The 138,507-nt window shown below is 42.7% G+C and overlaps 2 protein-coding genes across 6 annotated transcripts; one reads left to right on the top strand and one right to left on the bottom strand.

The window, feature by feature from the left end:
• Nucleotides 1-7,257: 7,257 nt before the first annotated feature.
• On the bottom strand, nucleotides 7,258-26,370 carry zbtb7c (zinc finger and BTB domain containing 7C). 4 transcript variants are annotated; one of them, XM_030084927.1, is made up of 4 exons: nucleotides 26,267-26,370; nucleotides 9,930-10,692; nucleotides 9,169-9,830; nucleotides 7,258-8,726 (listed from the first exon to the last, which is right to left on the bottom strand). In XM_030084927.1, the coding sequence occupies exons 2-4, from the start codon at nucleotides 10,647-10,649 to the stop codon at nucleotides 8,114-8,116; spliced, it is 1,995 nt and encodes a 664-aa protein (XP_029940787.1). In that variant the 5' UTR covers nucleotides 10,650-10,692; nucleotides 26,267-26,370; the 3' UTR covers nucleotides 7,258-8,113. The 4 variants fall into 4 exon arrangements, with proteins under 4 accessions (XP_029940787.1, XP_029940786.1, XP_029940784.1 ...); XM_030084926.1 differs by having other exon boundaries at nucleotides 9,930-10,668; XM_030084924.1 differs by lacking the exon at nucleotides 26,267-26,370 and adding an exon at nucleotides 16,597-16,777 and having other exon boundaries at nucleotides 9,930-10,668.
• A 49,114-nt stretch (nucleotides 26,371-75,484) lies between these two features.
• Nucleotides 75,485-128,757, top strand: ctif (CBP80/20-dependent translation initiation factor). 2 transcript variants are annotated; one of them, XM_030084506.1, is made up of 14 exons: nucleotides 75,485-75,651; nucleotides 86,310-86,551; nucleotides 87,288-87,359; nucleotides 88,503-88,625; nucleotides 88,952-89,025; nucleotides 90,508-90,612; nucleotides 90,791-90,869; nucleotides 107,514-107,590; nucleotides 111,340-111,444; nucleotides 114,576-115,170; nucleotides 115,911-116,210; nucleotides 120,483-120,638; nucleotides 126,269-126,322; nucleotides 127,796-128,757. In XM_030084506.1, exons 2-14 carry the CDS (start codon nucleotides 86,375-86,377, stop codon nucleotides 128,015-128,017), a joined length of 2,139 nt encoding a protein of 712 aa, XP_029940366.1. In that variant the 5' UTR covers nucleotides 75,485-75,651; nucleotides 86,310-86,374; the 3' UTR covers nucleotides 128,018-128,757. The 2 variants fall into 2 exon arrangements, with proteins under 2 accessions (XP_029940366.1, XP_029940367.1); XM_030084507.1 differs by lacking the exon at nucleotides 111,340-111,444.
• The last annotated feature ends 9,750 nt before the right edge of the window (nucleotides 128,758-138,507 follow it).

The following is a 138,507-nucleotide window of genomic DNA, read 5'->3' as shown; positions in this document are numbered from 1 at the left end:
AAGAAAATAAAAAGTGAAATAGAAAAGTTTTAAATGGTTGCTCTCTCTCTATATATATTTTAAATCTATATCTCAGCTGTTGCTTCTTCTCCTTCTTCTAAAGATAATCAGCTCTTACACTGCAGGAGTCACATGGAACTGTTTATTCCGTTTAAGATAAAAATCAATATTTTTCTCAGGACTTCATGTTTATTAATTTCAGAGAACCAAAGTGTTGTAATCTTAAGAGCATATTTAAATCCAGCCATGTCAGAAAAGTGCCAGGAAAGCTTCAGTTAGCATCTTTATATTGCTTTCCTGCACCAGGCAGACAAGATTAGTTTTATATGATGAGATTATGTTAAGTAAATGTTTTGTTGGATCAATGTTTTGTTAACTCCATTTGCTTCCACTCCAATTGCAGATCTTCAGGCAGCCCTTCAGGTGTTGCTGTACATTTGTTTGGGAGGTTTGCATCAACTTGATCTCTTTGTCTGCATAATTTTCAGCATCATATTTCAAGTCTAAGTCGTATTTAAAATCTCTTTTTGACTGAAACACATCAACAACATCTTGGGATACATGGTAACTTTTATGATTTGTGTGTGTGTGTGTGTGTGTGTGTGTGTGTGTGTGTGTGTGTGTGAAGATGACAAGGAGGATGAAAACATATTGTGTTCTTTTAAACAGGCCGTAAAATGAGGCCTGTTTCCCTGAAAGAGAACAATACCTGACATAGCATCGCCGCCGAAGGTGACTGCTTCACTTCTGCGTTAAAAATAGAAAGGATTCAGCCCTCATGGAGACACTCTCTTTAATGTGACACTTTCTTTCTACCCATTGTTGTCAGACGCATCGAGTTCTGTCATGATTTAGACTGGTACAATAAACGAGTGTGGGGGGGGGGGGGGGGGGGGGGGGGGGGGCTGCTGCCCCCTGGTAGCCATCATGAGACGATTCTCAGTAGTAAAACCTTCCTGTATTCTATCCCTGTATACATATTTCATTAGAAGTCATATGGCTGGTGCCTTCCTGACCCTCTCAGAGCAAACAGCGTACATTTCGTTCAGTCTGCCACTGACGACTGTAAAAGGACTGAGAGTGGAAGTGATCGATGAGCAAAACTCAGAGAGGGAAGCTGACAAACCGCCTGCAGCCGATCAGATAGAAAATCTCTATTAAAGCTGTTCTAAAGAGCAGCATAGCCTGCTCTTCTGTGAAGGTGGCAAGTCTTCTCTTTAAATATTAGTGAGGGATTTCTGTCATTTCCAGTGTCTCTGATTTTAAATCCTTTGACTAAAAAAGGCTTGAGTTTTGCATGCTTTTCTCACACATCCTGTTTTTGCCCCAAATTTAGTTCTCACACATCAAAAAAGAAAAAAAAAAACAACAACAACCACAATAAAGAATAGCCTTTTAACTATTATTTGTAATGGCCAACAATATTAACATTGTCAGTGCGCTGAGAGGATGAGAGAGAACATTGAAACTGCTGCTCTTTTTTTCTCTTTATAACTTTACGACACCCACACTGTCAAATAATCAATGAGTTATATGACCGCGCAAACAAAGTAAAAGCAAAGGCAAGTGAGTGATATCGAAGCTTATTTATTGAAGGGAGCCTCTTTTGCAAGTGCTGAAGTACCATCGGTGGGTTACGTGTGATCAGCTGCTTTCAATGATTTACCTGGAGCGCAATGTCCTGCCGTTGTCCCATGAGCACGCTGTTTCCGTTCACTGCCGCTGCTCTTATCAGCCAGCTTTCCACAGCTTAGCATCGCATTCGTACATAGACGCTGTAACTGCTGATGAGCATGGCAGCGAATTATTCCTCGAAAGTGTAACACTGACTGGAAAGCAAGCTGAAACAAGTCGTCTAAATAATCCTGGAACTGTGTTGTTGAACTTGCTGAATGTGTGTTATTGAGTTTTAGATGAAAATAAAAGACATGACCGGTGAAATTTGCCCGTCACCTTCAAGCCAGATATTTATTGTGTCAGATGCTTTTTCAAAATTTTCAACCTGTCGCAAAGCTGCTGTAGATTTTTATTTATTTATTTATTTATTTATTTATTTATTTATTCATTTTTAATGAGATGACCTTGGCTGTCACGCATCTTTAGTTTTACAAGTTTCAAAAGGGAAGTGCGAGTCTCCACACCACCCTGTGGTTTGAGAGCAAAAAGTATGTCACCAGAGTATCTTTAGACATTGACACTATTGAAGTGTGACCCTTTTTATTTGGAATTTGTTTAATTTACGACAAGGTATAAGTGTCACACATAAAGAAACGAAAAGTTAATGCAGCTGTTTCAAAAAGGCAATGTGATGTATCGGAAATAACATAATTTAAATCATAAGGTTGTGTTGTGGCGTTTAATAGAGAGAACTTTTTTTGTGGGAGGATCATCTGAACAAATTACATCATTTTAAATTAATTCAAATTTGTAATCTCGAGCAGTGACAGCTGGAGCTTCACTGTTTGGGTGGAGATGTGAATACATGCATGGTTAACGCTGCAGAACTCGTGAACCCTGTGAAGCAATACGCCTTTTTTCCCCACATCAGAGACTCAAAATGAAAATAACTTCAATATCTGCTGCAGCAGAAGCAGCAAAAAAAGCTGAGGCCGCTGCTGAGGAGCTCATCAGTCCAAGTGGTACAAATTGTTCCTTCTGTGGCCTTTTCAAGGCTCTTTGTTCTGAAGGTGTTTCCTCGCCAGACTCACAGAAACCCCACAGAGAACATCAGACCGCGCTGCCTTCAGCTGTCTCTGTGGTCCAACTCGTTGCTGCATTGTGTAGCTGCATTGTCACTTCGCTTCCTCAGAGGATGTCCTATTAGAAACGCTTTGTGCGTGTTGAGACAATGCAAACACACACACATACACACACACACACACACACACACACACACACACACACACACACACACACACACACACACACACACACACACACACACACAGCCAGATCCAGTCAGAACCACTGTGTCTACCAGGACAAACTCTGGCGTGGATCATCAGGGTGGTGACTGACTGGAGCAGAAAGAGGAACCCTGAGGGGACGACAGGTTACTGGGTCAGGAAGTCACACCTCAGGAGGGTTGGGGGGCTTCAGGAAGTCGTGTGCTCATATATACAGACACACATACGCTTTAAGTGTGTTGTGGGTGTGCATGTTCCACCTTTGTCTATCACACTCCGGTTATATTCTGACAAACTGTCAGACACAGTTTACGGGACGCCCATTTTACTTCCGGTTTCAACAATCAGCTCACAAATCAGTTCAAAACTACTTATATGAAGAATGGCCTGCCTCAAACTGAGTTTTTTATCATGTAGTTCAGTCAGAGAGTGACTGGCATCGTCAACATCGTATTACTCTTTCTGGACATCTGAATATTGAATATAAAAATTATGTTTGATCCAGCAGTTATAAAATGTCAGAAATATTGATCCCTGTTTCCCTGTCTGTTTCATCATTATATTAGAAAAGATACAGATGTAAATTACAAAGCTTCATTAGCAGAGTTTCATTAATCCCCTTAAGTCCTGATGCTCAACATCTGATTCCTTCGCAACTCTGGGAGACATGAGCTGCACAGGACTGTACAGTATTACTACTGCAACAAACTAACCTGTCTCACAATCTCATGCTGGCTAAACTATTCGTTATTTTATGAAATCACAAATTATGAGAAGACAAATTAAAATGAAGAAATTGTGTAACAGTTGCAGGACATTCAGATTGAAAATCATCAAAATGAGTATTGCTTTTTATTGTCATTTCACTTGTTTATTTATATGTCCAAACAGTCATTAACATAATGATATTCAACCAAAAGCTTACTTTAACTACGTCTGCCTAAAATGAATCCTGTTCTATTACAACAACCTGTTTTTGTAACAGGATCTTGTCCACTTCAATTGCAGCAGTGATAGAATTGAAATTGTGTCTCCCACACCTAAATGTTAATATAATCACTCTCAAACAGAGTGATCCGTGCAGTGTTTCTATTGCATAACAGGTATTGACTCATCCAGCAGACATGGAGCTGCATTAGCTTTGGCTCGGAGTTCTGTTTCAGGTGATTTAATTGAATGCAAGTCCATTATTATCTCTCATCTTACTTCTAGGCTGGTTTCCATCACCTCTTGGGAAATGACTGGCTGTTTGGCTGCTAAACGCTACTCTACTTTCAACAGATAGTCTGGCTGCTGTTTAGGCAAGTAAAACAGAAGTGGGCTTTAAAAAACTTTTACTGTCCCAGCAGCAAACAAAAAAGCAAAAATTTCACTGCTGCTAAAGTAAGGAATCCAAACCTGAAGCAGAATATGCAGAGTTGTTTTGCATGTCTTTTATAGACACATAGATGCAAGATAAGTGTATTTCCCCTACACATAAGACTCGCTTTTACAGCTGCCATCTTTCGGTTAAGAAAGTTGGAAGGACATGACTCTTATGAAATGAATGAGATCCAACTGCTGTCATTTCAAAGTTCTCCATGAAAGCAGTTCAATCAGTCTTGGTCTTCAGGAGGCTTTAGAATAACTTTGAAAGCTCATGCTGCCAGCACGGTGGCTGGCAGCACGGTGGCTGAGTGGTTAGCGCTCTTGCCTCACAGCAAGAAAGTCCCGGGTTCAATCCCCGGACCGTGCGGGCCTTTCTGTGTGGAGTTTGCATGTTCCTCCCCGTGTCTGGATGGGTTTCCTCCGGGATCTCCGGTTTCCCCCGTCAACCGATAACATGCACCATAGGTCAATCCTCCAGTCAGGTGATTCTGACCATTAACCTGACCCCACATCTGGAGATGGGTCCCCGGGCGCTCCCCGCAGCTGCCCACTGCTCCATACGGAATGCCTCAGTGGCATCGATGGATGGGTTAAATGCAGAGAAACAAATTTCGTTGTACATTCACTGTATAATGACCAATAAAGTACCTTACCTTACCTTACCTTACCTTAATAATAATTTGGGAGTCGGATTATTAAGAAACACAAAAACACAATCCCATCAGCCCTGTATATGAACACCTGTATAATAAATCTTCTAAATATAAATAATAAAACCACCAGGAAGCAGCGACGAATGTAAACTTCTTTCTGCCCTCATGAAAGAAATGAGATTTTCATCTGTCACCATTGTCATTTAACGCACTGAATTATTAAACCATTTACTGTCAATAATTTTTTTTAACTAGTAAACTAGTAAACTATGACGATGTGAAACCTTAACCTTTAGCGCCCCCTGCAGGGATGAAACTGTATCAGACACCAGCGGGACAATCTGCCTGCAGTACCTCCTGTTTTCCACTAGAGGTCAGAGCAAAGAAAGAAAAGAGCGCTGGAGCGATTGAGGCTCAGTCTGTCAAATTAGTTCTTTGGAGTCATGAAGAGGGTTTTTATTCATGTGAAAACAAGTGAAGTTTTGTCACCAGATGTTGGGAATAAACACGCTTTCTGCTCGGGGAAAAGTCAGTGAACCTTTTTCTGGAGCAATTTAAGGGAAAACTACACCTCAATAACTGGTCTCGTGTAACTTACATGATGTTATTGATTTCACGGGTAATAGAAGAGTGATTTATATACATTTGAATCACGTGTCAATCGGAGTGGTTCAAAATGACTGCATTAGTGAGTTTATTTTGGCTCCACAGAGGAGAGCAATCAGAAATGCTCAGGGGCGTTTCTGTGTGGTGTTTGCATGCATGGCTTGTTTCCAGGTTACTCTGGTTTCCTCCCACAATCCAAAACGTGCATTTTAGGCTAATTGCTGATTCTGAATGGCACATGGGTGTAAATGTGACCGTGTGCAGCTGTCTGTGTTTGTCCTGTGATGGACTGGCGACATGTTCAGGGTGTACCTCGCTTTGGCCAGAGTCAGCTGGGATTGGCTTCACATAAAGTGGGATGAAGTAGTATAGAAGAAGAATGGGTGAGTTTAGTTCAAAGTAAGAAATGTAAAATGCGTGCTTGTTTTCTCAAGAATATCTGTGTTAAAGGTGCACCGTCAGAATTTGGCCTGTAGGTAGTAATGATGAAACTTAGCAGAATGACCAGAGTTGCCTGACTTAGAGAAATAAATATCTCTCTTAGAATCCCAAGAAAACATAATTTTCACTCAGGTATTTAAGGTTTACTGGGATTTGCATTATTTGCGACCTTTGCTGTCACGAGTCTCATCCATTCGCCTGCGCCTTCTGCTTTCTGGCACTTTCCCGATGTTTTCCTCGGGTACGCCTCAATGATAACTCACACTCATTGATGACAAATATGTGTTTTATACACACGGTTCACCGTCAAAATGCACAGCTGATCTCAGCGGAGACGTCAGCTGTTGTTTGACCCGGTGTCAGAGTGAACGCTGCCTACCTGCAAGCCTGCGGCTGAGCGTCTCCCTGCTGTTTACTGATGTAGGTGTGAATAACAAACTGCGTCGTGGCAGGTATTGCAGGGAGAAGGTAGCACGTAACATTTAATTTATTGGATTAGAATGTAAGCACATTCATTTTATTGCATAACGTCTTGGCTGAAAGCGGTTAATGCGACATTCAATATACATAATCATGCAATTAAATTTTTGGGATGGAAGCTGAAACATCCCACGACATCTATCTATCTATCTATCTATTTATCCATTTTTTTTTCCCCCCACAACTGCTCAGCTTTCACTGTAATCTGTATAAAACAGGTTTAATCTCACCTTGACTTCTAAATTGCTGTCTTGGATGTGAAGTGTGACCACCGGTGTCCTCATTGTCCAAAAATGTCCATACTGTCTGAAAAAAAGGGTTGTATAAACGGGGTACACACACACACACACACACACACACACACACACGCATGCCCTCATGCACGCACACAAATTATACTCGAAGACGAGAAGTTCAACATTTAGTGTCTTTATAAAACAGATTTGCAAAATATAGCCAAGGCTCATTCATTTTAAATACACATAAATAGCAAGAAAATACTTTCTCATTTCAATAATTCAAATAATTTTCGAACTTCTTTGTACACAATTTTAGAGATGAACATCATATGAAAAGAGTGGGAGCGAAACCCTCTTGATTTCGTCGCAGCAGAAAAAAACACGAGCATACTGAGTAGCTAAAGCGGCCGCCGATTAGTCAGAAATATACATCCTCTGGAAACACTCATAAACATTAGGACAAAGTTGTATTCAAGTCTGTGGCATATCAAAGTACACGTCTTTGGATGGATTTTTAAAAGTATTTTAAGCGCAATATATATTCATTCATTTCTCTTTTTTTTTTCATCATCAGCAAAACACCATAATTAACACCACCATGGCCAAAAAGTTTGTGTTTATGTACAATAGTGCAGACAAGGAGCTCATACCAGAACAAGGCAGTGAAAGGATAACACACAGGAGTGCATATCCTGGTTTAAACTTCAAGTGGAATACCTTACTTTGAGAAAATATTGAAGAAAAAGCAAACGATCGAACCATTTTAAAATGCTTCTTTCACCAGCGCACTGCTCATTTTTAAGACAATTGGACACAAAATATCTTAGCACAACTTTTTTTTGGGTAGTCGGTTGGTTTCAATTGTAAGTTCACCTTTTTTCATTGTAAAAAGTACATTCTACAGTGCTTCTTATTTGCTGCGTAGTCAATATTTTATATATGCAATTAAAGTCGCTCATTTGAATTTTCAGAATCTTACTGATGAAGCATTGAGAGATTTAGATTTTCTTGCAAATCGATGCTTCAGTTTCATCTCTGTTACGTTGGAATTTTAACCATATTTTGAGTCGGTGCCATTTTGTCGGCGCTGTAGATAAATATGCTAACAAGACACCCAAAATATGTTGAGTGTAGTGTGTAGAGAACAGTTGCAACCTTATAAGCAGTACTGGATAGTTCCGTTTTTCTTAAATGCAATAAAACTAATTGTAAACATTCACAGGGCTGACACAATTATGTAATTAGACTGCATTGTCTGAGAAAGACTGTTTTACCACTGCCACATCAGCAGGCTTGAAAATGTTTGTTGATGTCTCTCTTATTCCTCTCAACAAGGTGCATTTCGCTTCCTGGAGCAGAAAAGATGCAAAGATTAAGGAGATTTTTTTTTAGTCAGTTTTTTTCTTTTTCTTTTCTCAGTTCATTTGGCCGGCTCAGGGATGGGTGGAGCACGCTCCAGTCTCATGGTCCAGGGGTCAGAGGTGGCAGCATAAAATGGAGAATGGGTTAGCACTTCTTCTCCAGCCAGGGCGAAGGCAAACACTCCCCTCTGCCTCCCCGCCCCCGCCTTCTCCTCCTCCGCGACGTGCCTGCCCTCTGCTCGCCGTTCCTCCCGGCTCTCCCTGTCCGCGCTCTTGAACCCCAGACCCCTGTTCCCGAGGCCGAGCAGCTCCCCAAGTCCGTGACCCTTGACCCCCTGGTACGCGGGGCTCAGCCCGTTCTCCTCGAACCGGTTGGGCGTGGCGGCGGGGGGGCACAGGAAGTTGCTGGTGGGCGCGGACCGCCAGGCGGCCGGCTTCCGTCCTCGCCGGGGGCGGGAGATGCGGCAGCTCTGCCTCTTGATGTGCCGGTGCAGGTGGTCGGAGCGCGTGAAGCTCTTGTAGCAGTGCTCGCACTGGTAGGGCCGGACCCCCGTGTGAATGCGCAGGTGGTTCTTCAGGTCGTAGTTGTGGACAAACTTGGAGTTGCAGTGGAGGCAGATGTAGGGACGCTCGCCCGTGTGCTTCCGCATGTGGATTTTGAGTTTGTCTTGTCTGGGAAGAAGAAGAAAACCATGTTTAACAATGTTCACAATGCTTTATTTTGGCCGTCTTAGATTTTATGTTGTGAACGTGACTAATTTTAAAAACTATTGGAGATTATTAGTATTCAGCATGAGCATGTAAGTTCTTCTCTGAAATGAAAATGGAAAATATGAAAAAAAAAAAAAAAGATGAAAGTAAGCGCGATACCTCGAACATAAAGAAACCATCAGAGGGGCTTTCCACGTCAAACCCTTTGATATTTAGATAAGGTAAAAAAAGAAAAAAACCCAGCCAAAACAGCACAACGTACTTTTCCGTCGAACCTGATGTTTTACATAACTTGCTGCTTTGTAAGCAAAATGCAGACGAGAAGCAGAGCCTCGGATGATCTTCAGCTGGTTTCTTACTGTAAATAGGAACCATGTATAGGAAGAGCTTCTGCTCCACGTACCTGGTGAATCGTACTTCACAGATGGTGCACATGTATGGTTTCTCTCCCGTATGTGTCCTCATGTGTCGCGGCAGCTTCCCGGCTCCCTGGATGACTTTGTTGCAGATGGGACACTGCTGCGACGCCTTGGGTTTCATCTTCCTCTCCTCCTCCAGCTGCCAGGGAGGGAATAGCGCGCTCAGGTGGGACGCAGAGCTCAAGAAGCTCAAGTACGACCGGAAGTCCACCTCGTCTTTAATGGGGCCCAGTGAGTGACCCTCTGAGGGCAGCGACCCGGCGTTCACCGCGCCGCCCATGCCCGAGCCGACGAACTCTTTCAGGAAGTCACCTTGCAGCAGGCTGGGCGGGACTTCCTCTTTCATCTCCTCCTTTATGATCTCTCGCTTCACGGCGAGGTCGAGGGGCCTGGGGGCCTCGAGCGGTGCCGAGGTCGGGAACGGGTGCTGGCGCCTGGCCTGCGACGGGGCTCCGGTGTGGGGATGCTGGTGGTGGAGCTGCGGAGGGAACGCCGGGAAGTCTGCGGCCCACACGGAGGGGTAGAATCCCGGGAGGAGAGGCGAGAAGCTGGCCCTCCTGTCCAGTGTTGACATGCGGGGGTACAGCCCTTCTTGGAGAAGAGATTCAATGGAGAAGTCCTTCAGAGCGCGACCCTCAATACTCTCCTGGAAAAAAACAACACAAAGCATCAGCCCGGGTCTCTTCAAACTTTGTTTTTGAAACAACAGGCAACAAAATGTGTTAAAATATCCAAACAACTGCACCTGTTTGGCCCTCGTGGCGTCTGGAGACTGAGACTGGGACGACTCTCTGTGCAGGTCGAACTGCTGGCGGTAGGCGGAGGTGCTGGGAGGGGGCGAATCCCCCGTCCCTGGGGGCGTCTGCTCCCCCCTGCTCTCCAGCGACTGCAGCGACCTCTCGCTGACGTTGTCCTCCTCTTCCTCCTGCTCGTCCTTTCTCGAACCCGCCTCCTCCTCCTCGTCCTCCTCCTCCTCCTCCTCGTCCTCCTCCTCCTCCTCTTCGTCCTCCTCTCCTTCCTCCTCTCGCCCTCCTCCGTCCGCGCCGCCTCCGCCACCGCCGCTGTCCATGATCTCCAGGCAAACGTTGATGATGCAGGGAATCTCCAGCATCTGCGCCGCGTTGAGGATCTCCTTGACGTTGGACGCCGTCACCGTCAGGGTAGAAGTGTAGGCGAACTCCAAGATGGCCGTCAGAGACTCCGGAGCCACAAAGTCAATTTCGTACACGGCGGCGGCGTGATGAGGATCCCCGCCGTCGGCGGTGGCCACGGTGAAGAGCTTCTTGAAGTACTGACTGCAGGCAGCGAGGACGGAGCGGTGGGTGCGGTACTCCTGGTCGCGGACGATGAGGATGACGTCGCAGAGCAGGCCGTCGCGGCGCTGCTCGTTCAGGCTGCACAGGACGTCGCTGCTGTGGTTCGGGAAGGGGATCCCGATCAGGTCCTCCTCTCTGTGGTGAACCATCCTCCTCTCTCGGTCACAGCTGGTCAGACAGACAAAAGTGGAACTGTTGAGTAACAAAGAAAAATACCAAGCTGAAAAGAATGTCATTTTGGAAATCATTCTAAGGACACAAATGGATTTTTGAATTTGTGTTGCTACAAGTTTTCAGTCACGTTTGGGTGTAAAGCCTCAACTTCTGCTCGGCCTTCAAAAACACACTGTGGTGTTTGAGTGCAGCTTTGAAAATATGTGCACACATTTCTGTATTTCTTTCTGTCCTTCTGAATAAATATTTGTTCATTCCCCAACAACAATCATAATAATAATAATATTAAAAAAAAATCCACACATCACATGTACATAAGCATCCAGCTTTTGTGCAACAATGTAAGAAACTGAAAAATACTGAATAGATGGCATGACAATATAAAAAAAAAAACCTTGACCATAGAATGTATTCTTTATTCAAACACAATTCCATTTTGTGTCTCTTTTAAATGTTTTCAAGGTATTCATGTACATTTTTATGTAGATATGTATGTTTTAAAAAGAATAAAGAACTGTTCCTGCCCACATGAACATAAATCTCTGTTGCTGATTTTTTAAATAATCTTTGCAGTGATTAAGGTGCTTAAATATGTGATTCAGTGATTTTGAAATATAATGATTTCCTGTTGAAATTCAGTGGTTGATTCCAGATATTGACACAGCACCTGAAAGCAGTGAATTAAAATCTGGGCAAATCTCCATAGCCGTCTTCTCACTCTGTCTGAAAAGCCCGGCTCTACATCCTGAACTTCACTTTAGGCTTTTCCACACTGACATGAAGCAGCTCTCGCTCTCGCCACGGGGATTCTCCTGATGAGGAAGTTACTCTTTGGGATAACGATGAGGATGGATTAAATAATATGATCAAACAGGATCTGGAGCGCTGATTTTAGAGCGCGCGAAAGGAGTGATAAATCGTCCACAGCTCGGCTACCACCTGGTATGCGTTGAAGCGTTTCTGAGGACGCGCAGCATCCATTCATTAGAGGAAGGATTGAGGAAAAAGCCTGTGGATCTGAATAAGGGGGAGGCTCTTAACTGAAACCGATATTGTTAACACAATGAGTGGCAGTCTTGCTTTATTAAAATATACTGTAGGCATGCTTGTTTTTCTACCATCTGTGCAGCAAAGGCAACAAGTGGTAAATACAGCATGTCTCATTTTGAGCAAACATCACGTCGGGGAATATTTATTCTTGAATGTGTGATCACGATTTCTTACTGAAACTGTGTGAGTTAGGGAAACCCATCATCTCGATAAGACACAAAACATAGTTGGGTTTTTTTTTTTTTCCAATTTGACACTGTTGAAGTGTGATATAAATGCGTGGCAGTTTCTGTGATAATGCTCATAATGTCTGCCCCTCCTGTGTTTTTCTGCCAGATACGAGCACGACGCAAACTGATACCTTGGTCTGAACAATACAGTGTGCGATTGGGATGTGGTGAGAAGAGGAGAGAATGCCAAAAGAGGTCAGATTGTACTCTAGATACTGTATCCTGCCAAAGTGCTTGCTTGCACTCTGTCCTCGCTCATTTGAATCAGGGGACAGCGACTAAGCAGCAGATATTTTCTCAGCATGCAGACAAACCTCTTTTCTCTCGGTTGTTTTCTTAGCATTTCCACTCCGCAGCTGCATGAGTTCCTACCTGTTGATTCACCGCGCCGTTGTTTACACTGACAGTGATAAAACCTCCGCTGGCAGGGTGCTCATTCATTCACATCTATGAATAGAGCTCAAATTTAGCCGTCCACACTTGGTGGTCACTGGAGGCATGTGTAGATAAATACTTTGAAGCAGCCCCGCTCACCGCAACTGCATTGTTGACTGGTTCTAAATGGACTGAAGCCATGCATGCACACGCGCATTCACACACACACACACACACACACACACACACACACACACACACACACACACACACATACACAGGATCACAAATTCTCACTGTCTTGTTCATGCTTCTCCATAGGAGGAAAAAAAAGAAAATTATTTTTAAAAAATCCTTTAATTCACCTGCAAGTATACAACTTGGATACCAATCTTACATGTAGTTTATTTTTGTCGATCTTGTTGCTAGGTAACTGTTGCAATGTTCACGCCATTGATACAGTGTGGACATAATTAAAACGTCTATAGAGGGGGCGGCGGTATACGATATAGGCCGAGAGGCGCGTGCACCTTCCTCGCTGGGAAAACGGAGACGTAAGAGTGATGGAGAAAGTTACATGACCAATGAAAACTGATTGGGTAATAAATTTTAAACAAAAATAATAACTAATAAATAAGAATGTTTATGTGTATTTCTTTTCAAATTAGTGCAAAACCCTGTGCTTCGGTCCAGTAGCTTCACCCTGCAGTGAAAGTTTACTCATCACGAAGAATAGAGCCTTATCCTATTACTATTCTACGTCACTTTTATACTCATAAAAAATAATCGGCTGGTTAAAAGGTGGGAGAATCTCCAGTGAGAGCGGGAGGGAGAGATCAGATGGCCCTAAAAGTTCCCTAACAGGTTGCACAAACACCAGCGGAGGCGCCCCTCCCTGTAACAGCCTGCCAAGGCAAACAATGGTGCAGAGCTTGGAACAACACCGAGTGGATAAGAGGGAGAGAGAAAAAGAGTCTGACTAGGAGGGCTTGGCGAACCCGCCGCAGTTCGCTTGCTCTCGGCCCATCCCACCCACTCCTGAAACTATGGGACACGTGCTGCTGTTGCTGTTTGTTCGCCCGATGCCCCGGCGAGCACCACTCCCCTCTCGGTTCCCACTGTTTGCCAGCCACCGGCTCGCACTGACTCTTAGCGGCCGGCCCCTAATTACAATGTGGAGAGGATCTAAGGAGGATGTGCCACATAGACAGGGAGGGGAGGAGGGCACAGCTTTCCCACCACAAGGTCCTGGAGCGACATTTCATCAGCCAAACTGTCTTAACCCTTCACACACCCCACCCACCCAGCCGTGCCTCCAGGGTGGGGACGCCTTCAGAAAGGCCACCGATAATTACTATTTGGCTTGAAGTCCATTTTTAAAGTTGTAAAACTAACTCAATAAACAGTTGTCAACTTTCAGAAACACGCTCGTATGTGGTGACAGACTTTCTGAATGAATAAATAATTATAGAATGTGATTTCTTTTTAGAAATTAATTTTAGCTGTTGTATTTTTTTTTTTTTTTGAGTTCATGTTACAGATGAAATGCAAACATTTCACTGCTTGTTGGACTGACCTGTGATAAAAGGCCTCTCTCTATATCTCTCGTTCCTCCTTCCTGTACCGGCCACGTCTCCTCTCATGCCTCACTTAGTCACTAACACTTTCAACTCAGCACTCCCACCCCAAATTATGTGTCACCTCCATTCAGCGTCGTCTTTCTCCCAAGAACTTCATCTGCTTTCCGGGCGCTGACCACCACCTCCTCCACCTCCACCTCCTCCACACCCCTGTCCTAATCATTCTCCTCTTCCTCCTCCTCCTCCTCCTCCTCCTCCTCCTCGCTCTGTCCATGTTGCAGCTGTATCATCATTATGCCCAGAGTGGAGTGGCTAACTTGTCCCCAACCCTGACCGCTCAGGCCACAAATCAGCAGCTAATGTCCATCTCAACCCTTGTCACGGGCAGACACTCATTTGGCCTGTAAGCTACAACACCCAAAGCCTAGTTTATCCCTGTCAGGCCAGCGCATCCACCTGACCCACATGCTAAATCACCAGCGAGTCAGAGTTTTACCCCTGTCACCAACTGCCCATAGCAAACACCTGCTAAACAACTGTCACAGACGGACAATTGCACGGCCAATAATTTAGAGTATTGACAGCCAAAATTCACCCCCCTTATTAGGAGAAGACATTCATTTGACCTACTGTGTAAGCTAGTCCATTATCACCAGTGAAACACCAGCGCACCTGTTCCTCCAGGAGACAAGTTCCCCGGCGGGTCTTTCAAGTGTCAATCGCCGGGAGCCTTGAGGCCGCATCGGGATAGTTTTTTACACTTTGTCTTAATTGCTGTCAATTACAGCCGGTCAGGGAGGTATATAATGCTAGTTACTACATGGCTTGTTTATTTTTCAATGCAGTTTTAATGAAATGTCAGAGGTCACATTACAGCAATCAACTGTAAGTTTTGCGTAAAAAGTTGAACTTCTTTATTGTGAAAACCCAAACTGCATTGTTACAGTGAATCTATGAGACCCTGTGCCCATTGTTAGTAGCACAGAATGAATGCAACTTTTTTTTGGTGGAAAATAAGCCCGCAACAAATTCTGAGAAAGCCTTCACCTCACTTCACTCTCTTTCAAAGAGAATATATTGAACAAAAATAATTCAGCAGGTCCGCAAATTAATTCACTGTAAGATTTCATTATTCACCAAGTTTTAATATGCCAGTTAGTAAAAAATGTATGAAACACCTGATTTAATTTACCGCCTTATGTCTGTTTGTCTGTATTAGGCTTTTGATCTGGTGAAATAATAGCAATAGGTTAATTGTTGTTTTGGTTCAAGGACAATTAAAGCAGCTTGGCCCCTTAAAGCGCCTGTTTGCACCAAGTGTCAGCGCCTGAGCCTTCAGGGAGGCTCACAGCTACACACCATTATCTCTGTCACCCCAAAAAGTAAACAAAAGTTTACGATTCACTGTTGGGTATCTGTTCAGGAGAGTGTCGTGTCTGAACAATTCACAGAGCATTGATTGGCAGAGTCCTTTTTTGTCCGCATCGCTCAGTGTTTCTGCAAGTCTTTGAGTTGAATAAAGAGAAGAAAATTGACATAAAAGTTGTATTGAGTGCTATAATGTAGAATGGAGAGTATATAACTTTTTAAAGCAAGAATGTTATTTCACTTGCGTTATTCAATAATTTTTCCTTCTTTACTTATATGTACTTTTTCTTTATTTAAAGACGAGACTCAAAAAGTCAGCCTGGTAACCTTAAATGTACTTTCAAAGCTACAAATTTAATGCAATATTTCACACTGGCAAACGTAAATGAAAAGCTGAAGGTAGCCTCATGAGAAATTGAAACTTATTGTGTCTTTAAGTTGAACGTGTCAAGATCCTTATCTATGTTAGATTTCCTGCCACAGAGGTTTTTTTCTGCGTTACAGCCGCAGTCAGCTAATACATGTTCCTACATCTGACACACTAACAGAGAATCACATCCTTATTCAGAAACTTCATACACCACATACTGTATCATTGAACAATTAAAAGAGTCCAAGTTTAAGACCTGGAAGAGGGCAGGTGCTGGTAAACAGCTCTAATAGTAATACAGGTAATCACATTTTGTAACTACCTGAGCTAAGAAGTCTATAAACAGACTGCAGGCAAACAATAATTTACAGCTCAGCCTCAAATCCATAACATGTTTTGATTTTGTCCACCCAAACATCCCCGTTCTAACTTTATGAATTACCTGAGTATTTGTTTTGGATTTGATGGAGAGTGTCGTATAGATACGGTAACAGAAGTGTGTAATTACAGTTGGACGCAAAACACACACTTAAGTCCAGTAAAACTACTATGTTTGACATTTCCAAGATGTGTTGTGACGCTATAAATGCTCGTGCTATTTCCAGAATCTCGCGGCACGAAATTTAGACAACAGGCGAAGTAACGACATGAGTCGCCGAGTGATTTTATTGACCTGCTTGCACCTTGTCAGGCCTTTATGGTGTTGAGCGGAGGGCTACGGCGCTCGTGTAAACGCTGAATGACACACACGTGCGCGCTGCAACCGAATGCACAAGTGCAAGCTTGCTCACACACACACTCACGCACACGCCGTGTAAGACTGTGACAAATTATTACGGACATAGACACACACCCATGCGTGCTCCACAAGTCTGGCATTCACATAAATTCGCACATGTCTTGATACGTTCCCCCAGCATTCCTCAGCTCTCGGCAGCGCATCACCTACCGTACCTCCAGCGTCTCGATCCCGCTCACGTGTCTTTGTATTTCCAGACTACTCAGAGGCTCTGTTGCTCCTCACTTGACCTCTCAGCATTGCTCTCTTTAATTGAAACACAGCTGCCTTTCTCTTCGCCCGTCTGTCAGTCAGTCAGCCAAGCGTTCAGTCCATTCACCGGCTCCACACACCGGGCACTGATGTCCATTCACAAAAATAAGAAAGAAAAAAAAAACAACAAAACAATAATAACAAAAGCAGCCAGAGAGGAATATCCAGTGGAGAGAAACAAGGCAGCGCAGCGGAGGAGAGCAGAGTGTGATTCTTGAGTCTCTCCGTGTAGCAGAGTGGCGAGTGTGGAGTTTAGAGTCAGGCTCTGTGTTGTGTGGCTCATGCAGGACGAGCGAGAGAGTGAGAGGAAGGGAGGGAGGGCAGCAGCACTGCGCTGTGGAGATGTCGCACCACTAGTTTTTATAGCAGGGTGGGTAGCTGGAAGATAATAATACCCCATCCTCCTCCACAACACAAGTTTAAGCGCAGTGTGTAATAAGCCCATGGCGCAGACACCCTCTGATTTAGGTCAGACAAAATGAATTTTTAGTTGTGTTAAGAGTGGATTTTGGTATAAAGGGACCGGGGCAAAGAAACTCGAAGGGGTTGTTTGGGGAGACTGAGGGAGGGTAAAAAAAGCAAGGAGAAAAAGAGAGAGAAAAGTTGGGAAAGTGTTTTGTGCACCTCTGTTTGGTTGCTGAGATGTACATAGGCAGGCACACGAAAGCTTTTCAAGGACTGCCACTTTCAGTTTTGCACCTATTTTAAACAAATAGCTGAGAGTCTACTTCTAATAACACTTCACCCAAAGTCACTTTCATTTAGATAAAAAAGAAGTTAAAGCTCTTTTCTACATTCAGAGAAAATCCTCTTCACTAAGGCTGATTCAGTCAGATGTGTTGATTCGTAAAGGAATTCTGCTTGAAAACTGTCTGCATCTGAGACAATTCAGCCAAAAGCACAGAGAAATACCACAAGCAACAACGGACAGACTCACGTTCTGTCTTTGTTGAACTGTTTTTCAAACCATGGTTTCAAAAACCAGGTTGAGAGGAGCAGAAGGCCAACGTTTAGATTCCTGTTTTGACTCAGAAAGTGAAGATGCAGGGTAACAGTTGGCGAGCCTGCCACCACCTCAGTCTGTGGAGAGGAGGAGGAGGAAGTGTATGCTAAAGGTGTAGAAATAAGTATTGACTTGAGTGGAGGAGAGGAACTCTGATTAATAGAAGCTTTGTGGATATATTTGGTGTTTTTTTTTTCAGAAAGCTGGGGAAAGCAGAGAAATAATGTCATTCATGTCAACAAAACCAAGAAAATAAGCTTTTACATTGAGGAAATATGTATGTTGTTCAGAAACTGAAAGAAGAAAAAGAAAAAAGAAACTTCTGTCCTGTTTTCACAGACGAGCCAAATGTTATGACAAAGCACATTCGTGGGCTCCAAAACAGCATTTGGGGTTTCCTGTGCGACGTCATTAAAACGCGCCCTTTTTGGGGTTGTGGCCTGTTCATTGAAGTTTTACCACCTCAGTGATATATTTTCCAATTCAAGAAGATTTATGATTGTCAGGCCAAACTCTGGTTTTCAGCTGCACACCAAAAGTTGTTTCAATGATCACATTCCTGCAGCATTTCATTCATAAAGATAGAATATTCAGCCAATCATTGTTTTCTTAGTGGTTCTACTAAAATATTTCCAACCGTCCATATATCTTATCCAACAATCACAGAGTGAAAGCAGTCAAACTGTGTCGAGGTGACCTCCACAAACAAGTAGACATCAGAGTGTACATCAGACTGCTATGCCCACTTCCCCTTGGGGAAAACATGGACGAGAGCGAACCGCAGCCCATGCCCATGGTGGTTTACACTGTTTTGTACAGGGTGAGAGCCGAGGCCAGCTCACACTGGCATTCGGTATATATAAACAGGGTTAGCCACTAACTGCTAGCAGGCCGGCCAGACGGCCAGAAAAACAACGTTGGCCATCATATAAGTTCAGATATCTGCTCTGAGCGCGTTGCCGCCCGCTGCAGCCATAGCGGCACGGTGTAAGTGGTACCTGTGGAGACGGCTTTGTTCTGAACTTGGTGGAACTGCACACTTTCTTTTTACAGGAGAATTTAAGAAGCCATCGCTGATTTAAAAAAGAAAAACCGTCATCTTTTGGCAACAAGTTTTTTTAGCAAGACCAAAAGATCAATACTTGATGTTACCCCATTTGTTAGAGAATATTTTTGAATGATACAAGAAAGAAAACAATATAGTGAATTTGCTGTAAAACAAACAAACAAAAAAAGCAGTCTTTCGTGGTAAACAGAGCTTCTGCCTACCCTTTGCTTCTTGGCGTGCGCTGAGCTTTGCCACTCAGTGTGCATGTCACAAGAGAAGAAGGCAGGCGGGTTGGAGGGGCTGAGTAAGAGTCATCTGTTTGGTCTGTCTGTCTGACTGGCGTCTCAGCGTACCTGTTTACTGCCACCTGCTGCTCCCAGCACGACGCCCGTACCAGGACACCAGATTGGCACTTTGGAGGGGAGGACGGGGTGTGAAGCAATCGTTACATAAACTTGATATGGAGAAGACTTTGATGCCGCGCTGAGCCCGGCTCGCTGTACAGTAAAGTACAGCGTGCTTGCGGAGAGCTGCCTAAATCTTGAACTTGACTAAAATGGGCTGTTTTTTTTTTTTTTTTTTTTTTTTTGTGCGTGTGAGAGGGGCTCATCAGAAAATCTCAAATTGCCTTGTAGCAACGGCGCAGTCAGATACCACAGAGCACCAATTTGCATGTGTCAGTTGAATAAAAAGTCACTTACAGACTTTCATTATTAAGAATTCAGTTCATTGAAGGGTGAGACCTGCTACACCCTAAAGAACCTCTGATTACCCCCCTCCACCCATCACTACCGGATTGAGAAAGCTCTATTGTGTGTTCGCACACTGCTTGACTGTCAGGTTAGGGTTGTTTGACATACAGCAGCCCCCTCGATGCTGTTTGGAGAAAAAAAGAAAGCCCTCTTTTCTACACACACACACATACACACACCTATTCTTCCATTCTGATCTGCCCCTCTCTGTGATCCTGCTTTCAAATATCAGAAGCAGAAGATGGTTTCCAAGACAAGAAAGTGTACAAAAAAGAAGTTTTATTTAGAATCTATTACTACACTTTATTCCCATTTCATGTATTCACATCAGTTAAGTTCTCATTAGATTGACATCCATACAGTAATTATCTTTACACGCCCCCAAACTCTGAAACTATGCTAATTAACATCTGTGATTTTCATAAGCCATCACTTAAGGCCTAACAAGGATCTATTCCCATCTTTGACTTTGTACCTAACCAAACAAAGCTATGCTATTATTACCATTTTGTAAAATGCCAGTATTTTTCTGAGCTGATTGGAGCATCAAAGCAAAAAAGAAAGAAAAAAAAATAGCCTCCTTCGAAGTATCGTGTTGTTTAATATAGAGTACTTGTCAGAATAACAGCCCACACTTTCACACAGTCTCTCTGCGAAGGCATACATTCAGCTGCAGTCAGTTTTTAAAGATCAAAAGTGACCGCATTTGTAAATAATGAGAGGATGGAGCCTGGGAGAGCAGACTCTCGTACAGCCCACCGTCCACACAGCTGATCGCTTGGTGTAAGATTAGGAAAGTCATATTTCTGGAAATTGAAATTATTGGACGCAGATTTCCCTAATATGATATCATAAATGTTTCTGGGGAGACGACTTTGAAGCAGCATAAAAAATTAAACTTTAAAATCTACTCAGCCGAGGTTACAGGTTTGAAATGTGGCAGTTCATTCAGTGGTGAATAATGAAGGAAAAAAAGAAAAAAGGCTTCAGTCAAGTGCTGAGCAGACCTTCCACAGACTAATAACTGCAGAAGCAGACAATCCCAACCAGCCCAAGTCGTGCCCTTTACCCTGCTGTCTCGAGGCCAGGTGTGGCCTGCTGTGGGTGAGAAGCAGGAAAGGGAGGCAGTCATCCCCCTCCCCTCCGCAATCCAGAGATACGTCATGGCGGCCGCCTCTCGTATCTACGCCCACCCCCAGCCTGCACCAGTCCAAGGACATAGACGGACTTGCAGATGCACAGTAAAGCTGCTGTAGGTTCCTTCAGAGACAAACGCTCACACAGACATCCACCCATCTGTCATTGCACCAAGGTCGTTAAAGCTTCCCCAGGAGCATGCCATTTGGGTGAGCGAGGTGAGGGCGTTCCTTCCCCGCTGACCTGTCTGTCTCTGCTTTAACTTTCCCCAGATCTGTCCTCCTTTCAAACACTCTAATCAGTATTGGACGCTTTGCCAAAAGGGAGGTAAAGTACACAAGCTGCATATTTAGAAGTGCAAGCACAGAGAGAGACACAGTTACAGTCTTTTACAGGTGGCTGTAATGTCCTGTATGAACTCCCTGGTGTGTGTGTAACCTTTAGCGAAAGTACAGTTTGTTTTTTTTACTTTGTTACCACGTACATGTGGTTTTTAATTATTATTTCAAGGTAAAAAAAATCATGTGATAAGTGAAGTATGCAGTCAAGTCTAGCTGTTCAGTACTGCAGCGTACAGATGGCCATTGCAAATACTTGGATTTATACAACTGGCATTTCAGAAATTCCACAATTTCGGAAGGAATCCAACTTCAGCTTGAGACTGGCGAGTAGTCATAGCTGCATCCATCCATCCATCCATCCATCCATCCATCCATCCATCCATCTTCTATACCACTCATCCTGTTCAGGGTCGCTGGAGCTAATCCCAGTTTACGGCAGGTGAGGGCAGGATACACCCTGTACAGGTCGCCAGTCTATCACGGCGCAAACACGGAGAAACATACAGCCGCAGCTGTATTATTTCTCAAAGTTTCAATGCATAAAGTACATGACTACGTTGTTGTTGTACCTTGTAATGACTCTCAAGTCAAACTGCCGAGCAGGGGCAGAAGAGAGCGTTAGGTTAGAGGAGCTGATTTGCATTTTCATATGTCTGCACATATTAGACAAACTGAAACAGTAAGTATGCCATATTTTTGGGGATTTTTTTTTTTTTTTTAAATTATGAGGAAAAGGGGTTATTTTTCAAGTTTAATCGCTGCCAACAGAAGACAAACAAACAGGATTGTTCTTTATGTTTGAGGCCACTTTGTATTTTTTCTAGTGTTGCTAAAACATGTAAATTTATTCAGGACCTGAAACAGCAAACAAAATGTACAAGCAGTCAAAACTCCCTACCAGCACCACCGAGATGCATCCTCTCAATGTATTTCACTGTTGCGCTGTGTTCTTTTTATTGGCTTGGTGTCAATACGTGTGTGGCTGTGTGTGTGTGTGTGTGTGTGTGTGTGTGTGTGTGTGTGTGTGCGCGCGCGCGTGCGTTGTGTGCGCGGTGTGCGAGGGTCGTCAGGTGAATGAGGACAACTCCTTATGGTGATAACGAGAGGGAGGCCAGCCTTGGTGGGACAGCCTCTGTCTGCCCTCGGGTAGTGTGTGCGCGTGTGTTTTTGTGTGTGGTTGTGTGTGTGTGTGTGTGTGTGTGTGTGTGTGTGTGTGTGTGTGTGTGTGTGTGTGTGTGTACATGTGTGTATCAGCAGGAGAGCCCTCGGGCACTCTGGCACCTCCTAATTAAAACCAGTCAGGCTGCAGGGCAGGGGAGACAGATGCCTGTCATGACACACACACACACACACACACATACACACACACAGACACACACACACACACGCACACACACGCACATGCACGAGGGGGCAAGCCACCACACTGAACCATATGCATGCTCACAAATATACAAATGTGATGCATAGGTCAGTTATTTTTGGATGCAAACTGGGTTTCATCCCACCCACTCAGGTATCACCACAGGTAACTAATCTGTTTCCTCCCCAAATGACAAAAGAGAAGCCAAGAAATGAGCACAGCTGCAGCATTACCCACATAAAATGCACAAAACACGACCGCAGTCTTTATAATATAAATGGATGTTTTTTAGTGTGCATTTTTCTAGTTTCATTAATAAACGTGCTACTTACCCACAATAGTTAGCCTCGGGTTAAAAACCCATCTTGATAATTTGGGTGAAGTCAATGAAGTCTCATTAGTTTCATTTCTACCTGAAAGCTGCTGGATAACAGCCTGCATGTTCAACTTGTGACACACGGCAAGCGTGGCTTGCACTCACACTCTCTCATACGCGATCGTGACCCGCAGTTGCTTCCAGATTGACACATCTCTCTTGTTCCCAAGCAGAGAATGAGACATAATTGTGCTGAATGTCTGTTACCTGCAGACTCTGTCACATTTTATCTCCGTTCCCCCATGTACAACCTCGAGCTGCAGGCGGCCACATATAGTACTTAGCAGGCTAACTGCTGTTTGTCTGGGGTGGGTGGGTGGATCAAGGCATGCTGCTCTCCTTTCTCTCCTAGTGATTAGATAGCATAAGCAGGCCAGCTAGCCTAACCCACACACTCATGTCTCTAAAACTGCCATCCAGCCCTGCTTTCTCTTTTGCTGCCTCTCACACACAGGTGGGTGGACCCACTTATTCAACCCAGATCTTTCTTTTAGACATTATGAAATCACGCTCTTTTTTCCCTCTCTTTCTTCTTCTCTTCATCTAACTCCCTGATGTTGAATGACATTCGGCTCTATACGTTCCCCGCGACGTCTCTCGCAGCTTTAATTTTCCAATTTGCAAGGTGATCGTTTTGCTCGGTCGCCGAGCCGAGACTCATGTCTGTTTGTACCTGTCACTAAGCTGAAGCTAGGTGGGTTGCCGGCGGTTACCGGGGCCTGTGCTGTATTATCTAGGCAACATTCAGGAAACACCCACAATTTGTGTGTGAAGTGCTTCGCTGCGCGACCACATTACAAGCTGTGACTGCCACTGACATTTCACTTGTTCAATATAGGAACAAAGACTGTCTGCGATGATTTTTGACCTTACTGAAGAGTATGAAAACCACCAGAAATACATTTCCATTGTAATTCTGTAAAGAAAAAGTGCTAAATAGGATGCTGGAGAAAAGAAATTCAATCATCTAAAAGTTATTATGGGGTTATGTTTATAAGAAAGCATAACTGTAGTGGGTTATACAGTCATGAAAATAAGCCAATTTTCCAAAAGGCCAAGAACAGTCAAACAAATTTTTATCATGATCGATTGAAGGACACACTGTTTTTGTACTTCTCTTTTGAAATATGTGGGCATGATCAATCGTTTTATGGCAGAAAACACTGAAAGGTGTTGAAACGCAGCAGCGGAGCTGTGGGGAAAAGAAGTGGAGAACGGTGAAAATTGCAACCGGAAAGAAAGCATATAGCTTGAAAAGTAGAGAGGGTGCGATCGAGCCGACCTCTGGGAGTGTAAGTGCCTGCCTCCCTTGGCTGCTTTGTCGTTTGAGCCAGGCACTGTGTTTCGTGAGGAACGCAAAAGTACACAAATCCCACAGAAGGAGCTTTTTTGGCAGGGCTCGGGCCTCCCACCCACGGCAGCCTCTTCAAGCCTCCTCCCATCCTCTATTCATCTGTGAGGGGCGGCTTACTCACCCAGCCCAACTCCACACAACAAAACCTGGCCCTCGATCCTACGGAGGAGGGCGGACACGCACGCATGCACACACACACACACACACACACACACACACACACACACACACACACAAACGAACACCCAGTCGCCGTAGACATAAAAACGTAAAGATTCACGCGTTTGCTTCGACACGAGCGGAGATTCTGAGGGCGCAACATCAGATTTGTGGCTTCAAACTTTTTCCTCCACTGATCATATTTTGTCTTCGCTTCCCGAGGAGGCTTTGAAGACCGATTTGTTTTCACGTTTCACACAACTGTTGGAATGACATCTGTGCCTTGGGAGGTTAAAATCAGATTGTGTATCCCAGTGTAAATGCTGTTACACGGGCATGCCCACACGCTGTCAGGTGGGATGAAGGCGTGTGGACTCATTCACTCTGTCAGTCTCATAATGAACACATTGCATAATTTTGCAATTATGAAGCCACATCCTCATTCATTCCAAACACTCATCCACGATACTGATGTCCTCTCAGTCCATCGGTCCAGCATTGTTATACAGTCACATAGATGTTCATACTCGGTGACTTTCTTCTTTTTTTTTTTGTGTGTAAGGATTACTAGCTTAACTGTAGCGAATAACGTAGGAGAGATTGTGCAAACATGATTGAATCCTGCCCCAGGTAATGTTTGTTAAACACACCAACGTGAGAGAGGCCCTGCAACAAAAGACCTGCGAGGATCAGGTTCAATTCAGATAATCCTAGAGAGGGAATGAGGCAGACACAGAGCTGTAGTCAGGGTGTGTAAAGAGAAGAGGCGTGGTTGTGTCTACTTGATTTTATCCCTATCTCACCCCCACTGCACCGGGAGGAAAGCTCAATAACTTCTCCTTTTTATGATTTAAGATTGATGCTCATAAAATGACCTGCTGAATCCTGTCTGTATACATACTGCTTTCAAATAGTTCAAGTTGCTGTCTCCAGACAGTGCTTCAGATTGATAAATAGATAGATAGAGATAGATAGAGATAGATAGATAGATCTTAAGTCATTTTCAAAGATCAGAAAAATAAAAACCGCATGCCTGACAGTAATGCTACTTTGCAGCATTCATCTATAACCAAAAGTTCGTTGCTCACTGCTGTTAAGGATAATACATGCATGTTTTTACATCGTGATACACAATGAGCTGAACATGTTGCAAAGTATTCTGCTTTACGTCCCCGAGCTGTTTTGTCTCCTACTGAAAATGAACAGTCAGTCAGCCTACATAAAACTGTGTTGTCAACAGTTATTTGTTTGATTCAACGGGGAGTTACAGGAAGAGTGAAGTAATTCTGAATGTCGCACCTCTGCCTCCACATCTGTTGCACACAGAAACCAAATGTGACATTAAAATTAAACTGAAGCCGGGCCGCTTTAGATGAGACTGATTCTTGGAGGACAGATGTTATCCCAAGTGCCAGAGAGATTATTACTACATTGCCAATCAGAAACTCCGTGCAGTCTGACTGTGTTGGGCTTAATCTGCCGAGCACACGCATGGCTTCCTCATGACGGGATGATAGACACACATGCAGTGTAAAGTCACGCACAGTAAAGGTCTGTGTTGTTATACAAGCTGCTGCTTCACTAACAACTTAATGTGATATCAGTCTTTCAATCTGTTCCAGCTTGGTCATGCTTTCACTTGCTTCCTCCTCGGTGTGTGGCTGTGAAGAGGGAGGCTTTCACTGTAAGCACATCTGCTGCAGAATATGCAAAGGACATTTTATGGATGGAAATAGCTGCATGTTTCTTGTAGGGTTTTTTTTTTTTCTTTTTGTGTAAATATACAAATATCCTAATTGTGACATGGAACAATTTACAACTTGCAGTGGAAACACAGAGGGACCCGATTCTGCAAAAGGTCAGTCATCCTTTAATGTGACTGCGGTGCTCAGTGGGTGGACGACAGCTCTTTGCACGCTTAGAAATTATTTCCACAACAGACAGGATATATGTAACTTTCACTATGACTTTTTCAGAATATGGGGAATACTATCAGAAAAAAATAGAATGAAAGAGGAAGCAAGATGTTACTGACCTTCTTAAAGAACAGAAGTTTTAAATTCAGTTCCTCCTGCACGCACTTGCTCCCTGTCAGGAAACGCCACACTGTCTCAGCGGTGGCAGACTTGTGAAAGTGAGAGCAGGCAAGACAGAGACTCGAAATTTGCTCTGAAGGTGTGTCAGTGATTTTTGGGGGAGTGAAAAGGTAGCGTTCCACGAAACGGTTATCTAAGAAACACAACAAAACAAAAACTGCTACACCCACCAGCCTCAGCCAACACCCCTCCCTCCCTCTAAACCAAAAGTATTTGGCACTGTTCCCTGCAAGTCCACCTGTGCTTAGGGGAGGGGAGTGACACACACTCACACTCACAGGCCAAGCCTAAAAACCTGCTTGCAAGCTTGGACTGGGTGGTATGGCTGCGGCTGTCAGCATGCAGAGATCTGCATTTGGGTTCAGACTGGAGGCTATAGAGGAGGGTGGGCTGGTCGGTCTGGCCGGGGTCTTAAGGTCCTGGAGCCAAACTCAAACTCTGCAGAGCCGGAGAGGAGGCCGCGCTGGGAGCGGGGGGGGGGGTGAGAAAATTAAAACAGTGAGACAGGAGCTGGCGATAACACGTCCAAACCGATGTGCAGCTGGACGACGGGGCCGAGGCTTCTAAACAGGGCGAAGGGAAAACATGGGAAAGTGCAGGGTGGAAGTAGTGGGTGGGTGTCTGGCACTTCTAACCAGAGGGGTTCATATCAGGTATCAAACAACAGCCAGAAAGCAGCTGAAGAAAAATAAGTGTGATAGAGACAGTGTCGGGGTGAATTCTGGTGGTTGATCTGGTGTGCCGGCTCGTACCTGGTAAGACGGAGGAGCCATTGTGCAGCTCTGAAGCCCGTAATGCAGCATAATGGGAATATAATAAGAGGGTGTAATCAGCGATGTAAACACTGCCGCAAGAGTCATATTGGGTGACAGAGGAGCGAAACACATCAATGAGTTTACTGTTTGTCAAACAAACCCCAGAGAAAAGTTAGGATTTTGTGACTTCAAGGCAATGTGAGGCAGTATATATAGAAAAGAAAAAACACTTTTGTGGCATTAGTGAATAAATCTGCATTTACTCTGACTTTTTTTTTAAATGAATGCCTGTGCAGAGAAATTCAAGTCCTTGTTTGAACCCATGTTGTCTAATTTTTACATTCAAACCTGTGTTAAATAAGTTCACACAGTACTTTTTAACTCGGTCATCCTCAGTGTAATTGGCAGTTCCTTTAACTATATGTTTTAAAATCTGTTATACGGTTTGTGATTGCTTCTGTACCCTCGAAAAATGGGGTCATTGATGCACTCTGGGATTTCATTAATTCTTCTGAAAAACAAAAAAAAAGGTGGAATGATAGGAAATAGAAACAGCACATTTCCTTCATCAGCTTTTCATCACAAATAGTCGTAAACCTGTTGTTCCAGCCTTATTAATAAGATTAGCATAGTTTGATAACTTTGCCAAATGTTCATCCTTCTTCTACAACACCGACTGTATTCAGCTACTTAGTGAAAACATCAACCAGCAGGGGTTTTGAACGTCTGAGAGGATGATCGTCTTTCAGCAGAGCTTGAACCACGTTGCAGGCCCTTAACTTTAACATCAGACATACATCGTTCTCACAACGATTAGTCATTATTTTCATGAATGCAATTATTAAATGAAAGTTATTATAGGGAAGGACTGTTAGCATCCTTAGGGAATAAAAGCATAAATTTTCTCATGATAGATTTTTTTTCTTCTGTAAATTACAATATACAACAGCGATGAGTGCAATAAGAAGGGTTCAAACTTTTGACTTCTCCACTCTTCTAACACATTTTAAAACAGTTGATGTAATAAACAGAATGCATAGTTTTAGTTTACATATTTATAATGATTTCACTTAAAAACTAAATGAGAAAAGGCATCCCTGCCTGACCTTCAGACTTTTATTACTGCTACGCAATGTTATACAATTGATATATAATGTATCTACTGCTGTTATGTTCAACATATTACCTAAATAATGGTCTGGTAATAATGGTAATAATGATTAAAATACCCTGAAGATCATGTTGTTTTAATCCATATAACAGGAAAAGATTTATTAGACAATTGAGTCTTTCAATGAATTAGAAAAGATTACAATTTAAGAAGGTTGACAATTTTTAAAGTAGCAAAGCACCAAAAAGTGCCACGCAGAATATAGTGCAGTGGAAACCATACTGAGCTTTATTAATCAGAGAGGAAATTCACCTGTATGTTTATTTTTCTTTCTGCCAGATAGCAGGCGTTTCGTGCTTTAAAGAAGTTAAATTTGGATCAAATATTGGACATCCTCACACTTATGCATAGATAAATGCACACTTGACATATTTCCTTTATAAACTACTGGCGAATGCAGCTTTTTATCCCAACAAAAAACATTCAGAACTGAGAAATATATCTAGAACATCCTGTGTTATTTAAAATGATGCATCAACTAAGATGGTAGAAAGTGGAAACAGTGTAACAGACATGAATTGAGCTGCCTGTCGTGTTCTGCTTCATAGAGTCTTACAGTTTCATACCTTTACTGTTGTGGTTCAGCCTCACTGTTGTCACAGTGTTGATTTCAGCTTCAAGCATTTACAGAGGGGGAGAATTCTGCAATTGCAACCAAAAAAAAAAGTTTTACTGTAGCTTAATTATTCTTATGAACGCTTTGTGTCGACAGCAGGAGAAATATTAAGCAGAAAAGCGTTTTTGACCAGTGGTCAGCGGACGCAGGCAGAACATCACTGTCGCCTACAGTGATCAGTCCGTGATCTGATAAGAGGTCACATGACGGTGATTAACGAAACAGAGCAAGACAAACGGCAGCTCCAGAAAGCGAGTCGCTGCCCCCACCACCTACATTATTATCCCTGCATAGGCGGCAGCGGAGGCGCCACCGAGGTGAGAGAGTGAGAGAACTTGCGCAAGTCTTCGCCGCCGATGTTGAACTTCACGATGCTTCAACTTTTCAAGATGACACGGGGTCTCGCTGTGTATCCACGGCAACCACCTAACGTACAGACTGGGAAACGGTACAGGAGCTGACTGCATTACCTGAATGACACACATCTTCACTTCAGAGCAAAACCTGATGAACACACTAATAGTAAAAAAATAACTACCGCTCATTAAACAATTCCCAACATGTTTTGATGTTAATTCCATGTTTATTGCATCACATTAGTACAGGAAGGTACGTTTCCTAAGACACAACGGTGCTTGTAACTCGGCTGTCGATGTCAAAAAAGGCGGTGAGCCATCGTCGTAAACTTTCTGAGCTGTACGTTGGCAGAGAGCCACACAAGCATGGGAAGAAAATTACAACTTCCCACAGGAAGGACCAGGAGTTAGATCACACATTTGTTGCTGTAAGTGCAAATCGATGAGCCACTGAGTTGTGATCTGGCATTAGAGGAGGGAAAATATTTGCGCCTTCCAGTGCTCGGCGTCGTGCAAATACAGGGAAGCAGGTAGTCAAAGCAAGCATTTAGTTTCGTGGAGTTTAATCGTGGATTATGTTTTCAACATGTAATCCTGAGAGCAAACCAGCTTGAGTTGAGATTAAATTAGTTCTGCTTTTTTTCTTTATCTTTTTTTTTTCTTCTTTCGCTTTGTCTCTTTGTAGAATTGAGACCACAGCATTTCTTAACAGAAGCACACACCCAGCCGAGGTGTGATCATTTCAGTCCTTTCTCAAGGAGTGTCTCGTCCTCAGAAAAGAGAAATCCATTATCTGACTTCTTTTATGGTGCAAAAAGTGGCTCCAGCAAATGCACGTCGTCTGAATATTGCTTGATTAGAGTCACACAAGACCGCAACAACACAAAGAAGTAGGTTTAACACAGACAACATTGTGTGTTTTTCAATCCATGCAGTTCAACCTTTTTGTAGTTTTCACAGGAACTTGAAATCTTGAGGAAAAGGTGACACTGTTCAAACAAACCTACCGTTCTCATGCGAGAACTCTCGCTCTAAGACTTCAGACTCTGAGACTAGACTCCAAAACTATGATTATGTTTTTTGTAATATATATTTTTTGTGAGGAGGCTGAAAAATGCAGCACAGTGTGACTTGAGAGAGAGAGAGAGAGAGAGAGAGAAAAAAACCTCTCTGGTGTCAATTCAGGGAATGTGTATGTAAACTGCAAATTTTGGATGTGGTGCAATTATATTGCAAGTCTGTGGTGAGGCACTTTGAGGTATTTGTGGTGTAAAATGATCCGACACATTTGCAGAGGTGGATTTTTTTTTTTTTTTAAATAATCAAGGTTTAAACCAGGTTAACCTTGAGTCATATGTTGTTGTTTTTTTTCTCAGATTATATACCTGATGTGAATCTGTGCCTAACTTAATCAAGTTTAATTTATTGATAATCTTTTGATTTCAGTACTTTTGTCGTGGTCATTTTTATGCACGTGCAATCAGACAAAGGAATCAACTGTGTGCGCAACTTGAAATATATTCTGGTTATTGTGAATGAATGCTTAGAGTCAGCCGCATTCTGTTAATTTCACATTTTTTCTCTCAGAATTATGATTCTCTCGACTCAGCCTAACTTTAAAACCATGTTATCCATAAAATATCATACAAACAGAAAAAAGAAACAGCTTCCCAGTTTGAATAATCCATGTCATAGCCGCACATGAATTTTGTGTTTGTAATTCGTTTAATTCAACATCACAAGGTAGGCTTGTTAGACAATTCTTTGAGTCGGATCGGCTTGCCTGTCATAGCTGTTGAGGAGCAATAATCTATACGAGCGCTATAAATGCACCGATGAATTCGAACAAGCCAAATTTTTAAATGACTTCTCCGAGCTGCTTACAACAAACAGGGCTGATGACAGGGTGGTTCAGATTCATTAGCATAAATCCGTTGGCAAGGTTTACCACCCTGTTAATTACAGAGGCCTCTGAGAAACTTAAGCAGGAGGAGACACATCAAGGGCAGTGCAGCCGAGCAAACCAAGATTTCTGAGGATTTTTTTTTTTTTTTTGCCAAATAAAAAGTGAATAATCTCGTGCAAATTCATATTTGGAATAAACAAGCCTTCCTTACGACATGCATAAACATCACCTCCACACGCTGATTAAAATCAGGGTTTCTGATCAGGTCTGTGCGCACGTCTGCTAACCTGCTGTTCTCGTTACGCGTGAGGTCGGAGTCCAGGGTGCCGAGACCTCCTCCTTTGAATGCAACAAAGAAAACGGGCCCACAATAACATGAAGCAACAACAACTCTTAAGTTACACCCACAGGCTGCTGTTGCCTTCATCATGCCACCTGTGGAGTGGGTGTCACCATCCCATCCACCAAATCTGTCACATAGACCTGTTTCTGCTTACGGGCCTTGTTTCGGGTGATGGAATCTGTTTCATGAAGAGCATTTGCTGTGTTGTAACGTTGTTGTTGTTGTTGTTTATGTTTTTCTGATGATGTGGGATCCTTTGTCCCCAGAGCTTTACAAGATGATCTGTGGAAATGGTTATGTTCAAGGCTGTTTGTGATCTTCAGGGCAGCGTAATGTCATGTCACAACAAGAATAGAAAGAAAGACACTGTACAGCGCACTGTACCTGTTATACAGATCCAGAAAGAGGAACTGCATCTCTGTAAACACATAATACTCTGCACTGCTTCAACCTTAGGTAACAGAAATAAGTCAGCTCCTAAATTATAATTCATAAAAATTGGACGGACATCAGTTTGAATCCAGATTATTGCATAGATGCTGACTAAAAAGTGTATTTCAATAGTAATTTATCAAATTAATGTGTTAAAAATGCAACATTAGAACCAGAAATATATATAAAAAAAACTGCTTTTCCAAACTATTGCCACAAACTCAAAAGGGTATTTTATGTAACTAAACATAGCTATTCTTCTTCTCTTGAGTATTTATCCTACCTTTTCTCTTACTGTAAAGGGTAAAAAAAAAAAGGTCCATCAAGCTAACATGGGTCACACAGTAGGTGTGTGTAGGAGGCATCAGGTTGCATCAACATCACCACAACATTTTTGGCAGGTCTCTTTGCTTCCAGAGGTTCAAATATATATAAGTGAGGCCGGAAATTTGAACAAATCCCACCACAGGACCCCAATTTGTAGCAAGGTGACAAGTTCCCGACAGAAACTTTATGAAGCATTTAAGTACCGGCTGTATATCGTCACTTCAAAACCATCTCATCATAACTCTCCTACAAATATATTCAGCATTGATTTATGTTTTCATTGATCTACCTGGGGTGACATAATGTTAGCTTTATAGGATTTACAGTTTTAGAAGTTTATGTAACTGTTTTCAGAGAATAAAATGGGAAGAGGCTCACAATAGACCTCAGTGTTTTATTCTGATCTCATCAATGAGTCCACTGTCATAATACGTGTCTGATGCAGCTGATATACTTGCAAATAATTTCAAATTAAAGCAAGTGCTCTCCAGTTTCAATCAGTAGCCTTCTGAGGACAAGCACAGAAAACCCTCCTTACATTCCACGTCTTAGAGCGTGAAGCCATTCACAAACACAACGGCGATGGCTTGTTTCCAAGCTGCTCACACACCAACCTCAAGGGCTTCAGGGGTTCAGTGCCTTGCCCAAGAAAACTTCAACATATGCTTAGGGCGAGAGGGGGATTGAACCAGCAACATGGGATTGGAAGACTCTCAATATGGCTGTCAACCTACTTTTCTGTCGCAGTAACAGTGATTGATTGAAGATCTGGCTTATATATAGCCTTTTATTACAGAATAAGGAGCTGTGATGTGATTGTTTTGGTTTCGAAGTCTTTACTCTGCTTGAACTGAAAATGTTCCTTTCCACCTCACCAGCTTCCACTTCCCCAATATGTCCATCTCTATCCACTTCTCTGGTTACCACTGTGCTTGAATATCTGCTCTTCTCCCCACCATCTTTCTTTTGCGTTGGCTCCGCTGTGTGTGATTCATTTCACTTTCCATTTGTTCTTTTTTTTCCCTCCCATTTATATAAACCACCTGTACCAATCTGGCCAGTTTTTGTTTGGTTTGTGTTCCTTGATTTCTTGACACTCATGATAAAATGTATGTTTTTTGCAGAGATAAGTTAATGTTTACCAAGTGACACCAAGAAGAAATAATTTACTGCATGCAGGTAGATAAGTGTATAAACTCGTCAATGTCAATGACAAATTGGATTCTGGTTTTAACCAACATAAGAGTATCTATATAGTATTTACACTGTGGGGGTAAAAGTAGAGTGGCTGAAGGTTTGATATTTGTATAAAGTCTTCACTTGGTGGGTGTGAGACCAAAGCAAACAGATGGCCTTCCTTCCTGCTGTGTGTAAGGGCGGCGCTCAGAAGTACCAACCTCGCACCAGCGTTCGTAACTGGAGCCCGACTGAACTGAGTCCTGTTAGCTGCTGGTCTTGTTTGAAAGCAAACAAAGCAACAAAGGTCTGCTAACATGAGAGCGGAGAACAAGTGCTTTTCAAGTACACTTGCCTTAAACTCAGCCATAACTTGCGCTCGGTCTACGACGAACCCTGACCCTTGCCTTAACACACCTACGTTCACACACACACACACACACGCAACTGGCACACCCAAACACGTGGGTGTTCGTGACAAGGGGAATTGGCAAGACAGGTATAAATTGATTCAGGGGCTAAGGCACCACTATTCATCTTTCAAAACAAGACAGACGTGCCATTACAGCCATCATCAAACCAGTTGGACGTGCCTTACCCTAACAGGGAGCCGGGAGGATGACTAGATTACCTGGAAATAGAAGAGGTGAAGAAAGAGAAAGGGAAAGGTACACATATTTTTCAAGTGAGTTTTTTTTAATTTTTTTTATTTTTTTTATTTTTTTAAGAAAAATGTCATAAATAAATGCTTAGAAACACATGAACAGAAAATCGGTGTTATTGGATTAGTACTCTTGAGAAAAATAGACTCTCCTCAAAGTTAACTGTGGCTTCTGTAGCCGTGCTTGTCTCTCGCTTTTAGCATTAAGTTGTGCTTTTTATCAGTTCAAACCAATGAATTAAAATATTGACATTTTCTGACCTTGAGGCTGAAAAGCCACAACAGAAAGGAGATAAAATCAGTATTAACCATATCTTCTATGAAATTTTAATCTTGTGATTGCACTAATCGACACAAATTCAATTAAACGTTCCAATATTTGGCTGGACGTCACCACACAGGCATAATTTGATACATCGTCAGACGTCCCCCGGTGGTATTAGAGTCCAGAGAAAAACATTCTGAATGGAGATAAATTAAAATAAAACAACAACAAAACATGTCCTTATTATTTTACCCCAAAGTGTTTTCATGCATTGGTTTGGTTTTGCAACAACAAAAACTCACTGACAACAAAAGAACACATCTAATTTTATTCATTTTTCCAGAAAGTATAGCCTTGGATCACCCTTGAGAGCTATTCAATCACTCAGAAGATTTTTGAAATGTCATGAGAAACAAAGTATTAAACATAATGTAAAAAAGAATTAAATAATGCAATTTCAATATTTCTGGCTTTGTTAATAAACTATGGCATGGTTATTATCATCACAAGAGACTCGACATGACTCATTCTTGGGAGTCACTGCTATTAAAAAAACGCATTATAATTGAATAAATTGCATTTTTGTTTATTCCCACAATCTCTCTTCCCCACCCCCACCAAAAAAGACCAGTATTAAAGCAGTGAAGTGGCTCCAGAAGTAATATTGTTTTCCCTTAATGTTCAAAAGAAAAACTTGTGAGATACTGATGGAAACTATTTATTTATAACATATACGACTTCACAAAATTAGAAGGTGTTCCTGAACATGTCGACTGTTTGCTCAGTCACTCACTTTGCAATCTGGACAAGTCATCTTCTCTGCTGCTGCAGGAATAGATTTGTGTGTTACATTAAAATGGATCTTGATTTACTCACCTGCAGTGTTGTGCAAGAAACAGAAAATTTGCTCATGATCACAGTTTCTACTTGCTTCTTTAAAAAGCAGTGTCTTCATCTGGTAACAGTTACTGCAAAAATAAAAATAACAGTCATTCATCACAACGTGTTTCTAATTTTGTTGTGATTTTGAGCAGATGAACAATGTTTCTTGGGAAGAGAGTAACAAGATTTGTCCCGAAATACCGTTCATCTCTCACAGACTCTGGTTTAAAAAATCAATAAGTGAACATCTTTGTACTCTAACATGAATATAAGGCACCACATCTGTTCTATAGCACAGGCATCTCTACGCACACAGGTAAACAGTGCACAATGCACAGCAGCATATTTTTCAGCTTGGCCTGGTTTTAGTGACAGTGAGCTGCAGGAGTCTCTTATCACGAAGCTGCAGCCACATTTGTGTGACACTATAGTCCTGTTCTCTTATGTCCCTGGTCACAGGGGTGAAAGCCCCGTTATCCTGACGCTGACTGCACCTTTAAACAGCTGAAATTCTGTGAATTCAATGGTTCAGTACTCAGTAAATTAGGATTTCCTCAGTGTTTCCACATTATGTTTATCACGTGAAGAATTAACTGCACATGGTATTGATGAATTGGTAATATTAAGCAAATGGATAAATTCACACAACAGACATTAAATAATCTCATCAAACAAAATGCCACCAACACATTAACAACCCTCAAGCATGAGCAGATGTAAATGTGTGTGTGTGTGAAATAGAACAAGCAAGCAGCACAGATAACCACTATGTGTATGTGGATGTAAAGTAAAGTAAAAAATAAGTTACAATTAACCAGTGGTGGACTAGAATATAATAACTACAATGCTTTAATGATTGTTAAAGTTTCTAATACCTCTTGGAACAACAGATTCCCCAAATCGCTGCACCTCTCGTAAAATGTTGCAGAATTTTATTTAAAAAAGCCAAAATCAGTTCACACTGGGAAGTGAAAACTAGGACATTTTGCTGATGATTATTAGAGAAACCCACATCCTCTCTGTTGACACATCAGGTTAAGTCTTGATCTTGAGAGTCACGACAGCCTGTTGTAGCAAACCTCGTTAAAGGAGCGGAAGATTAATGTGGAAACACACATGTGGAGGGCTTTTTTGGGTTAATGATGTGAAAAAAGAAGTAATTCTTCTGTTTGACAAAATGTCAACATGGGAAAGGAAAGAAATGAAGCGGTGAATGCATGACTGAGTGAGTTATAAAAACAATACTTTCCCACTACTACTAATCACCACGAATACTGCTTAGCATACTGAAATACTATTGACTGGATAAATTATGACTTGATAATTATGCAAATAATTAATTCTGAGTTGACCATGAACATTTTTTTTTACCAAATATTGCGACATTTCATTCAGTAGTTAGTGAAATGCTTCTTTGGGAACCAAAGCGTGGACGGCCTAGCAAACATAAAATCACGCTGCCAGTAGAGCGTGTCTAAAAATGAACTCAGAATCATCAAATGTGTTTCTGCAAAAGTCCCCAGATGCACTGAAGTACTTTTAGTTAAATGCAGTCTATTGAAAACACTGTTGCCACGGTCTGAGAAACAGTGACTAATTACAGATTTTCTGCCAGCACGTACAGGCTTAATATGTTTCATTTGGGTATTGTTAGATCTTTTTTTTTGTTTCGATCTAAATTAAACCGGTATTAAACGGTAAAATGTGGTCTAATTATGAGCTGTGAGTGAAAGACGAGGAACATGTTGGAGAAAAGTTCATGCAAACCAGTCCGGCCACTTCAGGGGTGTAACGCTGGTGCCTGCTTTAGTGAGAACCGTCGGCACTGCCCATCCCTCAACCCCCTCCACCCGCCTGTCGCCGGATCCCCTCCTACCTCTGCCTCCCTCTTTTCTTTCTTCGTGTCTCCATCCCCTCCCTCTCTCCCAGCCGGCCCCACCACAGCGCCCCACCCACGGTCCGAGAAGACAGGAGAGGAACATGATCTAACCGCACTCCCAGTGATATTACCTCAGCAGCCACCCCCACCCCTTCCACACACATATCCACACACATGCACACGCAAACAGAAACTCCTACCTTCCCCTCTCTGTCATACCCATACCCATACACACCACACCAACACCCTCCTCCACCTCCACCTCCTCCTCCTCCTCCTCCCTTGCTCCCCCTGATCTCCTCCTCATCCTCCACTCCCTACAACGCTGCTGCCAGGCCGTAATGTTTTTCTTAGCCTCTCCTACACAGTTTTCACACAGATTCCCTCTCCCTCAACATACAGCAACATCCCACACACCCTGGGCCCAGCTGACCCACTGAGAGAAGAGGTGGGAGAGCTTCGGTTGGGCAATAACGGCATCAGTGAGGGACAGGCAGTGTGACTGTTTTTTTTTTTTTTCTGCTAAACAGACGACAGCAGAAAAAAAAAAAAAAATTGTGAGCACGATTCCAAGCTCGAGTGCCTCAGCTTTCATTGACTTTAATACATTTCACAAAATACATCGTTTTTCCAGGTTTCTGTTCTTCTCCTGGACAGGTTTCGTTTCGCTCATCTGCTCTGCTTGTTGCATGCTGATGTTTGCAGCAGCCTGATTGAGGCCATGGTGATGTGGGGCTGACAGGATGTGGTGTAGGATTCATTCCTCTCCACAGACAAAGAAAGAGAAATGCAGCTTTATAGGTTAGGGCGTCTGTTATCAGCAGGTCTTGATACCTGCCATCAGTTTGTTGTGGTTTTCTCAGCAGGGCCCTTAAACCAAAACAGCATCCATCTGTGGGTCTCAGCAGATACACTCCGGTGGTGCAGATGTGACAACAACTCCCGACACTGGCAGACAGAAAACTGAGCACCTCTGCTCTCTGCCCAGAGTCACATATCGAACTTCTGAGCTCTGTGAGAGTGAAACATTTAGAGTATTCCTGAAATACAAGGAAAACTTTGCAATCTAACTGTATACTTCCTGTGGTTCTGCACCAAACAGGAAGAGGCCATAAAAACAGTTGCCTTGATAAAAACAGATATTATCATAAATTTAACATATTGCAAAATTTCTCATTGACAAATAATGTGTTTAAGGTCCTTTTGATGTGTCTTTAGCAGCAGAAAATGTGAGTGAAACAGCATTGAGATATACAAATCCGTGTATCATTCGTTCAATTGATATTCAATTTAGAATCAAAAAACAAAATATTGAAAAATGAGTCGTTTTTCCTTTTTTCGTTTTTAAAATGAAAACAAATAAATGAAAATTGGTTCGTTTTTCAATATCCTGTTTGTTAAGACAGATCAAATAAAGGAAAGTTGAAATACGGCCACAGAGCAGACTTTTATGTGATTTTTCAATTTCTTCGATCTCCGTGACCCGGAAGTTCTATCGTCTGTGTTTTGGTTTTTGCCGGCGGGAAACGTGGGCGGCCACGTCAACCTGTAGTCCAGCACACACTACAGAATGATCAGGCCGAATTTTGCCCCGATCTTCTCCTCCCGACCGAAGACAAGGTCCGGGAGTATGCTAATGAGTTCGGGTCCGATCTTCGTGTAGTGTTCGGGGGGTTCAGAGAGATTTTTTCCAGTCGGAGCTTCTCGGGAGGCGTCGGAAGGGGAGATCGTAGATAATGAACATGTTTAATATTTCTGATCGCAAATCCTGTGGAGTGTGGTGCTCTGAGAGGCGCTGATCAGCTCCGAGTAGAGCTGTCCACTCCCTCGAAATAAAGCTCCCTGATTGGCTGGTGCTGCTGCTTAAAAAAATCCCCTCTCAGCCGTCAGAGATGGAGACATATGTGAAATATATTCACTATATGACAGTGAAAGAGAAAAGTCAGAACTCCTAAACTCAGCAGTGAAGAAAGTGAGGGGTTAATCCTCAATAACTGGATCGCTCCAGGATAAACTGGATTTCCTCCATTCAGACCCAAACTCCGATCTGCATCGCAAGTCCTACATTAACCATCACGGAAGAATGAGGAAAAAAATAAATGAAAAAAAAAAACAAACAACAACTTTAATATCCTGACTCCGTGCCTTCAGAGAGAAGAGCGACGCATAATGAAATTTACCTAATCAAAGCTCAACGAGATTTTATTCTGGTGTAAACTATCCAATCTGGGGACAAAAAGAATTATTTAAGATATGTGGTGATTTAAAAAAGTAGCTTTGTCAGAGTCTGATACTGCTCTTAAGCGATTAGGTAAATTTCATTATGCGTCGCTCGTCTCTCTGAAGGCAGGGAAAGTTGGGGTTTTTTTTTCCATGATGGTTAATAGTGGACATGAATTCAAACATCGGGATTATTGCAGGACTGGCGATGCAGATGAATGAGCAGATCGTAGTTTGGGTCTGAATGGAGGAAATCCAGTTTATCCAGGAGCGATCCAGGTATTGAGGATTAACCTCTCACTTTCTTCACTGCTGAGTTTAGGAGTTCTGACTTTTCTCTTTCACTGTCATAATATGTCTCCATCTCTGACAGCTGAGAGGGGATTTTTTTTTAAGCAGCAGCACCAGCCAATCAGGGAGCTTTATTTCGAGGGAGTGGACAGCTCTACTCGGAGCTGATCAGCGCCTCTCAGAGCTCCACACGCCACAGGATTTGCGATCAGAAATATTAAACATGTTCATTATTTACGATCTCCCCTTCCGACGCCTCCCGAGAGGCTCCGACCGGAAAACATCTCTCTGAACCCCCCGAACACTACACGAAGTTCAGACCCGAGATCATTATCATACTCCCGACAGTCGGACCTTGTCGGCTTCGGTCGGGAGGAGAAGATCGGGGCAAAATTCGGCCTGATCCTTCTGTAGTAGTGTATAGTAGTGTGTGCTGGCCTTAAACTGACCGACAGGGTCCCGTGACCCGCCCACCTTCCCGCCGGCAAAAACCAAAACACAGACGATAGAACTTCCGGGTCACGGAGATCGAAGAAATTGAAAAATCACATTAAAGTCTGCTCTGTGGCCGTATTTCAACTTTCCTTTATTTGATCTGTCTTAACAAACGGGATATTGAAAAACGAACCAATTTTCATTTATTTGTTTTCATTTTAAAAACGAAAAAAGGAAAAACGACTCATTTTTCAATATTTTGTTTTTTGATTCTAAATTGAATATCAATTGAACGAATGATACACGGATTTATACAGTATATTTTATTCAAAAGGCCTAATTTATGCTGAAACACTGCAGCACTTTGCTTACAAAGCTATTATTTACCAGACCTCAAATGACCCTTTCGCCAAGAAAAAAACTGAAACAAGAAACTGAGCAGATGCCTTTATGTGCTGGTGAAGTGATCCAGCAATGCTAAGCTAACCTGTTAACATGATGGTGCTAATGTTTATGGTGAATGCTTCATAAAATAAATACACATAACACATAATAAGGTGCGACATCGAAGCTCTTTTTTAATTTTTCTATTATAGGCTTGAATGAGAAGTGGAAGAACAAAACGTCTCAACTGTGGTTCAGTTACAGCCGATAGTCTTGCATTCTCTTTGTTGGTGGTTTGAACCCTCACCTGGTTCTGTTCAAATGTCAGAGTGCCTTTGAGCGAAATAACGTTTGAAAAACTTTATTGTTTAGAACATTTAAATGGAATGACTTTGACTTGTGGCACATAAATATACCTTAAAACCAGTCTGAAATTGTAGAGTGCGTCCAAACTTTAAAGGCATATTATCATACAGCAGCTGGGCAACATAAGAATGTAAGTGCGGCTGCAGGGGTCGATTCGCATTGTACCCCAAGATATAACTAAATATTAAATGCATGCGCACAATGAGAGCAATTTGCTTTTGTGATGCTGAATACATTGATGGGAAAGTAATATTTTCCGTGTACACCCTGCTCAGTTCGCTGTGGCCACATTCCAGAAGGTATTGTCATTAGAGACCTGCTGGGAAGAGGAACGCTGGTCCACTTCAGCTGGGGTTTGAGGATTTGTTTAGACGATCTTTGGTTTCCATTGCAGCTGAATGTGCAAGCTGGGGCAGTAACCTCACAAGAAAAAAGTCCAATCAGTGGGACGAGAAGAGGACGAGTGGAGCAGCAGACTAGCTGACTTGCAGATTTAAGAGCAACAGCTCTCTCAGATCAGCGATCACATACATCAGGGACTACTAAAGAAAGGACCGTCACAGTTCCAATGGTGTCCAGTTTATCTAAGGTCACCTTGGTGTATCAAACTATTTGTTTCATTTATCAGTTCAAAAAATTGTAACACCATTTTGCACAATTTTTATCCTTACCAGTATGCTGTTCAGCTTCATCATTAAATATATCATCAGATATCAATACGGATGACAATGAGCTGACTTTTAATGTTCGGCACAACTGAAGTGTAATGGATTTTGAAAATTTTGTCGATTACTTTTAATAATATGCAGCGCACAGTCCCGGTTCACAGAGGTCAGATTTCAGCTCATAGCCGTCTAATTAACCACTGGCAAACTGCAGCTAAAAGTGTCTGTATTAAAAAATGTTTTATTTATGCTCCCCAAAAAAAGTGACTGTTTTGCTCTCCAAACAAAAGTGCATGGTGTTGACCTCAGATCCACAGAGCAGCCAATTTGAGCGGATGATTTCATTAACTTAAATGAAGCATTCTACAAAGGCACAAACACACCAAATGGAGAACAAAAAAACTAAATCCCAATTTGTGTGCTTATAACATTTAGTGAAATTTCAACATTTTACAAAACTTCTCTTAATGTGTTGATCATTTCAAAACACCGCTACACAACTACTATATTTCTGAGGTGACAGAGCAGAAACAGATTCATTTTTGACAGGGAAAGACGGACACAGTCCTCATTCATGAATGCTTGTTCGCTGCTTTTGATATGGAGTCGGTGATACAGAGACAGCGAACGATAATAATCCCCCTGTTCCATCAATACTCACATAATGATTATGGCCAGCAAAGAGGGGAGGACGACGGTCAGCAGAGGATTGTGGGTTTTGCAGTTCAGAACAGTTAAAATAGCCGTTCTGCCGATGGTGCATGTGAATACGAAGGAGCTGGAAAGTGTCCTGGCAGGGCCGATGAAACCACACGCTGACACAAATGACTGGCCTTGATTGTCTTTCATCTCAACGGGGCGTCAGAGGCCCCTGTCAGAAACAAGCAGGCAGTTAGAGGCCATGAAAGCGCCGCGCTATTGAGAGGGGAGGGAAACACACCACTGAGAGGACAGGAAATGTTTCATTTAGACATCTTTATAGTTGAGAAGGATACTTGAATATTTATTGGCTAATATACAGTTTTCTGTTATTCAGTATTTTATTTTTTAGCCCATTATTAATCACCAGATGGGAAATTTCTTTACCAAATTCAGCAGCCACCTGTTGCTGTTTTTTTTCCAAATCAAAGCAAATTTCCTTGAATACAACTTTTAAAATGTGCTTTTACAGTTTTACATTATGCACACATGAGCTTTTTCCAATTTGAAAGTGTGTTTTCTTTAGTAGTAGGTACCTGGCTAAAGGTCATTTCTGTTATTGTACATGTGGTAAACAGCTGTCGGTGACTCAGGGTGGGATTTGTATCAAAAACTAAGGAAAATTAGTCTCAGCAGAGATTACTTAAAAATAATTTTTATTCTAATAAAACACATTTTAGTGCTAAAAAAAATGATACATCTGTAATAAAGACAAATCACAATTAGAAAATGAAAACCATGAGTGTTGCAGGTCCATTTAGCATGAGAGTATGTGAATTTAGAGGATGGATTTCACTATTAATGTATGAAAATTTGCATCCCTTCACTAAAGTTTTGTGACATTTTTTAGGGTTGTATTTTTTGTTCGTTCTGCTGGTGCTGTAGTCACTATGAAGGGGAGATAAATTGATTCCCCCTGCAGTAAATGTAATTGAGGGGAAATGACAATACACATACCGGGGGTTTATTCCTCCAGGAAATTGCTTTATATGATCTGGTAATACAAACACTGCAGATCTTTCTGGAATATTTATGTCATTTCAAGTGTTTTTTTTTTTTGTTTGTTTTTACTGCTTCCCTTCACAAGCATTGCCACAGCCAGTCACTACAACTTTCAGCATAGATTTAGTAAGAACATACAGCAGATACCGAAACCGTGCTGCCCGCTCTCGAGGCCAGAACCTAATCTGAAACACCGACATAGCATCTGAGACAAAATTAATTTTCATGTTTCATGTTTCATATTCGCTGCTCATGATTGATTTTTTTTTTTTTTTTTTTTTAATCGCACATAAACTAAAATTGGAGTTTATCCTTATTCAGCCGCATACTTGCAGGTGGTTGCACTTCTGCCTGTGAGCATGTGCTTTTGCATGTGAATGCTGGAGCCCCCTCACTGGGTGGTAACAGGGCTGAGGTAACATCACACGTTTCTTTTCTTTCTTTCTTTTTTTTTTCTGTTGATAATATATATAGCTAGAAGTAAAAAGCTCTCATAACTACTGTGGTTTTTAGTGTTGCCAGGTCAACCTGCCCACTCTACACTCAACAGCACTGGGATGGGATGGGTTGAGCAGGGGAAGAGGTGAGAGAGAGGAGAAGTGGAAATAATAGAAAGAATTTGGGGAGGGAACAGTGACAGCAGGCAGGCGGGTCGAGGGAGAAGAGGGTCGTAAGAGGGAGGCAGGGATGAGGGGAAGCGGAAAGGGGTTGCAATTGGAAGACAACCGAACGGTGAGTGAGGGGGAGGGTAGAATCATAAAAGCCGGCAATTGGTGCTTGAAGGAGACCGCGGTGATGAAGGTGAGGCAGAGGGTGGTGCAGGTCGAGGTGGGGCAGGTGATGCTCACTGAGTACGGCCTCGTATTGGCTCCCTTTGCTCCTTAACCCCGGCACTCCACCCTGCACAATGACCGCCAGACAGTGCTGTCCCGGCGTACCCTCTATCCACTCATTTTACATGAGATAAAGTGTATGTCTGCGTGAATGCGATCGTGCAAGTTGCTGTGTGCATGTGTGTGTGTGTGTGTGTGTGTGTGTGTGTGTGTGTTTGTGCTGCCTCGGACTGCCAGCTGCCAGTGTGCAGCGCTCAATCCAGCACAGGCAAAGCCTAATTACAGACGCACGGCTACAGATTTAGCCGGCATGCTAACCATAACGGAGGAAGCAGCAGGGAGGGGATCGCCTGGAAAAGTCACGGCTGGACGGGAGCTTCTCGAGAGCGGACCACAGGGACAAGGGAGGGGGTGGGGGGGTTACTCTATTTCAGGATCTGTTGCTCTCATTATTTATCATAGTAGAGAAGTCTGGACGAGAACCGGCAACCTACAATTGACTGCACACGCTGGCGCAAATGGGTAGAAGTTAAGCCCCCCCCCCCATCCACGCCCATAAGAGGTACATATTTTCATGTCTATAAATTATATCCAAGATATGAACCCAGCTGTACTGTATTTCCCCTCCTGATGCACCAATATTGGTCCGACTGTTGTTTTAACGCGCTTGTCTCCGTCCATGTAACACCCCGTGTGAGCAGGGTGCCGCAGAAAGCACACCACTCATTACACAGATAGATTCCTCTCGTGTCTGGCATCCACTAAACGGCAGAAAAACTTTTCCAGGTTGTCAGGCTGAAACTCCACATGCAAGTGTGTGTGTGTGCGAGCAGGCATGTACAGTATGTATGTGAATGACTGCGTGTGCGTATGTGTGTGTGTGTGTGTGTGTGTGTGTGTGTGATGGACAGTTTGTGAGACTAGGGAGGGTTGGCAGTTAAACTCTGAGCTCACCCACGACTCTACCACTTCCACCCACAGTGTCCTCTATACAGCTGCTCTCACTGAGCCAAACTCACACTTCATCCTCATCCCTCTCTTTTTCTCTCTCCGAGCTTCTCTCCATCGTTCACTCCCTCCCCTCCTCATTAATCCTTCCATCCGCCCGTCTATCCTTCAACACGTATGTCCATCCCTTCCCTATCCCTACTCACCATATTTTACATCTCATCTTTTTTTCTCTCTTTCTCTATCATCATCTTCTTGACTTCTCTCGTTCTTATGCATCCTCTTCCCACTGGCGAGCGCTTTGCCCACTATTTCAAACATTTGGACCTCAAGGCAGCTCGTTCCTATAAAAAGCTTTCAGACAAGGAGGTGCGCATATGGATTTGGCCTCCAATTTCAAGGTCTTGATGTGTCTCTTTTAACGGGTGAATGTCTGGCGTTGTTTCAGTCACGTGCAGAATTCAGAGGCTGTTCTAGTTATTTGATGAAACTATCGCGCTGCAGTATGTTCAGGACAGAAACTCTGCAAGAATTTCATATTTAGTGTCCACTCTGGTTTTGACACTTCTTGTGTTCATTCAATTACTGTATAAATAATCTATCAGCCATTTGTACGAAAACATGACTCAGCGATGAGAAATAAGAAGTCATCCACAAGAACAGAGGAGTTGACTCACACAACAGCTCATACTCAAAATGAACTTGGTGTTTGTCCTCTTGTTTATTAGCGATCACGACCGGTCATTCATTGACAAAAAGAACTTGCTCTTGAGAGTTACATACACCTTTTGAGCCCCCCCCCCCAACCCCCGGCAAAAAAAAATGAAAAATCATGCTCTGCAGACACAGCCCCAGCACTTCCCATCAGCTTTATGATAAACGTCCATTAAGCAGCGAGTGTCCTCCTGAAGCTGCCAAACAAAATTGACAAAATTGGCCGATTTTTTTTTTTTTTCCTTTGGGATATGGCAAGAACAATTGTGGTGATAGTGGTGGGTCGCCAATTTTGCAGTGTGCCCTTAAAGCAATTTTCATCATTTAAAAATAGACTACAGTCTCCCTTTAACTCGCACACTCACAAATACAAATGGAGACAAGCTGAGGGACAGTTGAAGGTTGACTCCACCATTAATGGATTTGTGAACTGCACTCAGTGAACTGGACAAAATGGCAAAGTAGATACAGTTTTGATATATTCAAACTAAAAATTGAAATGCCTTTTCCATTGGTTCTTTGCTTTATTCATTTGATTAAGTGCAAAAGAAATGCAAAAGAAAATCACCGAAGTCAGAACAACAAATAGGAGAGCAGGAGAAAACAAAGCCCCTGACTGCAGAGTGTCAGCACGAAGGTGTTGCTGAAACAGCAGCAGGGATGAAGTGCTCCGCTTCCTCCGACCGTGAAGCAAACGACTAAGAGAGGATGCAAAGCATTCTGTGAAAAGTTGGTGAAACATTTCTCATATGGAGCGGTGAATGGAATCACAGATAGGGAAGCAGAGGTTTTACTTTGGAGCTTAAATAAAGAAAAGAAGAGTCTTCAGATGGATACAAAAGGGGGGGGGGGGTTGATTTGTGGGGGCATTTGAGAAAAGAATTTAAGAAAGACAATTGTTAACAGTTTTTTGAGAGCAATGCTAAAAATGCAACACGTATGATGGTTTGAGGAATGTACTATATAGGTAAACCCTAACTGTAACATAAAATGCAAAACAAAATGTAAAATGTAGATTTTTTTCCCTTGAAGATCCCAGCGTTCGTCAACAGCTTCGCCGACACCAATTTGGATTATAGCTCGAGATCAAGTAGGTACAGTGTCACCAGACTTCACTGATATAGTGATACTTCCTGCTTTAGCTGTTCTCTAAGTGCCTCACACTGTTAATCAGTGTCAGTTAGTCATCACTCATTCACGCACTCTCCTGTGGCAACTGCTGCTCTGCAAGATATCAGACAGGAGCATCTCAAGACTCGCTGTCTTGCTTCAGTGGCTAAGTTAATCTTAGATGTGATTCTTCCATAGTATTTGGTTCACTACCATGGCTAACGTTCCCCATTTTGGAAAAAGTCTATATGCACAATCATTTGATGCTATCGACCCTTAGTGGCTCACTCTTTGGACGGTGCTGCATAAACACTTTGAAGTGCTTTCAAGACACTGTTTTTAAACCGCACTCTGTCTCATAGTAACTAAAACAAAAAGGTTAGAGGTGCAGAAAGAACTGCCATGCCAAGTATGAAAGTGGGTTAATATATACCACAAGCGCACAAATGCAAACGCGATGAGCTTTGCCTCTGCATCCCCTCTTTCTAATAGGCCCCAGGTGGTGCCGACAAATGTTAAACACAAAAACAAGAGTTTATATAGATATGTAACTGGAACCAATAAGTTGCAGATAATGAAGAGAAGTCTTAACCCCAAACCTCACCTTAAAAAGAGCCGCCTACCACTGGTTTGAGCGCTGCCATGTCAGCAGTGCAGTATGGGAAACGAGGAGTGGGTGGGTATGCGACCTTACGACCTCTCAAGCAATTCGCTCAGGGCCCAGCCGCACACCATCAACATCTCTCAGCACTCAGCCGCAGCTCAATCGATCGCCCTCATTTTCACATGTACAGAAGGAAAACCAACTGTTTTACAGTTGTGTTGCAAGACGTCTGTGAACTGGGGGAGGTGGAGAGGAAGCTGCATCGCAGATGGTTGTTTTGTGTCTTGAACACTCAACAGTTTACTCACCTTCTGGACTTGTTAATCACTTTTACATGGTATTTCTATCAGACAGGGCATGGAAGCTTATTGCTTGGTTGAGGACAATATTATTTAACTTTATTGTGAATTTGATTGGCATTAACTGACAAGCACATTGCCTGAACTTCACAGTAGAATGTATTATTAATATTAAGTGTTTGTGCGTTGCCCACACAATCTCCAAAAGGAATGCTTCTTTATAAATGTTCAGTAATTGTAGTGTTGTTTTATGATTATCTGACATCTTCAGGTCTGGGTCATTAGTAAGCTTCATAATCCCCTCTGGCACAAATCAACATGCATACTTTCTGAAGAGCAAAGAATACAGTTCGTCAATAATTAATCGACTGTCTTAAAGCGATACTTCAACATTTTGGCAAATTGGCCCATTTAGCGCAATTCATTAGTCATTTCGAACAGCATACTTACTTTTTTTGTGAGGGCGAGCTGTTGTTTATTCAGAGTTGAGTCGGGGAAGGTTTTCAGGACGGACACAATGGAAGTGGATGGTATTTTGGTTCCCCCTCGTCAAACTCATCAAATACACAATCCAACAACCCCAAAACACTTTGGTGGGCAAATTATAATCCGCACATTCACTACGCTGTGAAATATTAATGCAAAATTACGAGATTGAGTTGTTTATGCGAATATTGCTAAGACGGAACTACTTGTCTGGGCGTAGTGATTTCAAAAGAAAAAGTAGTTCCCAGTATTTGCTTTAGTGTCGTAACGCTACAATATTATTTGTTGGTGTTCCACAGCGTAGTGAATGTGCGGATTATAATTTGCCCACCAAAGTGTTTTGGGGTTGTTGGATTGTGTATTTGATGAGTTTGACGAGGGGGAACCAAAATACCATCCACTTCCATTGTGTCCGTCCCGAAAACCTTCCCCGACTCACCTCTGAATAAACAACAGCTCGCCCTCACAAAAAGTAAGTATACTGTTCGAAATGACTAAATAATTGCGCTAAATGGGCCAGTTTGCCAGAATGTTGAAGTATTGCTTTAAGTTTTATTTCTTGTTAAATACCGGTTGATAAAACACAAGAGTATGTCTAGAAAGGAACAACATGGCAGAGAGGATGCTTCAAGTTAGAATCATTCTTTATTTTCTGTTCAAGGTCAAAAAAAAAAAAAAATTATTACATATGATGTTGAATGAGGTGAGGAAGTAGCTTTGACAAGTTGCCAGTCCATCATACCAGTCAAAGAAGCCTGTATTCATCAGAATGTTTGTCTGATATTCCTGAAAGTGTCAGCCCACGCTCACCAGCGTCATGCCCTGACAGTCAGGTAGCGGCCGATTGGACAGATGGTAGTGGTGTTTCACTGCTGATCGCAAAACTCACACTTAGCGGGGTGGCTCGGAGTTTACAGAGATGACCGTTAAACCAGAGCGAGAGACTTCGAGAAGCCTCGGTTCTGCATGATTTTTTAATGATCCTGGCCTTTAATCGAAACTCGGGATCACAGCAAGACCAAAACTCCTCTTGAAGATTTGAGAAGGGACAACGTGTCTGTCTGTTGCCCTGCACTGGGACAATAAATAATTTAGACATATTGGACTTTATATTGCACATACATAGGGTGAAAGCTAAGCCTGTGGTTTAAAACGTTTGACGAAATAAAGAGCTCGTAAAAATAGAATATATTTCTCCACACAGAATAGATAGAAACAAGCTGTTACATTTTGGGCAAAAGGTTTCTATATTTTGGGCTCAGCATCTTGTCACATCATTAGCTAGTTATTACATTTTGGGTTTTATTACTTTTTTGGGGGGCTATTGTTACATATCAGGCTCTACCAAGGACCCATCGTTTAGTACAGAAGGCTGTCTTTCATGTGCTATCATTCAAAACAAAAGAAAAACTGACTAAATGAATTGTTAGTACTCAAGTAAAAAAAAAAAGAAAATGAATTCATTTTAAGGCTTTTGCAGAATCAACTCCAACACTCATGTAGCGCTGGAGACTGAAACATTTTGCTTAATACTCCTTAAGTGCACTTGTGATTTTAAGGGTTGATAATTATCTTAATCACGGTTGTTGAAGAGACCCTTCCACTTTTACTCCGCTTATTTTCAGAGCGAAATGTTCCACTGCGTGTATGTGACCTGCACTAACTATACTAATTATTTAATCATCTGGCTACAGAGGTATTGGAAACTGAAGGTGATCGACACCTCACAATGCTTAAAAGCCACAAACTCAACAATACTCTGATAACACCGTACCTTGTAGCAAAAGAGTAAAATCAATACTTCTGTTATAAAAACAGAGGTTATGACTTTTTCATAACAGGTAACAGCAGCCCCGACGAAGTGAGGAGGCAGTGATGCCCTTTTCATGACTGCTACCTCAGACAGTCACAGTAATGTTAGAGCAGAGAGCCAAAGAGAGAGAGAGAGAGAGAGAGAGAGAGAGAGAGAGAGAGAGAGTGTGTGTGTGTGTGTGTGTGTGTGTGTGTGTGTGTGCTCGCTGAAGGAAATGAATGAGAGGTAAACAGTTCTTCTGTGATGTCTTCCTTCTGGTTTGCTACTACTTTCCTTATGAAAACTTGTTCCCTGTTAGCGTGACTGTTGATGTAGTCAGTGACCTCCCTCCTCTAGGTGTGTTTTTCTGTCTGTGTCAGTAATAAAGGACATGATTCATGGGACTGTTTGGTGTACAAGGCTCCAGGATCAACTAGTAAACCCAAACTACCTTCTCAGAAAATGTTAAATGCCTGTGGACTCATTCTGTGCGCCAATAGTTTGTGTGTGTCTCCTTTGCACCTATACAGCTGGAGCAGCTTTGAATATCACATAGAAAAAGCTCAATCAAATCTTGAATATACTTTTTTTTTTTTAATGACAAAGGCAGATTTTACAAAGATAAATGACACTGGTTACACATCAATGGTGTACACTGTTTTCACTCATACATTTCTATATAAACAGAACTACAAAAGATGGATTAACGCATGAATACGACTTGGATAATGTTCAGCTGAGTAAAAGAAATGAATGTAAGAATGTCTTGCAGTGAAATTCGGGCACACAAATAAGCATTAAGCGCTAAACACAAAAAGCTTTGCAAATTTTGCTCAGGTTTGCTTTTAAAGTTCTGCCTGCAGATGATATTGTGGAGAAGCATACGATTTTCTCTCTATTGTCAGCATGTTTTCCGAGATTTAAAAATATTGGGACTTTCCAATATGACCACATCAATCATACAAAGCAGTCCTGTTATTATCACTTATGAAGCTAATACAGGCAAGCCTTCAGTGTTACTTTGTGAAAACATTTTCTCAATAATGAGATGAGTGTGACAACTGGATTCTGCAGCATTCAGTGGCCGATCATTGTCACCTTGGAACACCACGATTATTACTATGGTTTCAATTTGCTGTGCTGCCATTGTTATTGGCTCATCATAAGGTTAAATGCCTGACAGTGGTTGTAACTCAAAAGTCCTGCAACACCTTGCGAAAATTTTAAAACCAATGTTTGCTTTTCTTTTTTTTTTCCTCCCTTTTTTTGTATGAACAGAGTGAAGAAAGCAGATCAGGAAGAGACTGGGGAGAAAGGAAGGAAGGAGCATCATGGGAAAGGGCTGTGGTCCCCACATGCAGCTGAGAGCTGCATTTTGTCTCGGAGTGTAATGCCAGTGTGGAATAATGAAGAAAAGGTCAAAAAAAAAAAAAAAAAAGAGTTTGGTACGAGCAGATGTGCCTTTATATAGACAATACCATCATGTGGAGGTTGAGGATGTTTCAGTTTGAAACAGTGAACTGAACTAACTTGAGGAAATGATTGACAGTTGTTGCATTTGTACTGAAGCAAACAAATTTACTGTAATTACTTATGAAGGTGATTGGTCTTCAAGTAAACCACATTGTTTAAAGCTCGGGTTGGCGATTTGAATGAGATGAGATACATTTTTTTAAATACTGGTTAAAATGATCTTTATGACCCGATGGGAAGCAATTCATAGCGTGTTTTTAAAGTAGTTTGGAAAACATCCCCTATCTACAGCAGGAGTAAAACGGGAAAAACAGCAACCAATAGTCTTGAGGGGACACCTTTTTTTAAACCAATCAAATCCCTTCGCCGTTCGACCTGCCCCCTGCGCGTACATGTACGTGTGCACTGACCCTGGTTCAGTGCGCGCGTAGAAGGACGGAGCGTCGTTGCAGAACGGCGGAGGCGAATGTTTGGGGGTTTACTCACCGTTCAGTGCACCATACCTTGGCGTTGTGCAAATAAAGAAAAACGAAGAAACGAAGCGCTGAGGACAGGTTACGCCAGGAACGCTATGCACGCGGAAGTGCCGCGTGCACCGCACGCGCCGCGAACGTCTCCGCGTCTCCGCTCCCAACGGGAGCTCCTCCAATGGGGTGGGAGCTGGGCGGAGCTAGCTAGGCGGAGCCTTGGGGAGATGCTAGATGCTAACGCTAGTTTTCCAAGTTCGCCAACCCTAGCTTTAAATTGCACAAATTTACAACTAAACGGTGAAAAGCACAAAAGAAGCTAAAGATTTTATAAACTGCAAAGTTAGCTAAGGTGTAACGTGGACTCACATATGTGTAAAATGGAGTCATTTTTAAAAAAATCACTCATAAAAAACATGTAATAACAGTAAAGTGAAGGCATCTATTGCTTCCATCAATGGTTACATGATTTTTATTTTTTTTTTTAATTCTTTTAAGAATCCACAGGGAGGGTTTCCCTTGACTGGGCTGATTTTGAGATGAGAACTATACAAAGAAAGGAAGAAATTAATGATAATTACCCATCAAGTAGATACATCAAGCCATTCTTGCTTCCTTTTGCTCGTAAAGCATTTGCACATTAATTCCACAGTAAGGCTAACTAGTTGTGTTTGGTAGCACTGTGCTTAACTAGCTGTGTATCTGTGCTCACAGCTTTCTACCAACCTTCTGAAAGGCTGTGTTTGTTGTGTTTATTTATTCACAACGATTTTCTGAGGAAAAACAAGGCAAACGTCAGTCTTTTACGCGGAGCTACATTGTACATCTTGTGCATACCGAACAAATGCCCTCATGCAAGCAGTCAGTTTCTCTAACTGTCTGTATGCAACGCAGAAAAGATTGCATCTTCCTTTATTCTTCCATTTCCTCCTCCTTTTTTCAGCTGGCGAGAAAAGACCTTGAAATCAAACAGCGGATCGACAGAGATGTGCTGCAGTATGTAAACACGCTGTTCTTTAAATACTGGATCCTGCTGAAGTCCATAGAATTTACTGTACCTGCTCACAAAACATGGCTTAAAACCAAACACTGCTACATTTCTGCACATACGTGATGCTGGTAAACACTTTTTTTTTTCTTTTACTGTGGTTATTGTTGCTGTAATGTGCAGTGCAGGAACAAGACCTAATCAGCTCACTTCCTTGGGCATCAGGATCTGGCCGACGGCACAAAAGGCCACGCTGGGACCACCAAGAATTTTCCTGGGACTTTCACCTCCTTATTAAATACCACAAACACACCGACATGTCCAAACGCGCGCACGCACACACACACACACACACACACACACACACACACACACACACACACACACACACACACACACAAACATATACAAACATCTTCTCTTGAGAGCAGACAGGCACACATAATCGAATCGCATCTACTTAATCTACTAACTGTAGATTTTAGATTTTCACCTATTTGGCGGGGTCACTTTTGGTTGACTGGAATTTCATGTTAAAAATGTCCCCGTATATTTTTTGTCTGGAGATGCTCGAAAGCTCTAAACAGACAAAGCCCTGTTTAGCCCTTATTCGATTAATGACAGGCTGAAATAGACCGAGGCATCTGCTGCTTTTTTTTTCTCATCATTTTTTTTCTATTCATCACCAAACTAATAGCACAAGAGCTTCATGTTTGTTACTAATGATGCTGATGTCTGTTAAACTTTGACTATGCGACAACATCATCTGATCTACTTTGTAAAATCTAACCTATACAAACCGCTGAGGCTTAAACAGACGTATTTTGATGTTTTCCTAAAACTGACAAAGCTCTTCTTCCATTTCTGAAAAGAGCAGACCCGGTTCAGTTATCAGATACATTTTTGTTGTTGGAAAAAAGAAGAGATCCAGTGTTGTGGGTCGAACGCATCAGTGTATCATGAGCCGGGCCTTTCCACTTTGTGACTCAGTCACTGATGACAAAGATGAGACGTACACATGCACGATGACCCCTTTAGATTACTGAAAACTGCTGTTTGCAATCAGAAAATCAAGTACATCTGTCCACCGTTGACGTACAATCGTTTATCACCAGTTTCCTCTGAAAGTGCTGTTGCTAAGGCATTTATGTATTTATTTATTTTATTTTTTTATTCATTCACTGTCTTGTTGGTTTATGTTTTGTTTTGTTCTTTTGCTGTTTTCACTTTCAGCTAGTGGGCCTCACATTTATCTTGCTGATGTTATTTGTGCAGCACGGTTTTCAGAGTGTGAGGTGGGCCTCTTCAGGGAGGACTTCCACCTCCTCCCTCACTCTGAAAACCCCCCCATCAGTCCAAATTAGACAATGAAGGGCAAAAAAAATTACCTCTTTCTCTATATACACATTCTTTTTTCTGTATTTCCTTATTACAGTCAAAGTAACTTTTTTAATGTGCATTTTATATATGCTTTTTACATTTCTAAATCAAAAAAGTGCATAACAAAGACAAACATAACATAAAAAAACAGTCAGATCATAACACACGTGCATGTGCAAAACATGAAACAGTTGATGATATGCATATTCTCAGTCCCTGTTTATTATGACCAAGCTAAAAGTTAAGGCTTGTTGTTGAGCCAGTGGAAGAGAGCAGCCCACTATCACACAAATACTGACGGGAGTTAACCTGTTTGCATGAAATATTACTGTAAAAATGAAATACGTGAACAGTAACAGCAATAACACATCTGATCACTTTGAAGATATTGTAATTAAAAAAAAAACAATTTAAGGATTTATTTAACTGACATAATACAAACTCCAAAACAAGAGGAAGATGTGTTACAAAAATCAGTATATTGAAAACAGTAACACAAAGCTGTGTGAGACAAATGGCAACTGATTGCTTTGCCTTTTTTGTATGTTTTTTGGATTTTAATTTTCCATTATTTGTTCCTAAAACTTCCTAATTGACATTCTTTTCTTTAGGTTCAGTTTCTAAGTTAATATTTTAATTGAATTTCTTCCCAAACGTGGTTTCTAATGACCACAGGAAGTCACACTTATTGAGAGAAAACCTCATCCATGCATAAATCTGAGGTTCTTTCCATAAATACATACAAAAAAAAAAACAAAAAAAAAAACACAATTTTCCAAAAGACATGAACTGGATCATCATTATGTTGAATTCCAATTTCACTTCTACCTGGAATATTTGATTATAAATGTCTGATATGTCTTTTCATTGGTTGCTATGGTGCTGAAGAAACTCCGATATTGTCGAGTTTTATCGCCATGGTGACACGTGTTTCCCCCGTCGCGTCCTGCAGGATGAGACTTCACAGCAGGCAGCTGATACGAGAGCGCGGATGTAAGTCTCCATGCAGGTGCGGCAGCCAGGGCGCTCTCTCTCTCACACACACACACACACACACACACACACACACACACACACACACACACACACACACACACTCTCGCCAGATTCACTTGACTGTTTTCCATGTTCTCATCCCTCCGCCCCGCCGCCCGCTGCTCCCCTTTTCCTGCCAGCCTGAGAAGCGGCGGCCGGGCCCGCTGGCTCTGACCTCACCCTCAGACCCCCAGGAGACGCTGTCCATTACTGTTTCCAGCTGTCTCGCGGCGCGGTCAGTTATCCCCGCTCGGATTAAAATAGCTCACCGTCACCTCCCCTGCCTATTAGCAGTCACATATGCCCTCGCCACTGTCCCTGTCATTGTTTTATAGGAGGACAGGCTGTCGGGTGTTAATGGTATAGCGCTGGGTTTACAAAAAAAAAAAAAAAAAAAAAATCAGGAAAATACAAACAGGAACAGGAAAGATAGACATGGCATTGGATTTTTCCAGGTGAGACACATTGATTGTGGTGACAAGAACACTCATATTCATCTGGTTTTTTTTTTTTCTTTCTCTTATTCCCATGAAGTTTCCCTCAAGCAACTATTATTGTATGTGACTGAACCCACATGAGAGGAAAGAGGGCCGGCCAACAGGCAGGGAACTAATATTTAGTGGCATGATGTAGTCCGTACACGTCTCCTGAAATGTCACCAGTGAACATCTGAAATTCACATTCATATATAATTAGCACGCGCTATTGCCTCACAGTGAGAAAACACCCAGTTCGAGTCCTGTTGGAGTTTGCATGTTTTCTCAGGTTCTCGGATTCTCGTTCGTCATGATTATTTCCTTCTATGGTCCAAAAACACGTGTTTGAGGTCAATCGGTGACTCTAAAACTGCCGGTAGGTGTGCATGTGATTGTGTAAGGCTTTTTGGCTCTCTGTGTTTGTCCTGTGACGGGTGGGTGACCGGTCTGTGTGAAGCCTACTTTCACTCATAGCCAGAATATGGATTTGGAGTTTTTATTTTACTTTTGGGAAACAATGGAATAGCAGTCATGACATTTTTGAAATTTGAATTTGTGTGTTGAGTACAAAATTAGTCAAATTAAATAAGTAAACTTTAAGAAATGAAGCTTTAGTCATTGTTACATAATGCTCAGTTACTCTTATTAGCATTGCACCTTTATTGAGCTAATATGATTTTAAGAGATTCTTAAATAAAGGCCTTGACTTGATTTATTTTTGATTATCCAGCATAAACAAGTAGGTCTTTCATATTTATTCAAACTTAGTTTATATAAGTGATTAATTAGTAATTCTACTGTGCCCTGTTTGAAAAAGGACTACCAAGAAGTCTGTACTTTTTCATTAATGCCTTTTTTAAAGCTTGAACTACCGGTAATTTACTTTAACACATATATTACTATAGATTCCATTATAATTATACATTGGTATCTGTACATGTGGCGTACATATAAACTGCTTCACAAATTAAACGGATGCAAGTTTGAGACGGTGTGAAAATACCCAACATCATCACAGCCCAAACAAGTCTGAGCTCAGCCGCTCCGTCGTCATTGGACCATGTCTGACATTAATGTAGGAGGAAGAGGATGATGTTATGGAGTGACGCGTGGGAAAGACCAGGGAGGAGGTGGTAAATGTTCTGATGTTCGTGTAGCCAATGTCCAAAAATTGAGACTTGGTGGTGTTAAAATGTTAAAATTAAGATATCCACCATCAAGTATCAAATGAAAACATGTTTAAGTTCAAGTGTTTGCACTCGAGGGTGTTACTGTGACAGTAATTCACTCCTACATCAGCAGGAGCAAATCATTAGTAAGTTCTGTTATTGACATGTTCTGTAAATTTTGTCCTGTGTTAGATCAACTGGGCGCAGTCGCTTATCCACAGTAGAAAAAAAAAATCGCCTTTTTTGTTTTTATGTTCTGTTGCCTCCCGGATGCAGTTATAAGTGTGACGGGGCACGAGTGTCTCTTGTGATTTGAACCTGGGGCTCCTGTCTGTGTGAAATCTGTCATTTGTGGCTACACAAATTGATCTAATTCAGAAACCAGCAAAAGGTCAGTTTCACTGTGAAAATGGTAAAAACTGCATATTTTCTTCTGAAGAATTTTAGAAAACTTAAAGTTAAAGCAGTTCACAAAGCAACGTGCAAATTGGACTTCGGCAAAGTAACGCAACTTATTTATTCTCCAAAGATGTTCACAAAATAAACTGCTCATGCGGTTCTTGAATTATCAGAAAAGCACAATTTAATTTCAGAGAGAGGGCACAAGAGAATAACAATAACTGTCACAACACAAACTTTACAACTGATCATAATAAGTTGCCCTCTCAATTTTTTAGCAGCACTTTTTATTATTGTTTTAAATTGATAATATCATAACAAGTTTAAATGTATTCAAGTGGATTATTCATTTTCTGCTTTCACTGTTAATTCACTGACTGAGGATTTTGTTTACCGCTTTGAATAAGTTTTGACTGTTTGATTATTTTAGTGATACTGTTGGCTTCGGATGACAGTTCATATGAAGAAACTCACTGATATCCAATCACAGAGAGTGAGTGAAAAACCGACTGTCTGTCTCAGGGTGAAATGTGGCTAACAGCAACTGAGACACACATAACAGTTTTGAAACTGAACCATTAGAAACTCAACGGGCCGAATGACAAATGCAGGAGGGAAATCATGCAGCAGTTAGTGGGTCCCTCAAAATGCTTCACCGTGAGCCCCGCACCCCGAACCCTCCCAAAATCAATTGAACCAGAACTGTTTATGCATTCGCTCCATATACTCAGTGGCATATTACATTCTGCATTGCAAATAAGGGTGCAGGTAATGAAGCTTATGCAGTGTGAAAAGGCCAATTACTCTAGTATGTGGTGGCTGGGACAAGAGTGTGCTTGGGCTCCCTCCAGGCTAAAGACAGAACCCAGTAAACACCTCATCAGCTGATGACACACACACACACATGCACACACACACACACACACACTGCCGACAATCCTTATGACTATTGTGAAACACACACAAACACACACAGAAAGATACACGTGTAGGTAGGCATTAAGAGCATTTATACGTGTGGAACTGTATCTAAAATGTGCCTGTGTATTGATTAGAATTACAGTTTATTGTAGAACTCAAACTGCCTGCGTATCCGTAATAGTTGCAGTTCTTTTCACCATATTATTTTCTTTCTGAAGAACGACTTACTGTCTCTTGTTTTATATACGCACGTATTTATTTTTTTTTGTGTTTTTTGTGGGGGGGTGTTTCCAACTGAAAACATGATCAGATCTGGAGTTGGAAAAAGTGAAACAAGCTGGAGACGACAGCGAATCAAAGAGACAGACGGGAGGAGGAACAAACAGGAGAGGCGTCCAGCGGGAAGCCACTTGTGTCACCAGTTGTAGAGGGTCATAGTGGGGGAGGTGAAAATTAAAGCTCACAGGCGGCGTCTTGCACCTCAGCCCAGACCGAACCCCCCTCTCTCGCCCTCGCCGGTGTCGCTGGCCTTCGTTGTGAGCTTGTGTGTTGCGCGGTGGCTGGCGGAGGGGCGTGATGGGGCGAGGGACATCTCAGGGGGTGTGGAAATGCACAGGTGAGTCACAGGTGTGGCCGCTGTCGCACACGCTGCATATTTCAGGAGTACGATCACGGGGTGGAGGGGGCAGCGGCGCACGGGGCGCACCATGTGCCTCCCTGCTCGTCAGACAAATTATTCTGATGTCTCATTGTGCAGAGGAGGGAGTGTGGCCTGGGCGACACTGTTGTTTGCAAAAACAAAATAATTGTGTTGGAGCGGTTGAAAGGCTGAAATGACAAGCCCTGCTCGAATCTTGTGCTCAATTTACTGTGGAGTTTGCAAGTTGCCCCTGTGCCTCAATGGACGCCTCCAACAGTCCAAAGACAAGCATGTTTACTAGTTTACTATGATTTTCTTTTACTAGACTCGAAGCCCTTTGACCTATCATCTTAAGTCAGAAAAGCAGATGCAAAAGATGAATGAATGGATCAAATATTAAAAAAAATGTGCATGACGCCGTATATGAAGAGTTTGCAAGATTTCATTGGTAAGCCTCAGGGCCTTGTTTTTAAGATCTAAATAGCTCTGTCTAAAGCCCATGGCGCCAATGCACTGGAGCTTCTCCAAATCCCATTTTTACATTTTTTAAAGTTAGATTATCTGAGCAAATGTTAAGTTCATGGTTCAAAAGGGAAGTTCCAAATCTATCAGGGGTGTTTGTTTGCATAATAGATTTGTTTACTGGTATATTTACACAAAAAAAAAGAAAAAGAAAACTATCAAAAAAAAAAGGAGATGTCAAATTGTGGTTGATACCAGAATTATTGAATGAGAAGTCTACAAATACAATTGCAGCAGTAGTAGTAGTAAAAGTAGCTGATCATTGCATTTTCCCCAGCAGTGATGGCAGCTTTCCTGTAAAGGGAACAGATCTACTCATACATGAAGACACATGTCAGAGGAAAGCCTCTGTGTGACAAATTATACGTGACTGTGTGACAGCTCACCTGTCTGAAGTCAAGAAAAGGACATATTTTTATCTTCTGTTGGGTTCTGACCTGTCCTGTCCTCTTGTCTGGGATCCATCCATCCATCCATCCATCATGGATCCCACACCTCATCCAATAGGTCTCACTGATGACTGAGTCCTTAAAGGAATGTACAAACTGGACAGGTCTCCAGTCCAGTACAAGTTTTCTTTATAAAAATAAATAATTATCACTCTTGTTTCACATTTGAACACATGCTGTCTTTCTGATACACCTGTATATGTTCCGTAAAGCCCTGCACCAGGGACTCCAGACCTGGCTTTACTTGGTGCAATACTGCTATCACTTTCTGCTGCCTCAAGATCGCGGTGCTCCTCCAATGAGTCTGGCCGCACCTTGTTTTCAGACCAATACGCCCACGGGAGTACAGATGGGTGCAAGTTCATTTGCTATTTAAACAGCACTGGTGGTCAATGCGAAAACGACAACCGCGTCGGTCTGAAACCTGGCAGATACTGCGTTTGGCGCTGCCTTGTGGCGGGTGCTCGACGGATCTCTTAAGAACCTTTGACCATGTGTGTACTTCTGTGCAGTTGTACTAAAAAGCACAGCTGTGCTTTCAACTAAAGACACTAAAGTTAGCATCTTAACATGGGCAGTTTATTAGAAGCAGTGGTTATCGAGAAGTTGGAAGTGTATTCATTCACAACAAACCAAAAAAATGTAAGCTGATTAGTAACTTATCATTCAAATAAAATAAATGTTGCAACGAACTGAAATTAGCACTGAGAGAGTTTAACTCGGCCCTCCGACTGTGTTTGTTTGTTTCACTCACATCCTATCTTGACCTATGTGACTCAGCATGGGTTTCTGTAGCGGTATAATCGGGATGCCTTTGCACATGGACCATAATCATCTTCTTTCCATCGCTTTCCAACATTAAAGACTGCGCTTTTTTTTTTTTCCCCCTACCATGTAATAATAGGGAAGTTCCAATTCATTCCCTACAACGGTTTGTAACTATGGACAAATCACATGTCTGTCCACAAGCAGGCGCTTCCATATTAGTGTTTATTCCATTTGGTGATCAGAATTATTGAGCAAATTAAGTGGTGGACATGTGAATAATTGACGTAGAAACATGTCAGAAGGAAGAGTATGGTGACTTAGAAAAGAAAAAAAAAAAGGCAAGTGAAGGAGTGACAGGAGACGGATCTCTGAAAAAACTCTCCAAATAAAGCAGTAAAATGGGAGGAGGGAGTAATCTGTGTGCCTCACCAGCGGAGAGGAGGGTGGGAAGAGCTTGGACCTCACTGCACACACACACACACATACACACACACACACACACACACACACGCAGATACGTTTCCATGCAAACAGCTTAGCCATGCCGGGCGGTTAAGTGGGAGGATGTAAGGGAGAGGGCTACACCCTTACACGAAGCTTTGTTGTGTGACACACAGACAGCCCACCCTAGCATTCCCACCCCTATATTTGGCCTTGAATACAATTGCAGGTTTGAGAGTGACAAATCGGACCCGGGCAGGCGGGCAGGCAGACTCAGCCGAGGACAAGGGCGAAATTAAGCGAGCTGAAGGGGAAACTGCAGTAGTGGAGCGGTTATTTTGCAAGAGTAATAAAGATAAGAGGGATATTGTGAAATGCAAGTGAGGGCAAATTCCTTTCAACTCATTTATGAAGCTTCAAGATCATAAAAAAGAAGGTTTTGGAATTTAATCATGATTCTTTTCTCTGTAAATAGTGTTCAATATCTGCAAATAGAACAGAGTTTCTTGACTTTTGTTCCTTGAATGATTGAATTTTTTTTTTTCAGTCCAGTTTTATTTTGCTCTTACCTGAAACACGCTGGGAAACAAACTGTTGTGACTCAGAAATACAAACACAAAGAAATGTAGTGAAACAAATGGTTTTTTTTTTTATTAATACAAATGCTTATTTTTTCAACAAATCAAGTATTCGATCAATTCATTCATTAAGTATCTATTGTTTTCATCTTTTCCTTGTACATTCTTGACACCTTTTACAAATTCACAGATTTTATTTTTTTGTCTGTTGAATCAAACCTGGGCTGCTTCTCTAACTGAATATTGAAGAAGGACAAAAGAAATATTGTATTACCATAAAACAGCAACACTTAATGTAAAATTATTATAACCTCTTGTTGCTTCCATCACCCTCATCGCATTCATCTTTTATATTAAACCGAACATGTCAAATTCTAAAAAGTTTTTATTCTAATGATAAAAAAAAATTACAATATTCTTGTAGGAATAAGTCAGACAGTGTGAAAGAGTTCTTTTGCCTGAAATATAAACCTAAAAATATATACGGTAGCTGAAGGGCATGTGCACATACTGCAACAATATTTAAATCATGCACACAAAAACTGAGCAGAAAAAACAACCCATTAAACCAAAGAGCGAGCAGCCATGTTTGTTTGTGCATTGTTCCTTGTTTATTTTTCTATCCTTGTGTCACGCATTTCATCTGTGTGTGTATGAGTCTAGTGTGACTGAGTTTATAACGCCGTGTGTGTGTGTGTGTGTGTGTGTGTGTGTGTGTGTGTGTGTGTGTGTGTGTGTGTGTGTGTGTGTGTGTGTGTGTGTGTGTGTGTTAGGGTAATTACAGTAAATCAACTGTAGAATGACTTGGATTGGTCTGCCCTGCTCACTCCTCACCCTAACCGGTCATCAGGGAGGGATACACTCTTAGTATAAATACTGTGTTTGTGTGTGTGTGTGTGTGTGTGTGTGTGTGTGTGTGTGTGTGTGTGTGTGTGTGTGTGTGTGTGTGTCTAGGCATGCATATGTGTCCTATATGCATCTGCATTGCACACTCCTCTGCAGGTTTTTGTCCACACAGTTTGTTGGAATGAAGCGGCACTTCCACGTGTACTACGCTGGTGGGTGTGTGTGTGTGTGTGTGTGTGTGTGTGTGTGTGTGTGTGTGTGTGTGTGTGTGTGTGTGTGTGTGTGTGTGTGTGTGTGTGTGTGTGTGTGTGTGTGTGTGTGTGTGTGTGTGTGCGCGCGCGCGCATGTGGCATGGGCGTGTCCATGCGTGAGTGGTGTGTCAGCAGAGTTCCTCACCCAAACAGGTCATGAAAACGGGACTCTCGGCTGCTGCCTTTTGCACCGCAGCAGCCACTCAGCCTGCAGCCACACGGTTAGCTGCTATTAAAAACACTCTCCACAAAACCAGGGTGAAGAAATATTTCGGTGCGTCACTCAAAATCCAAAGGCATTTCTCAAATTTTATAAGCTGGATCTGCCAACTTAAGTGTATTAAGTAATTGTGTTGGAGGAGTCCTGAAAATGTTTTTAGTACAGGTTTAAAAAGAGGTTTCCAGTGGTGAAACGGGGATTTATGACAACAAACTGATCATTGTAAGGAATAAAAAAAGCTTCATATCACAGTCCATACCTTAAGTGTCTGTATTTGATGTTTATTCAAACTGAAATTTGAAAAAAGATATGCGAGTGTGTGCAACTGACTCTTAAAAAAACTGAATGTCTGAAAGGTTCAAAAGTAATTGGGCTTATTTTCCCTTTTAAATATCTTGAGCATCTGTGTGCGTCTTTTCATTGTATAAAAAAAAGCTTTTGCAACTTCTGGCTTACCTTTTAGGTTGAAGTAGCTTGACCTTCATATGAAGAAGAAATTAATGAGACTGAAATAAATATGCTTGGATTGCCTGTTTTGCCCAATCGGCTGGTTTTACTTCAAGACAGTGAAACCTGTTTACTAGGAGAAAGAAAAAAGTTGAATCAAGAAGGCTTGATCAAGAAAAGCCTTCATAGCTATGATTCAGTCTGATTCATATGAAATGTAAACCTCTGCTGAGCCACAAAACTGGAAACATTGAGCAACAGAGGAACAGCTCATGTCCAAAAGCAAAATCTACTCGTCTGTCAGGCATGGTAGTGTTTTTATTTCGGCTCTTGGTTGCGCAATGTGTTAAATTAAGCTGTGTTTTACGCCTGAGTTCCCTTTGTCATCTGATAATCCGGTCCGTTCTGCATGCCTTCATTCAACAAAATCTATCAAACCACATATTTGGCATGAAGCCACTGAAAAGTCAGACTGCAATCTTTATTCATTCAGCAGAACATATTTCCTTCGCACAGAAAATGTCTTTTTGGTGTGAAGAGGTGGAATCACCTGAAACGGTCCTCTGATCTGAGTGTGACTCAGCTGCATGCCACCTGCTGAAGACCAGACTAAAGAAAGCCTCATGAAGTGTGAGCAGAATGCAGCAGTCTGGGAGAGCATCTCTCGCTGTATGTGGAGCTTCAATTTTTCATGGCTGATTTTGATTCGACAAAGTATTAAAGAAGAATCTTTATTTTGTCTCAAACTGCTGTATTTCTCATATATGAAACAAAAATACTACAGTGATTTTGGAAAGCTCCCTCTTCTGTATGTTGGTTAGAAAATTGTGTTTCTTGGCTTCACTGTAATGTTTTGGAAAGTCAGAAATCAGAAAGAGGAACCACAGCCATTCTTAGAGTCACTCTCGCCATAGCGCACAAAGCTGAATCTAGCTTTCCAAGAAAAATCCTACTCTAAAATTATCAAATTTAATCAAATATATTTGTGAACTAACCATTTTATGATAATACATTTCAAAGAAGAAGCAACTCCTTTACCACAGAGCCAAGGTTTTGCTTTCCTTGGAATGAAAAAGTAAAATTTGCCTTTAAGATTACAGCACAATGCAGCATTAGCACCTCTCAAGTAATGTCTGTTTACCTTCAGTCTGTCTTGAAAAAGGTTAAATTGATTCACATAAAAGTGAAAGTATAGAAAAAGCTCCAGACATCTTTGTATTATTGTCAAAGATTCATGATGTTACTCAGAGTTCCTCTGAAACTCCACAGTTAAAGTGAATGGTTCAAAGTTAGCATAACCTTGAGAGCCACACATTTTAATAAGGAAGCACAGCCAGCACAAAAAAGCCCACAATTCTCAGAATAAAAGGAAGCCTGAGTTTGCAGAGGAACCCAGTGGCTCGATGGTCAAAGTGCACGCTCGCACTTAACAGAGTTCGCTGCAGAGACGTCTTCACAAGAAAGTACTTGAAAAGTGTTTATGATGTGCGAAGGATTTAGTTTTTATGAATGCTGTGTTCACTAAAAAAATATACATGTGGCCTTAAGAAAACATGATGAATGTGTGTGTGTGTGTGTGTGTGTGTGTGTGTGTTTGTGTGTGTGTATGAGTGTGTGAGTGTGTGGAGTGTGTGTGTGTTTGGAGTGATGTTGAAGCTTCCATTTCTGCCAAGACACAGAACGTGACTGACTTCAAAACTCAGAAATCTGAAACCCAAGCATGTTCCAACATGAGTCACACACACACACACACACACACACACACACACACACACACACACACACACACACACACACACACACAGACTGTCCAGATTATTGGACCCAGTGATTATTGGCAATAGATACCAATCAGCCTGTTTGCACATTGTGTCAGCGTATATGAACGTCTTCCCTTACAAAGCATGATTATGAAACACTGGGTGTCTTGAAATGTTTGTTCAGGATGAAAAAAAAAAAAAAAAAACCCACACCCTGCTCCTGCTGCATACACAACCCATAAAGCGCCATGCCCTCATGTACGGGGGTGGCTCAGTGTAGCCACGGCCTACCTCCCTCTCCCTCCCTCTCTCTCTCTCTCACACACACACACAAAACAAAACTTTCTACTCTTGATCATATGGCATCTTAGGCTCTGCTGTAGCGTAGCCCCCCACCTCCCCTCACCAGGTGGGGCTGGGAGTTTGCTTTACTACTCAGCATCAAAGAGAGGAGGCTGTGTCGGTTAACGGCAGCAGCCGCCATTAGCTGGTTGTGTTACTCGGCTGATGTGAAATCTTAACATGCACCCGAGAGAACAAGCACTGAAAACACATGTGCATGTGTGTGTTTTGTATTTGTAGGCATTTCAGATTAATGAATGAGTGTGTGTGGACTTGCAAATCTCTCTGTATTTGCCCTGCGATGGGTTGGCACCTTGTCCAGGGTGTAATCGGGTGTTGACTCCAGAGCAGCGCAGTCCTTAACAGGATAAATCCATGAGGACGGATTTAACTTCAAATTCTCATATCAGTTTTTTTTTTCTTTTAAATGGAATTAAACCATGTTGATATGCTGACTTTTGTCTCCTGATAAATTATAACATTTCTCCTCCGTCCCTAAATTGCAGTTGTTGAAATTTCTGAGACCATTAGAGACCACAATACTTTTATTCACTCTGGTTGAGCTCAAAACCCAGATTTTTTCAGTTGAACTAATACATTTGAATTCCTTCCAGAAAGTCTCTTAATTGTCATACAGGTGTGCAACACTGCACTGGTTAAACAATACAACAGTTTGTCAAAATTGAGGTTTAGGAGTTCCATCTACATTTTTTAAAATAACTGAGTGTGAAAATTGTCAGCCGTGTCACTTCAGGAGAAGTGTTTGTTAGATAGTTGATTCCATATGACAGCAGAACTTTGCTGTTAGTCGAGCTAACAGCTCAAAGACAGACTGACAGCTCCAGGACGATAAACAATCTGACTGGACAAAATGCAAACAATACACTGTTAAACTGCTAATTCATATGATGTGTTTTTGCTTCTCAATATTTCTTATAGATGTTGTTTTTTTTATTATTGGATCCATACAACACAGCACTGGCTCCAGTTTGAAGGAATGTTTCATTATATCACTGATCACTTTTTGAACTTCTCAATGCATGTCTGAGCTTAATTGTCTTCAAAAGTAGCACATCTCACTGTGAAGCAGGAACAAATTTAAAAATAACTCCGACATCAGTTACTAACGACACGCAAACCAATACCATAGCAACTCTGCTTTAAGAGCTCACCTCTTACATGTGTACAAGTCAAATCGCTACTGACAGAATAATTTTCTATGCCACTTTATTTTCTTATCGCATAAAAAAGTGCCCTATTATGGCAAGTGTGCCCACGAGTATAGTGATCTGTTTCCTGACAGTATTGTCTTGCACAAGGCGACACAAATCTAATCAAATGAAAGAACATATGAGGAGAAATTAATTAGTGTTTATTAATTAATATTAAAGGGATCTCCTTTTAGCTGCGTGACTTTTCTTTATTTTATTAGGATGGACATATCTAATTATAGCTCACTTGACATCTTTCTTAAGGCTATATTACAAGCATAATTTATTTTGGCAACTGTGAAAGAATAAGGCATAAAAATAAAAATATGGGTTCAACTTGGATGTTCACATGCACACAAGCTTTCTCTCTATCCTCAAAATCACACACACACAAACACACACACACACACGCTCTCTCTCAGGCAGAGGGAAAATGAGGATTTTTAATTTTAAAAAATGAAATCAGGTCCGGAGGAGCCCACAGTCTCATAGCCTTGTGTGGGATGTTAGTTTGGCTGGGCTTGGACACAGTTATAACCAAACACGCTCTTCTCACACTTTTTTTTTTCTTTTCTTTTTTTTTCCATTTTCCCCCTTCCAGACAAGACACAAACAAGCGCGCACACACATGCACATCCGCATGCACACACACAGATGTTGCGGTTCATAATTTCAACACCCTTCTCTGACCTGAAGGCACCTCTCGCTATCGCCGCATGCACCGTGCAGTTCAGACAAGGTCAGTTAGTGGGCTGAGACTTCTGTTTTAACACCCCTCACTGGAGTCATCTTCTTGCTCCGCGCACACACACACACACACACACACACACACACACACACACACACACACGCACACACACACACACACACACACATTAATGCATCGCTATCTCTGTGGGGCCTTTCCACTGATATAAAACATTTCCCAGTCCTTGCACTAACCCTAAAGTATCTAACTTTAATCCTGACCTGAGCCCCAACCACATCTACACCTTTATGAATAAGTAGGAAATTACATTCTGCAACAAAAAAATGAGGTCAGAAACTGCAAATGTTGTGCATTTTTAGTTTTTGGGTCTCGCAGGGAGAGAAATATAAGACCACAAAAAAGAAAAAGAGTGAGTGTCAAACTATGTGGCCATGAAGAAATTAAAAAAGAAGCTGTAGTTGAAAAGTTTTGATCAAAGCAGACAACATTCAACATACCAGACATCATTCATATCAGTGAAACAAGGGTTACCGTGTGGAGAGCTTGGTATTAGAAAGAAGTACAATGTAAAAAGAACTACAAGAAATACATGTTTAAAATATAGCATGAAAAAAAAGGCAATTTCAGAGTCTCCTGTTTTGTCTTCAAATGGAATCAATTACTCAAGCGCTTACTAATGTCCAGACAGTGTAATACCACTGCTTAGCCCATAAACGAGACGAACTAGAATAGAATGAAGGGGCGGCGCACTGAAATGACACAGAAATGGCTGAATGAAAAATAAAGATGACTGAAGACCGATGAAAACGGACAGCAGTGCAGGAAAACATGCCATCAGCACCTTTCATTCAGACTGACAACAAGTTTGAAAGAGTTTAACAAACACATTACATCTCACTGAGTACTGTCCACAAACGACTGGGATACATACATGTATGTCCATTCATCCAGTATTGATTGCGCTACTGTCTTATCTTTAAAAAAAAATCTTATTAATTCTTCTCTTTGATGCTAGTGTCTTCGAAGCAGAATATCAGAATATACTGTAACACAAGTAAAAACCTGACTTTGTGACAATACAACTCGTTTGACATGTCAGTCCAGCTTAATATTCAGCCTGTAAAAATGTGATGTGGAATTTTTTAAGCTCCAATTTACTAAGGCTGCTCATTTAAAGATGGAAGGGTGTGGCTGGAGTTTCAAGTCTTTTTTTTCGAATAGGTAATTGCTTTTTCTTTAGCCAAAAAAAAAAAGTCATAATAAAGTTAAAATGTGCCTTTAATTTGATATTTTTATATTTTTCCAAGTCTTAAAACATGTCTGACAGGAATGTTTATAGTTGAATTTGGCTTTCCAATAAGTTACATTTATAGATGTATTTACAGTGTAGAGCCGACCTCATGCCTATTTTGAAGATGATAATGCTTTCTTCTTTCCATCACAGCCTCGGAGACACTTCAATGCTGTGAAGATGATTTTGTTGCCAAAAATAAAAACAAGCAGCTCATAACAGCGTACATGTGGAAAAATGGTTTCCATTGCTAGTTTAAAGTTTTTTTTTTGTTTTGTTTTTGAGGGGGGGATAAAAACAGCTGCAACAAAACTGTAGTAGCTTCTGGAAGATGAAAGAAATATAATTCCTGGATGATATAAAAGACGAGTATGATTTCATTTGTTCTTTTTTAAACTTGCTCAAATCAGCATCCATCCATAATTGCCCATCAAACTATTTTTGAAGGTCATAAGTACACTTCTGCCTCCCTCCCTCCCTCCCGTCCTTGCGCCCTCCTGCACCTGCCATCATTATCACCCCCCGAAGCCCCAACAACTCCTTCGCCCTCCATCCCTACCTGTCACACTCCCTCCAACCCCCGCTGCCTGTCGCATCGCTCTCACCTCTCCCTCTGGTACCTGACACATCTCTCACCTCTCCACGCTCCCTCCACTCTCTCCCACCACTCTCTGGCCTCCTCTACCTATCGCCGTCCCTCGCGGCTCCCCTCCGATCCCCTGCCTCTGCGCGCCGCTCTACTTTCTGACACTCGATGTGTCGCTGGTGAACTTCCTTCTGTGTTCCATCTGCCCCTTTCCCACCTCTCCCACTCCCTTCCAGCAGACCCACCTACTCAACGGGTGCTCACCATACATGCAGGCAGGCACTCGCGCGGCCCGGAGCTGTCAGCGCGCCTCTCGGACAGTTCGCGCTCTACCGCGGTCCGACAGTAGGGGGAGCGTCGGGCTGCGGGGGACTGGACGGGACAGGGGGGGGCCGACGGAGGAGCGGCCCCTCGACCTCTGCTGCTGCGCTGTGCACCTGCTCAGGCACCCAAACCAAAATGCATTCAGCTGGTATTTTGCAGCTTAAAGAGTTTAGCATTAGGAACTATTATCAGTGGCGTTGAACAAACTGATAAACTCAAGAAATAATTACAATAGTTAATAATCATTTATATCTGAAAAAGAGAGAAGGGAGAGTTTTTTAACACTGTCCACTTTTGACTTGAATCGCTGTAGAATTTATGTCTAAATTCTTTATGGTGTTGTATGAAGCTGAGAAAACAACTGCTGGATAAATCGACAATGAAAGGAGCTGTTAATATGTAATAATAGTGCATTTTATGTGTTACATTAGAATTTAAACACCATTTTAATTTGCACAACATTCAGTTTAGATCACTTTCTATAGGTTTTTCAAACTAAATGTTTCTGTACTTCGCATTGCTTATAGCTCACTGCTGTGTGTTTCTTTTCCTCCTGGCAAACTGATTGATTGACCTTTTTATCGATCTGTTGTAATTGCTGTTTTTTAGGAATTGTGACAATTTGAAGTTTAAACATTTACAAGCAAAATGATAATTTTCCTTAATTTTTGTATGACTTCTTGTTTAAAAAAAGTGATTATTGCCACTGTGGTGAAATTATCTTATTAAACACATAACATAGAAGAGTTTTGTCTTACTAAAAGATGCATTAGATATTTAGGCTGAGTGAGGATTCAGCCTAGACAAAATATCAGACTTCTTCTCCGAAAAGGGCCTTAAAATTCTCTTTATAAAATTGTTATTATTATATGATATGAGTAAATTAAATTGTGACACAATCTCACCTGAAACAGATTTCTATCAAAACCACAACAGGACTTTAGCAGGGCTCTTATTACAGGGATTTTGTGTTGTATTGCGTGAGACTGTAAGGATATTTCATGATTTTCTTTCCGCCCCCTCTTTATGTAGGTTACAGTAGATCTGTGATTCGCTGCACATTTTAATAGCACTGCTCAACACACAACAGCCCTATGATCTGTCTGCTGCCCCCACCTGCTGGTTAAAAAGCTATCATGTTTTTGTTACTCAACAAATTGAACCCCGGCCAATCCCTGTGTGTTTATTTGTCTGAGTGTTAATCCGTGTGTGTGTGTGTGTGTGTTTGTATGTTTTTTTTTTTGTTTTTTTTTTTTTACACAAAGAGATGTTCAGTCACTTCCACCCACTTAGTTTCTCTCCATCTAGTTCACAGTGATCTTTCTCCCACACCTATCTCCTGCAGCCATTCAACCTGACAATACAGGAGCAGGACTGCAGCTGACCGCACCGGCGGGGACGCTGGCCTAATGAACTTCGCACACTGAGGAGCACAGATAATCTGCTGGCCTTTGTGAGAAAGAGAGAGAGAGAGAGAGAGAGAGAGAAAAAAAAAATCCTGTACATACAGTAATAACAGTTTGCTGGCCGGTGTTGTTTATATCACACCGATGCTCTCGGAAGCCGCAGGAGGGGAGAGTCTGCGACCTTAAGAGCTGCGGGGCCTGTACTGTCTAATTCCATGTTTATGGTTTTGCCTTTTATAACACACACAGACGGAGCTGCCCAGGCCGCAAGCACACGGAAATATCATCATGCGCCCTCTCTCCTGCTAATTGGTGCCTTGGTACCATCCCTCTGGTCAGGATTGAGCTATGTGCTGCACGGTGACCTGAGGAGCAGTGCCAGCTTCGGCTTCAGCTTCGGCTTCTCTTGCTCTCTCGCTGCAGTGATTTACTGTACTTCGACCAAAACCAAGTTTAGAGTAACTATTAACAGCAGAGCTCGTGGCAGCAAAAGAACAATGACCTAATACTCTTGTAAAATGAAGTACGACAAGTGGTGGAAACCAACAAAGTACACATAAAGTAGAATTTAGAGCAGCTGTCTTTTTATTACCAGTTTATACAAGTAATATTTCAATGATGTATATATGTATATAAAAACTTTCATTTTTATACACTGAGTTCCTGAAATACTAATATACTGTAATCACATAGTCAGTCCATAAGCCCAAACATTGATGTTAATGTTTTTTGGCATAATGTACATTTTTGCATGGATTTGCATCCATGATCCCTTTCTCCTTTTAGAAAACGATATCTTGCATATCAGCATACATGTGTCTATATCTGCAGGATGTACTATGAATTTTTTGTACGTGTAGATTAATCACTGCAGTTCAAATTAAAGTAAATTCCTACATTTATAAAACTTTCCAAGTCTTTAGAACCATGAAGTTTTATAGCAGTTCAACTTTATGGTTCCCTTGGCAACTGTACCCATCGCATTTATTTTATTCTTTAATTTCACAAAGCTTTCAAATGTTTCAAGAGTTACTAAATCAAAGAGTCAGGGGGAAAAAATCCCCTAGATTAGTTATAATTTATTAGCATTTTTCTTGTCTTTCTTGCATTAAGAGAAGTCTGCACGATTGCATGTCACAATTTTTGCTTCTTAAATAAAATAAGATGTATACTCAGGATTTGTTCATGTTAGAAGAGACTTTACAGACAGAGCATCTGCAGGGAGAAAATGCGAGGAAGCATGGGAGGGAAATGTAGGGTTGGAAAGCTTGCGGTGCAGTGGGTGATGCAGAGGAGACAACCGAGTAATTACTGGACGACTAAGGATAGGCTCTGATCTGAGACCATGTAGAAGACGAAGAAGAGGAGGAGGAGGAAGGGGCTGCTGTGGCCTGCTGGGGGCTCCATCACACTCTAATTAACCTCTGACCGTGACAGATTCTGCAACCATCTGGAGCACAAAGAAAGTTATTTTCTATTGTGTGTGTACCTGTCCACTCTTAGATTTATGCATCTGCCCCTTAAGAATGTTCTTCTATAGATTTTTTTCTCCTCATTTCTTTCTATTTATGCCGATCAAATCCTTTGCTTGATGTTGACAGAATTTTTTTTTTCAAACTATGAAGGATCCGTCTTCTAGTAGTAGTACCGTCATTCTACCGTATTGTTTGAAAACACAAATGAATCTGTGTGTGATGCACACACACACACGCACACACATGAATGCAGGCATCTACTCTTCCAACTGCACTTTTTTCATTTTCCACAAGAGGTCATAACGGCACTAGAAAGAATTTTGCAACAGGTTCAGGGTTTCTTGGTTCAGCTTCATGATGTTTGAATCTGGAGTTTGAGATATGATTGAAAATAAATTGGTTTTATGGAGAAAAAATAGGCCCTTGGTCATTCTAAATAAATAAAGATGTCCAAGAAGTCAACTGTTTTTCTGATAACAGAAGCACGTCTATGAAAGCCCCTTGTATTGTTATTTAGGAGCAATTTTGTTCTTTACATGTGTTTTGTTTCTGGCTCTGTCAAGTAGAACTACTTGTGTTGTTTCTGGGAACAATGATGCTGAATAAAATGAAATTCCACAACATTGTGTTTCTCCGGTGTCGTCTTTCTTTTGACAGCAGCCTGCAATGTGTCGTTTAGTGTCTTACTGAAATATGCAAGCCTTTCATTGAAAGACGAGTTGACTGAATGAGAGTGAACATTCTCCTCAATCTTGTAATTTTTTTAAACATGGATTATAGCTTCAGTTCAATACCAACAGCGCTGTTTTTTTAACTGAATGATAAAAAGAGAAGCAAGATGATACGACTCAGTGCAGTGTTGACCAGTGCAGCCGTCTCTGTTGTTAATGCTGTGCTGCTTTAATGCCCAAAGATCATGAGCCTTCAGTACTGACCTGAAACCCTGTCTTTTCCATAATGAGTTCTCAGTAGAACTTTTTAATAGTTTGATGTTATCATGCACTGTGCATGGCACGAGCTTATGCAGTTTTCTGTTGAGGAATTTTTGCAGATTGCTAAACTTGAGATAAAAGTTTCTGCCTCTTTTCTGGTGTTATTTCTTTTCAATACCCAGTGAAAACTAAACAACCAATTTATTTCCAACAAAATTCCTTTTTTATTCATACCATCCACTTTAGGTGTATGTTTTTTTAAGATCAAAATGAACTCATATTTCTGTTTTTTACTAAATGTCTTGTGTGTTGCTCTATTGTAAATGAATTAGATTGAGGATAACTGTTATTTTTTGTATTTTGTTATTTTCTTTAACAATCAACCTTTCTAGAAGTGGGAAAAAATCAGATGAAATTCACTGTTGTTACAGTTTGTACATTCACTTGTTGCAGTGTGTGTGTGTGTGTGTGTGTGTGTGTGTGTGTGTGTGTGTGTGTGTGTGTGTGTGTGTGTGTGTGTGTGTGTGTGTGTGTGTGTGTGTACGCTATCCTTGTGGGGACCAAATGTCCCCACAAGGATAGGAAAACCTGGCACGATGTGCCTCGTGGGGACATTTTTTCCAGTCCCCATGAGGGGAAACAGTGTTTTCTTGACCATGTTGTTGTTACTGAAAAAAGTAAAAGTGCAAAAACATTTCTTTAGGGCTACGCTTTGTTTTGGTGTGGGTTAGGGTTAGGGTAAGGGTCAGGGTTAGGAGTTAGACATGAATGGGAGTCAGTGTGTGTTTGTGTGTGTGTGTGTGTGTGTGTGTGTGTGTGTGTGTGTGTGTGTGTGTGTGTGTGTGTGTGTGTGTGTGTGTGTGTGGTGAATACAGCTTGACTGCTTCATTTTCCATAGTTCTCCACAGCAATCATTGCAACTTACACCATGAATAAAAAGAGTTTTTACATCAAATGTCCTTCCTGCCACAACCAGGGTTCAAACCAGGACCCCCGCACTAGTACATATATACGTACATAGTCACAACTTATCTTGGTGCACCACCCACCAGGGGCATATTAATCAGTGCTTTTTGCTCTTTTGAGGCAATGAGTTTCAGTGGTTATCACCCTGTGATTATGTGCATATCTGTGGTTTGAAGCATGACCTTGCCCAAAAGCTAGGCAGCTCATTCACAGATAGTGGTTAGTGCTTCTGCCCCATGTCAGGACTATCCCTGGACTGAGTTGAGCTGGAGGGTTTCCTGTGTAGAATTAACCAAACAATTGAATAAATAATCAGTTATTAACTGCCCAAAGGTGTGAATGTGTTTTATGTCTTTATTTATTTTGTATGCAATACTTTTACTCCCTGTAGTTCTTTTAAAGCACTTTATAAGTAAAGATGCATTGAACTGGACTGGAGTGTGTGTAACAGTCTGTAAATCTGATGGACAGAGAACCTGTCCACCATGTAACCTGTCTTCACCCAAAGCCTTTAGCTCCATAGCCCTGATGACCCTGGGTTGGCTAAAGTGGTACATAAGAAACAAGGACGGATGGATAAATGGACTTTGTGACACATACACTTAATAAAATCATACCTTCAGTTTATGTGTTAAAGAAAATGAATTAATTAATAGGAAAGAAAGGGGAATTCAATCTTGAGAAAAGGCATTGTCATGAATAATACCAGATGTTTCCAGTTGCCAAAACCCCAGTGGAGCCTCACCCTATTCAAAAAAAAAAAAAAAAATCACTTACTTGTGTAGTTTCAAAGTGGAGTCATTTGATGTAGCCAGGTAAATAATTTGCTCCCATATTTTATTTTATTTTATTTTATTTTATTTTATTTTATTTTATTTTATTTTATTTTATTTTATTTTATTTTTGAAGAGAAATACTGTGCCAATCCCTTGAGAAAATTGTTCTATTTGTGGTCATTAACTTGTAATGGATTTCAATCGTGTGTAATGAAGCCGCAGTAAACACCATTTCCCATGATGCTCCATTCCTCCGTGCACGTGTCATCGCTGCCAGCAGACCGGACTGGACGTCACATTCCTGCATTCCCTTTTTGCACAGAGTGGGACGTCGGAGTTGCCACCGGACAACCTAATCCTCTTTCCCCCTTTTTCCTTTCAAGAAACGCATCCATGACAGGGCGGATTTGATCTGAGAGGGAGATCCCGGGTTCTCCAGGAGTCACAGTCTCTCTTCAGGTAAGGATTTGTGTTTTGTTTTTTTTGTTTTTCGTAAACCGGTTGAAGGTGTCTCTTCAGGCTGTGAGTGCCTCAACCACTGCAAGCAGACAACAGTTCCAGAAGAAACACTGGCTTTGCGCCGAGTTGTCTCCGTGAGGACATTAGCTATGCTCCGACTTTCACGGGCAGACCTGTTGATGGAGCACACATGGCGGAGAGCGGTTTAAATCCGCAGTTTGTGGCCCGTTGTTTACGGTCGAGCTTGAATGGCTAGCATTAGCCGGCTGGTTAGCCGCAAAGCTTGCGTCACCATTGTTGCCGGTGTACCGCGCGCTGACCGGGCGGACACGGCAGGGCGTGGAGGCTCCTCCAGATGTGGCTTTGTTACCCCGACAGGGGCTAAAATGCTACAAATGCTGCGTCGGGGGTGATGCCTGTCATGTCACGCCACTTTGCTAAAAGAAACACACAGTCCTAGCATCCCAGACAGCATGGGCGTGGTTATAAGTGCGGGACAGAATGAAAACACGAGCCAGGATGATGATGGAGTATCTCTGTAATCTGTTACTTCGTTTTCAATAACGTTGCATCTGCAGCACAGGAGAGTAAATGTGATATCTTTGGAGGGCCCATGCCCTGGGAAGGAGCTGAGCTAGCTGCAGGTCAGCAAACTGCTTCAGCTGTTGAATCTCACAACAAAGTGTGGATCACAGCAGAAACTGTGACAGCACTCAGGCAAACCAGAGCAAATTCTAATTTATTTCCATTTGTAGTGTCCACTTAAAGTGGGATTTAAAGCACGGGTTTTGCTCAGAGGTTGCTTCACTCATGTCTGAGAAGATACAGTCAATATAAATTAGTATTTAGACAAGACAATGTAATCAGCGTAGATATAGGGTTTGTCGAACTGTTCAATCATAACAAACATCAGATTGAACATTTAGTGTTTTAGGTAATTTCTACTTGAGGATTGAAAAAAATGTACCGCAATTGTGATCATATTCATAAACCCCGAAGTTGATTTTTTTAAAGATTACTCCAATGTACAGGATATGTCATGATGGGCCTCTACCTCCAGAATCAAGACATTATTCAACAAGCTTGCCATGCTACATTACGCTAAGACATTTCACTTTGCAGGTGTTCTGACTGTTGTTCCTCACTCATACTGTACTTTAAGTCCAGTTGGCTTCTAACATTCCTGAGATTCCCGCTGTTCTGATTGGATCATGGTGACTTGACTGAGGTAAAGGAATGTTTGCGTGCTGCCACAAGTCACAAAACAGACACATTTCTAATGCGGCTGTGACTGACTTTGTCACATGCAGACAAGTGGGACCAAGGGAGATTTCACACACATATCATTTACAGTGGAGAGCAAGAAAATAATTTCTCATTTCCTCTCAGAGAAACTGTGTGCCTGTATTTAACTGACATTCCAGTGTTTCATCCTTTCCCACATTATTGTGGTGCCTCCACCCGATGCATATGCTAATACATCAGCCTGCCAGGTGGTAAGTCAGGTTCAGCTAGTGGCTTATTTTGTATGCAGAAGTTAGTGGCATTTAGCGTGATAGAAGCTGGTGCCTACCCGGGTTGACCCATTTGTTAACTTCAGTGGCTCTTCTGAAGAAGACACATCCCAAATTGTAACAGAATATATACAGTATTATTGCATCGCATGCACTGTGGAGTAGTGGTCTGCATTCCCTCCTCATAGTCCAGCCTTTTCTGTGTACAGTTTACATGTGTGACTGTGACTGATCAAGCTAACTAATAACTCATTGAATTGTCTAAGCGATGAAGATGTCAGGACACTTTCAGGAGTCTTGCTGATGAGTAAAGCTGGCCTGAACTACAGCTTCATTCAGGCCATCTAATGACAGTCAGCACAGCGTCATCGTCACTGTGATCTGCTGCCCCGGCACGTGTGAGTGCTGCATTGGCGTGAAGAATGATTGCGGCTCTGAACTCTGCTCTCAGAGGTCAAACAGCATCAGTAAATGAAGGCCGGACTGATAATGCCGTGACAGTTAATTTAATTAGCGTGTAACCTGGTCTGGAGCGAACTGTAAGAAATGAGACTGTGTTATTGTTGTGTTGCAGACAAAGGTCTTTTGATAAATGTACAGGAGGCGTGAAAACAAAAAAGCTACATATTATGAAGGGAGCGGAAATAGCCTGCAGAAAACTGGAGCAACACGAGTCAGGCTGCAAAGCTCCAAATCAGTGGGAACTGCTGCTCATTACGTTGTCTGAGTTGCGTGGATGAATGAGTGGGAAGAGGGAAAATGAGGAGAGAGATTACATGGGGACTGATTGCAGGAGAAAAAAAAATCCAGAAGCTCCTTTAAATGGAGAAACATCAGCTGATGGTTTAAAGCTGAAAACACAAAGCCTCTATCTCTATGTAGCTCTCAGGAATGTTATGCTGCATCTTTTTTTCACAACATGCAATTTTACCTTTGCCGTAGTTTTTCTATGGCTAACCTGTTGTTGGGAGCTACTAGTTCAGTCATCATCTCGTATTCAGCCCCAGCCCATAATAGCCACAGCTCTGTTGCACGCGGACCTTTGTCCGCTCTCTTTTCACTTTTGCCTGAGTTTTCAGAACTGCTACCTACCCACCACGTGTGTTGTGAAGTCCATGTGAGCAGGTCCACACACCCGCATTTGTTCCCCAGGGCTGTTTGGTGTGGTTCCAGATAGAATGGCATTGTGGGGCTTCAGTCCCAGCAGCTCCACAGTACTACACATGCTCAATCCTTTCCCATTAGGTCACGACGGGGACACGGGGGCGGTGGGGGCGACAATGAGGCTATTGTTTTAATTCTATATACACATCCTTGGACCCCCTATGTGGCATGTGCAAATCCTCTGTTCTCTTAGATATAGGTCATTCATTTCTGACTCTGGAGGCATAAATATATTCAGTCTCAGCAACCTGTTAGAATCACTGAAGGCTACCTTTTATTATTAATTATAGCTCTGCACATCCTTATTTCTGAGATGTGTGATACTTAGATACCTGACAGATGAATGAATACAGAGATTGAGAGATACTTTCAGAGTCTATGAGGAAATTCAAGTTATTGCTTGCTCATATAGGTACAGTGCCATGGATAAATAATGGCAATTAACTACAGAAAAGCATAAAATTGCTAAATTTACATTCATTATATTAACACCAACTATAATTTGAATATTTAAAGCATCCTTATAGTGCTCCAACTGATATCATAAGTCTTCAACTGCAACTTTCAAATTATGAAGCCCCAAATTTGGGACTCGGCTAAAGTCTGGAAATGTGCTGCACGTCTTGGAAACATATCACACCTTAATCTCTGAGAAAGTGTGACTCACTTGAGTCGTTGGTTTTTATGGACAGGAAAACTACTGAAGTTAAATTACTGCTTCTGGTTGTTTATTGAACCATGGGAAACATCTACTACTACTGTTCTGAGCTGTGACATCGAATGATTAGTTCCACAGACACCATGAAGATATGTTGAAATATATTGTAAAGAAAAGACTACTTCCAATTTTATTTAAAATGATTGTGAGTTTGCAGCCAGTCAGTCAGTAGTAGACCAGTTAGTGGTATTAGCACCTCTCGCTGCATGGGGTGAGAACATTGACTTGGACTCCCACTGTGAAGACCGGGTCTCATGTTGTACTCAGTTTGGATTGGGAGGATTATACTTGTTAATGTCGGTGGTTGTGTAACCATACTAATCATTGATGGCTTGGCTTTGTTTATACTGTATTCGTATTTCTCTCAAGCACCTCTGTAGCAGATTTACTGAGCAAGTCCAGAAAGAGCACTCCGCATTGGTTCAACCGGTTCTAATACTTGGTGAAACGGATCCACCAGTCCTTGTTCCGTTTTTCTGAGAGTCTGTAAAATTACCAAATTCCCATGTCAGGAAAATTAGCATAGACTAACACAGTCTTCAACATTCATTACAAAAATATATTTGTCCTAATTTCATGCTGAGCATTTCAGAACCCGTGAAGATACAAGAACTTTTAGTTTTCTAGTTAGGAATGTCTCTTATAACCAAACTTGGACAGCACAAGTGTTCCCATTGCACTGCACTGGCTCATGAAGTAGTTGCTCTATTATTCCTGCAGAAATAGAAGTTTAGCAAAGATTGTAGTTGAGAATGGAGATGTGTCTGTCGGGGTCAAAACAGTTAAAGCGACTAAAATGATTGAAATGACTAAATGAGTAGAAATACTAATAAAACGTTAAAATAGGTTAAACAGCTCAAATAACAAAAAGCAGCTAAAATCACTGGAAGAGGAAACAAGTGAAAGAAACAAGCAAAGCAGCTGAAATTTCTAAAAAAGGAAAAACAGCCCAAACCGCCAAAGAGTCAAAACAGCTAAAATGCTAAATTTGTAAAAATGGTCTTCCTTTATGAATGCAGCATAATATATCACTTTTTGTTTACATAATCAAACTACATGTACTTCATGAACTATGTTATCTTAACATGCTTTGTGGCTCTGGACACAAAATGTCAAAAATGATAGCGGTAATAGAGGCTGCAGGCTCCTGTCCAACATGCTCAATGGCATGGATCAGTCATTAAATTATCGGTTTTAAATCATAGTAGATGGGTCCGTCTACTGCGGGGTTTTTTTTTAAATTTTGGGGCGACGTATCATATCTTAAGCCCATTTTACACCAATGTGTTGTGGCTGCGTCACGTCACGTCACACAGTAGGTGCAAGGAATAGAACCTATTGTAATTGACAGCTGTATTTCCATCGTATGCGGTTTACTTGCGGCATGATGCACCTCAGTCGCACCGGAGCTGCAAGTGATCCGCAGCAAGTCTGTTTTCTCCGCGTGCTGCAGCCAACACAAAACATGCTTTTACAGCTGCACCACAACCTGTGCACCGAACTTACCTGGAGAATCAGCCGTCTGCTAAAAGATGACTGCGAACATCAATGACAATACCCACAATGCCTTCTGCACTACGGTCAGCCTGGTAGTTCAGAATACAACAATAGATGATATGATGATATATTGATTTAAAAAAAAAAAGATTTCTCCACACAACACAGATGCATGCAGTGGGTCATAGAGGATGTGACACATCTGGTGCAAATTGGGGGTTAGAACAGATATAGTTGCTTCGTGATGAGGGAGTTGTTATTTTTGGTCTTTGCCCCTCAGACAAAGAAACAGTGTGGCATCCAGTGCCATGCTGTGCCTGTCTGGCTAGTTTAGTTTCTGTCTCAGTGGTGCCGGGCTTTTGGCTGCAGTTGCAATAAATGCTAAAGCAAGCTACATTGGATTATGAATCCATCCTCATGTGCTGGTGTGTGGTATCTTTGAAGGTAACCAAGCTTGTCAATGTTTCATTCACTTTTTTTTTTGTAAAAATGCGCAACTATCACCACCCAAACCTCAGCTTGGGTTTTGGAAATCTTTCATCATTGTGAAACAGAGACCATGCTATCAGTGCTGCCCTCTTATAACATCCTTAGTTCATTACCAGTGTAAGATTTTGTCCTCAGTTATAAAGAGCATAAGGCCAGGATGGGATGGCAGACAGCTCTTTGTTAGAACAGCTGGTAGAGTGAAAGGGAGGCGACAGGAAGGAGCAGAGGAGGAGTCGGCGTGGCGGACTGTGACGTGCAGCTTACTCAAGGATGAGAGTGTGACAGAGACAGAGGAAAAAGCAGAGAAAGGAATAGTGGTTGTGTCACATTTTAATGGGATGACTTGTGTTTCGAGTATAATCATGCTAAAAAACACAGACATGGTAATGACCACTGCCTGGTGCATCATTAGACATGATGTTTTTTCCTTTTTCCCTCTGTGTTTTCAGTTTTGTTTTGTTTTTTAAATCTCATTTATCACTCATTTAAATGTAGCAACAAGTCCGTTCATCTGTTTTTGCTCTTTGCTACTTAGCTGGCTATGGGCAAAGGCAGGATCTGGACCATCACAGGGAAAAAAACAGAGTCACACAGTCACAATACAGACACGTGGATTCATACTTTGAGGTGATTCAGACTTTCAGAGTCACTCTGAAGCAAAAATAACACTTAAACCCCCCACATCTTGAACTCCCATGGTGCATTGCAGTCCAGTAAAAAGCGATGGGCTCCCTGATCGCTATAATTCAGTGAGGTGCAGTATTAGAGGCAGAGCCTCAAATGCTTCAAAAATGTTAATATATGCCCCCTGACTTTCCAGAGTTTAGCTGAGGCGCATAATGTGTTTACTGAGCGATCTACAGCGGCAGAGAAAAGGCTCAAGATGAGGCTGGCAGTTCTTCTGCCTCATGAGTCCAGAGGAAGAAATCAAGAGATAAATCCCTCTTTTGTTTTGTTTTTGCATTTGTTGTTGCACTAAGATTTTTTTTTTTTGCCAGTTATATTAATAAATTCTAAACAACTGAACTGAGTTTCAGTTTGAAATACTTGATCAAATATTATGCACTGCTGTGTTGCTGCAATTGTATTCTGTGCCATACTGTGCACTGGGGCGGTCGCAGTAACCGTATAAATGAGTTACAGTGATATTAGGAAGCCCACCATGGTGCATTGTGGTCCACCGCCGCCACCAGACATGACCTGACCTCAGGCTGAAGTGCAGAAAGCAAGCTGTTACAATATTGGAAGTTAAAAGGTGCTGTGAGGTTTGTGGAGCTGCAGTGGTTCACCAATGGTGTGTGCTGGAGCGGTGGTTAGTTGATGATTGCCCCCCCCCCCCCCCCCCAATGACTCAGAGGGGTTTTTTTAGAGGGTGTTTTGTTTTATTTGTAATGCTAATTGAATTATCAATGTATGTGCTTATTTTTCAGGGCAAGTTTTATACCACCCATCGCTGTCTGGTTTATAAACACACTGCAGGTTAAATGTTAAATGTTTTAGGGCTGGAAGAGTACCCGTAAAAAAACAAAAACAAAAACAAAACGTTGCACATATTTCTCACACTGAAATGCGCCCAAGTCAGGATCAAACCCTCACAATGAGGCAGAAGTGCAGCCCAATAATCAGCCAGTCCATTAAATTATTTGGATTGTGCTTCAACCAAATAGTAACTGGGTAAACTGATTTTGTGAAGACGGTCTCTGTGCAGTGAATTCATCTTAGGGGTCCTGGCTCGACCCAAGTCGGTATGAACATGCCCTTAAAGTGTGCGCATGAGGAATATGAGACCTGCGTTTGGTGAATCTGAGAAGCCTTGTTAAGCTATTTGCGTTCCTGACCTTGCAGAATCCGTTTCTGTGTTTAGTGAAAGGCCGCAGGAGCCACCAGACTGCAGTCCATCTTTCTGATTATTTTTCCTCATCGCCCTCCTTTACAGTAAGACGTCTCCTTGTCTCAGTCAGATGAAATTCTCCCTTCTCCACAGTGACAATGATAGTTTGGCTTATTTAATCTCATATGAACGCACATGTTACTGTTATCGTAAATAGGGAAGTCAGATGTAGCCGTCACATAAATCACAGCTTCGGACATGATTAGGGTGATGTGTGATGAAAGACACGGGGCTGAGTGGACTTCAGACTTTCACAGGCAGCAACTCGTTTCTGTGAGAATGAAGAACCGGTATGTTTGCAGTTTGATGCCAGGTGACGTCAAGCTGCACGTAATAAATACATAAAGCATCTCTGTATGTATTTGACAGAGCGCAATTCATCAAAACAATAAAATCTGAGAGTGAAAAGTGTCCTGTATCCTATATGAATAAAATGGTCAATAATATTGAAAGCTGACTCCCTTCAGGCAGGATTTCTATCGTACGTGTCAAGCACATCAGCAGGCCATTAGACTGGACTGCAGCCCCGACCGATACATGTCCATTAACCTTTGACGCTTCCCGACTGCTACTTTTATCACATCTCCATTTATACAGACTGCATTGATATGAGCTGTTTTTTTGTTTTGTTTTTTTTTAAGGTGTCACTTTAAACATCTTCATCACTACACACACAGTATCTTCTTACAAGCCAGGTTCCTGTCATTGCATGTCCAAGAAAGAATTGCCTTCTGATTGACCGGCTTTTAGAAACCATCTCCCAGCATTCACTGCTTGTGCGTGACACCATGCTCATGGGGACATGCTTGCTGCTGTGCTGGGAGCAGGTGACTATAAACGAAATATATGTGGAGATATTGTCAACTTTTACTAACAGAGTATCCACAGAACCGTGAAATCCAAGCTTTGCTGTCAGTCTGGCTGTATCTTATATGAACTGCAAACGATGCACATAGATACAGATAGAGGAATAGAAGGTCGGTATAGGGCCACTTACAGTAAAACTATTGAAGACATAAATGCATGGGCATTGTCAAACTGGGAATCTGTGTGTCCATACGTCTTACGTGCACGTCACTGATGCTCAACTTTCTCGGACATTGAGTCTGTCCTAGCCATGACACATGAATGAGTTTCCAGTCAAACACTGGGTTGACACACAGAGAGAGAAATTCATTCACACATTCAGTTACGACTAATAAAGAGTCACTTGTGCGGGATTATTCCCTCCACTTTGAAACACCCCACACAGAATACAATAAGAGCATAAAAGCGATAGATAAAATGACTTGTGCCTGGAATAAAACCCAGGCCTTCTCGCTACCAACAATGCTAACAACGTTGCCACCAAGTCACCTGTAAAGTCACATGTTAAGATAAACTTCTGTGTTTGCCGAGTGTTCACTGTTTGGCCTGCAGACGTTTGCTCTGGTTGTGAGTTTCCTGAGAAAGCTTGAGAATGACATGACAGAGACCTTGGTGGGTTGGACATGTATGATGGTTAAAACTCAAATATAACCCCTCTTTCCACACAAACTGCAGTCATATGTCAATTGCAAAAAGTCAATAAGAAATAAGGCAATAGAGCATCAAGATAAGAGATGGATCACAAATTGCATGTGTTGGAGCCCGGACTTCCGTCCCGCTGACTCCACCCGGTTCTTTTATTCTATGCTTGGTATAAAGAATGCCAAAACAACTGACTTCAGATTATTACCATTTATTTAAGTATAGCCAAATGTAATGTTCAGCGCTGGACCTTATAGGGAAAGATACAAAGTATTTCGCCCCGAAAGGATCCTGATTGTTGATGAATCAGTTTTTATTCCATGTTCTTCTGGGCTGGGCCTGCCCCGACAGATAGGTTGGACTTTGTTCGCAATTGGACAATTTGGTATTGATGTCAGCTGCCAACCAAGAGCTGACATCCTTATCCGGTATGTTTTGGAACACTAGTGAGTGTGTGTTGGTTTCTCCGGAACGTGTGGGTATGTTTACACCTTAGCAGAGCATCTTATAACCTTGGTGTACTTCTTTCAGGAAAGGCCTAATATACAGTTAATACAAATATTCCATAGTAGTAGTGCCAATTAAAGTATATCCCTAACACATGCAAATATAATGTGGGAGATCAAAGTGCTTCATGCACATGCCTGGCAGTACACTCTTGTGCGTGTGAAGCAGCAACAATCTAGAACTTTGTGTGAGATTTATGTTCCTGCACATGTGATGTGATGTCTGTTACATTTACAGCAAAAAAACAAAACAAAAAAACAACAACTTCAATGTACCTACCTAGTTTAATTGTGGCTGATTCTGTTGACCTCCAGCTCTAAATGACTCCAGTCAAAACCATAATATTTGCTATTGGCTTTTGTATGGATGGATTATGCTGTTGACATGTATGGATTACAATACTGGGATCAGACTAGGACACACTCACCTACTGCATGGCTGCAGCGACATGATAAGTAGGTTAAAACAACTTGAAGATAGAGACAGGCTCAGAGTCCAGTCTCTTGCTCAACAGGAGGGTGATCCTGTGAACCAGAGGTCTTATGAGTGATTTTCCTCTGATAAGCATAATTGAAATCACATGTTCTCTTACCATAGATTTTTTTTATGTATATATTTAATGCCTTTGTTCATTTGTTTGTAGTCAGTTGTGTACATTTGCGCAATCTCAGTTTTACTGCCCTTACAGGAGTGGTGTACAAAGATAAACTACACCGTCTTTACAATCAACTACACCTGATTGCAGGCTTTAGATAGCCGTGCAGCTTAAACCAAAACAAAGGCTTTAGACCTTGTGTGGCTGACTTGTTGGCTGCAAATGCACAGGGCTCCCCAGCGCGTCCCCAGGGCTCAGCAGATACCATTCTGCGTGCTCCAGCCATAAATCCTCTTTGCATGGCTGGCGATCAAGCCATGATGTAAAGGAGCTTAGTAGCAATAGACAGGCAGGCAGGAAGCTGCTTCCCCGTTGGCCGAGTGTCAGGTGATCACTGACAACACCGAGAGGAGAGAGAGAGAGAGACAGGCAGAGGTAGAAAAACATGGAGGTGTGTGTGAATGACGGAAGAGGAACCGAGGAAGTCGAGTCAGAGAAACGAGTTAAAGCCACATCTGCACGGTGGTGAGGTTGAGTCCCTGTTGGGAAGCTAACTGGAAACATGGACAATTGCTGACAGGTTAATTACCATTTTTCAATGGTGGAAAACTTATTAGTTAATTAGACAATGTTCAGTTTCAACGAATTCAGTAGTGTAGTGAAATATTTCAGTATGTGTATTTTCTTCACCCTTCTCGAACTTGAGTTCAAAGTTCAACCTCTTGAACCTTTCAGCTAACTCCTGTCTGTGTGTTGATTTCCCTCCCTGCACAGGTCACTTCCCTCCCTCCCCTCCCTCCCCCTCCTCCCCTCCCGCACACTCGGCGCCGCCGGTTGCCATGGAGAACTCTTCGGTGGCGTCCGCATCGTCGGAGGCAGGAAGCACGCGGTCTCAGGAGATAGAGGAGCTGGAGCGCTTCATCGACAGCTATGTGCTGGAGTACCAGGTGCAGGGGCTTCTGGGAGACAAGGCAGACAGAGACCTGGACCTGGATAACGGTGGAAAGTTGTCTCAGGTAACGGGGTTATTGCCTAAAGAAAAAAAAACATGTCATAATCCATAACTCAATAAATGCTTACTGCAGGGGTTATGATTAGTATCGACACTTGTGGTGCCTCCAGGAAGGTCAAAAGAAGGTCAAACTCGGCATGAAAATATCCACCGTAATTGTTGTGCTGTTCGTGTAAATGTTGAGTACATCCTGGGTTTCCTGCATGACAATAACTGAACACGGGCTCATGCTGCCGTGGCTTAACCTGTCCTCGCTTTCCAATCACTGAGGCTGTACTATTGCAACAAGCTGGGCCAAGCCAGGCTTCAACCCGATTACAGACCATTCAAAATAAAAATTAGAAACTTGAACAGGAAAACGTAAGCATATGACATGTTTTATGCAGATATAAAACCAAATATTGTCGTATTCAAATATTTGAATTGTCAGGCGTCTACTTTTAGTCAACACGTGCCGACAGAGCAGTTTTCTTTTGCTGCAACCGAAAACTTGAAACAGCCTCTCCATTTATATTAAAATCTCATCTTATCTCATTCCGTCCCTACTTTTTAGTCTTCTCTGAAAATACAAATTACAGATATGACCTATGAATTCATTGTCATGCACTGTTTTTATTTCATATATTGTTTTCATTTAGTCTTATACACTACTTTGGTCAACTCCAGTCCAGCTGTTTTCAAATGCACTAAACATTTGAACTCCGCAAACTGTGACATCTCTTTGTGTTTTTCTCCTCCAGTGGACTAATGACTGCAACGACAAGCTGGACGGTAGCTGGACATCATCACGAGGAAGAGGCTCATCTAAACCAGTACGTGCTTGTCTTAATTTGTCATATCTGAGCTCATTCGTAGCATAGATGTACACGGCGTGCTTGTGACTTTTATCAAGATTTTTGTGGAAACAATACATTTTATTTTCTTACTTAACACATTTCATAGCTGTGCACATTTTTTTCAGTCTCATTGTTTTAGTATTTATGGTGATCAGCGGCCTGAAAGTAATTGTGATTCTCATTGATGAGTAGGTGTGCCACGTGTTTACCCACCGTTGCCCCCATAACTGCTCCCAGTCCCTCGCTGAGTGTGCTCGGTGGTCTGTGAGACCATCTGGTCGCTGGAGCACCACAGTGATTGAAGCATAAAGATTTTCTTGGTCTGTCCTGGATTTCTGAGTCTGGCTCCATCGGGCATTCAAGCGTATGATTAGAAGAGATGGCTCACATCGGCCCCGAGCGATCCACTGCTCGCCTACATGTCTGTGGTTGTGGAAAAGTATGTTTTTAATGACTGAGGTTATATAGTGCGATTATACTCTGAGCCAGTCGCTCAGCGTTGTTAATTATCATGGTGTGTTTGTTTGCAGTCACACTGTTCATCCAAAACCCAAAAGAAGTAAATAAATAGTTTAAACCTGTCCAAATAATGTTAATACTTGAGTTCAGTATATTCATATTCGGCTGCAATAAATAAATAAATAGATCACCAGAGATAGCTCTCCATCCATGCTTTTTTTTTTACCATATAGGTAGCTTTGGGAAATAAATTGTGAATATGCAACTTGGCATTGAAAATGGAGTTGTGCTTTACCCTGTAGCATCTCATGCAGTATCAGAACTAACAACAATCTGCAGCACAATATCAGAAATAGAAGGAAACTTTATGCAAACACAGTGCTGCACTTTCCCAATCATTATGCACAAATATTTGTTTTTTATTACCTAAATCTGCTGTAATGAAGGTCACGCACTGTCGCCCAGCAGGTGCTGTGGCTTCGACTTTAGACCACAGAGTTCTGCTCTTTTAAAGCCAAGATGAGCTTTTTTAGGTTCAAATTTATTTGTTTATTTTGTCAAATAATTTTCCATGGCTTCCTCTGTCTTCCTCTGCAAATCAAATTGAATTTCACATAAAAACTAGTCCTAGTCCTCGGTCATTTTCTTCTTCCCCTACAGGACGAGTGGGAGCACAGCAGTAATGGCAGCACAGGTTCCAGGCCCAGTTCAGGATCCAGACCTGGATCTGGTTCACGCTCTGGCAGCAGAGGTCGAAACAACCAGTTCAAAGGTCCAGCCAAGGTACAGAGAACTATGTTTGAGTTTGTGCATGATTGTTTGCATTCCCACGTCTCCTTTTACCACCATATCCCGGCACTATGTTGTCAGTGATTACCTCAGACAGACAAACATGAACAAAATGCGGGCTTAAAATCATATTTTCACTATGGTTAATTATCAGATGAAACAGTCCAAATGTTTTAACATGAATTAAAAGTGCATCTGTTCTCTTTTCTGCTGATTCTATTCTGAAAACTCTTTTCTCTCACAATGATATTTAAAAGTACTGTTTTGAAAACAATATAACCAATACACTGTAATGCTATTTTCTTTCCTGTGTGGTCTAGAACGGGAACAGAGACGGCTCTTTTGACATCCTGGGGACAGATATCTGGGCTGCTAACACAATGGACTCACATGGGTAGGTACCGCTCTGCTTCTCAGGCTTAATAAGTCATACTGTCTGCTCAATCTGAATTCCAACCATACTTCACATAGGTCACATGACGCACACACACACTCACAAACACACACAGGGAGTCTGTAAGTTTTTTTTTTTTTGCCACTCTGTAGCTCTGAAGCTAATTTGGTTGTGAGTTGTCTTTCCTCCTGACTTCACATGACCCGTGATCGGTTCCAGTTTCTGATTCCAGATCAGGTTATTGCGCAGAATCAAATTTGTCCCCAGTGAAAGCAGGAAAAGCTCCTCTGTGATGACGTTAAGCCTCCGTAACTAAAGCAGTGATGCTCTTTGTTGCCTTAATGATTTTCCTGAACAATAATAGCAAGTCCTTCAAATCACTCCTTGAAAATCACACAAAAATCAGGACAGAGAGGAAACAAGCGAGACATAAATCATTTACGGTGGAGGCAGGACTGGTTGCCACGGCAACGCCTGCACAGCTGGTTCCGGCCACGCTGGCACATCGGAGCACGCAGCAAGCGATGCGGCCGGCTCGGCGAGGTGACGTCTGCACCTCCCTCCTCTCACGCAGGCAGAGATGTGGCACAGTGTTAGTTACAGTGGAGGAAAAAAAATGGAACTGAGTGTAATTAACAGCCGCTTCTGTCCTCCAGCCTTGGCCGTTTGAGTGGAAGACAGAACTTTAACATACCCGATTCTTCCTGCTATTGAAGTGAACGGCTTTTTGTGGAAATTATTCGACACAGCAAGGACCTGCAGTGCAGAGATTATAAAAGTCTCACTAAAAACAGGGGACAACCTCATCAGGTCTTCGGCCCATCACAAAGCAAACAGAAACGATAACGCACACATTCAGTCAATTTAGAGGCGCAAAGTGCATGTTTCTGGACTGTGGGAGGAGATAGCTCATGTATAGAGACGACCTGCAAAATCGACTGGGAGATTCTCACTGTGCAATGAGAGGAGTAACCACTGCGCCACTGTGAAACCCGTCATATTGTCACTGCCAGGTGTAAATCAGGTATCCAGTTTAAAATGTACCGTGATGCAGTTTGTGTGTGTTTCTTTAATTTGCAGTGAAACAACACACCCCTCTGCAGTCTACCTTTTTCTGCCATAAAGTAGTCAGTCAGTCCTCCTGTTGATCTATTTTAAACCTTCATACAAAGGAACTGAATGATCAGAGCTGATCAAGCTTCCCATCTTATGCAACGCTCGAGATTTGGATGATTTCTTACACAAAGGCTTTTATTTTTTGTAACTAAAAGCTTGTAACACATCCACATGCTGCTATATTTGTGTACTGATACAATTCAAACAGAATGACTGAGATGTGAGAAATTCATTTAAAGCAAGAGTTTTTTTTTTTTTTTTTATCTGGTTGTTGTCCTCCTCTGTTAAACTGAACTCAAGCATTTTCTGCACGTGCTTGTAAGGGTGCATACGTACTTGTAATCAACTGTTAATTTGTTATCACAGAGGTGCAGGTTGGGATGTGCAGCCAGAGAAGTTGGATTTTAGTCATTTCCACAGGAAACACTTAAGAGGAACGCCAAAGCACCTACCACACATCGACAGAGAGGGGTAACGTATCAATATATACGCCTATGCATTATTTTAAAACAAAGGGGGGGAAAAAACTACTGCCCCTGTGTATATCAATATTTTTTAAATTACTTGATGTTATTTTCTCACAATTTCACACATTATAAATCTCTAATAATTCAAATTTATAATTATATCAATCTCCCTTTTTTTATAGGATGAATAAAAATGCATTTGATGAAGATGATGGGATCGATATGAATGACATTGAAAGGTTCCTTCCCCACCTACGCTCAGTAAGTTGGCCGTGCTTCTTGTTATAAATTCACTCATTCATCCATCGTCTCAGTTCGTGGCTCCGATACATTTCTTCATACGAGGTTTGTAGTTCTTCGGCATCGTTGGGTAGTTTTGCAAAACAGCTCTTAGAGCAGGCAGAAAGCTCTAACGCAGTCCCCTTTATCATGTATTAGTTGTGAGAGAGTGACCCCTGGTGGTAAAATTGATGTATAACAGGCCTGAAATACAACAATGATAAATCTGCAAATCAACAGGAGCTCTAAAATACTCTAAAGCAGCTTTCCTTGATTAGTTTAAATTTGTTTATAAGTGGATTTGTTAAATGAAATTCACTTACACAGCACTTTTCCACTCAAATATGCACAATGCCTCCCGTTTATTAGATACACAGCTCAGAGGAGGTGCGGCCGCCTTGCCAGGTCAGACTGAACTTTGCACCATTTTTTTGCAGAGTGGGCTTGAAAACAAAAAAAGCAGTTTTCCTTTTGTTTTTTCTTTTTAGTCCTGTCATAAAACGCACAACCTCAAGAATAAAACGCAGTTTTGATGATTTATTATGAGTGTTACTTATGAGTCAAATAATGCAGCAGTAATCTTGAAATGTAAAAGAATTTCTGCTAATACATTTTAATGTTCAAATTTGACATTTCAAATTGATTTTTGGTAACTGTTTACTTAGGCATCTTTTCTTTTTTGTTTAAATTAAGTCAAAATAAGTAGTCTTGAAGAAAATGAAAATGCAGTTTGGATTATAAATCATTCTGTCTTTATGAATCAAAAAAATGTGGTTTTATTATGAAAATGAAAAGGAATTTCTGTTAAAACAACAATTGATTCATATTTGCTTCCATATGTTGATTACATTCATCCTCACACACACACACACACACACACACACACACACACACACACACACACACACACCGGTGGAGGTGGCTGCCATGCAAGGTGCTCAGTCCATCTCCTGGGAGCAGTTTGAGGTTCAGTGTCTTGCTTAAAAACACTTCATCATGTGGACAGATAGGGAATCAAACCTGCAAACCTTCCAATTGAGAGACATCCCGCTCTACCAATGGAGTCACAGCCGGCCCTGTGTTGTCTTTCGGGGGAATCAAATAAACATGAAAACAGCAACATCGACCTCTGAACTGCCTCATGAGGCTGACATAACTTTAACCTTTGGGGACATCTGCTGGTCAAACAGTCACAGGAGCCACAGGCAACAAAGTTTACTGGGTGTGAAATATGATGCTGCCCCCCAGTGGCGAAGTGTATGTATAGCATTTAAAGATGGAGGCTGTAATACTGACAGATAGGTGTGATGTGTAGGTTGTTGTGGCATTTTCAGCTTGATGATCAGAGACAAATCGTCTAAATTGTGCCCTCAAGACAACATGTAAAATAAATTGATGAAAAGATTTTAAAAATACATATTTCCAATATTACCTTTTAGGCCCCTCTTCTTCTCATCCATTTTTCCTTTAGTGCCATATCTGATCGTATGCCAGCGTCTGGCTTACACAACCATGGTCTTTATATGAGAGGAAATCCTGATATGGACAAAATCTACTTTCCTGTTTTTTGTGTTTGTCGCTTCAGTCGGAGTTAATCAGCAGATCTTTCTTTCCCTGACAGTGTTTTCTTGCTGGGCTTCATTGGGAAAAACAAAAAGGCCAAATTGTGTCGTAAATGTACGTCAATGTTTCATAACAGGACTTGAAGTGTGTAACTCATGACGGCAGAAGCTTTGGCTTTGTCAAATGAGGATCAATGTATTGTTTTGTTTTGTTCTGTTTTGTTTTTGTTTTCATGCATCCTGCAGTCTAAAATGCAGACACAGGAAATGCTTCTTGGTTTCATTATGCAATCTTTCTGAATATTATGTCTTTGGTTTCAAATGAGTAAAATCAAGTTTGTGTAATCTGCAAACATCTGCAGATGTGTAATCTCCAAACTAGCACTGCAGCCTACAAACCATTAAGCATTGTGATTTGTGACTCGGTGGGTTGACAGAGTTCCTTCTAGGTCAGCCCGTGTCACTCTCCTCTTTTCCTTCCCTGCTCTGCAAGCCAAATTATCTTCCATCCCTCGTAATGTTTGAGCTGCAGTGTCTTCCTCTTTCCTTCCCCTCGTGCCCTTTGAGCCGAGCTCGCTGCGTTTCGTCTCCCATGGTGTCTCGGCCAAGACGGGTCGAGTCGAGCTACCAAAATGGTTTCCTCATTGTATAGCTTCTCTGCCAAGACTGCCGTTTCCGCTCATTCAGCTGGAGCCAAGAGAAAGAAGGGGTCAACTGCGTTCATGCGGTTTGCTTGGGATTGGATACATGTTGGCATCGGGAGTCAGACACACAGCCATAGCTGAGGACCGAGTGCCACACTGTCTGTTTTTCTTATTCTGACATTCCTCAGCTGTTTCTGCCTCAAACCGTCCTCACCCAAACACTCCTTCACATCCTGACTGACCTGCATTGCTGCTTGGCAAGTCGGTCCCGGAGCTGAAATGCAGAGTCGCGTGGCTCCGATGCCAGGCCACAGATGCCCCTGTTGTACGTCCGCTGACAGCTCAAGACTTCAAGACAAGCAGGGAGGCAACTACATGTTTATTTCCTTTTTGACCACAACGTAAAAACAGTCTCGCTCCACTCACTTGCTAAATCCAATGTGCGTTCAAAGTCCGATCCAGATTCAAAAGTTCTTTTCTGCAGCGTGTCACATGTCAAGTGATAATTGTTAACCAGCACTGACATCAAATGGAGGAACAAAATGGCATTTTAACTCGATGAGCATGTTTTTAACCATGTAAAAAGCTCTACTTTAATCTGCTTTAATACAGTGTTTGTCGGATCGGAGGTCTACACTCAAACACTCATCAATTACGGTCGATAAAACATGCAAATCTGCCTGCTCCACGGTCCTTTTGGCCTCCACTTTCAACTTTGTTACTCCTCCTTACAGTGAGCTTGTTATGGTTTGACAGACACAGGATTTTTATCTGTTACTGTTAAATCGAATAAATGTCTAATGTCAGTGGTTTTGGAAAAGAAAAAAACAAGTCAGATTTAAATAAGAAATGGAAAAGAAAAAAGGACTTTTATATTGTCGGATGTTTTTAAGATAACCTCATTCTAACCTCCTTCTTTTAAGTTCCTTGTGTTTGAATCGTTTGAGACACTTTCTGTCACTGCTTCTCACATATTTCAATTAATGGAAAAACATACAACAACATCGTTCAAGGTGCAGACACGCAGTATAAATACCAAAGTAAAACCCTCTATGTGTGTCAAGGCAGCTCCACAATGAGTGATTTAACAGTATTTTTTAAATGTTGGACAGAAATTTCCCAAAAATGTGGCAACTCGTAAAAACTACAGTTACTATCGACCAACAGAAATCCATCAGTAAATGAGGCTGCAATGAAAGCGACACCCACGCTGCACCAAAACAATGGCCTGGAGATTCCAACAGTGGTGACATTCATTTCAATCACTTTATTATTCCCCAAGGGGCAATTCCAGCGTCCCCGAGCCGCATGAAATACACGTAACATATAAACGTTACATAACTTACAAACACAGAAAAACCAGCATGGATGAAAGTGTTATAAATAAAAAAAACTATTTAAAGACTATAGAAGTAACAAGTCCTCCTACACTCATGCAATGAAGAGGCTGTAATGCAGGTTAACATCTGAGGTAGAAAATATAGAATGTAAAATAAGAAAATGGCTTCCTTTACTCTAAAATAGTCAGTAATGTCTGCTAAAGGGAACAATCTGTGGTGATCTCATGGCTTGATGAGGAGACGGACGGCCGGGGACAAAGGTCGCCACCCTCCTCGGGGTCTTACGAAATGGGTCTGCGACGGGAGGGAAGCCACTCAAACACTGGGAACAGGATGTGTGACGGGTCCCGTAATATCCTGCAAGCTCACTTAACACATAAACATTCTCTTTCCACTGTGGACCGAAGTGGCTACACTGATGTGCGCCATGTTGTCGCGGCTATTAACTCGTGATTCATCCTGCAGTCGAACATACTATTGCACTGATGCTTAGAAAAAGAACAGCACCAGATAAACTTATCGGACTACTCATCAGAGTCTGAATACTTCTTTGGTTTGCTCATTTCTAACCCACTGTGTACCCTTGTGTGCAGGAGCAAAATGTTTGTTAAACTGTGATGAAGTGCATAAATAATTCAGTATTTTTACTGTCATTATGCAAAGTACCCAGAAAAAAAATAAATAAAAAAAGCCCAGTGACACATCTCTGGTCCAAACTCGTCACCTCTCCAGCTACTGTATGGCCGGACTACATCATCCAAAGGCCTGTCTGCATTTCCACTTCCTGCCAACACTCACTTCCTCTTTTCCCGGAGCCAGAATAGACTTACAAATAGCCCTGGGATGTGGAAAACATCTCATTTGTGTGTGTGTGTGTGTGTGTGTGTGTGTGTGTGTGTGTGTGTGTGTGTGTGTGTGTGTGTGTATGTGTGTGTGTGCGTGCGCAAGTAACTGTGAGAAAGGGCTTCCTCCTTTTGCCCTCAGATTGTGCTCCAGCCTCACTGGCCTCTCTGGAATGTTAACCATGTCGCTCAGACAATATCCCGGCCTCCACGTCCAATGTCAGGTTGTAATAGGAAAAGCACGCAGGGGTCAGAGACCAAGTATTTGATCTGTAGATTCACGCCACACCTGTCCAGGGCGTGTCGTGCCTTCACCTATTGTCAGCTGAGATCATTTCCAGCCCCTCGGAACTCTGAATTAGCAGTATAGAAAGCGCATGGATTCAAGCCACGTATCACACGGATCCCAGGAAGCATGACACACAAAGACTAGTGAATACAGTGTGCACGCCTTAAAATGAAAAGATTTACAGAAATCAGTCAAACTAGCTGAGGTACAAAATTAAAACCTGGCATCTTGCATAGTTGTTTTCCCCTGGAGGCTGTGAGTTTTTGCACCCCCTCTTTCATGGAGGCGCCATGTAACACATGCTGCTGGACTCATCAGCGCGATCATGTCAGCACCATCCTCGTCGGTGTGACAGAAACAACCTGTGTGCCTGTGCGTGGGTTGGCGTGGGCGTTCTGAGCACTTGGTGTACCTGAAATAATGCCAGCAGACGTTTGCTTATCCTCGCATTAAAAGGCTTTATGGGAGCGCTTGTGAAAGGTAATGGCAATTTTTCGATGAAGCAACACCGAAAACTTGCTCTTAAAGCGATACTTCAACATTTTGGCAAATTGGCCCATCTAGGGCAATTCGGTAGTCATTTAGAACAGCATACTTACTTTTTTTGTGAGGGCGAGCTGTTGTTTATTCAGCGGTGAGTCTGAGGAGAGCTTCACGGCGGACATAATGGAAGTGGATGGTACAGTAGCTTCCCTCGTCAAACTCATCAATCCAACACAATCCAACAACCCCAAAACACACTCTGGTGGACACGTTATAATCCCCACATTCACTACGCTGTGAAATATTAATGCAAAATTACGAGATTGAGCGTTTTTTTGCGAAGATTGCTAAAACGGAACTACTTACTAAACATGGCGTCTGGGCGTAGTGATCTCAAAAGAAAAAGTAGTTCCCAATATTTGCTTCAATGTCGTAATGCTACAATATTATTTATTGGTGTTTCACAGCGTAGTGAATGTGCGGATTATAACGTGTCCACCAAAGTGTGTTTTGGGGTTGTTGGATTGTGTATTTGATGAGTTACAGCAACTGTACCGTCCACTTCCATTATGTCCGCCGTGAAGCTCTCCTCAGACGCACCGCTGAATAAACAACAGCTCGCCCTCACAAAAAAAGTAAGTATGCTGTTCTAAATGACTACCGAATTGCCCTAGATGGGCCAATTTGCCAAAATGTTGAAGTATCGCTTTAAGAGGTGAGTGGCGCTGTTCAAATGAATGTTTTATTTGATTGTGGTCCTCTGAATATTTGGGGTTATCGTCATCTGATCTTCATGATACGAACTTCTGTTTCTCTACTTACTGGTACGACTATGTTGTTGCCTGATGTTGCTTCCCTTGAGGAGAGATTCTGGCTGCCAAGATCACATTAGCTCAAAGGCGGTTCGTGATCTGCCTTGGAAAAAACTGAAAACATTTTAAAGTCCACAGTGTTTACCACAGCAGTTTTGTTAAATATTTGTATATTTAATCACTGATTTAATTTTGAGTTACAATCAGAGATGACATATCTAGACACATTGTAGAAGTAAAGTTACCAGTTTACCGAATGACTACATCTGCTGATTGTTTGAGTATTCAGATAAACTAAGAACATGCGAACTCCATAGAGAGAACTTTGGCTTGGAGATGAACTGCAGTCCTTTAGCTTTATGGCCTCCATATTTTGATGTGGGGAACTCATGCGAGGACACACAGGAAAAAAGACCTCACTACTGACTGACCCAACCACATTTACTCACCAAGAAGTCATGTGGTAAATAACAGGAAGGGCACTTTCTTAAGTTCTCATGCCAGACCCCTTCTTCTGTACAGATTGAACAAAGGGAAAGAAACATGTTAGTGGGCAGCAGACACACTAGCAGCTCTTGTTAAACTTTATATATTAGCCAAACTAACCGCCCTGCTAATCTGCTGCCAGTGGTTTAGCTGAAAAGTCATAAGTGGACATGTGCAGTCACCGAATGTGGACTATTTCATTAAAAACTGGGCAAAGCTAATTAGCCTTCTCATGAAAGCAGTTTGGGACGGAGCACACACATGCTAGTGTGAACCCGTTGTTTTCATATTCCCACATTTCATTGGTGATCTTTTTCCATATTTGTTCAAGGCAAATGACTGTTTTGCTTCCGAGATGTCAGTCACAGAATGGAAGCTTTATTTAAGAATGAAGGGCACCGGCGAAGACGCCGAGGGGGTAGGTCGAGGCCAAAAAGAGAAGGAGAAAGCGGCGAGTCACCGCGGAGACATCCGGTCTGCAGCCTGTGAACAAAGCCGTGGAACAGGGGAACAAAGCAGGAGTCTGGAGCTGAGATATTGCAGACTGCTTGGCCCCTCTGTCTGGAAGTGTACGTGCCGCAGAGCAGGACTCGGGCTGTGAAGGGACACTGGGGGTGGAGCAGGGCTTTTTCGCTGCTCTGTCAGTCAGCTGTCAAGTTGTCCTGTATCACTCTCATAGTAGTTACCGAAACATAATGTTCCTTTCTCGGCCCGCTCACCCATCGCTGTCTCCTTCATGTCTTTTCTCCCATCTTTTACCTGGTCTCTCTTCGCTCCTTCCTATTTGCCGTTTCCTTCCCCCCCCCCCCCCCCCCCCCCCCGTTCTCTTCTGATCACCATCATTACGTTCTGCGCCCTGCTCCCTCCTCTCCTCGTGTCCTTCACTCCTCCCCTCCATCCTTCAAATGTTGGTAGGCAGCAGAACAATATCCAGGGGGTCACGGTGACCGGCGGCCCCCTCCCTGTGGTCACTTCCCTCTATTGTGGCCGGGTTCTGCTGCTGATTGGCTCCTGCACTCTATTAACCACACATACAGGCTCAATCACCACTGTGCTCCGCTCTGCTGCAGACCTGAGTACATGCATGAGAGCAGGATGCCTCAGGAAGTGTGTGACCAGTTCCCAACATAACATTTGAACGGCAGCCAAAATTCAGTATACAAGTTTACAGAAGTGAAATGTAAAAATAAACTAGCACAATATGTCTATGAAATTGAGTTACTAGCTTCATGTCTCCATATTCAAAGCATAGGTGTGTCTGTAAAGGAAAGGTGTGGGGTTTAAATACTTTGAAATGATACCAGTGTGCCAATGTGTACATGAGAACAGACCCTGCATAGCAGTCATAATGGGGTCGGAGTTTGACACCAGAATGCTACCAGACTGGAAGAAATGGGGGGAACAAAATTGCCTCCATCAAGTGAAAATGTTCTTCATAGATGGAAGGCCTCTGAAGGCAAGAAGCATTACGAATAAATGACTCAAAAAAGTGAAATATGGATTCTTGATGTCATTGTGAATTTGATTTAAAAAAAAAAAAAAAAAAGCTTGAAGATTTTCTCAGTTCAAAAAAATAAGCTGGCCTTAAGCTGTATCTTTTAATATAAAATGCTTTCTTTTCATGCTCAAAAAAGTCTATCCAAAATTTCATTTACGGTGAAAATGTGGGGTTCCACTTCCTTTCACAGAAGCAGAGTGCTATAAAAAGTGTCTGCAGCCACAAAGGCGTGTATTTTAATATTGTAGAGATGTCGTATCAGAAGAATTAGAAACAAAAGGAGCAAAAACAGCTAAATCAGCCTTTGTTGTTGAGATGTGAATTGTGTTTCTCACATGGTTTATTGAGAAAGCTCAGAGAAAGATTAAGCTTTATTCTCAAAAAAGGCTGCTTAACTCTCTCTTCCACAGACTCGGCACGCAAATTTCTCATCACCACAATTTCTTGACTGTTTGTGGCATCAAGAAAATGAAACGCTACCAGAAATGAACCTTCTTGACAGTTCAATACTCAGTGAAGATTTGAATAAATCCTGGTGATCTGATCATAGCCAAAGGGTTAGAATTACAAAATATACTTGGTTGAAATGCAGAGCCAGACATTAAACTTATTCCTGCTTCTCATGAATTTACCTCTAAATGAAAGACATTCCCGGTATACGTCTACCAGAAATTTTAGTAGTGATTTATGACTGTCTTAGAAGTTCTTACATTTGTGGCAATTTCCCTGGACATTAATAAACAGGTAACCCAAACCCAGAGACGACCAGAGGGGTAATATGTGGCCTTGTTGGCCGAACGCTGCCCAGGTCTGGAAAGAGGATTACAAATGTGTTGACTACGGGAAATAACACACACCACAAAAAAAAAAAAAAAGAAAAGCAAAAGTCCTGATGCTCTTGGTAAGCTTCAGCAGGTTTCTCTTCCTGGTATTAATATTCACTAAAAGAGGCTCCTGAAATGTGTCTGCCACAGAAATAAGAGTCTTAAATACTTCACAAATACAACGTAAAACACACAACATGCATACGTAGGGAATTGGGCTGAATCCAACTGAGGAGACGGAGTGACTGTTAGTATAAAGTAACACAGGGAGGATGAGTAACTGAAGCCTTTTTTAATCATCCAGAGAGCTGCCTTGAACAGAGCCGTGCACAAGTGAAACCCGCTGCTGCAGCAGTTGTTACATTTCCATAGGGTGCTGCAGTTTTTTACTTTTTTTTTTTTTTCCACTCTGACACTTTGATCCCACAATGGCTTCATCTCCTCCTGTAGCTAGCTAGCCCACCACGTTCTTTGATGTACCTGTCTATCCAGTCTGTGGCCCTGTTCTCAGATCACTTATTAAATGAGACATGGATGTCAGGACCTCACATCTTTGCCTCTTATCACAGATCACCAGCTATACGTGACTGTGGCAGGTCCAAATCTCTCCTCTTTCTACTGCTGGCAGGCATCAGATGCACACTGAAGTTACATGAAAGCCCTAAATAAAAAAAAAAAAAAAATGAAAATTGAAAAATAGGGCGGAGAGGATCATGAAACATTGAACAAATCCTGTACAAGACAGATTTTCACAGAAAAACAATTTAAGAAGTTGTAAATGTTAACTTGACTCCTGACATTAGGATTAGATGTTGAATAGTCAGGACTACAAAGCCACTGTTAATAGCAATCATTTACTGGTTATTATAATAATAAATTAGATGGCTCGCAAATCATGACATACATGAAAAAAATGTATTTTACTTTTTAACAGTCTATGTGTTTACATCAGCATTCAGCTCTGTAGCATGATCTATATGAAATCTAATTTTATATCTCAAATTCACCTTTTAAATCAGTTCTATGGTCTTAGTCAAGCACAGGTTTGTCAAATAAATTTAAAACATTACACCTCCGTTCAAAACTCCAAACAAGCCACACATCCTAGCGTGGAACTCCGAAGGACACAGCAGGGAGAAATTTTGGTCCAGGCAACAAATCATCCAAATTATTTCAGCGTATGCATCTCCACTCTTCTCAGGATTTTATGTGTTCCCCATGTTGTATTTACAGTCTCTCTCTCTCTCTCCCACTCTGTCTTTCCCTCTCTCTCTCTCTCCTTTGCTCTCAGCAACCTGTCCTGTAATGCCACCCCTGGGGCAGTTTTAAATTTATTGCTCTTGGCCCAGAGCCCTCGCTACATAAATAAGCTGAGAGAAACAATGGACTCTACTGAATGAGCATCATACCAGAATTGTTACACACCAGAAGGGACAGGAAAACATGCACTTCACTTTCTATGCTATTGCGGAGAAAGTTCTATAATCGTTAGTCTCCATTTCTATTCTTCACATTTCCATCCCTGTTAGCTTCACTCATTTCCTTATTTTCCTTCCTCGTTACTTATACCCTGTCCGCACTGAGCCAGCGTCATTGTTATGAATGGCTCAACAATGGCATCTGACCCGGGTGCACGACCCCAACAGCAAATCCTTAGAAAAATAAAGCTCTTTTAAGAGTGTACCAGGGGGAAACCGGTTAGATTTTCATACTGAAAGATGGTTGAGCGCTTCAGAAGCTAAATAAGGCTTTGTGTCTAGATTACAGCAGGCGAGGCTGTTGTTGCATCGGAGCTCCACGGCTTTGTAGAGTGGATCTGAAAAGGAGGCGTCCCCTCCTTTAGCATCTCATGCAGCCTCTCCCTGTGACCTTTGATCTTCACTGAAAAGGCTACAGGGTTTGTTAACTTCCTGTAAAGGCAGACTCTCACACCCAAACCTATAATACAACTAAAAAACACACCTCGGTCAGAGCTGTGAAATTATTTCTACATAATTACCTACAGCTCATGTGAAATGCAGAATTTGTGGTGGTAGTGACTTCTGCGCTAAAGGTTTTGTGTAGTATTAAATGTAGATGAAAATACATATTGTTTTATTTAGTATTATACAAGTTACACTAGTTTTCTCTTCCTTTGTGTTTTATGTCTGCAGAGGACTGACAAGATAGGAGCACATCTTATGTTAATTCTACAGCATGAGTGGCTTAATGGGATCGGCAGTTAGACAGAAAATGTGGAAACATTAGTAGGAAAATCTTCATACGCAGAAAGTCCCCCACTGGACTTGACCCAGAGCTATTCTCTACTGTGAGACGAGTGCTATATTTCAGATATTAAGAAAAACAACTAAAACAGCAGCACAGTAGAACTATTTAATTAAAACCAAGAGGCTTTCCATCTCCTGTCTTTCTGAAAAAATAATTCTAGATGCTTCTCTGAACCACCAAAAATAAAATTTAAGTCTTTATTCTACGTTCTGATTACTTGACCTGTGTATAAATTCAGCATGTCTACTATGTACGTGCACGTTTTGATGGAATTCCCATCACTGCATGCAAATTGAGGCCAAAACTGCAGTCAGAATGTCAATGATTACCTATCGTACCGCATTTAGTTTGCGCAAGCAGAAGACGGGCATTATATTGGATAGAGTCGCATTTGTTATAGAGAAAATTCTGTCATTGAAATGCACGAGCGATGTTTGCCCTTGACTACACCTGTAGCTTCCGTAAAATGAGCTTTTGGTCCAATCAAACATTGAATCCTGCCTGTAAATTAGCAAGACTCGGCTGCACAGCTATCACTGTCTACTCCATTATCACTAGCTACCTTGAGGACATAAAAAAAAAACCTGGATGAAAAGCCGTTTTTCCTCTTATTCAGCTGCCATGAATCTGAAATCGTCATCATACCGCCTTAAGCACCACACGCAAAGCTTCTCTCTGTGTTGACAGTTCCCATTATTTCTCCATTTCTTTTTGATTCGCCTTTTCCTTGAAACTTTAAATGAATCACATTGTCAAAAACCGTCTTTTCCTTCCATTTGAAGGCATCGACCTCACACTCATACCTTCTCCACTGCACACCTGTGTTTATCTACTCATTTCGGTGTTGCGGCAATGCCTTGCTTGTCAATGGCCAATCAAACACATGTGCGGTGACAGCAGCAGCGGCAGTATTCTGGGGTTTATGTTGCAGAGGACAGAGTCATTGTTGCTGTGATAATGCTTTGGCTTTACAGCAATCTGTCATGCTGCCGCTAATTGCTGTGCAGTATGTTGCTGTCCAAAGAATGCTGATGGATCTGTTACTTCAAAAGGGGGATATCCTGAAATCCTCGGTCCCCGCAGCAACCGTCACACCAGTTGAAGCACTTATGTTACGCAGCTTTTTTGTCTCAGCATGGGGGATGGGATGAGGGGCTATTTCCTTTCTGGCTCGCATTGACTTAAAGGCTTGTTACAAGCAGAATTTTCCATTTTAATGCCGTACAAGAATAAAGACACTGATTTTTCATGGCACATATTCACAGAAAATATGTCAATGCTACCGTCACCTCAGATTTTCCAGAGTTTCACGAGAGCGCGTCCCATAAATGACAAATAACTCATGGTGACTGTTCAGTACTGCTCTGCTAAACAGGCCTGATGCGTTTTCTGTGAAGACACTGGGTTTAATCCCACATATTTTACACCTGGTGGATCACTTGCCTTGCTAAGGAGATACTTAACAGAGCAACAACAGCAGTGGGATGCATTCAAGGAGTGTTTGTGAAGTTCTCAGAGTTTTGGACACAGAGATCCAATATCCTGTCCATCCATCTTCCGCCTGTGGTCCTATAGGACTGCCTGTGCCCTGTTCAGGGTCAGCGCAATCAAACACTTTTTTTGGAGACAAGGTGCAATGGAAATTGAATAAAACAGTATGTTACCATTTGATGAGGACCTGTACCTCTTGAGCTTGAAACAATTCAATTCAATATAGAAAATCAAAAAAGGTGCACAAAAAGCACGTGCAGATGATGTGAAGTCAGGAGTTCCTCTCCGGACAGGACCTAATTCCTTCTCCGAGAATTGTTTTGGGTGTGAACAGTTAATGTGGCCACTGATTATCTAACAAACGGGAAATGTCCTCATGGTCTCAAAGTTGCTTCGTCTGTGCATCGTTAAATAGGATTCTGTACATTCATCACCCAGTTGGTGATGATAGTATAAATTAGATTACGCTTTAATTTTGATACATGAAAGTACAAATAGTTCTGAAAGCATTGCTTATTATGAAGTCAGTTTTCCCCATGTGATCCTCTGTCTTTTTTATGGTATTTCTCCTACAAACTCCAAAATGTAAGCTATCCGTCAGACATTGTGTCGGTGTGTTGCTGCCGGCTCTCCTTCTCCTTCTCCCACTCGCACCGAAAGCCCTCGCCCCTCGCCCCTCCTTCGCCATCCTTGTCACGTCCACAGGGTTTGCACTGCCTGCCTCGGGGTGAGAGGTCTTCTGGCTGGGGACCAGGACAGCACATGCCTCTCTTTGATCTGCCCAACACTGGCTGCTACCTGCCGATAGGACACACACACACACACACACACACACACACACACACACACACACACACACACACATGCACTCAGACACACACACACACACACACACACACACACACACACATACACTCAGACACACACACACACACACACACACACACACACACACACACACACAGACAATTCTCCATCCGTCATTTCCTCCTCCTCTGTTTCTGTAATGTGCATTACAAACGGCACACACACACACACACACACACACACAGAGTTCTCTCCTCCTTCAGGTTTTATTTACTGCGGAAATCTCACTTATTGTAATGCAATCCCAACTGGCAGTGGAAAAATCCAACAAGTTAAAGGGTTGAAAAGAGCATGTGGTGGGCATCGTTTACTGTTTTGTGCACGCATGCGCCTGCATGCCCACGTGTGTGTGTGTGTGTGTGTGTGTGTGTGTGTGTGTGTGTGTGTGTGTGTGTGTGTGTGTGTGTGTGTGTGTGTGTGTGTGTGTGTGTGTGTGTGTGTGTGTGTGTGTGTGTGTGTGTGTGTGTGTGTGTGCGTGTGCTCTCAATGTCATCTGGTTACCATTTGAAGGCAGAATTACAGTTAATGATATCCTAGAGGAAAACTACAGTAGCTAAACATGCAACAGTTCCGCTGTTTTGTTTTGTGTGTGTGTGTGTGTGTGTGTGTGTGTGTGTGTGTGTGTGTGTGTGTGTGTGTGTGTGTGTGTGTGTGTGTGTGTGTGTGTGTGTGTGTGTGTGTGTGTGTGTGTGTGTGTGTGTGTGTGTGTGTGTGTGTCTGCTCTCCACCTACTTTTTCCTCTCTTCCAGACCTCTCTAGTGGGGAGAAAGAAAAAAAAAAAAAGAACTTGAAATCTGAGGGGAGAGAAAAAAGCAAAACTTGACAGTAATTAATACTGTTAATATGTTGCTGGGATGAGACAGGAAAAGAGTGCATATTTATACCCATTCATGCACTTTCTGCCTCTCACATTTGGATCAGAAAGCAACCATCCCCCAGCAGCCTCTGCGTGAGAGAAGTAGGTTAGAACAGCAGTGTCAAATATCAAGCTCTCCCTCACTCTCATTTGAATACAGCGTGTATTTGAGGATGTCTGAATGTGCAAAGTGTTCGCCCAAATAAGAAAATGAGGTTTGTACTTGTTGTGAACCAACATTTGTTCAACTTTACATCAAGATGTCATTGTGCCAGTATGATGCATGCACATATAGCTACTGTCCTTGAGCTGGAGTAAAAAGCTGTCTTGAGCCACAGGAATACAAAAGGATCCTCCTGTATATACCAATTTCCTCTTACTTTCTGTTTTTTTGTATTTCAAGCTGTTGGATAAAAACAACAAAAGAGAAAACCTTCTGTTCAATCTCAAATTGAGTGGCATTCACAACAAACTTTACCAGTAAGAACCCCAAATCGAGCCCTACATTTATTATCCACAGTGTCTAATCCAAGAATATAGTAATCATATCAAATAATTCAAAGAATTCTAGACTTTAATTTCTTTACTTTTATGAACCGAAAGACTGTTAACCCTTTCAAATTGAATTCTACCTTTTTTTCCCTGTTTTTGTTGTATTTTTAATATTCTCTCCCACTAATATTAGTTAACGGGGTACAACACTGTACAGCTCCAAAATTATTGCATATTCTATGCATGAAATTAACCCAAAATTGAAATCTCGCTCTTGATCTCTATCAAACTTCATTCTGTTAACTTTACAAAGGCACAACTGGTGACCGCGCTGCGCTCCAAGACCTCATTAGACTGTGTGAGTGTACCTAATGTTGTGGCTGGTATGTACACAACAGCGCTGGTCCTAGGCTCCATGTAACCATGGTAACAGCACATACTGATGCCGAGCGAAGGAGGGAGTGTGCGGTTTGATTGACGGGGCCAATGTTTAATGGATTGCCGATGGTCTTATTTCATTTTCACTGGAAGTGAACTGTACACGCAGGGGCAACATCCACCAGTGTGCACAGCCTACGTACATCCAAACCAGATTCCACTTCACAGCGAAACATCTCACTTACCCACACGGTTTAGAAATACTGGTTTGGCTTAATGAATTATTCTGATTCTTTTCTGATTCGCGTTGTTTCAGTGTTGTTCTCTCTTCCAAAAGCAATTAGAGTATCTTCACTTTTATAAGACGTCTCAGCAACGAGGCTTTTCAAAGTGATTTACATTAACAAACTTGAACAGACAGAAACGCAGAATTCAAAGCACTTAAAAGTTACTTTGAGTAGGCAGAACTCAGAACTTCTTTATAGTTTTATGTATTTTAAGCTAGACATCTGCGGGTGTCACAGAAAATGGAGCTTGAACTATTCGTAAAGCAACAGTAACAGTGGGTTGTCTGCCTTTGCATCTACAAAGGAGGTGTTCAGGTACATTGTTGAGTGTGTATCACCCGCATTTTACAGTGTCTCACAGACAAGCAAGAAATAATAAGAAACCTTGTTTGGGGGGGAAAAAAAGGTACACCGATCATGTTTCGACTTCTGTTCGGTCAGATGGGCTGAAACACAGCTGGATTAACTTCTGCATTCGAAAGAATATTTTTTTTTGTACATTTGACTCCTCCGTTCTAGCTTCTGTCTGAGTCTGATTTCTTTCTTCCTCTCTTTCTTTCCGTTAAGATTTTACTGAGCAGTTGTTGATGTTTCTCAGGAACTCCAAGGTTAACGCCGCACAAAATAAGGTCGTGACACGTACTTGACTTTCTGCCAGAAAATCCCGCAATTAAAAGCGGCTCCTTTCATCGATGGTAAAGAGCGTCGTCGTGGGGTTTCAACACCTCGCCGCGATGACGCACAATGATGGTGATTCATAAGCGTCCAAGAAGTCAATTCACTGTTCATTACTTGGTAAATAGCTGCATGTTTATTGTGTAGAAAGCAGTGATTAGGTGAATGAGGGAGTCATTTTGGCCACTCCTGTGTTAATAGCTATCCGGCCCGCACCTGCCAAAAAAATAACAATCAGGGATTCTCAGTCATCCTGCGTTTAGGAGCAAAGATGTCTGACATCCTTGTTGCAGCAACATGTGTTCATACAGTCAGTTAATCAAAGCTGGCTTTAAAGAGAGTTGCGGTTGTGGATATAATGGCATGCACACACACACACACACACACACACACACACACACACACGGAGAGCACAAAGAAAAACAAGCGTCTTCCAGTGTACATTTGCTTGTGCACTTTGCCTCCACTTTCCTCGGATTGATTGAAGTCGCTGACAGCCGCCGTCTCTGACTCTTTGATTTGTCTCTAACAGGTTTTCCCGCCCCTTCCTAACGAGGCAGAGATCGCGCACACCAAAAAGCTTTTCCGACGCAGGAGGAACGACCGACGGTAACGACGAATCTCGAGCCTGACACACACCTACCTCGTGAGAGGGGAATGTTTTTGTTTCTTCCATGTTGATGTGAGCGCACAGCAAGACCCGTAGCCTCAACATCCCTCCTGTCCAAACTAACATTAAGGCAGGAATGCAGGCTCCACAACTCACCGCAGATAGGAAAAAAAAAAAAAAAGAAAAAAGGACACACTGAAGGTTTTTTTCTTCCAAGTTTAGTCATACGTGTTTACTTGTGGTATTTACTGTCTTCTCTCTCACTAAAGATGTACTTGTCACATCGTGCAACATTTAACCTGCTGTCACACAAATCCCAGCTCGGTTCAAACTGGATTCTGTGCTGCCACATCAACTCTAATTGTATACACTCTAAAATCTAATTTCACCCAAGTCTGACTTCATTGAAACCAGGTCCTTGAGAGGAAGAAAAAAAAATCTCTCTCGTTCTCTTGCTCCCTGCCCCTGATGTCACTGGAAAACCGTTCTTCAGTTGCTAAGAGACCGGCAAAGAGAAAAATATTTTGGTTGTATTTGTGGTTTAAAAAGAGGAAATGGTATCTAAACCAAATGGGCAAAAGCACTTTCATCCTTGTTTTTAAGCAAAGAGAATAATTACTTCTGTCCGGAGCTGTTGCATTTGTGCGCGATGGATGCAGCGCCGGCCTGGGAGAAAGAAAAGAACAAAAATATGAAGTTGGACCTACAGAGGTTTGCTTAGGTCTCCACTGATTACCTGTGATTTGTGAGCCAGAGAGAGAGAAAGAATAAGAGACCATCCTGTTTTCAAGAGTGTTTTGCTTCCAGCCTTATTTTCTCAGCGCTGCACAACATAGGAGGCACACTTGAATTTGAAAGGTTAGCTTTTAAATCAGAAGCATTTACTGAGAATGAGACAGTGTTTCTCCTTGGGATTCAATAAAATAATTTAAAATAATCGAAAAGCTTTGAATCACATAAAGTAAAGGGTTTTTTTTTTTTACATTATGAATTAAATTAATTGAACTCTGATAATGTCTGTAACATATTTTTTATTTTACATATTTCCTTGATGAGTGCGTCAAAAGTTTAGATGAAGCTGTTTGACAAATCTACAAGCCCAATGCTGCACTAATGTGTTATTATTCATCCCCGATGCATTAATACTGTCAGCTGGCATTCATCCTCCTGCCTGTTTAACACCAATGCCAGGCATCGCACAAGCTGGCCAAATATATTTGTGCAGCCCAAACAAAGGGAGCAGCGTGAAGTTAAGAATGAATATATTAAAGGAAGGTTGAGGCAGAAGTGTGGAGTTATAAGAAACGGGGATCAGTACAACTTCCTCATTATAAGCAGACAAACACTGGATTACAAAGTGAAGAGTGAGTGAAAGAGTGAAACAGAAGACACGAGAGTGCCATCAGAGTTGGCGCAACCTAAAAGAAATATGGTCTTTACAATGAAAAGACAAAAGAGACTCTTCCCTAGATGCATAAAACTGAATTAATAAAGAATCACCAGTTGCGACTGTGCGAAGCTGCACACTGCTGGGGGTCATTGTTTGATATTTTCTATATGAAGCTTAGTGTGTTTGATCATGAAACACATTAACATCTGTTTGTCTACCAAACATGCAAATCATGTGAAGTCCAAAGAAGATGATGAACCGCACAAAGATTATTTATATATCATGCGTGTGATGCATCAACACGGCGAAGTTACGAAAAGAAAAAAGTGTAAAGTGAAGTTGCTGGAAGCGGCTGATGAAATATGGCTCTAAAAATTGATCATCAGACTGTATGTTCAAAGCATGAGGGCTGTATTGAACAAAAGCACCAGAAAGAGAAAGAGTGGGACTGTGAGATTGAGTAAAGGAAAAGTGTAGGCTGGCTGTGGCAGGAAGGAAAAGAAAGGGGAGGTGGTGCATGTGTTTCTACTTTAGTAGGCACGTCAAGCAGGGCTGAAATTAGTTGTGATTTACTGGAATGTGCTGCTTACCGCTTTCTGCTTCAAAACAGAAAAAAAAAAGGGAGCGACGAAGGCGCACATCAGCTCTTTCTTTGTACATTCTGCTCTTTCTGAAGGAATTTGTTAATTACTGAGAAGCTTTTGCACAAATAGACTTAATTTTCTAAGAAGTAGAAGAAGTGCTTTCTGTCTACAAGGTGGTGTTTTTTTTTTTTTTTTTTTTTTTGTATTTTATTTTGTTTTCAGCCTATTTGCAGCTGAAAAAAAGCCCGAGCTTTTCCTCAGTATTGTTAGAAGCTGAACAGACAAATGTCAGAGGACTTGATGAACAGAGTTGAAATACGCTTGCAGAACGATTCCTCCATTTGGCTCTCGGCCAGAATGTTTTTTTTTTTTTTTTTTGACTTAGTTTGCGTCTGTGTTCACGCACCGCAGGACGAGCAAACAGAAACGGGGTGGTTGTATTAAAATCTTGAGTGGCTGCTCAGCTAAAAAGTCTGTGCGCTGGCAAAGAAAAGATGTGAAGACATTCTCTTTGTCAGATTTATGAACGCCTCGAACTGGAACCGGCTGCCGGTGCAATAGCCGCCTTTCCACTTCCACAGTTCATCAGAAATAGATGTGGATACACCCTGAATCGCTTGTTTGCATGTCAATACTTTTACCCTCTCCAGCAGCAGTTTGAGCCTGTGAACTGAAAAACATTTTCAACTCCCGAACAGCATCAGAGGGGCTGTCTTCACATACTGCTGCGGTTATTAATAGTTGCTGTCTTGTTGATTCATTGAGTGCAACTTTAAAGCACCATCAGTGTTATCTTCGCAGTCATTGTTACCTCACATCAGAATCACCATCTATGATTAATTCGTGGTACTCGTATTAAAAGTGCTGAGATAAATTAAAAAGATTATCGACTGAGGAAAATAATGGGTGAAAGATTGTTGAATTGCTTGGTAATTTTCACTAGACTCACATGATCGATTCCAATTAAGTTTAGCAATGCCTGAAGACGTTGTAAAGGTATTACAAAGTAAAACTTCTCTTTTAGACGTTCGTCCTTTGCCTAGTTTTCGGTATTTTTTTCTTCCACTTTCTGTGTGGGAAACATGCATGTGACCCCCAGCTCCACTTCTTTTTCTGCACAATGAGCCGCCTGCTTTCTCTCCTCAGAACTTGCGGGCCGCGATGACTCAAAGTTATTGAGTGTAATCGATAAAAGTTATGCATGCATGAACGCACGCGCGTACAGTACGCTTCCGAGTGTTGATTTTCAATCTTAAGACTCGGCAATGCAAATGTTCAGTCAGGCAGTCGAATCCTGTCTCCCCACAGTCCATTAAGCCAGCGCGTTCGTGTCCCGTTTGAAGCTTCGGCCACGTTATTGACCATCGGGCCTGCGGGCTTCTCCTCCCCCCCCCCCCGGGCCAATCGATCGTCCAGTCTGGGTCAACCGATGGTTCCACGAGTTCTCCATCCACAGTCGCTTTCACAGCGACGTCATCATCAGCATTCCGCCCATGATCATATCTGACAGTTCGTTTCACCTTTTTCGGTCACCCTAGCATTCCTTTACATTTCTCCAACGTCTGTGCATGTTGTGTTTTAGTTGTCAACCTGTAGTGTATTTTCTTTTTTTTTTTTCCCCTTCTTTGCTTTTTTTGCATTCCCACTTTTTCTCTCCTGGCTTCTCCTTCATGCCCCCTTTAAAAAAAAAAAAATCCACTGTGTATCCACACCTCTGACTCCATTCTTCTTCTATCCCTGATCTCTCCATTTTTCCCAATCAACTGCACTATAGCGCACCCTCCTCTCCTGCCTGTAGAACATTTGATCAATTCCTCCGAGACCAGTTAACTGTACTTCTGCCCAGTGGCCCGGTGGGGAAGCGCCAAGTCTCAGCCAGGTCAGTGACAACAAAATTGAGCTTCATAATTGCAAACTGAGACCTGAATACTCTTTCTGACCTTTTTGAAATTACATCTGATTTATTTCTTCTTAACAAAACACCTCAAAGGTCAGCCAATAACAGGTGATTGCCTTTTTTCCTTCCTTTGAAATATTCAAACTGTTCAGAATAAGAAGGAGACAGGTGAAAATAGAAGGATTTATTAAGGTGGGATACTGCAAGCAAACATCAAGCAGCAATTTCAATTTGATTAATACCTTCAAATTACCAGACTCATCATCCCAACTCCAAAAAAAAAGAAAAAAAATAGTAATTTCTCATTTGATTAGATGCTTGATCACTCCACAGTCAAGTCTGTTTCCAAGTAACGAGATATTGTGAGATGAAATTTCATCAGTGGCCTCATCATTTATCCTTAATGCAAACATCTCTCTGGCAGTAATGTGACTGATGGATGGTCAATCGCAGCAACACTCAAGCTACTGTGGAGCTCGCAGTCATTAAATGTGATTAACATTTTATTACTGTCTCCCTCTCACCTCCCCGCATCAGCAGTAGATCAAGAGAGCGGCTTATTAGAGCTGAGCCTAAACTAACAGCTACTGTGGCGAGCCAATGAATCATCAGATTAAGGACGAGAAATGCGCCGTGTTCCTCGGCTCTGCGCGTCGCGGAGCGGTCCGCGGCTTATCGGGAGATTAAGATATCTCACCCTGCAGAAATCAAATTAAAATGAGAGCTCATCACGTCTGTCAGTCAGCGCTGAAGTTTTAACCCATCAGATTTTATTCGTGGTCGAAGGGGCGCCGCTTGCGGCCAACGCAGTAACGGCGGGAAAACACTTAAAGCACTGTTCCGTTGGAGCAGCATGCATCACCGATGACAGTGCAACCAAATAAATATCGTCAATGAAACTGGTCACTCCTATTTGTTCACATGCTTCATACAGTTAATGTTTTCATTCCCCTTCACAGGCAGTTTCTAGAGTGCTTGCAATTTAGGGATTAGTGTCAAAAGTCAGGACTGCCACCCATCATTGTCTCCTTTGAACCAGCACGGAGCCGACCGGCAGCAGTGAAAACAGTAAACAGTTGATACTGTCAGAGCGGTGGAGCACAATTACTGCTAATTAGTGCTATCATCTCATACCAAGAATGTCCCCCATCAGGTTTTTGTTTGCATGTTCTTCCTGTGCACATTGTGTATCTTTCCCTTTCAGTCCGATTTCCTCCCACAGTCCAACAGTTCGCATTTCTATCTTCCAACAGGCAAGTAAGTCTGTCTGTCTCTGTTTTTGTCACAAAAAAAATAAACAAACAAGCAGAAGATTTTTTTCTCTTTTAATTGACATCATTTAACTGTATATATTCTAAAATTTCAAAGTCCCATTTTTCTCCTAACGTGTCATTAATATGCCACTGCCACAGTGCTTTTAGAACTGAGCAGTACAAAAGTTAAAATCTTAAAACCGTGCTGAAGAGCCTTATAGCTGGTGTTCGATGTAAAAGTGTGGGAGTATGTGATAAAAGGATATCTTGTGACAGACAGTAAACAACTTGCAATTAGCCGTGTTATTAAAAAAACAACAACTTGGCTGGTCCGTGGAAATGTGACAGACATGATATTTATATATTAATGAAACAAGGCTGCTTAGTGTCGGAGAGCCAGAAGATGAACTGTCTCCCAATCTCCCTGAGAGAGTGAAAGAAAAGGGCCAGGCAAGGCTTTAACCACATGATCACACACACAGACACACACACACAGACACACAGACACATACATAATCATATAAAGGTATAAATACATTCGAACTCGTTCACTTCCACAGAGTTTTCTTTACACTCATATAGGTGCCGATATGAAGAAAACACAACCAAGACTTAAATACAAAAAACAAATGAAAAAATTATGAAGGATTTTTATTTTCTGTCGTTGTGCGATTTGATCCGTACATATTTTACGGCATCAGTCATTTTCATGCACCATGACATCCAATATTGTTATGAAGCATGCTGGAGTCTGTCTGTTAAGCTCACAGAACATTTCCAAGGTTGTTTTTATACTCCGCTGTTTGAGATGGATTCTCACAAAAGAGGACTGAGAGTGAACTTGGAGTACGACTGTCACAAAGTCCTCTTTCACTCGGTCCAACGGTTGGAGCTTTTTTGTTCATCAGCCTCCAAAGTCTCAGGCTTGGTTTTTCATTTTCTGATATTTTGGTGCAAAAATCAAGCTGTTCCAAGGTTAGTTAAATTAAAAAAACCAAAGGATTTCACGAGGAATGAAGAAACCGTGACACCGATGGCCTCTACCAACTTTTAGGAAAGTTCTTTTTCTCTGCTCATCAATTCAGTCCCTCACAAGGCTCCTGCAGCTCGATGGGGTCACACATTTTTGCTTTTGTCCACATCGGTTTTTTGAGCTTTCTGCCTAATAAAGAAAACTCGAGTCGTCCTCAAAAAGTAGTTTGGAATAGACTGCAGGGTACTGCTACCGTTTTTTGGATGTGCAGGCAGATTAAGGTTCTCAATATGTAAAAACCATAGCTGGACAGATACTGTCCACAGTGATTCCTTATACTAATGTCATTTTGTATTATTTGATGCTTACAGTTTTTAAACATTTTCCACCAATGTCAGGGCACATTGTGATGGTGTTCAATATTAGGTGTGGCTGTAAATTGAGCCTTGATGTTTGTGTATAACAGTCCATCTCAAGATGGAATGTATCCAAATCCAGGTGAGCCAGCGTTTGCTGGTTGGGTATGTGGTAGTTCACATGGCGAGGCAGATAATAGGTCGCCTCCTTGGTGCCAGCGTAGCTAATCCTCTGGACCATATGTCAGCGGCTTGTCAGGTCCAGAGCCAGTGCAGCACAGGGACACAGCAATGCAGGACAGGAAAACACTGACACACTGTGCATCCACATGTAAGCAGGCTCGTGTTTCCATAGCCGGGTAGATGGATGATAGGTTAGTGTTTGTAGATGTCGCAGTCGCATTTGCAGGACAGCAGCGGTTAGTGTCTGGGAGGAAGATGAGCAAAGGCTACAGTGACACGGGAGTGGACGGTACAAGCCAGCTGCTGCAGCATCACAACCAGACTAACCCAAACCTGCTCTCATTTCAGGAGACAGCAGCGGCCTCAAGGAGGAGGAGGAGGAGGAGGAGGAGGGAAGAACCAGCCCCAGCAGAGTCAACAACTGTCACCGCAGCAGCAGCAGAGAGATCAACCCCAGCAGCAGTCTCCAAACCAACAGCAGCAGAATCTAACAGAACCGGGGGATAACAGGAGCAACAGCGCTGGTCGGCCGCCTCGCCAGTACCAAGGGGGACATGGGCAGCGCCAGGGAGGACCCCCTCACCACGGTTACAGCCAGAACCGGCGTTGGCACCACAATCAGAAAGGTCAGGGCCATGGACAGACAAACGCTCCAGGTGATAAAGGAGTGTCCCCAAGAACAACCAAAGACAAAGAGACTGAGAATGTAAAACTGGGCGAGGAGCAGATCAGGCCGCCGCAAGACCGCGGCAGCAAGAGTCCCAGCGAATCACCCAAATCTGACGCAACAGCAAAGACAAATTCCTTCCCAGATCTGAGAGTTCATAAGGAATCTCCCAGCCCACCACGGAGCGGGAAGACGGGCGGGGACCAATCGGAGCAGCCCAAAATCAGCCTGCTGCAGTCGTCAAAGGAAAGGCTGTTGAGGAGACTAAAGGACAAGGTACCGAAAAGCTGCTTAGTGCCTGTCAGTCAGCATTAAGGCAACCTGGACTCTGGCGGATACACACAGACACACGCACACGTTTGGTCTTATAATTACTTACATTACATGCTCAAACACACATGAGACCCGCAGAAGCATTTTTGCCCACACGGTCTCGCTCGACTCTTTCGCCAATGCATTTATTTAGCATTCAGGCTAACGCTCTGGCAGAGAGGAGAGCGCACGTTCTCACCGAGGAGGTGAAGAAACTAAAGTGGCATTAGCTTAACGGTTTTTGATGTTCGCCGCTGTGCACTAAATTGATGAGTCGGCCAACTGTGTTGCTGCTCTCAGCTTCCTCTTTCTCGCGCTAACTCATTACCACCGGGGGGGGGGGGGGGATTGTTTTGACAGCACGAGGTTCCCCAACGAGAGGCGAGGCGGGCATTAATAAACATATCTTTAGTGGCGCCCGTGAATCTAGTCCAAGAGGCTGCTTTTACTCAACAGGTCTTCTTATAGAATTTTTCATATAATTCACAGTTGATGGAAGGTTTCAGCTCACACAACACAACCATAGTGTGAGAATGAATGAGGATTTACAAAGAGAAACCGAACAGACCTAGAGTATTAAATGTGACTGCTTAATACACTAAAGCAGACCCTACAAATCAGACAAATCAAATCAGAACGTGGAATGTCAGTACTGTCGTATCGCCATCCATCACTCATCTTCCTGAACCCGTCTCTCGCCTCAGGAAGAGGCGTGCGTGGAAGACTCGGGCTCCGGCCCGCAGAACATGGACCGGCTGGTGGACCTCCTCAACAACATGAGGAGCAACAGCAGCGGCGTGGAGCAGCAGCTGGCCTCCTTCATGGAGGAGGCGCAGTGCTCGGCGCGGTCCGAGGAAACCCTGGCCCAGGTGGTGGGCGCCATCTACTCCACCGCCGTCTCCGACAGGAGCTTCGCCGCCACGGCCGCCAAACTCTGCGACAAGATGGCGCTGTTCATGGTGGAGGGGACCAAGTTCCGATCGCTGCTGCTCAACATGCTGCAGGTGAGAGCGCCGCGCCGGCATCGGGCGTGGGAACATGCGAGCGTAGCAGCAGTGATGTCTCATGACTCTCCCTCCTTTATTTTGCGCTCCCGGTCTGCAGTATTAGAATCTCCTCCAGTTCAAGTGTCTGCTTTGTATTTGTTTAATCAGCAACTCAGGTCCTTGTGACCTTGGTTGGAATGAATGTCATTAAAAAAAAGTGTTTCATGAAGAAAAATAGATTTTTCACATTGACACAGGTAACCTTTTTCTAATTAAATAGAAGATCTGAGTGTTTTCTCCAACACTTTTTTGGTTCTGTTGCTGATTCGCTACAAAATTTGTTATCAGGCGCAGATGCATTGTTCACCAAAACTAGTCGACATTAGCAAAAATCTAACGTGGGAACTGGTTGTTTTTAATCCTTTATAGGATAAATGATCATATTTAGTAACTTATGCATTCCTTAGGTTTCTTAAAAATTGAGAATTAATCAATTTATTTAAAAAACAGTCCATACTTGGTTTTGAAAAAGTGCAGAAATATTTAGGTAATGGCCATAATGTTTTGCAGGATTAAACTTTGTTTTTCAATTCAAAGAAAGACCATTTTGTTGACAAAACACAAATAATCAATACTCCAAAAAAAAAAAAAACTTGTTGAAACACAGAAAAGCGTTTCTTAGGCAAAATATCAAATGTCTTACTCTGTGTGTAACATCGCTTTCATAATCTGATTGAATCTTGTTGCAGTTTTGAATTAGAAAACTGGGCAGTCGTGCATTGAAGAAAAGTTTTTGTGCTTCAGTTTGTATGACATCCATCTGCTCACCATTGGAGCCATTTATTCAGAATGAACTGCTCTGCTCTTGATGTGGGTTCCCTCACGAGCCTCGTACAAGTCTGCACGTCAGCGTTCACAAAAGCGAAGCGCACAGACAATCTGAGACATTCGGAGCACGAGCAGCATGGAAAAAAGTCTTACGACGAACTTTCGAAGCATCTGTTGTGCAAAAACTTCTGCAAAGCTGCTTTTTGTTTTAATGCATTATATCTCTGACCTCCGACAGTTCCAATCTGCTAAGTCTTCCGTTGGAATGCGTCACGATGAATAAACATCACATTAAACTGGAGGCTGGTTTTGAGGGAATTATCATTTTTATTTTATCATTTTATTGTGAAGCACAACAATCTTTTCCCCAATAAACATTGCAGTATGAGGCTTCGAGGATGTAAAATGTAGAAATAGTGAATGTTGTATCTAAGTAAATTTACTTTATAGAAATCAATTTAATATTAGACATCTTTAAAAGTCTATTTAATTCATATTTATGCCGGCAAATGTGAAAAATAAAAGTTGGCAACATTAGATATAATTTCTGTCTCATTCGTAGATGCAAAAAACTGGAAAGAATATTTTTTGAGTGCCTGAAATATAATTTGGTGAAACATGAAAGAAGATTCAGACTTGACAGAGAATGACCTTAAACCAAACACTGACATCAGTCAAGTTGTTTGTGTGTTTCATTTGATAAGTCGAGATCTGTAAAGGTACTCAAACATAAAGTACTTCCATTAGAAAAATGTGCAGCTTTGATTTAGTTGATAAAGAGTGAAAGCGGGAGCCTGGAGGACGTCACACTGGTCAGATGAATGGACTCCCGTCATCTTACTCCCGTTGTGTTACCGTGCTCACAAACCAAAATACATTCAATAAACCTCCAAATGACTTATTCTTCTCAACTTTTTCAGTCTTTTAATCAGAGCCTACCGCTGCCCTAATAACCCAAGAAATGTAAACGCTGCCAGAAGCAAGATGGCCTTTTAAAGCTAATTGTGAGATAGCCCGTGATTATGCGGCAGAAGGCATTCAGTGAAGCAGTATATTTTCCTGAAACCTCTTTAATTTCAGCAGCTCCATCCATGCTTAGTTTTATGACAACTTTCAGGTGGAGGCCAACTGTGTGTGAGTGTGTGTGTGTGTGTGTGTGTGTGAGAGAGACGCTGTAAATGTCAGTGGGCAAAGTAGCTAATCTAAACACCCAGGGGAGAGAGCGACCTGTTCCCCTTTCACCCTCCATCCACACACTTAACTGCACAGTTCCAGTCTCGCACCCATGATGAAAACATCCTCTCAGCCGTTACAATTTCCACTGCCCCCTCCTCATCACCCCCACCGCGCCCCCTGTCCCCCCCACGAGCTCTCCGTTCCCGTGCTCAGCCATCTTATCGCCTCCCCTCACCCAGAACGTCATGGGCCAGTGGCTCGCCACGTCGAACCGCGCGACCCGACCCCCACCGCCGCACTCCTTCCCCCGTTCACCCTTCACTCCGCGGTGACAGCCAGAGAGACTCCGCCGCCGCGGCCGGCAGCCGTGGAGGCGGCAAACAGGACGCTCACGCTCCCATCAGATGACATTCAGGGGCTGAATGTTAACCCACCTGCTGCTTCGCCGCGTCTCCTCACTCCTGCTTCCCTCTCCCACGGATGCTCTTTTCCACTACACTCCCACACTCTTCTTTTCTTTTTCCTTTTTTTTTTTTTTTTTCCTCCTCCCTTGTGTTTTTGTGTTTTTCCATTTAAACACCTCCTCCTTTAGATGTTGAGATTTTTATCCCAGATCCAGCAGCGGCGAATACCGCCTTGATCCTTTTACCCGCTTCTCGACTTTTTTTTTTTTTTTTTATCGCCGCCGTGTGGTCCCCTCTCTTCTTTTATTCTCACTCTAATTCCACTTCCCAGCCGGGCACAGACCCCCTTCTTGCCTTTGACATTTTGACTTTTTTTTTTTTTTTTTTTTTTTGGTTGTTGTTTTCCGCCTTATAACATTTTAAATGTCATAAGTGGGCTCATGAAGGTCTTCATTAACGGTGTTGCTTCTAGACCCCTGGATCTCAATATGGGGGCAATTAAGTGTGTGACTGCTCAGCTTTGTAAAACACAAGCACTGGGGCTGATTGTTTTTCCCACATAGTCTCTTCTCTGACAACGGTGCCACGTTTTCAAGGAAGTGGAGAGATCCTGAAATATATGCTGTGTTTTAAACCTTTCATAGAAGACTCAATGAAATGCTTACGAACGTCTTATCTTTTTTATATTGCAGAGTATGTCAATACACTTTTGAATTGAGTGGTTTTTCAAAGTCATGGGAAAGAAAAAAAAAACAGTTAAATTCTGTTTGCAAAAAAATGGTTCAAAGTCAGACATATTTCATCCTTTATAGCTTGAAAGAATGAAGGAAGTCTGTAAATGCAAAACAAAAAGTCTCCCTGAGGATCTGATGAAGGTTAGCTATAATTTTTTTTCCCATATTTGTCACACGACTGAGTGATGGCGTCCTACAGTAGAGAGCGTTGTGCACGTTTTACACTGGTTTGTGTGCATACATTGAAATATTGTACCAAAGAGGCAAATTGAAATGTTAATTTGTGGGTGTGAAGCTGAATGTTTTTTTTTTTTTCTTAAATTCTGACTAATTCTTGTAATCCTGAACAAGCTCTCAGTTTCTGGCGCCACTTTATTGAACTCATCATTTTGATTTTGCGTGAAAGGAACAATATAGTCGCTTGCTTGATGAAATGTTTGAGGAAACTGAAAGATCTACTTTGTAACGATTAGTGCATTTCTTGTCATTACTGAATCATTGTCCATAGAGGTGTATGGTTGCCGTTTGGTTTATTTTCTGTGTGTCTGTGTACAAGCAGGCCTCTGGTAAAGTTCTATACACTTCTATGAGAACATAAGCGCCTCATGTTTCCCCAGCACTCCATTCCTAACAGGCAGTGAGGATGTGAGAAGCGTGGCGAGTCGTCCCGGCCGTCGCTGAAGTTTCGGTTTAACCTGCTGAATAACATCTCTACGAGTGCACATAAAGCATTAACCCATATTAACCCCAACACTTTCACAGCTCTGACATAGTTCACTCCCCTCCACTTTCAAACTGAATTAACATACTCTCCTCTACTTCTGCCAGATAAAAGAAATTCATGAATTTGTTTAATGTGCTTTTCAGCTGCTTTTTGGCTTTAAGTACCTTAAGGCGTGAGGTTAATATGTGTGCCACCTACAAAAACTCCCATTAGAGAGATAGCAAAGATGTTAATGGTGATTAATGCCTCTGTCAGGAAGGATAGTTTACCACCGCTGCTTATGAATTTATGAAACGCTTAAATATCTGCCCACTTTTTGCTGCCCACACACAGCTTGTACCGCATTTGCAAAAAGCTGTAATGTCTTGTGTAATTTCCCGAGTAAACATGCGTCTGTTTGTACGGTCTCTCTCCTCCTCCACAGAGGGACTTTTCCCGCCGCGAGGAGCTGCAGCAGTCAGACGTGGAGCGGTGGTTGGGATTCATCACCTTCCTGTGCGAAGTGTTCAGCACCATGAGGAGCAGCTCCGGGGAGCCGTTCAGGGTGCTGGTGTGTCCCATCTACACCTGCCTACGAGAGGTATCCTCGCAATCCGCCCGTCGGCGCCATACATGTTGTTATAGAGAATATCACTGCAACTATGCGTTGAACTACAGGAAGAAAAAAAGAAGAACTCCACATTCTTGGTCACAGAAAACAATAAACATACAAACAACAGCAGCATGTTGCTGCTGTTGTGTTGAGCAGAGGACGAGTTTCCTGTTTTTTGCTGTTTTTTTTTTTTTTTTTTTTTCTCTTGTTCAGACCTCGTCTAGACTCCAGACACCACAGCGGTGACGGGTTTATGGTGCAAACGGTCAGGACGCCATCAGTTCCAGGAATGCGTTTGACCCCAGATTCAGTTCTCATCAGCCGGTCGTGCTCTCTTGCACACTCTCTCCGTTGGTCACCATGGAAACCATATAGGGCGACCACAGCAGACGCACCACTATACAGAAGTGGTCGACGACGGATGAAACACTGAAAGAGGAAGCGAGTTGTGGTGGGGGGGGGGGGGGGGGGGGGGGGGGGGGTAAGGAGGTGAGGGGAAGTGCAGGAGACAGTGGTCAGGTCGACGGTTACGGCAGAGGAAGCGTGCTCATGACCCGACAGGTAGACAAGAAGAAAAAGGCGGATGAAACATTTTTATTTTTTTTTGAATGCGTTGCTTATAAAGCCGGAGGACCGAGCGATGGCAGGTGTTCAGGCGCGCGCCGACTAGTTTTACCAGCCGCGTCCACACCTCGCGTCAGTCTGGCACTGAACCCACACCCGGCGTCTCGCTGAGGAGTTCCAGCAGTCGCACAAAGCTAACGCCATCCACACCCTGTCTGAGGGTATGCCCCGGGCATTATCTCAGCTTGTTAAAAGACTCGACAGCGAGACGGAGGGTGTGGAGTCAACCAGACAGAAATACGCACAAATACACACCTCTGTATTACTGCATCAGCAGTGTCATTTGCAGAGTGGTGATACTTTTTTTTTTTTTTTTTTTTTTTTAACAGAATGTCAAAATATTGATGGGACTGTGTGTCGAGCCTTCATCTGAAACTCTCCATTCCCCACAGCCACTGGTCCCGACTTTGATCTGTCCGCCGTTTCCACTGTCCTGTTGTAACTTGTGGCTGTCAGATTTCAGCTACAAGCTCTATACCCCAATGTGCACACGCACAATGTGTGTGTGTGTGTGTGTGTTCTTGCATGACACTGTTGAAGTGTGGCTCTTTTCTGTAAGCCTGCCTGCCGAACAGGACTATCAGTGCTGTGGTGGTGTATTTGTGAATGACAGCTTTATGTCGGTTTAATGAGAGGTGATCTCATCCATTCATGTCTGACAAACTGCTACAGCTGTCATCCTGTGATCCCGGCGCCGTCCAACACAACCTTGTAATTTTTACACAGGTACAACATACGCACACCGCTAGTCCTCAGCTGAGTTTACACTTTAAATTATTCACATTTATTCTAAATGTTAAGACAGTGTTTATTTGTTCCATCCATCCATTTTCTATTCTACTTAATGTACAGGATGAACATGCAAACTCCACTCCATGCAACCCTACTGTTAACAGTAACTTTAATGTGACCGACTCCTCATTCAGCCACAAAGAGGCTTTTCACCTGGCGGCTAGACGTTCCTCTGTGATTACTGCTTGCTTGGAAACTTTGTATTGAGGTTGTTCAGTTATCTTCAGGTTTAGAGGCTTTGTATTTAAAAATTAACCCTACATCGTAATCACTGTAGACGTCGCAGTAAGTCAAGGAATCTTCCGGTTAGTCATCAAAACCGATCTCTGCTTTAAGAAATGAGACAAAAAGGAAGAAAAAAAAACAAAATACAATCTTTTTTGTATTCTTGAGTGCGTTCAATCTGGGGCTGACATGAAAACATGCAATTAGATAGAATAGGCAAAAGAGGAAAATAGGACCACACAGAAGAGACACCTATTAGATGTCTGTGAGTCAGAGCTGAAGGACACTCCCCATTAATGGCCTCATTTAAGAGAAATGATTGAAGTTGTTGGCACGGAGAACACGAACCTCTTTCAAATGTCCCTCAAATGGCTACTTTCCCCTTTTATACTTTGATTAGACGTCTGAGTCTTTACTTTTTCATCCGTACTTCAGTAAAGTAGTTGAATCGGTACTTCCCGTTACCCCATTTTAAACATAATGGCGACTACTTAACAGATGAAAGTCGCAGCGGCTAAAAAGCAAGTTTTACTGATTGTTTTCGGTTTTTAGATGAAATACAAGGCAACAGTCTTCTTAATGTAGGTTTGTTTGTTCCAGTTTCAGCCTATTTTTGTGGTTTGTTTAAAAAAAAAAAAGTGAAACAAACAGCATGTGATATCAGAAGTTTGTAACTATAATGATACACCCATGAAACATGAAAAGTGAGCTTATGTTATTATCCCTCACCATAAAAATGCCAAAAATATGTGTAGTACATAGAACCTAATAAGAAATCAAAACAGTGTCTATGTCTAAGGGGCAGACCTGCGTACTCTGAGAGCTGTGGACACAGCGGGAGGGCAGATGTCAGGGAATCCGAATTGACAGATAACACCATGTTTTATTGAGGCAGATGACTCGCATGTGGCCCACAGTAGCCGTCATCAGGATATTGGTTTGCGGTGGCACATTGCAGGGAGTATGCACATACACCGATGACATGAGGGGCTATTTATATGGCGCCTTGGTATACTTTGTTGAAAGTCAGTGTGGGCTTTATGATCATATACATTTCACATATGACTTCCCACCAGTATAGTGTTGCATGAAGTGTAGAAAACACCAGTTTTGACATTTCTTGAAAATAGGTTTGAAAGAGTGGGATTGTTTTTTCATTCCAGTTGTAATGAGCTCCCAGTGTTTTGCCAAGTTATGCATGTAAAAAACAAAAACAAAAAAAAAGCGTGGCATCGGAAAACCAGAGGAACATGCTGGACGCAGCCGCAGACACCGGAGTGAGCCGGTCAGACGTCAGAGCTGCACAATGAACGGCGACCTGGTGATCATGTGACCATACTGAGGGCGACGGGAATCTGTTGGAGGAACGAGCCGAGCCCACTGGAGACTGCATAAAACTGCGTGTAATGAAGAAAATTGCCGTGTAATTTCATGTTCATTCCTGAAAATACATTTCATATCTTCATAAAAGCACGATTTGTTCATCTGAACTGTTTTCCAAACATATGAAAAGTCATCTCATGATCAGGCTCATCTCATATTCAGACCAAAGCGGTACATATGGCCGAGTGATACGGTGGAGCTGAAGAATGGGAATAAACGTCAACATTAATGAGGATGGCTCCTTTGATGAATTCACTGAGTCACTCAATGTGTTGTTATCATGTTGGATGCATTTCATCCGATGAGAGGATCATAGCTGCCCCAGATTCAGTTGCTTTTTATGTTTGCGATCAAATGTCTTTGGAATATCAGACTGTAAATGGAAATCATACGGGCTTCTGAGGCTCCCCTGTGCAGGCTTTAGCGAGCCGGCCGTTTGACTGTTTCTGCTCAAGCAGGCGAAACACTGCATTGAGAAACTTTTTTTTTTTTTTTTTTGCGTGCAGATGTTCCCTTTCGACTTGAAAACCACGATAACGCGGAGCAGTGGAATGCATGTTATGGTGCAGCACTGACAAAGACGGCGCTGGGGGAGAAAAAGCCATCACTATAGATTGGAGAGCTGTTGATAGATGAGCATAGATTAGACCGTTTTACTCATATTGAGCAAAACTTCACCGGCGGTTTCCCCAGAGAGCTCATTATGAGCTAATCCCGCTTGTCACACGGCTCCCCGTCTCTGAAAACGACAGGTCTGGAGTTCCCACATCAAACAGCCGCACTGTCACCACGCCCGTCTGAGCATACTGAGGAGCTGACGTCGCCGCCACTGCCGCGTCTGAATGATAGGTGGAATACCATTAAGCTTACATTGTGGAAAGAAGAGGCCGGCCCGTACCGAGCGCGGACCGCAGCATCCCGTGTTTCTTTTTGCACTTGAGAAACATCAGATGGTGTTATGACAGTGTTTCTATGACAGTGTTTCTCTCTAAATGAAACACGAACCGGCGACCTGTCCATGGTGTTCCCTGGCTGTGCCCGTAGTCCGCCGGCATCCGCTCCAGCCCTCCTCCACCCCCCGATTGGATAAAGCAGATGGAGTCAGGTGTTTGGTTATGTTTACACCAGGAGCATTTAATGGCAAAAAGCGATGCTTTGGCTTTTATTTGGATATCTTAAACTAGTTAATGTACACAAAATGTGAGCTACACACTTCGCAAAGATGTCATTATACCTTGATTTTGGTGCTGATGCTGAACTTGACTTCATGTTGTGGCTCATGTGTCCAAAAGTAAAAGATTCATAGCTGAGATTACAACACTGTAGACGCCGTATTGATCAGGTTTAATATAAATCAGGTCAAAGTCAAATACTCTTTTAACTCTGGTTTTTATCACCGCCACGTCTCAAAAGGATAATGTAGCTTCAGGTACTAAAAACTCCACTATGTTCACCGGCTAGTTAGTAACTTTAAGTCCCAGTGAGAGGAGATCTGATATTTAAAGGTCTGCAAGCTCTTTTTTTTTTCTCTCTCTCTCCTGGGGATCTCTGCTCCATTATCACCGCAGCAGTAATGCACCAGGCCTGGAGAAGCTGTGGATGAAAACACAAAACAACAGGGAGAGACGCTGCAGACTCCAGGGTTAATTCCTTGTAGGAACATTGGTGTGAAGATGTTATTATTTTATACAGTGCTGTTATTAAAAGCTCCCTCTCCGAAATGCGGTGACTTCCTGGCTTCCATGCTTTGACTCGACTTATTTTTTTCTTGATTGTTAGCTTGAACCCACGTTTACACACTGTTTTTTCCTCATTTTCAAAACAGGCCCCCCTCCCCTCCTCTCTGTGACTTCCTTCCCTCCTCCAGGTCAATCAAAGCACCACTTTGTAAACACACTTGTAGGGGGAAAAAAAAAAAAAAAGTTGGTCTTGGAGCTAGAAAAAGAGCGTTTATCCAAATTCCTCTCCGGCCGCGGCCTGACATGAGAAGCTCCAGCGCGGGAGGCTCTGTTGTTTCCGCCGCCCTCTGTCACCATCCCTCCCAGCATTGTTTGAAAGTGCCAGTTGTATGCCCATCTGTGCATGGGGCCAGTGTGTGTGTGTGTGTGTGTGTGTGTGTGTGGCGGGGGGAAAGCCAGCTAGCATGTTTACCAGCTCCACTGTTTGTCTTTGGCTACACTGCGTGTTTACAGTGTGTCTGTGCGTCGCTGTGTGTGTATGTACATTGTGAATAAAGCGAGCCTTGATGTGTGATGTTTGCTGGCTTACCCGGCTGAAGGCGGCGTCTGCTGCCTTCCAAGATTTAAAATGTTAATGTCGAAAATATTTACAGTGAGGATTAGATCTTCTCTCTTCCCCCCCCTTTCCTATTTCTTGTGAACTGATTAACACACACAAACACTTGCATTCGCCTAATCTCCCCATGTGGTCTAAATCCAAACACATACAATGCTTATCTTCTAGGTTCAGTTCACTCGCCACGCTTGGCATCTTGATATTGCCACATTTGGATTCATCCCGAATTCATGCAGTTATCTTGCAGCCCTTCGCTTTTCCCGCTGTAGTTACATACCGTTTGTTGTTGTCCTTCGCAGCTGCTGGAGTCTACAGATGTGAAGGAAGATGCGGTCCTCTGTTGCTCAATGGAGGTATGAACCGCGCAGACACACACACACACACACACGAAATGTCCTCAGTGAAAACACAATGCAACACAAAGCGTGTATCAAAATCCTTAAACCGTGGTTAAAATAATACATCATGTGTTTAAACGTAACTGAGAGAATCGTGTTTTCTGTTTATCTGTTCTCTAAAGGTCAGGATATAAAAGGTATCAGAGACTTGGCTCATTGCAGGCGAGACAGTAGCACAGTTTAAAGGTTTATGTTAACCTGCTGTGTTTTTCTAATTAATGTGACCATTGTGGCTTTATGGGAACTGCAAATTTGTTCTTTCCACTGTCAGATGTCCCCCGCAGTGCGTGTAAAACTCGTCCCTCCACAGGTTTCTTTCTTTTTTTTCTTTTTTAATACATAACTAAAAGACACAACAAGCACCTTAAAGCAGAAACCGTCAGCGCCGTTATTGTGAGGAAAGCTGCCGCTCCTGCAGACGTTCCCACAGGGCAAACGACACTCAGAGAAACACACCTTAGTTTATCCGGATACTGTCAATTTAGTCTCCCCTGGGAAATCCGTGCTGGGGTGGGGCATTGAGAATATGCAGCACGGAGGCCCTGCAGGACCAGGACGACCAATCCAGGGACTCCCGACATGTTGGATTGTTAAAACAAGCAGCTAGTCTGACATGACAACTGACCACGCAGTCATTAAGAAATGTTCACAGGAACTTCCTAAATCAATTTAGTTTGCGTGACGCAATTATTGCCGAGCGAGCGGCGGCGTCACTGTGAGACAGTGAAGAAACGTGAGGGAGGCGAGACGGATCAGGATCCGCTGGTTTCTATGGTAACTGCTTCTTCCAGCAGATGTTAGAAACGGATGGAAGAACATGTTGTAACACCGTCTCCGTGTAACGATGGCAGACGACGTCCTGCTTCCCGCTCACCAGTTCATTAAGAAGTTGTGGAGTCTGAGTGACAAGACAAGGAGAGCGACTGCAGCTGGTTTTTCCAGGGATCCGTTTGATCGTCTGCATTATTCAGACCAAAAGTAAACACAGACCAAAGCGGCCCGAAGCTCTCCGGCTGCCGTGAGGATCTTCTTCCAGGTGAAAGTCGTCAAAGTTCCCTTCAATCTGCAACTTCGAAGGGAGCAATAACGTCAGCGAGAAGCTAGAAGTGTATGGAATAACTGAGAAAAACATTTTGTAATCCACACAAAGTGGGAGAGAAAGGTGAAATCTGAACTTGCTCTTCACAGATGCTCCCAAATGAGACACACACACACACACACACACACACGGCCCTCTCTGTGGCCAGAGGGTGTGTGAACCTCTCCTGTCTGATTCTATATAGAACAACGAGGTGCCAGACACTGTCTCGCTCCTGCTCTCAGGGAGGGACGTGCACACGCTTCGCCCTCACCTCCTACCTCTTCACATCCTCTCACTCTCTCGCCCGTGTCCCTCCCTCCCTCCCTCCCCCCTGGTGTCTCCACCAGCTGCAGAGTGCGGGCCGCCTCCTGGAGGAGCAGCTCCCCGAGATGATGACGGAGCTGCTGGCGGCCGTCAGGGACAAGATGCTCTGTCCGGCCGAATCCCAGCTGACCCGCTCGTTGCTCATGGAGGTCATCGAGCTGCACGCACACCGCTGGAGCCCCCTGGAGGCCCTCACCACCCAATATTACAACCGCACCATCCAAAAGCTCACCACCACTGCCTAGGTGCCAGCGCCCCCCCCTCCCTCCCTCCCGCCCCATTAGGGACAGTGGAGAACAAGCCCCCCCCCTCCAAGTTCCCGAGGAGAGATTTTTTTTTTTTCATCTTTAATTTAACTAAACACTCTCTTGCCTGAGTAGTCAAACGTTTTATGTGGATATTGAGCTGAATTCTATAATTAGCCCACCGCCGTGAGCCAGCAACACACAAACAGGCGTCCCTGAGCCGTGGAGGCAGCCGGACGCACACCGGAGGAAATAATGGCTGGTGCGTGGCCAGTAGGGGCGTGCTCAGCCACACACAGAAGTCTGGGAGCCCGGCCGGCTGTGGCTGCGCCGGAGACAAAGAAGGGGGAGAACAGACGAGAGAGGGGGTCATGGGGGAGGGTGGGGGGAGGGCAGCTGCCTGTCCGTAGGGAATAGAGAGATCTGTACCCAAAGATGAATGGAAAAGGGGAAGGGGTGTGCGGGCGGGTGGAGGAGGTCAGGGTGGTCTGTGTCAGCCTCTTCATTGTGTTCATTTGCCAAACCCCCCCCCCCCCCCCCCCCCCCCCCCCCCCCCCTCCTCCTCGTCTCTCCGTCAGCCCCCGGAGTCTGTGTGGCTGATAAAAGAGGAGGAGGAGGAGGAGGCAGGGTGAGCAGACACGGTGCTGTCTGGGCCGTCTGCCCCGCCGGGCCAAGGGACCAGGTCAAAGGGGGCCTCGCCGCCGAGCTCCCCAACTCCCACAGGCTCCCTCCCCCTCCCCCCCGCCTTTGTCTCCCCCAGCGCTCCTCCCCCTCCTCCCTCCTCCGCAGCAGGAAGCCTTTTTGAGGGGATGAGACAGCGGGCCTGCTGGGCCGGGCTGGGCTGGGGATAAGGATCAGGCTGGCTAGAGTAGGGTGGCAGATGGCCGCTTGAGCCGCTGTGAGACGACACGCTCCCAACACACCCCGCCGGCACCCCGGATCCCCGAGCTCAGGCCGGTGTCACCAATAGGAGCATCGGAAACGTGGCGGTGGGGGGAGGGGGCGACGGCATTAGAAAATTGAAGCAGACACTTTTGTCTGATAATTCTTTTGTTTTTGTCTTTCGGGGCTGTGTCTCTTCTCTGATGAAGCCGTGCATGTCCAATGCTTTCTTACCCACCACCACCACGTTGTTATTGTTATATTATTATATTTTTTAATCATTTATGGGTTTTTACTATTGACGATTCATTTGGAAGGCTCACTTTTTACGGTGAGACGTATGTATGAGATATCATAGCGGTAGGCCTTATTGCACAGGTTTGACTTGTTTTGCACTGCTTTGAGGCAATTTGCTTTCAGAATTGAAAAACGCGAAAGTCAGTAATGAATCTCAGTAGTGAGATGAGTAAGTGGGCTGAGCGTAGCGAGGGGTTTTAGGATGCGGTAATGGACTAGTGGCCTTGTCAATTATCCATTTTCATAGGAGCTCTCTTGTTCGGGGGAGCAGGCCGAGGACTAAACAGCTGGACTTTAATCATGTTGTTTGGTTGCTGAAGGAAACATTCGGCGATGCGATGACTAAAAATCCGAAGCGTGGCACACAGATCCAGAAGGGAAGTGCTTGGAATCGTTCTCCTTTTCAAGCCATTCATTGCAGTGGACATTTTTCATGCTGTTTAATATTGACTCCATTTGATTTTTGCTTTGTTTTCTTCAAAAAAATTTTTTTCTTTTTGAAGAAAAGCAACAACTATTAACCAGTGTATTTGAAGAGGACAACGATGAAAAGAGGAAAAAAAAAATCTTACTGTTTAACCTCATACTAGTTAGTCATCTGTGACCCTTATTCAAGCTAATGTGTGTGTTATGATATTGACGTACCAAGCCAATCACGTACCATTTGTAAATGGGCTCTCTATATATATATATATTCTGCATTCAGTATATTTGCAAGTATTTTAATAACACTGAAATATTGGAGGAATAGTGCAACCGAGGTGTTACACATAGAAAGGCTGGCTGTGAGGCTCGAAGGCCCATCGTCTATCAGGAAGTAGCTTCTTAAGCCCGGGAGTCGTCACTCACACACACACACACACACACACACACACACACACACACACACACACACACACACACACACACACACACACACACACACACATACATACATACATGCACAAGTGCACATGCATACATATGCTTGGTTTCCCACTGAATCCCTGTGGGCAGTTTTAAGTGTTTTTTTATATTATTTTCTGTGTCTTGCATCAAGAATTAAAATCCTGTGTGGTAGAAACACACCCCAGAGGGTTAAATAGGTTGAACATGTGATTCAAAGCTCACAGACCTGATCAACTGTATGTGTGTGTGTCTGCTCAAAAAGTAATTTGTTTTATTGTTGTTGGGTTTTTTTTTTTTTTTTGTCTTTTGTTGTCTTCACTTATTTCTAGCATTGTATTTAAATTATATTTAGCTCATTGAAAGTTTTTTTTTTTTTCTTCTTCTTCTTCAGGTGGGTTTTAATACATCCAAAACAGTGATACCTAGCTTGCTGGCAAGTGTGTAAGTGTGGTATTATTGTGTTTTACGTTGCGAAACGAAGAAGAAGAAAAGCCCGTCAGTCAGTCAGTGTCCATTATGCAAAGAGCGGCTCGCTCTCACAGCAGTTTTGGGGCAGGAGGGAATTGCCCCCCCCCCCGTCGTCTGTGGAGCCTCCCACCCCACCCTGCGTGCCCTTATGGACCCCTCTGCACGGGTCATGTGACTCTCGACAACTGAATGAGATGCACCTTCATTTGCATATTCTCATGAATATTGGAAGGGGGGAAAAAAAATAAATAAAAATGGAGCTCAGGCGAGCTTTAGGCTGGCGTCGGCGGGTCATCTGTAAGTTGTTGTTTGTTTTTCTAAGCAACTGAAAAATAAACTAACAGGATACAAAAAAAAAATGAAGCGGTGGAGCGACGTGCAGCGTGTTTTCTGTGCACTCCCTCATCAACAGTCACATGGAAGTCAGCGTGGTGTCATCGAGGCATTCACACATCACAAAGGAAGCACAATGGTGCGCGCACACACACACACACACACACACACACACACACGCTTCCCTCTGCCGTAAGCAGATAGACGGCGTAACTAATCTTTGCACCGCAGTAGGTCATTACGCTAACAATCCATACGTGCGCACGCTGGAAGTCCTCATTTAAATGCCTCTGCCTTTACGCCGTCACACGTCAGGCCGGCCTCGCTCCAGAATTTTAACAGCGCGCCACGTGCGTCGGGCGCCGCCGAACGCCCTTGACCGCCGATTTGCCTTTGGTTACCCCCGACACGAGCCCGGGGGCTGTGCGACTGCGGGCGTCCCGGCGGGAGCTCTCGGCGCCGGAGTCCGCCTCCCCCGCCGGAGCGTCCCGCACCGCCAGACCTGCAGGACGTCCTTCAACCCTCGACCACATCGATCGGCGAGCTCCCACACGTTTGAATATTCAAATGCCTTCGACGGGATGAAACGTTTCCTCCGCCGTCGCCTTGACAGATGGCTTCACGACTGTGGGTTTATTTCATTTACAATCACAACACGTGTAAGTTCCTCTTGTAACGCAACGCAAAGAGCCACAGTAAGCAAGATCTACTTTTACTGCTTCGGAAAACACACTCCGCTCACGGAGAGAAGCGAGAGAGGAGGAAGCAGTGGTGACAGCAAATGTAGGAGGAGATGAAGCAAGGAAGCATATGGATATCCTATATATTTATATATAGATATGGTCGAATGGAATAATTGCGAAAGGTGGAAGAAAGACAGAGCCGGCCCCAGCTGACAATTAGCATCACAGTTAATTTAGCTCAGCGCAGTGAAAACAGACAGTGGAACAGGCGCGTTAGCCTTCAGGGATAATATTGGCCACAATGCTGCCGGAGCCCATACTGGAAAGATACTATAGCTACTGTATGCACCCGGCTCGGAATTAGATCACATTTCCACAAAAGGGTCATTTATCTGCCAGCGGAGCGACACAATGAGGAGAAAATTAGTGGAGCCGTACACTGATGAGTGAAAGGAAAGTCTGCAGGCTCTGTGCCTCCATTTATGCTCACAGTTATTTGCGAAATAGATGACTTGACAGAGCCAATAAATGGATTCAAATCGAACAGTTGCTTTGATTATAGATTACTGGTGTAGAGCAGGAGAATAATGTAGTCGTCGGATGCTTCTCTCTGCCTGTTTACGAGTTTATTGCATTATTCAACAGTGCTGCAGGGATGATGCAGTTAAAAAAAACCGCTGGGATTTCCTCCATTGGCTTTTTTTTTTTGGAGGGGATAGTTGAATAAAACAAGCTCTGTGACCAACTAAAGTTCAGTGAATCACCAGATACAATCACCACAAGCAGCACGTTAATACTTCAATTGATCGCAATCATGAGAACTGATCATTCGCCACCTTAAGGCTTCCAGTTGGTCATTAGGTTTTATGTACCCCCCTTTTTCTCCAAAACATTTCACATTAAGTGTGACCTCAGAAATATTCTGAGCTCATAAATTTTATAGTTGGAAAGTTTGAGTTCAAACAGTTCTTAAGAATCACAAAAAAAAGAAGCTCTGTAGTCTTATTTAATTCATTTTTATCAAGTCATTTAAAAAAAAAAAAAAAAAAAAAAGCCAGTCCCAGCTGACTTTTGGTGATAGCAGGAAACATCCTCGATCCCCTGGATAGCAGAGCGAGCCTGGGTTTGCTTAGTCTCATTCCTGCAGCAGTCTGAGCGTCTGAACTCTTTCCACACGGCATTCTGGGAGTTCGTCAGAATCACCTCCATATTGTTTTCCCTGCACCGGATTCCAGGTTTCATCAAAACGGATAGATTGAAAGCACAGTGGCTCCCGTGCGTCAAATCTCTCATTAATCTGAACGCTGAACGATTATTCACTTCATTGAGGAAATAACGGGCAGATTAATTGATCGTGTAAACAATCATTACTTGCAGCCGCGGCGCAGACTGAAGGAATAAACGTAATTGCGCCGGCCTCCGGGCGCCATATCAGAGACTTGAGCTCTGCCTTGCGCTCTCCGCCGGCGCTGCCGGATGAATGGATGCGTGCGCGTCCGCGCACACGCGGGGTGACTCACACCAGTATCGCCCATTGTTTGAGCCAGACAAAAAGCTGGCTGCCTCTCCGCTGGCCTTGATGACGAACCAGAGACGAGGAGGGAGGACACTCGCATTAAGATAACGGCTCGCACACTCAGACACACTCTCCCACAAACTTAAACAAGTGGAGCGCCGGCGGATCCCGCGCTCGAGTAGCTCTTTGCGGATGTGTCTCATACTCTCCAGTTGTCTGATGGCTCACGCGCTCGTATCTCTCAGAGCTCGGCTTTTTTTTTTTATGTGTGTGTGTGTGTGTGTGTGTGTGTGTGCGCGTCCTCCTGTCTGCACGGCGTGTGTGTTTCTGTGTTTGATCAGCACACAGGCGAACCGGAGGAGAGCTCTGCCGAGTGTGTTCTGTTTATTCGGAGGGGCGCAGAGGCCAGATATTGTGTAAAACAAAGTGGAGTTAAAACACACAGAAGCATCCCCAGATGTTTTTTACAGTGCGCTTTGCTGTGGGAGAAATCAATAAGTTGTGGGCTACGGAGTGGTTTTAGCTCGCTCTCTTGACCTTTCCATCTCAGCGGCAGCTTCAGCGCTGCAGTTTATTCAACTCCCCAAAAAACAGATTTTATCTCCACTATATTTGGATGCAGACATTTTTTTTCCACTGGCTGGAGACTGGAGCTTCATGTAGATCTCTGAGCAACATTCATTTATTATGAATTCATGATGTTTTTCCACATCAACGCTCTCTCACAAACATAAGCTATGTTTTCCCTGGAATTAACTGCTTTTGCCAAAGTATTTTTGTGTATTTTAAAAAAATGAGAGAATTACATGAAATGAAAAGTCACCAGCGCTTTAAATTTTCGTTGTGCTTAATGTTGACATAATACTTTTCAGCAGCAGAAATAAGCAAATGAAACTTTTTATTTCCAGCAATTTCAATCTATTTAACACTATTTTTACTGCAATATGTAAAACGGAATAAAAATAAGCAACAGCATAAGCATACTTAGACAGATTATTAAAGGTTTGCCGTTTACTGTCAGCCTTAAGTGGTTTATTGTCATCGACTTTCATGAAAAGCTTGATTTAGTGTTGTGTTACATTCATTTCTCTGGATATAATAACAAAAACATAATTTTGGTGATATTTTTTGATGGATAAAGTCGCTTTGTAGGATGCAGCGATATACAAGTGTTTGAAATATCCAAGCTTGTGCTTCCACTCTTTGGCTTAGAATGAAAAGTTGATTTTTAAGAATATAACTGTCTCACAAATGGAGGCCAAAAAAGCCCAAAAGCAATGCTAAAATGACTTCTTCAAGTGAATAGCAGTCAGATGAGACTCAAATGGGGATGAAAAAGTTGGAAAAATTCGACAGCGTTGTACTTTCACCCACAATATTTTGAGCAAAACGGGATTTCGAGGAACTGTGTGAGGTGATCTCAACCCAGGCGGAAACCGAAAAGCTGTATTTCAGCTTCCTGGGCAAGCGCCGCAGGAAATGATGACATGACCCGCTCACTTCCTGAATGAACTGGTTCAGCGGCTCTTTTTGGTGAAGGAACCGCCGAGTCAGCTCGTTCGCCAATTTAATGGTTTCTGCGGCCACGAACTAACAGAATGCATTCATAGCTCATTAACTCATTCAAACAGTCTCTCTCTCACACACACACACACACACACACACACACACATACTGAGGTGCTGGACCCCAGCCCACACACACACCTTCAACACCTGCCAGTTTTCAACAGCATCATAAACAAATATAAACAGGATAATGAGCCAGCAGCTGAAGAGACAATCAAGGTACCACGCAGATAAATCAACCACAAACAAAAGTCAATAAGAGATTTTATAACTATGTTGTTTTTAATGACCAAAGGAAACACCTGCCAAATCATTGAGATGATTACCAACTGTTTACTTTGGAATAAATCAATACAAACTCAGCCTGAGCTGAATGAGAAGCTGAATTTCACTGTGATGCAGAGATTAAAACCTGCTGGAAACCGGACAGTCACTGGACCCGTGTTCGCCGGAATTGACCGAAGGAGCGGAGAGATGGATGGATGGAAAGCTAATGGCTCATCCATCTTTAACAGAGCTGACCCAACGTTGGGCAGCGAGCAGCTGGAGTCCATCCAGACTCACGTTGTGCAAAGGTGAGGCGGCGTCTGGACGGCTGGTCAGTCCATCACAGGACTGAGACACAGGACACGTGGCCCGACAGCTCAGACCGCCTGAGAAAAACCTACTTAGTCAAGAAGGACCTCAAGTAAATAAAATTCATTTTTCAGTCACATATCCTGCGATACATAAAATCTGGACTTTATGTGTGTGAACGCATGCATGGGCCTGATGAAGAAGAAAAGCAACTTGTTTGTGGGGAGTTGCGTGTCTCAATTGGTGCACGAGTATTGATATTTGCGTGTGCATAATGACGTTTGTGTCACTAATGAGATTTGGGAGTCAAAACTTACATTTGTGCATGCATCAAAATTTGTGTGTAATAAGATTTGTGCATGCATAATCCAATTTGTGCATGTGTATTATGATTGGTGTGGGCTTGCCTACGAGGATCTATAACTGTCTCTGTCCTCTCCGATTTTACTGCAGCAGCATACTGGATTTTTTTTTTTTCTGGAACCCAAAATGTTCTTTGACCTCAGCACAGACTGGCAGGCTCACTCTGCTGCTGCTGCTGCTGCTGCACGCTTCCTGCCGCTGCATCTTTTTATCTCCAGTCACGCTCAGTGACGTCAAAAGTGAGCCAGCTAGTTAAAAATTAGGGAAAAGAAAAACGACAGTTACAGGATAAATCTCTGCTTGGGGAGAATATAGCAGCAGAATATAATCTTCATAAAGGTATACAGTATATAAATGGCGTAGTGCTAGTCAAAAACCACGGTGACGTTGTTATTGCTGCACAAGCGTGAATGGCGCACCGCCACGCTTGTCATTCGCAGGTCCTAAAACTGCTGGCTTTCAGGTGAGGAAGCATGACGTGTGTGTTGTTCGGGAGCGTGCGTGCCCTCGCAGTGGCCTGGCTGAAAAGTGTGCTGCAGTAGGCCGTTCTCACTTTGTAACTGCCAGCAGCAGCACACCCGCTGCCAGTGTCAACAGACGGATCTTCATACGAGCGAAAGGAGGGGAGAGTGAAGGTGAGGCAGAGGGGACGTTGTTTTTTTTTTTTTTGTTTTCAAAATGGAGTGAACTTCCAGCAGCAAAAAGTGAAAAGAGCGGAGATTCACGGGGGGGAAGGAAATCAACAGTGCAGAGAAAATTAATGAAGGGGAATCATTAGATCATTTCCCCCTTCTCAGTCTTTATCTCTCTTACAAGGTTCACCTCAGCTACATGCTGCAATTCATGAGCAGTGGTGTGTGTGTGTGTGTGTGTGTGTGTGTGTGTGTGTGTGTTTTCCTAGCATGACCAGACCAGCCACCCAGAAGTGTGTCTTTCTTTGTGGCTGACAAGCCGGCGTGAGCAAAGCTTCCGCTGTGAGCTGCACTCAGTGACCGATCAGTCAAGCAGAAATCAACACACACACACACACACACACACACACACACACACACACCATAATTAGAGACGGTAAAGGGACACGGGCAGTGTCCACAGAGTGGCTGCTGCTCACCGGAGCAGAAGTGAACACACAACAGACGCACACACACACACACACACACACACACACACACGCGCACGCAGCCGTTGGAGGTCGATGGAAGTGTCCGCAGACGAGCAGTGGGAAGTAACACCTGATGTCTTTGTTGCCAGGCCCCCGCCTAGCGACCGTCAATGTGGCAACCTGCTGCGACAAGCACGACCCTGTTGCTAGGCAACCCCAACTTCTGTGACACACAGTGAGAAAGTTCTGAAAAAAGGTAGAAAAGGAGAGAAAGTACGCAGGATTATGAAAAAAAAAAAAAGAAAGACTAAAAAGGAATGAAAACTGTGAGGAGCAGATGAAGGTCTGCAGACGGCGTTTTAAAGGAGGCGCTGAGGCGAAGCGACGGCAACGACTGACATTTCAACCTGAGCGTGTCTTCATCAAAACTGCCGCAGCTGTCTGCGTTCTCTTACTTTTACAGAGCGGCTCCTCTGCGTGCCAGCGGGCCTTTGATTTGTGGGGTGGCGTGCTGTGCGAGGCGTGTTCCCAGTATACCGTGTGTGTGTGCGCGTGTGCGCGTGTGTGTGTAAACACACACATAAAAGAGCTGAGCTCGTGGCCCGGGGATCACATGAACTCCTGTACAAGGTACAGCTCTGTCTGCGGACATGCCCCGGCCTCCTCCGGCACTGCGTTTACACACACACACACACACACACACACACACACACACACACACACACACACACACTTGTCCTGAACTCTACAGCACGTCATGTTGAGCCAGTTGTCATGGTGAAATAGATGCCTGGCTAAGTATTTACAAATTAAACATACAACTTGTTTGAAAGGAGACGATAAAAGTAGCAGCGCCGCATGTTACCGTCTGACTAAAGCAGCGTTCATCATGTTACATATAGAACGATGAATGCAGGCGGCGGCGGCGGCGTACCACACACGGCCGCGATAAGTGGAGAGATAGGCACTGACATTTTAGGAGCTGCCGAATAATGGGTGAGGATGATTCAGAAGGTGAGGCGGCGTCAGTGCTACTCCCCTAAATATAACTGTCAGTGTCCGAACTCTGAGTATTGGCGGGGGGAGAATATTTGTGATGTGTGAGTCAGAGTGAATTTGGCTTCTGAGTGTCGTACGCCCACCAGATCCAGCAATTGCGGCAGACTGTGTTTCTAAATGATGCTGCGTTTCAGGGCGCCAGACTGCTTTCTCTTTCTTTTCTTTTTTTTTTTTTTTGTGGTTGAGTGATCAACTTACTGAAAGTTGAATCACGCCAGACCGGCAGCAGTGTCTCAAACGCACTGTGGACCTCTTTATCTGGTAACTGTTACGTCTTTATTGTGCGAGCGCTACAGTCAGGAGATGCTCGCAGCCCACACGCAGCCCACACAACCACCAAGACATGCAACTCCTCATGAGACACACGGAACACGATCCACCGGCAGCGAGTGGTATCGCCGTAACTGGATTTTAGTCATCATCATCATCAGCGTTAGTCTCAGTCCGCGATGGTTAGTCAGAAATATATTTGATGAATGTGTCTGTGTGTTTTATGTGGAACAGTAAATCCTGCTTTGTTCATATATATCCATCTTTTAAACTCACTTTTTCCAGACACACAGAGAGTTTGAGCCCATCCCAGCTGAAGAAGAGCTTTCCCAGCCCTTCACAGAGAGAACAAACACAATGTTTTTGAGTCACCAGTTCACCACAAAATACCATGTCACGAAACAGAAACAGACAGAAAGGAAAAGCACCCAGTTGAATTTCTTGCTGTGAGGCAAAAGTTCTAAACCACTCAGTCGCCGCGAGCC

This window comes from Salarias fasciatus (genome assembly GCF_902148845.1).
Source record: "Salarias fasciatus chromosome 7 unlocalized genomic scaffold, fSalaFa1.1 super_scaffold_4, whole genome shotgun sequence".
Taxonomy (NCBI): Eukaryota; Metazoa; Chordata; class Actinopteri; order Blenniiformes; family Blenniidae; genus Salarias; species Salarias fasciatus.
This window is presented reverse-complemented; position numbering and strand designations above follow the sequence as displayed.

Bases quoted from the DNA above. Each gene is read 5' to 3' on its own strand.
- zbtb7c (XM_030084927.1), bottom strand. From the start codon at position 10,649: ATGGTTCACCACAGAGAGGAGGACCTGATCGGGATCCCCTTCCCGAAC. The intron at 9,831-9,929 runs GTGCAGTTGTTT...GTTTTTTTCCAG, and splicing joins ACGCCACGAGGGCCAAACAG to GAGAGTATTGAGGGTCGCGC. The intron at 8,727-9,168 runs GTACGTGGAGCA...TCTTCTTCCCAG, and splicing joins TGTGAAGTACGATTCACCAG to ACAAGACAAACTCAAAATCC.
- ctif (XM_030084506.1), top strand. From the start codon at position 86,375: ATGGAGAACTCTTCGGTGGCGTCCGCATCGTCGGAGGCAGGAAGCACG. The intron at 88,626-88,951 runs GTACAGAGAACT...TGTGTGGTCTAG, and splicing joins AGTTCAAAGGTCCAGCCAAG to AACGGGAACAGAGACGGCTC. The intron at 116,211-120,482 runs GTGAGAGCGCCG...CCTCCTCCACAG, and splicing joins TGCTGCTCAACATGCTGCAG to AGGGACTTTTCCCGCCGCGA.